This window comes from Haemaphysalis longicornis, unplaced genomic scaffold, assembly GCF_048455015.1.
Source record: "Haemaphysalis longicornis isolate Haplotype H1 unplaced genomic scaffold, Haemaphysalis longicornis Haplotype H1 scaffold_6, whole genome shotgun sequence".
NCBI classification, from domain to species: Eukaryota; Metazoa; Arthropoda; class Arachnida; order Ixodida; family Ixodidae; genus Haemaphysalis; species Haemaphysalis longicornis.
In genome coordinates this window covers 45,135,577-45,257,365 of record NW_027526407.1, presented here as the reverse complement: position 1 = coordinate 45,257,365, position 121,789 = coordinate 45,135,577, and the positions used below count along the sequence as shown (strand labels likewise).

Here is a 121,789-nt window from a genome sequence, read left to right as displayed (position 1 = left end):
TGTACATGATGCTTTGCTTCAAAAAGCCTAATGTTTTCTGTTGGCCCAACAATGTTGGTAAGTATGAAGTATGTTTTCAGATTTATTGGTTCGGAACGGTTTTGGGTATATAAAGTTCTCGTTCGAGAATTCTGTGGACTTTTAGCTGGATGAATGAATAGAAAATCAGACAGACCGACAGACAGACCGACAGACAGACACAGGGGGAAAAGCGAAAAAGCCCGTGTGTTAGAGATTTCGGCGCACGTTAAGGATCCCCAAATGTACAAAACTAAAACGGAGCCCTCCACTACTGCGCGCATCATGACCTGTGCATTGTCGGTGCGTTAAACCCCAAAATCAATCAAAAGTTAAAAGCAACAATCATTTCCATTACTGACAGAAATATTCTGATAACACCTGTGACTGATCAAGTGAACGTGAGTTTCAAAGCTTAGAGAGCGTGCTGAAAAGGGCAGAAAAAATCTTGGTGACAATCTCGATCAACAAGTAGCACTTGCGGAAGTGCGGAGAGTAAAAAAAAAAAAAAACAAGGACTACTGAAAACATCTCTTGATGTTTCGGGAATGATTACCATGGTGACGATGCAAAATTGTACTGAAAATTACATGAGGTTTCTAGAGAAAACAAGGAGTTGCAAAAACATTCGCAAAGGAGTAAAGAGCGTCGTGTGTTGCAGTTAGCTTGTTTCTGCTAGTTGGTACATTAAATGTCGTTGCTTCATTTAAAATGGTGGCAGGCTGTTCTGACCCACTATGTTGCACGTTTTTTGTATTCCCAAGACTGAACACTTTCGAACAACATGCGCTGTGGACCTCCTAAAGACTATTCCCGCCGCCGGGAAAGTGTTTCAGAACAGCTAAGCTTTGTGGTATGCACGAGTGCACAAAACTTGGCAGTTAAACCGGAAACAAGCACCCGAGGGCAACGACGTCAGGGAAAGCAATCTCCAAAACAAAGCCAACCACAAAGTGAACGAGACGCTCTTGTACGAGCGCAATTACCAGCACGAACAATGACTTCTATTCTGGCGCCACTCCCTCCTCCCAAGAATTGCCCGAGAATGCGCTCGTCGGAATAAAGCGACCGGCCGATTTGGCTCGCCTCGAAGTGGGCCCCTGCGCAGCCTTGGGCGCCCACCCTCCCTGATTTATTCCTGGATGCGCTGGTGACACGGGCTCCCCAGCATCCGTTCCACCCCTGCCGGCACCGTGGTTTCATCAGCAGCCGTCTCTGACAGTCTCTTTGCGGTAGCAGCAATGAGGCGGTGAAACCGCATAAACTGATACCCGGCTTTAAGCTGTCAGTGTTCGGACGCTTGGAATGGTTGCGTAATCCTGTGCTGACGCTGACGGCAGGGACAAAAGGGGCAATTTTAGATTACATAATCGTGACGCATAGACAACGGTGTGAGCAAGCTAACCGCTTGGTTTCATACCGTGTTACAAAACGCTTTCTGCCTACTAAGTTTGGAAGCCTCACCGCCTGGTTGTGCAAAACTGTCTTGCTATCCTCCCTTACTTAGATCTGCTTTAAGTCGTTACTTGAGTGGGCTGCCAATTTACGTATTTATTTATTCATCCAGGTACCCCTAAAGGCCCTCTGCAGGAGGGTATTACATAAAGGGAGCATTCGTGTGCACCAAACAAACAAAACATGAATGGGTGCTATCAAAATCATAAATTATAAATATAGAAAAACACAAGCAATCAGAACTTTTCAAACACATAACTACAAAATACCATAACTACAAAAAGCAAAAGGAAAGCATATAAAAGAAAGCGAAAAAGACAACTAGGTCGCATCATTCCTTAACAAGCCTCGAAATTTTGTTATATGTTAGCTTCAGTGGCAATGTGGTGTGGTAGGTTATTCCATTCTACTTTTTCGCGTGGAATGAATGACTGTGCGAACGCAAAGGAATGTCAAGTGATACGCTAACCTTTGCAAGAATGATTGCGCCATAGAAATGCAAAGGCGGGTGAGGGAAAGAAGTCGTCGCGAAGGCGCTCATGATAATGCAATTTATGAAAAAGAGTTAAGCGAGCATGTTGGAAGTGAAGCGATAATGAAACCAACTCTGCCAGATTTTTCAGGGCAGTGACGCTTGCGTATGGTGAATACTCAGAAAAATAAAACGAACAGCAAGGTTTTGCAGGGATTCAACATTGCGTATTAGGTATTCTTGTTTGGATCACAAATGGCAGATACATATTCTGTTTAGGGCGGATAAGAGTAAGGTATGGTGGTTTTCTAAAAATGTTTGTTTTCTAATAATAATATTCTAGTTTTCTATTTTAATCTAGTTTTAATAGTTATCTAGTTTTCAAAATTTTCTAGTTTTATTAAAATTCTAGTTTTCTAATATTATTCTAGTTTTCTAATAACGTTAATAGGGCAGCCGTAGGGGCTTGTTGGGGCTGGATAGCTAAAGTGAGGAGTTGTGTGGCTTCCCTTTCCGCCATTGAGACCAGATTTGGGGAGAGTAATCTGTTGTAGGCAGAGTCTACCAGAGTGGAGCGCATCAAACTTATAGCTTTTAGTGTTTACTGCTGGAAGTTAAAAAAACTTCTTTTGAGAAGTACATGCGTGTACAGTATCAGCAAAATGGCATAGAAAAAGTTCTTAGCTCTCGGGGGTGAGATACTGACCGTTGCGTTTGTACAATTACAATTAATGTAGAATGCTAAGCGTGAGCGATTCCAAGAAAAAAATCACGCATCTCCACGAAGCGAATCATGAGGAGTGGGCGAAGCACTGGGGATCCTTCTTACCGTAAATCACCAGTGGCATTGCCCACCTGCGCATGTAAATGAGTGACAACGCGCGTGTACAGTATATACAATACTAATCCAATCCAATCCAATCCAATCCGACACAATTCAATTTCAGCCAATCCAAATCCAATCAAATCTAATGGTCAGCGCGCATGCGCAACACTGTTTACACGGACGCCAAAGGACAAGCCACGGACAAAGCGAAGCCCTAAGGTGCTTCGCCCTTAAAAATATAACAGGTTTTATTTGCTATCTGTTAGAGTGTAAAAAAAGGATAACGGGGTGAGAATCGCCACCCGCTAAATCTGTTTTTTATATACTTCTAAACAATTAAGCTCGGTGACCGATCTTAGCGTGAACAGAATTGATGATACACTGTGAGCTTCAGCCGGACATCTGAGCGGTAACAGCTCTGTTGTAGAAGTTAACACACTGTTAACTGTGATGGGTGTAGCGTTTGCCAAATCATATCAGCATGCGTTCTACTACCGAAAGATAAGCCAAACCCAAAATAAATTAGAGATTTATTTTCGAGTTGCTGTGATAATCCCTGGCTCACATTGTTGATTCGTAATCAGGCCCAAATAGACAATTGGTATCACAGAAGTTGAAGAAATGGCCGAGCTTATTCCCAGTTGGTGATTTCGTAAATGTCTGTTCAACTGCTCAAAGCTGCAGCCAGAAGAGGAAAAAAGGTTTCTCTAAACTTGCGCTCCTGTTCATTTATATTCACCTTAACGCGTTTTGCTTGCCTTGTGCCATAAAAAACAGTGAAGGAAGGAATTTTTTATTAATGATACGACAGCACTGCAGTACTAGTTTAGTTTGAAGGTCCTGTTCGTAATGCTCCGTACGTTTTGAGTGCTGGGCTCAGTTGCAGCAGAGAGGCTTGACTTAAACTATCGCAATAAAAACAGCATAGAGAGGAATAAACCTTAATAAAATATAGAACTTGAGAGGATTGGTCCTTGCGTCAGCGTTGCAGACTTTGCTTCAGCGCTATCTAAACCGTGTAGTGTCCAGGTCAGCAAGCGCCCCAGAGCCAAGTAGCCAAGAAAAACAATCCGTGCAATACCAACACAAGTCAGCCTTGTTTCTTGCTTCCTTTAATTCTTTTGGAATCCAGAAACACCTCCCTCCTTGTTTGAAGAAAGGCCAAAGGAAAGCCACATACTGGGAATGAGCTTCGCTGATGCATGCGGTAAATTAATTCGGTAAAACTTATGGAACGAAATGTCAATATGCGAAGGTTCAGATATTCACCACGTTATAAACCTCTGAATCGGGTTCAAGAATGGGATGTAAGGGGCCAAGCCTTTACATTCAGGTGGTGTTCAGTCGACGCTGTACAGCTGGCGTTGCATCGTTTCGCGAAGCTTGCCAGAGGCTCACGTCGAGGGGAAATTATCCAGGGCCCTGCGGGAATCGGTCATGCAACAAACACGGCGGCCGGCGCGAGGGGCGTGCGCGGTGAAGAAAGATGTGCTTGAAACAAATGGGCTTTGGGCACAGGGCTCCTGCTGTGAGCCGACTTTGCTGTTGCCTTGTAGTAGAGGAGGAGGGGAGCAACCGACTTACTCACCGAAGGAAGCTGAGGGCGAGGGTGCACGCATATTTTCGTACCCGATTCAGGCAGCTGTGTTGCCATCGAAAAAAAAAAACGTGCTGAAGAAGAAAGCCTAGTCGGCCAAGAGCCACGTGTCCGCGTTTGTGTAGCATAGCTCAAGGGTATCTGTATTTGTGGACGATCCTTCGGCGGCGTCCGGTTTACTAGCTCTGGCTACTTAAATAGCACGGCGCAGCCGCCGCTGTTTGTCTGGACTAGTCCGTGGAGCGTCGAACAGGACAGTGCTTGCCAGTGGTCGCTATGAAGGACTTGAAGGGAAAGGTTGCTCTAGTCACGGGTGCAGCGGCTGGCTTCGGAAAAGCCATTGCCGCGGTTCTTCTCGGAAAAGGATGCAAGGTAAGGCAAGTTTGATTCTCATTTTTTGAATGCCTGACCAGCAGCAATATCGTTCCTTTTTGTGGTGAAGAAGCGGTGGTGTTCAAGAAAGGTTAGGTTAGGTTTGGGCAAACTGAAAATCTCTAGGGCACTGTGAAAAATTGGGATAATAAACTTCAAATGGGTTCGATTTATTGTGCTTACTGTGACTGCATGGGTTTACAAATATGGGATAAGAATTCGGAAGCGAGAAAGCGAACTAATATGGGCTACAAGGTAAAATAACTGAGACATAGTAAGACTTTATCCTTGCGGCGCAAGATAGCAATTGTAGTGCGAGGCGATGCTGTGTTAGGATGCGCTGATTCCCACGCTGTTAAGTAAAACGCGATGTTCTAGAACAAGTTTCGTCGGTCTGTTTGTCAGCAAAAATACTATTACGTATTTGGTTGTTCCGGCCCGCCAATTTTCATACAATCGGCGCATCTGGGCTCGGGCTGACGACGTTTCGGATTTTGTTTCTCTTGTGGGGCGTGTTGTTGCTGGCACTTAATGCGATAACAGCTGAGGGTGCGGTGAGCATATTAGGGTGGACTAAATGTTTGTCGACTGAACTCCGGCGTAACCAGTCAGCCAAGAATGTTTTAACAAATTGGAAGAGCATGAAGTTTCTTGCGAAAATAATTCGGGGAAGCGTTTGAGAAGACAAGTAAATCGAATCAGACGCAAGAAAACGCCTGCCCCAAGATTAGGTTGTATTCGCAGTGTACAAAAACAATAAAACAAAGATGCGAACTTGCCAGAGTACTCGCCGCATATGGAAATTAAACCTGGCTGATTTTAACTTGAGGCCGAGGATGGTTCAGGTGAAGTTTGACAAAGGCTCATCATTGAACGAGGTTACTACACTTGTTCAACCCTGGCGGTGCCGGGGGTGGACAGTATACTAGTGACAATAAGTGACAACAAATCATACAACTCATATTGGTTTCTTTTGGAGAGTGTAGTATTGGGCTAGTTGGTCATTCATCTTAACAATGCAGTGCAACAGAAACAAAGACTTAAGCTGAGGCACACAAGACGAGCGCTTTTGTAATTGTTTTGCAGTTTTTATAGCTGTTGGTCCACCTGAGAACCGTACCCAACTGGGAGTTCCCGACGGCTGTCAACACATGGGCAATTTGTTACTCGAATTGTCTGAAAGCTGTGTTTTCTTGATCCTGCCCAGGATACAATCCCCCAACAAAAATTTCAACATTTCGCGCGTGCAACTCATGGGTACTTCGTATGCAGTATGAGAGAGAACATTTGCCTCTGTGTACAGGTGGCTCTACTGGATATGGATGCAATTCAAGGCAAGCAGACAATTGCCGAGTTCCAGGCCAAGTACGGAAAGGATAATTGCATCTTCTTCCAGTGCGACGTGACTGATGATCAGGCGCTTGATGGTGAGTTGCACTTGTGAAGTCCTCAGTCATAAGTATTTTACAAGTGACTCAAAGTACACAGTGACATTTTGCTTTTTTGTACATTTACGTGAATGCCCTCGCATAACAATTCTTCGCTGTTTATCACCCAGGTCAAGGTAGAATGCGGTCGGAATTTTTTATTTCGACAGTTTTTAAAATGTCGAAAATTTAGCTAACTGTTGTTTATCACGTGTTTTTGAGCAGTGTGGCTACCGCACATCACGAAGAAACCAGTTCTAGTTGACAGACCCCCAACGCGTGAATGTTTTGTGCTATTGACATTTGATGTCGGAGAGTGAAACAAATTTTTTACATTTAATGAACGAAGAAAATAACTTGATGGCTCTTAAAAATAAACCAGTTAGTCCCATATTTGTCTAGCATGCAGAACCCAGCCAGCGAAAATATAAAAACTGCATTGTTTAGATAAAAATTTGCGCTGGAGTCAACCAAACCTTTCTTCACGTGTTCAGTGTGACAAGCCCGAACGTGCGCTGCGCATAACTCTAATGCTTCTTTTTTTCTAAGATTGCTTCAGCAGAACCGCAGCACACTTCGGTGGTCTCGACATCGTTGTCAACAACGCCGGTATAGAAGGAGAAGCCCGCTGGAAGAAGATCTTTGCGATTAATACGGTGGGTGGAGCCAAAGCCCACATATTTTTTTCACCCCTTACAATAGTAATAAGGAAGATCAAAATAAACGAAGAGCTGCAACTTCTATTGTGTTAAAAAGAAGCAAGTTGCGGCAGCAATGAATTCCTACCTAAGCAACAAGGCTCTGGTTTAAAGTGAAAGATCCATCAAAACGGAGTACGTGTAGTTTAAGGGAGGTGTAGAGTAGATAGTTAGTCTTAGCTCTAGATGCCTACTGAGCGATGGTAGTGGTGCTTAAGACGTCTGCTTTTAAAGCAAACGCTTTCGTAACGGGATCGATTGTTTAGTGTAAGAAAACGAATGTCTTTTCCAATAGACCGGTTGGTCGACCGAAACGCTCTGATAAGATCCCTATGCACACGGCGAGTGCGTAAAAGCGGGCTTCCATTGGGTCAAAATGGTTACCTGAAATTGGCGAAGAAGGAACGGTTTTAGATAAAACAATACAGCGATGGATCATGAAGGAGTACAATAACATAGATTTTTAATAAGGCTGTGGCTAGCGTTCCGTCCAGACGGAACGATATACAAGTTCTAAATTTCTGTCCAGGCGGAACGGAACGCAACGGGTTATCTTTACGTCCAGACGGAATACAAATGAGAGCTTAGCGTTCCGTACAGACTGACCCGGCGTGAAATTTCTACAGTACGAAAGTAAAACCGGCTGATCACGTGCCATGGTGAGTTTTAATTTGCTTTCCTGAGTTTTGAAATGGTGCCGACCTTTGTTAGACTGACGTGCATACCCATTGCTGTCTGTTAGTGTTTATATTGTGCGTTAGTTGTCTTGTCTGAGTTTTTTCTCAAATTTTCATGCATTAAAGGCAAGAAATATTTGGTGTAGGGGTTTCTTCTCGGATAATGGCACCATCGTACCAGGTTCAATTCCCCCCCCTCCCCCCGGGACTTGCTTTAATTTATTTATTTTTTGTGTGGTTGTGCAAACGTTTCGTAACAGCTAACTTCGCGCCCACTTTACAATTGACGCGATGAGAGTGGTCGATCTAAATTTTGTACTCAACAGAGCCAAGGCCGACGCAGCCATCGCTAGTTACGCCCGATCTCCTGTAATTATTACGGGTGATTCATTAGCAGTGACTCTGGCTAGTCAGTGAGCGGTAGTGGCTTGGCCGGTTGGGTAACAATCAAAAGAGTGCTCTCAACGCGAGTTGTGTTTCCTCTGGACGGAACTTTAGTGAGAGTTCCCATTCCATCTGGATGGAACTCAATGCTTTTAAGTGCGAATGCACTTCTTAAGCGACCCTGAACCTGCGTCCACCGGCGATGTCCGCATAACATACCCACGTGGGGGATTGGCCAGGAATCTCCTCGTCTTCCTTGGCAACGGGGGGAGATGGGCGCGCGCTGCCTGGCCGCTGACATGGCACATACCCACGTGGGGGATTGGCCAGGAATCGGGCGTGAGAAGGGCTAATGCACCCGCTTAAAGGAGTACTGACACGAAATTTCAAAGCTGAGATCCGCTCTAGCAATCAAGTACAACGACAACACAAATAGGTGTCTGTGAATAAATGCATCTTTCTTTCTTTGCAGTTGTGTGTGTGTGTGTGTGTGTGCGATCTCTCTTTCGCGAACATTACCGAACCGCGCAAATTCAACTCGTGCATTCGCACTTTCACATTCTTCCCCTCGGGGAAATGCGGGGAATTTTTTTCATCGGTGTTCCGTCAGGACGGAACTTTATTACTTGATATCGTTCCGTCTGGACTGGACGCTAGACACGGTCTTATAATAAATTACGTATTCGTATATCTTTAAACGGTTTGTAGATGCGTTTAGCTAGTGAACAAAAAATCATCGCATAGGAACGCTCTTCGCTTGCGATTTGGGTCTTCGAATTTTTCACGATCACCCGCCACGGTGGCTCAGTTGCAAGGCGTTGCGCTGCTGAGCACGAGGTCGCGAGTTCGATTCCCGGCCACGGTGGTTGCTTTTCCGATGGAGGCGAAAAGCAAAAGCGCCCGTGTGCACGAGACTTCGGCACCAGTTAAAGACGCCCTGGGGGTCAAAATTAATCCGGAGCCCTCCACTACGGCGCGCCTTATCGCCGGCGCTGCGTCGGCACGTTAAACCCAGCAATCAATCAATGAATCAATCGAATTTTTCATGATCGTTTGGACGAATTTTCAGTAAATTGCGAAAACCATTTAGCGAAAGTTTTCAGACATTTTTGACGGACTCTTCATATGCGCTATCTTCCGCGGTTTTCTCATCTTTCTTTCAGAAGCGATGGTAAAGTTGTTTTTTCTATAGCTCGTCATAGAGCCAAGGCGGCTTGTGCCTGGGTTGTCTGGCAGTCGTAGTGAATGAAAGAATGCCATATACTCAGCAGTTGGATGCTAGTCTCGCTTTAGAACGGTGTTGTGTAATCCTGATGGCGTTAAGGGAACAGGACGGCTGCGCTCAATGACGAGAAATCAAAATTGAAGTCATTCTAATGCACAATGGTCCACCTTTACCTGTATCTTCTTCTCAGTAAGAGATAAAAGGTACCCAGAACGTAAGTATTCAATTCTTTGGTCAATTATCTGGGAGTCATTAAAAGATAATGTGTGGGTTTCTATTGTTTTTGGTCTAAGCTTAACAGGGCGCTTTGTTCTTGCGAGTTCTAGCATGAGAAATTAGGCGATTGTTTTTTTCTGCGCACCCCTGGGCGGACATAAAGGGAGTTTGGAGGACTATTTTGCGTTGTGTGCGGAGAGTTGTTGCGATGAGCTGGTGAGCCTACTTTCGCGGCCACTCGGTACTTTAGTGCACGTTTTTTGTTTCCGGTACGTGCGTCCGATTTCTGGCTCAAAATAAATGAACTTAAAGAAAAAAATCAGCGCTATTAAGCACTGTGAAATTGGATAACTAGCGCAGCTGTATAACGAAGCCACTGAGATTGCGTGCGCTATGCAGTGCGTGACGTCACCGCCCAATAAGACGCACATTGGCTAATTCCAGTTTCGAATGCAGCGTGCTATTTGTTTGTACGTAGACTTCGCTACAGCGCCATCTTCGGGTGAAAAATCGGCGGTAAGCGAAAAGAGTGCGCCGCAATTGTGAAGCGCGCACGGGTGACGCACAGGTGGTGAATGAATAAGGTGCGGTGTAGCTACGTCTAGCTGTATCGACGAGACGAGGTTTTCTGATCTACGAGGTTGGTCTATACACGCGTCGATCTTCTAGAAACAAGCGCGTAACAGCTCTGCTCTAAATGTGTGTACGTTGTCACATAGTACGTTGTCTAGCATGTTCCTATATCTAGTGAAACCAGGATACGAGATGAACAGGGCTAGTACTCGCCACTACCATGCACTATAAACATAACGGTGCGAATTCTTTATTTAGGGATTTCGAAACAGTCGATGTTTGGCTAGGGTATAATTGTATGCAAAATTAATGGAAACCGCTCTAGTGATGATGTAACGGTGACGTGACCTTCAGAAACTCAATTCAGGTTAAGGTCGAGCCGTGTACGATGCCTTCTTATTGCTATCACCTGAAAAAAAATTACGGTTGCAATAAATATCTGTCTGTTCTGGTTGAATACGTTGCCTCTTCCCCGTTGGACTAACATATGCAGGAAGCGGTCTTCAGCGGAATCCTTCTCGGCCTTAAATACATGGGCAAAGATACGGGACACAATGGCGGACACATCATCAACGTTGCCTCGATCACAGGTGAAGTGATTCAATATTGATAGTCGGCATATATTTTCACGCGAGATTTGGACAGTGTCTTTTGGGCTCCCGACACTGCGGAATTGTGCCTTTTTCTCGACTATCCGAAGAAAACTTGCAGACATTTTTTATCTTCAGTGTCATGTACGGCACAGGTTTTTATAGTCGTGCACTGGCGGACTGTACAACTTGTAGAACTGGTAGCGGATTGGTTAGGACAGAGCAGGACATAAACGGAAAATGGGTGGTCATTTCATAAATTATTAAATCTGCATCGTAAGTTTTAATAACAAGTAAATATAAGTGTTCATAGACCGCAATGTGACAAAACGCTGCACATGCGCACATACCCAACGAATCTGTTGCCTGTGTGGTCGACCATTGTAACTTCTTGCTCTGTAAAAAAATGCTTAACATATATAGAACCACGCAGGCTGGGTACGCTACAAACTCCTAATTTAAACCGTGGGGTCACAAGTGTAGTACACGTGGTGAACAACGGCAAGCAATAACTCCAATGTGGACTAAGAAATATGCTTAGGATTTTCGTAGTCATATTATTAATTGAACTCCATTATCTCGCTCACCTCTTAGTGGCCGTGATCAACAATTGGTATCCGTATTTTGTGTAATATTGCAAATGTGTTGAGATGCTTCACCCGTTCACTTTCCGTACAATCGACTTCAACTGTAGGTTAAGGACGAAGGACAGTCCAGTTGGGATACATTTTTTCATCTTGTTGTATATGCAAAAAGGCACGCACTTTTACCATCCTTCGTGTCTGCAGCGTTTAAGACAACCTTATGTTTCTTGTTGGTTGCATTTCTTAGGCTTGATAGTTTTTCCGATGGTACCTGCTTACAACGCCTCCAAGACTGCCGTGGTCACCATGACGAGGGCGTTTGGAGTGAGTATCACACGAAGAAAACTTGCACCTTTCTGGCGTTATTACCTTAATTGTAATAAACAAAATATGGGGTTTAAAATATTTAAAAATGCCACTGGCATGCACTTCACCAGCGCTCACATTCCCTCAAGCACACCAAACCTTCATGTGTAACGTTGCCTCTCCTGTCCGCTGAAAACGGCCAAACAGCTGCTTCCCTGCTTCGGGTGTGCCCATGTCTCGGGCGATCATCCGCTTTGCAGCGCAACATTGTGCAACTTATGCGAAACAATTACCACAATTTGTTCTGCCTTTGCGGGGTGGCTTTCCTACGCGTTCACTTCATTTTGGTGTCGGCAAGTCAGGTTGCGTGATAGCTCCGAGCGGTGACGTAAGGCTGCACGCTCGCTTCCGGCCCGTTTCCATGGATGAGCGGTCAAAATAGGCATCCGACGGTTCCCATTGTAAAGCGGGTGACGCGACAGCCAATCATACAGGCGCGGCGTTGGGCAAACACTTCTACTAAGTAGATTGTTTGTTTTATTGATTCTGGGCCTCCTTTCTTTGTTTATCTGTCAACGGAGCTGGCCACAGATTTCTCTTCTGAACCTTGCAGAAAACGTTTCCATAGCACGAACGATCTGTTAATGATATGCGTGTCTTGCTATCTGAAAGCCCGCTTTCATTACTGTCCATGGCGTTGGGGGAAGAGGGGAATGATTCCAAGCGATGAATGAACGATTTTAAGCCGCATAAAGAATATTCTCTGACCTAACAGTGGCTATTCTAATCAAACAATTTGCCGCCGCACAATGCCATTATTGCCACCAAGTACAATCTTCAAATCATGCTCTCCAACACGGCCGTATGAGTTCTTTAAGGCAGCAATGCTGGGACAAGTGGGGTCCAATGAGGACAATTGCAATGTATAGTAATATTGTATAGCGCAAGGTCGTATTCAAATAAGTAATGGGCGTATTGCAAATAAGGAAATTCCGGGGCTGTTTTGTATCTTGGCTGACCGAAGGCCAAACGTTCTGCCAACCCTCACGTTAAGTTGTGTTAACGGGAAATCCCTCCATTTCTTCTTATGAGCTTTGGGTAAGAGCTCTGACCGGCTCTGACTTCAATGATCAGTGCATGCTGGTGTTGAGGGCTGTTGATGCTGGGAAAGCTCAAGGGGTCTTGGATTGAGGACCCCTCCACATTGCTTTTCGCAATAAACACGTTTACTCTCTCTCAATCTCTCTCTCAATCTCTCTCTCTCTGCCGCGATCACTATTGATGTGAAAGCGGACGCTTCAAATACTAGATCAATATTTTCAAAACAAGGTAGACATATCACAAAATTTCACCACAGGTGAGGGCTTTCCGTTTTTCCTAAAAGAATTGCCTAAGAACCTGGTGAATACAGGCACCAGCGCGCGGCAATTAGAACTGATAAACAGGCATCTCGTTTGGTATAAGGGGGGATCTCCACCGTGAGTCGGCAAAGGTGTGTGTTGTGCTGTCGTATGGAGTGCCAAGCTGCACTGAGGCATAGCAATTTTTTATCTTTGACAAATTGAAACTCTCGTTTTTCGTCTCTTGGTCTACGAAGTTACAGGTCCCAACAGGAACCCCCGCTAGCGAACCAGAGGGTCCAGTTAAATTCTAAGCAGAACTTCGTCTGGGTGAGGCCATTTTTAGAGTGGCGGCCACGGACGTCCTAAATTTAAAACCTGCACTGAGTCGGCATGTTCCACAGCTTCTCCTTTCATTAACCTGCTTCAACCCCCCCCCCCCTTTCCATGTTGTATTTCCACGAAGCCTTTCATATTTTTTTTTTCCCGTCATCCTCTTGGCGGTGCCTCACAGACGGGTGACTGCGCCCGATTAAGATCTGAGGCCTCGCTTGTGGCTGCGTCGGCAACAGGAATACATTGAGGGCCTGCGAGCAAACGAGCCTGTGGACGAGGGTGCCTGAAAGCAAGAAGGGCGAGCACGTGCATACTGGCCTCGCCAAAATCTGGCTGATAGAGCTCGCCTGTGTCAATTTGTGTTTCATTCGATTCCGTTGTTTCCTCCCGTTTGGTACAGTGTCGTCCCATTGAATTGGTTCAGCTCGTCCCGTTCAGTTCCGTTTTGTTCGACTGTGCGGCTTGGTTCAGTTTTTGTGCGGCTCGGTTCAGTTTTTGTCCGGCTAGGTTCAGTGTTCGTCCAGCTCGGTTGAGGTTTTGGCCGGCTCGGTTCAGTTTCTTTCGGTCCGCTTTCACTCAGGCCACTTTCCCGAGTGCTTGAGGTAGGGGCTGAATAAGAACATTTTTCAAAATCAGTCAATGGAGATTTCGAAAGATGTACGCAAACTAATATCGAGATCGGCTTAAACTTAGCTCCAGTAATACGGAGGGCAACTAGAGAATGTTCCGAGAATGCAGGGCAGTGTACTACACAAATTCGATTGAATTTGTAGCAATGTTTAGAGGACAAGAACAAAGTGTTTGCTTAAGCACAGCCAAATTCTTTTTCAAACCTAAAGCCACCCAGCGACCCGCACCGTTGCTTTGAGTTCCCACGGTTACGTCTCTGGTGTGGTATAGTTTAGATTTATGTCGTACAAAATGGAAGCGCAGCAGTGCCACGACAGATTTTGCTCTACTTGTTTATATCTCGGCAATCTGTAAACTAGTTCTATACAGATGTGTGATTCTTTCTAACACGCTGCTATGTCGTTTCACGCTGCTCAGTCGCTGCTAAAAAGTTTCAAACACTCAGAGAAAAAGGGGAGAAATGTTTGTTCGTCGGTAGGGTTTCTTGTTTTTTAAGGTTTATTTTGTTATCCAGGAAATAACAGCGCAAAAATAGAGCACCTTAAGCAATTGCGCGTTCATTTTCATAAAACGGGCGGCTGCTTACAGCTTTATAAAAAGCCATGACACCGTAACTATCTCAGATGCAAATAAGAACCACGTAAAAAGTATTGCTATGATTGTTGCACATATAAATTATCCCGGCATGATAGAGATGTGCTTGCACCAAATGGTAATGAATAAACGTAGAAAATAAGTTGTACCCCCCCCCCCCCCCCAGGTCCAACCGCTTATGATAAAGGTTTCATGCTGAACTCGTGTCTAAAGCTATATTTTACGTGTATTTTACAGTCCGAGCTCTACTTTAACCGTCATGGCGTCAAGGTGAACTGCATATGTCCAGAACCGATGAATACCCCACTCTGGTGGGGCATATCGTCCGCAGGCAAGCTAAACGAAGACTGCAGGTCGCTTGCTCACGAATACGACAAGCTTGTAATGCCGTAAGTATGACGTAACAAAATGTCTATGCGTGGGTGGACTCAAGGGGCACAAAATTACACGCAGAATTAGCCTGCACTGAGTGTGCTAAAATGAGCATTGTTTTGCTAAGGACAATTTGTTGTAAAATTACGCCACATTACTGGACATTACTCGTCCACAACGGTTTGTAAGCAGAGGGTCGTGGCCAACGGCGGGTGATGGTTGTGTGAGTGTGTCTGGCATTCCTCACACAAATGCAGCTGCTATGACCTGTTCCTATACAAGTGTTTTAGAAAACTAGGAAACCTATCAGGGTTTTGAGAGAGTATAATAGGCAGACTGCTTGAAATGAAACAAAATTTGTATGAACAACTTAGGTCTGATTAAGCACCCGGACATTACAAAGATGGTCAGTTTAGAAATAGTCTTTTAGCGCGGTAAAACCTACTGTGGACAAAATCAAGGCCGATTTTTTTTGTGCACGGCTACTGTGCACGGCTACTGTTTTTTTTGTGCATGGCCGTGGAGACATAGCTGCGTATATACGCGACACTAGTCCGCCCTCAGTACACTTCAGGGAGGAAAGAGGTCACATATATGTAGTCTTTGTCTTAAATTTTCTAGGTCATACCTAAGCCTTTCGGACTAAAAAGAATTCAATGAATAAGCTTAACCTTTAACTTCGACCAAATGACTTGATGACCGCAAGAAAGAACGGTATCTTCTCTAGCTTTCCGGAATAAAACGTACCAGCCTCGCTCGAGGCGTAAGTGTGTAGATTGAATTTTCTGTGGCCTGTGCACTTATTCTTGGCTTAGCAAAATTTTGACGACTGTACATATACCGAAAGAAAGAAGAGTCGACAGTCGAGAATGCTATAGAGGGCATAGGAGAGGTCGTTGGAACATTTAGCATATGAAAATATTGCCGAATAAACAAGGAGAACTGGAGAACAAGTAAGAGTGGTTCATTTCAGCACACTTTCGCCCCTGAGTTGAAAAACAATGTTGGACGCCACTTCGCCTCTAACAAAAAACCCCCGCCAAACCCCCGCCACATGCCCGTTCTTCGCCAACCTCTGTAGCACACCTGGCGGCGCTTGATGGTCATCGGAGGTGGGGCCGGGTGGCGACTTTCCCTTTAGTCTATCGTACAGGAGCTGACATTTCTTGCGCTCGCAAATCATGAATAAAAGACGCTGGTGAGCTGCACTCTGCGTAAGGCAACCTAAAGCATGCTGAACTACTGTAATTAAGAAAAGAATGGCCACAGATGTCAATTCAAATTATCTTTTATGCAAAAATGTATCCCGTTTAGAAACAAACCCCGCAGGATTGCGGAGACTTCAACGCATGGCAGTCACAGTAGAAACCAAGGACTCTACCTCTAAGACACAAACATGAAAATACGCTTACTTTTTTTGCAGATGGTCATGCGAATTTCGCTAGTTTTGAAAGCGAACCACTAGATGATGTTACATGCATTCACTGCTGTATCGTATACGAGAGAGAATAACGCGGCCGGGTGTGGAACCGGTGGCTTGTGTGCGGCGGCATCTGTGCCTTGCAATTTGTGAACCAGCGCCGCTAGAATGATAATGTTAGCCGAACGAGATTTGCAGGCATGTGAAAATGTGAATTTATTAACGGATAGGTGAGGCAGTGCAACGAGTTTGTCAAACTAACTCCTTTCAAACATTTCAAATTGCCTATTTCTACACGAAATGGATGTCAGGTGTCGCTGGAGCCCTTCCCGCTGGTTTTGTTCACTGGCGTCATTGCTTCAACGAGACCCTCATTAACAATATAGCGCGCACGTACGCACACGTGTGCGTTTCCACCCGTGATCGATGCTTTATATTGCCGGTTTCAACATGTTGTAGTCGTTTCTTGCGTACCTTACGCGCCTGAGTGGTTACTCTGGGCACTGCATTTTTAGAATGAGTTTAAATTTTCCCGCTCCAGGCAATCGAGATTTTTGGCTTCGTTTTTTGCAAGCGGAGGTGCGTGCGTTTTTGCAAAGGGGAGCCTGCGGGCGACGCTTGATAAAAAGCATGCCGCTTGTGGTTGTGCTGCTCTACCATCACATTTTCTTAATCAGAAGACTCCCAGCAAATCATATACCAAACTGTGATGTGAGCTTTGTAATCCGTCAGGCTTGACAGGGGACAGTTCCTTGAAATAGCACTGGCTATTCACTAATCGGGCTTTGTTCAGAGAAAGGCTAGGTGTATTCTGCCAAAGCTTATTTCTGAAAGTTCCACGCATGTTTAACAAGGGAACGTGGCATTTTTTTGTCAGTTTCAAGAAGTGTCCGGTTTGATTTTGCTCCGCAAAATCCCTATTTGGCCCTACTACGCAGTTGCCCAACGTCAAGACGATTTGCCATGGAACCACCGTCTCCCGCTACAGTTCCTAAAAAAAGGATGGCGGTCGTGATTTAACCCCACCCACGTCTTACTTCTGCAATAAGAGCTACAGCTGAAAGTTTGAATATAACACCAATTCGTCAGATGTCACTTCAGACAAGGAGAGCGCTTCCAATCAGCCTTGAACACCGCCTGCTTATCACCGGCCAGTTTCGTTTCCGTAAAAGGGTATTTCCGCAGGTTTAGTACCACTTCTTAGTAGAACTGTGTATTCTGACAAGGTCTCCAAGGGGCATGATATTGTTATTTTTTCAGAAATGTTATGTGGCACTGCAATGTAGGAGGCTGGCAGTGCTGAAGTCTTTTTGTTGCGTGACAGCTGCACGGTGAAAGCTTGCTGAGCCCGATTCTACCGCATGGCCCTGTATTGCTACAAGTAGGGCTACCATAGCGAGTCAGAAGAAAATAAATTGCAAGTGAAAGTTCTGAGAGATAAGTGATGATCAGATCGTCAACAACCATCCACCACCGAGTTTGGTTTTCAAATCCAAGCTGATTTCTTCGCACCGCTTGCTGCTCCTGGACTTCGTGCTGCCCTTAGTCATTGACAAGGTGTTGTTACATGACACGGGTACTAAGTGGTGCACCAAATAATGTCAAATCCTGAGATTTCCCCATTGCGTATATTGAAATAGGGGTTCGGCTTCACCACAGCCTTCGGGCCCCGGGCACCCCGAGTTCTCACACTTTTTTATCTTAGAAATTATTCCACGCCAGTCAATTTTTTTCTAGGACGGGTGTTTGAAACGTTTACCTACAAAGCGTATATTCTGAAGTTTTCCTACAACTGGTGATTTGATATTTACACCTTTTTCCTCTTTCTTCGACGTCTGGACAAAACATTGAGTTTAATGATCTTTTCTGAAGCATTATTTATGAAAAAATTGTTAAAACTAATGTTGTTGGAAAGGTGGTTGAATCATCTGCTTTTTGTATTACTGGGATATGCAGCTCACCAATATGTCTAGCGCAAAAAAAAGTCTTTTAGCGCTCTAAAATTGGTCAGTTTCCCATGGTAAAGAAATGTGAGCGTATGTTAACCCACAAGAAGCGGACTACGTGCCCTAACTGTAAACGTTTTGAGGGAGCTGCACGCCTACAGCAGTTGTACGTTTCATTCATATAGCCAAACGTGTGCCCGTATATTGTCAAAACGTCGTGCTTACAGCACTAACCCTTTTTTACGGTCTTCCTTCCAGCGTGGAGCACGTCGCCAATGGCATCGTAAAGATTCTAGAGGACGACAAGAACGGAAGCGCCCTTAAAGTTCAGCATGGCCAAGAGCTCCAGTACCATGAATTCAAGGAATAATTTTTGCATGCCACAAGAAAGCGCACTTGTTCAAATGCACATTGTGCGAAGCGAATTCTTTTTGCCTGAGATTGATTAAAATTTCGGATCGCACAAGAGCGCCACATTAGGTGAACGCGGTTACCCAAGCCGTCATTTCGCGCGGATAAGAACAGGTGGGCAGTGAGGCGCTACAAGGATGCTTAACATGGGCACTTAAGTTTTGTTTAATTGTTGGATCCTTGCTCACGGTGTTTGTAGCAACTTGCACATGTATGAATATATACTGTAGCTCCATTATTGGAACTTGCACCTTTCTGCGTATTCAATTATAAGTGGGCGATTTTTTACTGGCTGCGACTACAAAACTATAGCTCCATGATGAACAACACTCATGCTCGATGTTTAACGCTGACTCCGATGTGTTTTGTGCTGCATTTGTGGATTTGGAAATAAATCTGAGGACACCGAGTACAGTCGCCTCCGAACTTAACATGTTTGGCGTTCTGTGCTTCCTCGACACGGTTTGCTCAAATTTCTTGCTTAACTTTATGTAGAGTTTTTTTCCTTGCATTGCATTGCTCGTCCTTTTTTATTTGATTTCTGTTTTCCCTCCAATTGTTGCCTTCCCAGTCTCTCACATCCAGCTCACTGCATTGTAATCATCCTTATCTGGCGTAGCAAGCACTGCCGCTAGCACAGCTAATCTCTCTAGTCAAATTAAAATGTTCTCTCCCGCTATCTCTTGGGTGCTCCTGGACACCCCGGTTTTGTCGTCATAGTTCATCCTAGCGTCACTTGGCAGTCTCTCACTGATGCAAAATGATGCTGCGTGGGCACATATCTGGGCAGCAGTTTTCTGACTAAGAGACAACTCACTGGCCTTCATCGAATGCCTTGACACTCGTTGCTCGAGTCAGAAAAAATTACTCCCACCCCCCCTCGCGGGAACCCCTGTGTAGATGCGACGCATAGGGGGTGCCGTTGTTGTTTCCGTTAGGTTGATTCTCCCATCGCGTGGAACGTGTCGTGAACCCCCTGCCGCGGCTATGACGCAACGTGGCGCGGCTATGACGCAACAATCCAACACAATCCACTTTAATCCAATCCAATCCAATCCAAGCCAAGCCAAGCCAAGCCAAGCCAATCAAATCGAATCCAATCCAATGCTTTTCGCAAGAGAGTGTTCGCTATCGGAGAGGAGAGGGGGTGAGCGGCGGAGAGCGAAGCTCGCGCGGCGAGGAGAATGGGGGAGGGGTGTGGACGGACAACAACGCAGTATGGAGGGACAAGGCGAGTGAATGAGATGCAGTCGCATCTAAAAAAAGGGCATGCGGTCTCGATTTTGTTATTCCCGTAAAATAATGTATCCCGGCCGTTCGCATCTAACATAAGATCTGCCTCTTTATCTATTGATTTATTGCTTCTAAAAATCGGTGGCAATCAGCCGTAGCGAATTTGCAGATCCAGTACCGCTCCATGGTAACTTAATGCCCGGGAAAAAAGTTTTAAGTGCAGTTTGTGATAAGTGTCACACTAGGTTAATCGTCCGCATGCGTCCGCCGTGACCACTGTGCCGACGCGGGAGGCAGGCTTGACAAGGCAACCGAAGTCTTCCGGGGACGCACGCCGCGTGACCACCTGGCCGGGTACCCCGGTGGTGTCGTGGCTCCAGACCCCGGTGCGAGCTCCAGGCGAAGATTCAGCCGGATCTGTAGCTGGGCCTGCCAAGGGGTCGAGCTACAGTAGCCACGTGGGGGCTATTTCCTTCCTGGGCCACCAACGTGGTCGCTCTGCCCTTTCCACGAGTTCAAAACCACTTTTTGCAAATAATTTCTACGAGAAATAAGACATTCGTAGTTGCAGAAGTGCATTCTAGCTTTCCATTCAACTATCGTGACAATATTCTCACACAAATAATAACTGTTTGTTCGAAATATTGCAACTTCGCGTATTATACGCGGGGCACTATAAACTCTAAAATCGTCAAAAAGTTTCGGTTGCCATGGGGGCTCTGAGAATGAACGCATGTTTTCGAGTGGGAGCAATAATTTTGCATGCAGCAGCACATGGCGGCTCATTAAAAAAAGGGCTACCGAAGTGCAAAGGCTGAAGACACTTTCTGCAAGCCAGTTATGACATCAAAAAAGCCAGCTATGGATACGAAAATATCAGTGGGGAAGATGTTGTAACTTCACGTATGTATTTAGCGACGTTCTTTTATAAAATTTGGACTCTGAAAGCAACAGAAATAAAGTGGCAAAGGATTTTGCAAATCCCGCTTATTGATAAATATCTTGTTGGCCCTAGCATTTTTAGTAGTGACTGTGGGTTGGGAAAAATCTAGGTTCTGAACTCAGTCTCTGCTCTGTGACCAACTCGCACTCATTTAAAGCATTCAGTTTTTTGCGACAAGACAAAGAATAAAACTGTGTAAAAGAAAATAACCAGCTACAGATGCACCTCGAAGCCTTCAAACAAAAGAAAAAAGATTCATTTGTATGGCATATTGCCTTTTTATGGCTCCTTGTATCTGCTTTATCATTTTTTATACCTGAACAATTAATCGAAAAATTGATTTTAGACAATGTTTGGGGATTTCCGGTTTATTTGTAAGGAGTATTTTTAGAATGCTTTTATACCACCCCAGGCAACATTATCTCAGCGGCCTAGGGGGAATTACTAAAATACAAGTCCACTGGGCACCGACTGCCTCTTGAAGTGTATTTAGCTAACACATTTTGTTCCCATTTGACAATCTTTGGGAAAATTCTCACATTTTATTACGCGATTAGTCACGTTCTGTAAAAGCCTGTTATTTAGAATATAGCAATTTACTTTTCCTCAAACAATGTTCCTCAGAAATATTCCGCACATGCACGTAAAATTGGCTGAAAATTGCAAGTGTCATTAAAATCTGTGGGTTGGCAAAAACTTGAAATAATCAACCAGAACGTCGCTGGATTTGATTCTAAAACAACCATTGTTTTATAAATTGCGTTTATTCACCGGTTTCAATAATGAACACTACATAAGCTTCAGTCATTGGATTACAGGTAGTCATTGAGAAAATCGCCGATGTAATAAAAATATATCGGGGTTCATCTACTGATCCTGGAGAAATTCGCCGGAGATAGGTTGCATGCATCCCTAGTAGCCTCAATTTTGAAGAGCTAAAATATATGAGAAAATATAATACGTACATACTAGAAAGGGAACATTGAACTTTTTAATATTTATATGTAATTTGGTCACCAACTTTGCCACCTGCCGGCCAGGCCCCTAAGCCTCTACGTGCATATAAACCTAACCTTTTATTATAAGCTAACCATCACGTCAGTGTTCTATTAGAGAACCCCGGTGATGTTTGAAGTTGCGCAAATAAAGTGATGCTTCTCAGGGCCGTGTCTGAACAGAAAAAACCTCAAGATATTTGATTCATGCTGAGAAAAGGCATGCACCTGCGCAACTGTGTGATGGGCGTCTGTGCATTTGTTATCTGATTTTGTTGCTCAGTTTTTAGGCTTTGTTCGACCCATAAAGCAGAATACATTTTTAAGTTTTTACAATTGCTTTGGGCAAGCAAGCAACCATTGAGGTCAAAATCCACTCGAAGGCTTTGTGGATACAAAGCCCAAATGCCACCTGTTATAGTAGCACTGACTAGCGCATCTCGATTTGAACAATTTTAGATCTACAGCACTATACATGTAATTGCAAACGCTATATTGTAAAGTCACATCCTGGGCACCATTTGCTTAACTCAGTGCTAAGCGTGTACTTGTTTACGTCAGGTGTTTTATGCATAATGTTTACTTTCAACTTAGTAGAAGTCTTCAAGTTCATATCTACCAGTGAGAACTTGACAGCACCACACACAGACCAGATAGTCGTGAAATATCGTCGTTTACGTGGCTCCCTCTTCACTACGTTGAAAAAGTGTAGGAGTGTATTTTAAACAAAATAAATGCACAAGCCGTCGCGTGAGACCACCAGTGTAACCGTCTGTGGCTGCAAAGCGGCCCCTTGGGAAGCCTTATATAGCACGAGGCGTTCCACAGCTCTCGCCGTTCCCTTGCGCATAATTAAAGTCGGCAGAAGCGAGATTTGGTGGTCTCAACCTGTACACAACCGGTAAAGAGAGCGAAAGAGTACGGCCAAATGAGCAAGCAGACAAGTAGCTAAATTCACCGTCGTGACCAATTCTCCAACTTCCCGGAGGCGGGAATGAGCAGAGGGCAAAGAGCACAGGAGACAGATCGCAGCACTAAGGAAACATTTAGGTGAATTGCAGAACAAGGTACCTCAAGCAGCAAGATTATAAAGACCTTCGTCATCGCGAGGTGGAAGGAGGGCACCTGAAGATTGCAATTAGATATTCGTTGTTCTGGTTCACAACCCGTGCGTTCATAAGTGTTCTCAGACTTTTCAGAAAACGACGAGCCCCTGTATGACTCTGCTCATACAGTGCCAAGTGAATAACCGTTTACCTCGGGGTTCTACAGAATACGTACAGCTACCAAACGTTAAAAAAATGCTCAGCCACATTTTCTGCGTAGGTGGCTGTCTGGTGTAGGAAATTTAGTCTGAAAATGTCTGAACCCTTCGTTCTGCGGGCACACAATAACAATTCCGTCGAAACGCTCTTTCAACAAACCTCAAAACATCTGTGGTTTAGCGGTTCGCCAACCTGATGGAGAACATATATGATGCAGCTCTGTTGTTCCCTGTAGTTAGGCGGTAGTGTTCTGTTTCTATTTGGTTCACAGCTGGTATGTCAATGCCAATCAGAAAAGGGGCGACAACCACGATGTGCAGACCACATCAGAAAATGAAGTAGCAACTTTTGCACAAGAAGCAATATTTGAGTGCTTCCACCCAAAAAAGAAGAAGATTCTTAGGACCCCTTTATTGCCTAGCACTAGGCATTCTAATAATCTTTTTATCGTCACAGACAGGCTCATTAAATTCATCCCATGAAGAACTGTTTAACGCGAATTAAGCAAATATTCCCAAAACGGGAGGCTCACCGAACATACCTCACAATGACTTCGAAATACCGCAGCTTAAGACGTACCAAAGAGAAAAATCACTACTGCAAAAAACCGATTTAGGTCCAGAAAGGTTGCTCGTATCCAATGCGTATCCAAGCAAGGCTTTGCATCTCAACGTCGACCATGGCACGGAACACACTAATACATCGTTGAAGTTCCTGTGCTACATCGAGGTAGCGTCACTGAAGCCACAGCATATTTGAAACAGCGAAATTTCCGGTCCAGTTGCCATCTCGACGTGTTTCCAACGGGCACAACTCCACGGTGCGGCGTATAACCCCCGAGCTTCAGAAAACCTCATGTGTCCTTCCCTCAACATTCTGCGCCCGCATACCTCCAGTTAGCTCCCGCGATTTTTAACCCGCCAGCAGCTTTCGTCCCCCAGATAAGATTAGCCCTGTGGGCTGGCCGAAACTAAAATACATCTCGACGACGACGACGAAAGTGGAGAGGAGGCTCTAAGAGGCATCTTCATTTCGCGTGCTGAAGCGGCCAGCAGGGAAGGAACGGAAGCCAAAAAGCAGCGCGTAAGCATGCGGTAGTCAGGGACGTGACATTAAAGAGCTATGGACCCAGCCGCGCGGGGGCGAGCTTGAAATAACACGGCGGTGACACGGACGGCGAGCCTTGCTATCCAGCTATAGGTGGTCTTCTTTTGCGAGGAGGAGCCTCTGCGGACGGTGGTGGGTTTGCACCGTAGTGCTGCTCAGTGCTCCGGTGTCGGCGCAGCGGTTGAGAGCCGGGGTCGCGGAGGAGGCGGACGGTGCACGATGAAGGACTTCAACGGAAAGGTGGCCCTGATCACCGGAGGCGCCATGGGCCTCGGTCGAGGCATTGCGGACGCTTTGCTTCAGAAGGGATGCAAGGTGCGTGGCCGTTCTTCACATCGTCGGTGCACCTGGACTGGGGATTTTTCTCGGTTTTTGCTTATTACAGGCTATGTTCGAACCTTGTCTGCCGCTCCTGCAGCGTCAAGCTCACAATGCTTGCCCAACCTTTATTATCCGAAAACCGCCTGTAAGGGATACGAAACTTTTGAGAAGATAAATGCAAAAAACAATCCCACCCATTTCCCATCGACTGGCGCGAAAACAGTTGCACATAAATTAGGAAACATGCTCGCCGGTCTATACTACTACACGAGATCTTTATTACCTGTGAAAAAAAGTAAAAACCAGACACAACTTCAAATGAGGGAATTATTTATTTAATCGAGGCACAAGTAACAAGATACGAAAAAACCTTTTATCGTGTTTGGGCGAAGTTCGAAAGACAGCAGTTCTTGGAATGCACTGCCAGATGATCATTATGCATTTTTAGCCAATACAGCATGAGTGAATACTTTTAATTAATTCACCACGATACTTTGAAGACTAACCGGAAGGACATGAACTTATCTAAACTGGTGTGAGAATGGGGTGTTACGGTGAAACGCAAAACAAGGCCGTGCCTGCTATAAATCTGGGACTCTGCAGTCGCACGTAGCGGTAATACGATAGCAGGCTCATTGGGACATGTAAAGTGTTTTTTTTGGCCGCCGCCCAACCAGCGACGTTTTCCCAAAGCGGCTCAGGAGGCTGTCTTGGCGGATATGTTTGTAAGAACTGGAGCCCGTCATGAATTATCCTGAACGTCTCGTGAAGCACCCAGCGATGTTTCTCATTATAGAGATCGCATATGCTTGAACGCAATAATTATGGGCAAAGCAGCTGCTTATTTATCATTTCAATATAGGCTGTTCGGCTTCATGGGACCAGTGTGGTGTTATGGTTAATGCGGCTTGTTTTATAGACCTCAATACAATAATAAGGCTGTCCAAGTGCGAAATGAGAACAGAAATTGTGAATTGCTACGATTTAATTGAATTACTGGTCTTCCTTGTCAATTTCAATATTTTGTTACAAATTGTTCGCTGGCCTTTTAAATAAGACCTGCTTAGCCATTACACACGATATCTCATTACGGATTCCAAAATATATTTTATTCGAAGTGGGAACCAGTGTTAACTCTACACAAAGGGGGGGGGGGGAGAAGACCGACGCGGACGGCACTGGGTCTTTTATTCAACATAATCAAGGGCTCTACAATATTGGGGCTGGTCAGACATGGAAACGAAGAAAGCTGTGAATATCTCTTATTCCGAGGATTACGCCTTGCGTGAAGATCCTAGATTCTGTCAAATACCCAAAGCCCAAAGAAACGGCATAAAACCATTTTTTTCATTTACCGGTTTTAAAGGAGCCATGAAGACAAAATACAAGTTGGGTGTATTAGAAAGACTGCTTAGTCCCGATAACAACGATACCAATATCATCGCAATCTTCGAAAAAATAACGGAGATACTAAAGAAAACGTGTGAAGCAGTGGCGACCCCCTAGTCAATTTCCCGCAACTTTTCTATGACGTCACGGAACCTTGTTTGTGCTATTGGCGGCCGCCTAACTGACCTGTCGCAACGATACATGACTGGACGTCTGTAATGGGGCCTCTGGTTCCATTTGACCGCATCAATTGAATGCTAACGTGCAGTTAACGCACTGAAAATTATGTTTTATTTTTGGCCCGTATGACGTCATTCTTGCTCATAACACGTCACTGTGGCGCCAAATTTGAATGTTTTTAAATAATTCTTGCTTTTTTGTCGTTAAAAAAACGTCTTTTGGGGCAGTAATGGAGCTGAGTGAGATACTGAATCCTAGTTCTGTCAAATTATACGAAGTTGTATTTTCTCTTCATGGCTCCTTTAAAAAGGATTGAGGCAATGCTAAATGCTTGTATGGCAGGTATGCCAGCGTCGTGGGCATTGAAATGGTTTTCCAAGTCAGACACAGAGCACATCAGTGTCGTTTTACAAAACTTATAATCGGTCCCTTTAGTGAACAATAACGACTCTTTTGCGGGTTGGTGGTTTATTGCCAGCTCTTGAGTTTAGTTTCCTAGTGGGGATCCGATCGTGGTGCTTTTAAGTGTACCTTTAATAATGAAGTGAAGCTTTTATCTTTATGTGGAATTTGCTGTGCCGATAAAGCATTAACAGAAGGCACTTTCACCGACTGAGGACGGGACTTCAGAAGTTTTGATACAAGCATCCAGTTTTAGTTTGGGGAAAGCAGACAACCCGTTTTCGGTTTTCTTATCCAGGTCATGTATAAAGAAGCCGTGAATACAGAATGCAACTTTGGTTCGTTTGTTATACCCATTTTATCGTAAACTTTTAACAAATGACGGATATCTTGAAGAAAATATGAGAAGCAGTGGCTACTCCCTAGTCACCTTCCGGCAACTCTTCTATGACGTCACATAATCTTGCTTGCCCGATTGGCGGCCGCGGAACAAACCCATCGCTAAGACACATGAGTGGGCGATTCTATTGGGGTATTTAGTAAGTTTGATCGCACCATTTCAATGCTCATGGGGCTTTAGCGCACTAGTGCCAGCCAGTAAGGCACCAAGTTCGAACGTTTTTCAATACTTGCGCTTTTTCTATTAAAAAACGTATAGCATGCCTGGAATGAAGCTGAGTGAGCTACTGAAGACTAGTTCCCGTAAATTAAACCAAGTTGTATTTTGTTTCATAGCCCTGTTGGAGAATGTGTCATCGTTTTTAGCGGTCGAAGCGCATGTATGGCGGTTATGAATGCTTATTCTTAGTTGAAGACCACGGTCCCCCTTCTAACCAAGAAAACTTCCTGTATGCGTAGAGAAAGTAATTGTTTGTATGCAAGCACTGCAAGCACGTGTAAGGTTTCTTATTTCTTCAGCCTTTCACAGAGTACGCGCTAAAACAAAAACATGGTTGTAAAGAAGATACTTCACTTACATGAAGCTACCACTCATGTCGTATGAATTAAAAGAGCGAGATAAGCTGCACACACACTCATATATATATATATATATATATATATATATATATATATATATATATATACAGAAATCTTTCATCAAGGTAGCGACCTCAAAGTAGCCAACGTTCTAGCAAAGATCCCTACCTTCGTATACGTATTGTAATACAAAATAAAAAACTGGGTATTTAATTGAATTTCTCGTACTTGTAAAATACGTTTACGTACCGTGTCTGGTAGGTCAATGACATCGTTTAAAATGAATTTAAGTATCCGTTTGTCAGTTCATTTACACAGTCACATAAATTTCGGCACCGAATTATTCTTACAGAAAAGGGGAATAAAAAAATTAGGTTGCGCTGATAGATTTGCAAGCTACTACTTTGGCCTCCTTGTATCTCTACGTTTTTTTGTGGTGGACTATAAAATGTAAATTCGACTGAATTTATGTCGATGCGAGCTAGTTGGTACGCCGTCATATGAATTAGGTTTAAACGCCTAGTACCACTTTACGAAGTTACTGGCACCACCACGAATCGAACGTGGAACTTACCGATTCAGCTACGAGCCCAGAGAGCTACGAGCTACAAGAGAAAGTGCATGACAGCTGCATCTTACCGGTACTCACCTACCTGGCAGAAACTTGGAGCCTCACTAAGAGGGATCAACCTAAATTGAGGACAACTCAGTGAGAAATGGAACGGAAGATGATAGGTGTAACATTATGGGACAAGTAGAGAGCGGAGTGGGTCAGGGAACAAACGCGTGTAAGGACATTTTAGTACAAATTAAGAAGAAATGGACGTGGGCGAGGCATGTAATGCGAAGGCAAGATAAGCGTTGGTCATTAATGGTAACCGAGTGGATCTAGAGAAGGCAAGTGTGGCAGGGGGCGGCTGAAAGTTAGATGGGCGGATGAGATCAAGAAGTTGGCAGGGATAAATGGATCGCAGTTACCACATGACCGGGACAGTCTGAGATTAATGGGAGAGTCCTTTGCCCTGCAGTGGGCGTAGATAGGCTGGTGGTGATGATGATCATGACGACTCTAAGAAAAGAGCCTTGCGTGGCGCTTGAACCTAATTGTAAAAAAGTCGCTTGAAAGAAAATTGTGCTTCTGTCCTATCAAAATCCTTTTTTTCTAAAGATGTTCTTGCCGCTTAAACGCAATTCATATGATGACTACATTCTACAAATATGGAAAGGAGACTGCAAAGAGTGGACATAATAGAACGCGGAGGTCACGCCAACTTACCCCAAAACCTCAATACACATAAAAATTTTGCGTTTTTATCCTTGTGTTGGCAGTCACTTGGCAGCAAATACCGAAAGCCGCAATGGATGTTGCCGGTGGAAGCAGTCCGCACGTACGGGGTGCTTGTCATGAACTTGTGGATGGCGTTATTTTAGGACAGCGGTTTGTTACTTACCTGAGTGGATATAGTCTTTTAAACATCTTACTTTAAAGCATACGGATGATTTCGTTGCAACGAACTAAGTATAGCGTCTGAGAGGCCGACGAACCGAGTCTAGCGAACTGCTCTCAAGTCACAGAATAAAAGAAAGAAACAACAGGCCCATCCCGACCTTAGTTCGTTGGCTCAGATAAGAGCCCGCTGGTTAACGTGTCAAAGATTGGCATCTCCTGCCTTGCCCGAACGACGCCCAGAGGGATTGTGCTATTTATTCAGGAAGACGACACGCGTCTCCGCTTGGCGTCACCAAGGCGAGAACACGTCGTTATCAGCCCAGGGTGATTGAAGAGCTGTTACTTGCCACCAAGATATTCATTAGCTTCCATTACCCCCGCCTCGTGGGTGGGTCCCCTCTTTGTTTATCCTTGTACCGCGCTTAGCTTCGTTTAGCGGTGATTCACTGCTGTAGGAACTCCGAGCGTGGATATTAGATGTCCACTTCTCTGTGTATCAACGCCACCGGGTAAAGCAGCGCTATCTAGACCTAAGATTGAGCCAAATAAAACGAGTAAATGGGCGGCACATGGGCTGATTTTTGCTCCAAAGCATATGCAGGTATTTAGTTGGTTTCAGTTTTTTAAATATGGGTAAAATTTTGAATTGTGCAATTATAGACCCGCTGCGTTTGTTTGCAGGCTGAATAAAGTGAGATGTTCATAGCGTTTGTTGCGAGTTTTTTCTGCCTGCCAGGACTTGTCTCCTTTGTTTATTGTATGGCTCTCGCTTTGCTTTTGTATGTATATAGATATGTATAATAAATGCATGTGTGCGAGCGTGTGGGCGCGAAGCTGAACCTATGTGTGTTTCTGCGGCAGCAGTTGAAACAAATTACTCCTGTCTTGAGGTTAAAACTGTTTTCCAGCATGTGGAAGTGCGAATGAATGGATGGACATATGCACAGACTAAACCTTAAATTTTATGACTTTTCCTTACAGCCGGATGTTGCACATAGTAGATTTTAGTAAATTCTAGTGGTTTTTATTCTTCTTTTTACAGGATACTCATTGGAGCTCCCTATGTTGTATTCAAAAGTGTCAAAGCGCGGTCATATATACTGCATTTCTATTAGTTGGTCACCGAAGGTCTAATCGCGTTTTGCTAATTCCTACAGCCATTTTTGTTTTGCCTATGCATCTGCACTGCATGCTGGGGGTTTGGCTACCAGTATATGCACGCACCTACGGGAACAGGTTGTACGCTAGCCCCAATGAAACATATGTAATCGTATTTTTCTCACTATTTGTACGAATGACTGCTCGAGGTGTTCTATCTTTGCTGTACATATTGTCCCCGTCTCTTTTATTTCTGGCTATTATGTGCTTTTTTTATTCACGTGCCTCATACAATGACCGGTTTGTGTAGCAGTAATCCTGCTTTCACAGTGGGTAACGTAGCTTTTGTTTTCTCGGCATGCTTTTTCGCGGATATTCGCAAGTTCGTAACCAAGTGACAGCCATGTTGAATACAGCTCAAAAGCATCAAGGACTGTGATGGCGGCAGCAGAAATAATGGAGAGAATTGTAATGCTTATAAAAACGGGGCTGTGTCCTTTGGAATAACAGAATTGAACACGATGCTTTCTAACAGGTATCCATACTGGATATTGATGAAGCCACAGGAAAGGCGACGGTTGCCGACCTCATCAAAAAACATCCCAATTCTAACTGCGTCTTCTACAAGTGTGACGTCGCCGTCGAAACTCAACTGGAAGGTAAGTCAACATCCAAGCTACAAAACTTTACTTCACAGACCTGATTGCCTGTTTAAAAGCACTCACTCAAGCCAAAACACCCAAAACAACAGGTTGTTAAAAGTGAAACTCGAGTGCAGATGTACACCGACCGACGTTCGTCAACTCATATATTGTAGAGCGTGAAAAAAATTGGAGTCAGTAAAAATTGTTTGCAACAAAACATCGATGCTTGATTTCTTGAAAACAATATAAAAATTCAAAGACATGCTATGAATCCGTTCGATTCCCGCAGTTTAGCAAGAAAGCAGCAATTTTTTCAACAGCTTTTCTCGCGGGGTATATTCCATTCGTTTCGTTTAATAGCAACGTCAAATGAAAGGATCTCAATGGATTTCAAAATTTTGATTTCAAAGAACGACTGATAAGAACTCCAATAGGTTAGTCGCTTTCCATAACTAGTCGCAACTTTTATATGCGCGCAAGAGAAATTTAAGTAAAGATGTCACATGACTAATGTGTTTTCAAGTGCATGAACCAAGAAGTGATGTATTTTTAACATAACTCGTTGTACGTCTGCTGCAAACAATTTAGTCTAAATTTTTTTATAGTCATGCGGCGGCTTTCTCGCCGCATAAAACAGCCCAAATGCCACATCAGCTTCATTCTTTCATTCAAACCAAGTAAATATAGACTTATGCGGACGATTCATGGTAGAAAAATGTTAAAATGCCCAGCAATTGAAGCATGAGTATTTAAAACAATTATTTCGTAGGCAGGAGAAGCTTTGGTTCACCGCCCTAACAGTTTTCCCTTAATACTTTCAACTTTAGTTGGAAACCTGTTCTAACTGTTCTTTAGGTTTATTTCAGTCATTTAATCCATATACAACAGACAGTACGTCATCCTAGAATATCGGGACCTAATGCAACTTAACAGCCTCATTTTGCTGGGTAGAACAACCAAAGGGGAGAATGGTAGCACAGGCATTAGGCATGCAAAGGGATTTTGTTTGGCCGATAGTAAGCTTGAGGTAGTCGTAAATGTTCGCATTTTACATTGATCACCAATGTAGCCAAGATCCCCGCTTTCTATAACGACTGTCGTATGCTTGGCATCATTAAGTCTTTTCAGTGCTCTAACTTGGTGCCGGAGATCATTTTCCAGAAGAGGCTTCATCTTTTCACAATGGTATTCACTCAGTAGTCGTCTGACATAATGAACCAATTCGCTCCTAAAGCTATATAGCTATGGGAAGCGAAATCGTGCTTTAAAGCGTGCACGTAAAATCCTGGGATGTTGCTTTTAACTTAACCATGACGGCTCTTTCAAAGACTCGCTTATGCGTTAGGGGTCGATGTTCTTTTAGATTACACTCCTGAGATCCATCAAATTGCCCGCCGTCACGCCTCGCTACATTGGTGGTTGGGACGTTAAGCATACCGTTTTTTCAGTCTATCGTTCCTCGGGTGTCGTAGCAATCAAAGCAATATTTCTGCTGTTCCTAGAATCGCAACACGGCCTCTCAAGGTAAAGCTTCGAAGGCAAAAAAGAGGAAACCACTCGGTGGTACAAAGTGGACACAGCAACCCTGGGCGTTTTGGGTGTCCTGGATAGGCCTGGAAGGCTTCGCCATTTTACAGCAGGCGGGAATTGCAGTGATTCTTTAGGTTGCTATCGACGTCGGCTTCGAAACGGGAACGGCTTCATTGTGCCGTCGTGCTCGGTTGAGACTTGATGCGGGGTGCGAGCCTTTTGGCCCTCGTCCAGGAAAAAGAAGAAACTATCAACTGGGCGCAGAGTCTCTGCCATCAAATGGATCACCTAGAGCTCTATATTTATCCTAGGGGGGGGGGATGAAGCCCAGTGGTTTAACGGCTGCTTCGAGGGAACATCACTGCCTACAGCAAGTGATCCCCGCCCCAGCTTTAAATGGAACTCCTATGATGATTTTTCAGTTTATAAATGCGCGCCTCGGTGGAGAATAGCTGCATAGTTAGGTTTAGTTAAACGGACTCGAAAAGGTTTTGCAGAACTCTGCGGTAATCAGGCTGCCGGGGACATTTTGTGATGCGTACTTGAAGATATGAAATACTTATTTGGCTGCATGTAGTACACGACACAGATGAACTTGTTTCCGAAGTTTCATTCATTTGTTTATAAATTGCATGCGCAGCCCGTGATAAAAGTAAAGATAGCCAAATTTTGAAGAAAAATGTAAGTTATCGGTTTTACGAGACTGAGGTTGTGGCCTTACAGTATCCGAAGGAGGAAAGAAATCTGCATCTGTCACTGCTGCAAAAAAATTAGTTTAGAAGACTGTCATGAACGTACTTTTGAGCGTGAACTGGCCTTGGTAGGATGTTGTACTTAGCTGAATTCGGGTTGAAAGTTGTCACGGAGAGGAAAAAAGTTTTTTTTAAAGATAAGTTCGCACAGTTGAACGAAGGTATTAATTGTAAATATTTTTGCGCAATAGCTTTTATTTTCCCATTGTTAATCTAAAAACTGTGTTCTTAAGCGTAACACAAATTTTGGATGATAAGCTGGCTGTGTCGGGTCCTTAAGTAGCTGCGTCTTGCACTTGCGGGTGGAAGAAATATCCGGAGATCCTGTTTACTCTTCAGCAGTGTGACAGGAATAGACCCTTCGCAAAATGGCCAAATCATTGGCAGAAAAGCAGCAAGCCACTCTGGCAACACTGTGCACCCGCTGCGCCGCCAATAGAAAGGAAACGAAAATGCTGCGAGCACAGAGTTTCTATGGAGTAGCTACCGTCCACCGTCCACGTAATTGCATACGCGTCGTGGGGCAACAGACTCGTGAAGCCGTGGGCAAAAACGTGCCACCGCAACGGCGTTGTTACGACCTGCTTCCTTTCTAACGGCGTCGTCGCGTTCATTACCAGTGTTACAACCGCTGAATTCTCAGTGTTGACCGCCTTTTTGCAAAGGGTCTCTCAACATGCCCCAATTGCCCAGCTTTGTTTATAAAAGCTGCGATTTGCTTGCTTCTTTTTATTGCCTTACGTAATAAGTAATCACCGAATTTGGCACAGATGGCTTCAAGAAGACGAAAAACCATTTCGGAGCTATTGATATTGTCATCAATAATGCTGGAATTGCGGGAGAAGAAAACTGGCGGAAAGTGTTCGCCGTGAACATTGTGAGTATTGCATGTCCACGAGTGCATAATTATGCCGCCCACTTGGGGTCTTATTCGGATTCTAAACTTTACACATAATTTCTAGCCCTCGTAGCACTTTATTTTCTCATTTTCAGGTCAGCACGTTGGAGTAAACGAAAGCATTTATTGCAGTTATTTAAGGCAGGCCAGTATTGTTATGTTGTTTGCTGTTTTTCAAAAAAGTTATGGAGCTCATTTTCCCAGGTCGGTATGAACACGCATTTTCGACTGAAAATAAGAAAACATGGTTGTTATACGTTAATGCGAAAAGGTATTTACATAAATTGCCATCACTACATGGCATTTTGTCAGGAGCGGTATGAGCAATGTTGTGACCCACGTCGCTGTCTTCCAGACACCTCGCCAACGTTCGATTTTTCCCCCTCCAATCAATTTCGTTTTGAGCTTTTGTGAGGGAGCGTGCGTTTGCCCCCCCCCCCCCCCCCCCCTACCCCCCTTCTCGCACTTCCACATGCGAAGTGTTCTTACGCCACTGCGTAAAGCAAAGGTTCGCTGACTGGGATACACCGCCTTAAGCTTCGTAAGAACCACCGGCAGTGGAGTTTTCGTCACTGCAACATCAAAAGATGTCTATTAGCCAATGATGTAAGCATTCGGTATTGAATTTTTTTTAGTCGTGTAAAATGTCCCCCTCAGCATTCGTTGTTTCAGGAAGACATATCGAACGGGTGTCGTTGTTGCGTGCTATATGAAACAACAAAATTGAAATTAAACCTGGTTTTTTTCTTAGTAATGACGTCCAAAGACCTGCCATCAAACAGGAAGGAATACCCTTATTGTATGTTTATTGTATGTTTATTGTAGGGGACACTACGATTCTGTGTGAATCGAAGCGGTAGGAGGTAAAGTTAGTGAATATTTTTACGCGTTTCACCTGCGGCAGCAGTCTCGTTAGTTATACCTCATAAAACGCCTGACGTTTACATGCATGACATTTTATGCCTGAAAATGGAAGAGTTATTGCTTGTTTAAATTAATACCCTCGTATGCGGGAAGTTCCACAAAATTTCGTCAATGAGTTTTGATTTCGGTATCGTCCAAAATCAAGAAAAAGTAAACCTATCAGCACAATACTCGCTAATACGTACAAATGTTGAGCATATAGAACTTTTAAACGTATTATCGCGGTGTCTTGGCCTTTACAAGCAGCATAGAACATCAGTCTACAACGTGGCGAAGCTTTATGAAACCAGTGTCTTCCTTGTGGAATAACCTTCAAAGAAACACATCTGGAAAACTCTGATGTTTGCGGCGCCACATTTGTTCATTTAGTCGACCCTGGATGCGGACTAGGGCTGTAGCGGTATATAGACGCCGGGGTTGAGCCGGGGTTGAACGCCCATAAGCAATCTGCAAACCTACGTCGTGAGTGTGGTCGTCGCGCTGAAAACGCGCAAGTGTTGACACGTTACCAACGTATGTGCGTCTTCTGGAAAGATGCTGCTGTGGACATGGCAGGGGTTTTTGAGGGCAATCTCTAACTTACTTGATGCACCACTAGTCGCTAACGGGTCACCCAGTTTATGCAGTACTATTTCCCACAGCGTTTAGTGTTTACTGCTTTTACCCACACAAGGTTCAGAACCAGGTTCTTTGATGTTGCGTTTGCAAAACAAAAACAAAAAAACACGCGAGGGAAAGGTTGAACAAAGTATCATTTAATACATTTTTTGCCCCACCCCTTTGATTTAAATGACACTAGCTCAAAAATAGCTCCTGAACCTTCTTTGCGTTCAACCACTTCGTTGCGCAAGATAATCCCGAATGGCCAGTGAACCATCCTTCAATATACAGCCCCAACTCCTGCTGAGACTACTTGAGTCCAGAAGCATTGCATCTATTGCGCTTCCCTCGTGGAAGACGGAATGGCTCTAATCAGTTGTGTATTTGTACCATCATAAAATAATACATCTGAGTTATCCCTTAGTTTGTTGGATTTGGTTTTCTTGATTTTTTCATGGTTTCTTTTTATAACTTTGGTTTGTTTATAAATGTAACTTTTCTGTTATAAGCACTGATTCAGCAGTTTGCTGCATTCAGTCAAATATTTTTGCAACAAGATTCTTCACTGCTTTTCAGGATGCTGTTTTCTCCGGTACTCTTCTGGGCATTAAGTACATGGACAAATTCAAGGGCCTAAAAGGTGGCCACATAATCAACGTGTCATCAATATTAGGTAAAAAAACTATCTATCAAAACAATTCATCAAAAAATGTTGAAAATATTCTAACCTGCATTAGAAATTATGTAGCCTTTAACGCATGTGCAAAGCATACTGTAGACAAAGTGGTATATCTGCTTTCTATATACGTTCATGTCAAGTTTGCGTAACACATTGCTTTGGAGATTTGAGTTCCTGCTGGTAATACATGAAATGCAAATATGAATCGCATTAAGCATAGCCATGCAAAGTACGTTGTTGTGGCTGTTTGCAGTGTGTACTCGAGAGCATTGCCGGAGGGTATAAATACAAGGCATTATTGCGGGTTGGAATAGGATAAAAATACTTTAAAGGTGATACACAATTTCGAGCAGGAGAGATTGAGTTACAGCTAAGCGTTTTTTCCTATGCCACTTCTTACACAGAAAATGAAGCTGTGCGATTTTTGCTCAGTTTCCAAATTAGTCCCCCCTTTTACAGTCCTGAGTATACCGCGATTCTTTTATCTTCTTTGACCCTACGCAGAACGTGCGGGAAAGTTTGTTATCATGCCTGACCAACACAACTAATAAAATTACTATATCCCACTAGTCAACCACCCCGATCACCGGTTTCTTTGCGCAGAGCATACTGCGTTAGCCCGGATGACGCGACGGACGCACGGTTGAAGAAGAAGGCTTCGGTGCACAGAGTTCAGGTTTATAAGGCATCGCGCATGCGAGAAATTAAGCATTTAAATTCCGCGCCAAATCACCTTTTCTTGCGTGCTACGTCTGTACTGCTCAGTGCACAGGCGTGCTAGGCAATCTGCTTCTTAGGAATATTGCTCCGCCATAACGCATTGCAATAGCATGCCTGTGCGAGGCACTCCGCCCCATAGCCAATCACCAGCTTTGTGTAAAGTTGGAATGGCGAGTTTAAACTGCAGGCCGATCATTTGTGTGCGCACACAACGTAAAAAAAGCTCGAAAACTAATAAACGCTTTTGCACAGAAACTGCTTTTTCCAGTTAATCATTTTTTTTAATTTAAGAAACGGCATAGACAAGTAGAAACGTCCTTGTAATGTAAAAAGAAGGTGACGATCACGCGTTCCGGTAGGAAAATTAGGGCGCAGCTAAGATGATAACAAGGCCAATATGCTACAAAGCAGCACCTTCATCAGGCACACTGATGGGTTAGCTTATTACGAAAGGTGAGGGTAAAAATAAATGACACGTGCCCTTTGTCACCCCTCCGCATTGGCTCGGTGGGCGAGCGCACAAGGCTGCATGATAGGACACCTCGCTCAGCGCAGGCCTGGAGCTAGGAGGTTTGTCAGCCGCGTAATGTTAGCCGCTTACCTAGATTGCGTTGCTCCCTTTATCACCCTGTAACAGGTACTCCAAGGTGCTTTAATTCTGGTGCAAGGATATTGGATGGATTGCCGTTTCTTAATTATCTGCATCAGTCGCCGGAATTGCTATATACCTTTGGTGCAAAGTTAGTTTTGCCGCAAAGCTTTTCCTAGTTGGACGACCCCTTCCCCCTGAAAGCCCCATAGTATCCCTGCTGCTATTCCATGCTTTGAAAAATCACGCGTGGCAACACGCTTTGGTCTGCATGTGACATGTCGTATGATACATGTGCACGCCTATAAGAAAACATTTGAACCAAGGACTTGGTGTTTTCAATGTCTGAGTATGTGTAACTTGACCTTAGTAATACAGGTCATCAATATACCTTAAAGGAAAGTATGGAATTATTTCAATATTTCAGTACAAGTTACTTTACCTTAGTGGTACATGGCTCAGAATACATTAAAACAGGAAACCACTTGGTATTTCAGGTTTACATGTTCTCCCTGCGATCCCAGCATACAACACATCCAAGGCTGCCATTATCAGCATGACGAGGTGCTTCGGGGTGAGCGCCTCACATTATTTACAAAAATATAATAGACACCTATTTTAGAAGCTGTAAGCAACGTCTGGTTATGTTGCTGGGATGTTGAGTTACATAAACCTATGCCTATTCCGATGCTTAGTTACACGCAGTTACATCAGTTGTGATATAATATATATTTTATCAGATTGTTAAAATTATAGTAATACATGATATCAATGTCCGTGAAAGCCACCCTTTGTGGCAGTCCTCTATGTCGATGATGACCAAGCGTAATTTATGCTGAAGAAAGGCGGAATTCGTACGATGACATTAGAAATAGTATCCCTGGTTAGGTAGGTACTAGAAATGTAATTATCTGTGTTCTAGTTCCGGTTGCAATTGGCTGTGCCCTTTCAAGATTAGACCAAGTGCACCAGTCTTACAGCTATTGCGCAGCAACAAAAATGTGATTTGCGTTGCAGGCTAAAATTGAGCTTAGTGCAGTGACATTAGAATACAGCTTAAAGGTACCTCTCTCCACTTTCCCAAAAATGACAGGGAATAGAATATTAGCAAGCATTCCTCAATCGCACTTTTTTCTATAACTTCGATTCTGTGGTCTTTTCTAGTCTGACTTGTACCTGAACCGTAATGGCGTCAGGGTGAACTGCATCCTTCCGGATCCCATCGACACCAGGTTGTGGGCCCAGCTCTCTGACTATTGCAAATTGTCAGAAGAGACCGCTGAAATGGCACTTGTTTTCGACACTCGTATTCAGCAGTGAGTATGTTCTGTTATTACAAAAAAAACGAGAAAAAGGATACGCATCATGGTGACAAGAAAACAGTAGGGGTTGACGTGTACTTAGAGTGCCTGAGAAGTGCGTTTGAGGAAAAGTTTATTTGCCAATTGCGATCATGACAGAAATTTATGCATCCCAAATTTCTCGGCCTTACGGCTGCCTATCTGTCGAGGGACTTCTTCAGCTGGGGTATAAAACGCTGTGACGTAGCGTTAATACTAGAAAATATACTCCATCGCAGGGTGTAGTGCTGTAACATATCCAGTGCCTTTAACACGAACTAACTCGGAAGCGAAGAAATTAACCTTTCGGCATACGTCATAGACCCTGAGCTGGAGTGAGTTTTGTATTTGGCGCAGCATTTGAGTTGTATTGTGAAAAATATAACGTTAATTTACTTAAAAATACTGATCAATTATGGGAAGCCATGACCACGAAAATATAGCTGCTAATACACTCCAAGGATGGCTTCGTCAAGTTTGGCATAAGTATGATACATGCAGGCGTTTGTTCATGTTGTTATGCTTTAATGTCGTAGCTAGTTTGAAGCGTTGAAGTTTCCGACTTAACAAAAACATTCTTGTTTGCTTTTCTTCAGGCCAAGCCAGGTGGCGCAAGGTGTCATCAAGGTTCTCGAGGACGAAAAAAACGGTGCTGCGTTGATGTGCCTGCATAAGATAGGCCTCAAGTACCATGAGTTCCCTACCCTTCCAAATCCATGAACACGGAGCCGCCAATGCCCTACATACACCAACTTCCACGAGCCCGCGTAGCTGGCACCTTTTTCCTGTTAGCACTTTCGTGAGCCACTGTCACCAGTAAAACTGCCACTTGTTCCATAGTATTCTGAGTATTGCATGGTTTGATTACTCCTTAGCCCGCTTCAGTATGGCAAACCGACTGATTACGGTGCTTTGCAACAAAAAGCTCTCTTAGAGAAACTTGTTTTGTGTTTGGGACAAAAACTGTGGTTGATTCCTTCGTCATAGGAATGAGTAAAACAGAAAAGTGAAATATGCAGCGAAATCTGCAGCTGAGCATGGTTTCCGGGCCGGCGGCTGTCTTGCGGATGTGCTTGGCGAGCTACGTCCTGCTGGAGGGTCGCTTCGGCAAAGGTGTACTGGCATCAATTCCGTGGCGGATATGCGTCAATGAAATCTTGGGGTATCGTGGCATAAAACACTTTCGTGTTAAAATATAAAACCTGAAAACGAACAACCCTAAGTATAACGTACTCTTTAGTAGTAAAGGTTGCTTCCCCGCAAGAAGACGCCATGTGCAGGGGTGCACCGTTTACAGGCCGCTTGTTTCGTTGTACTGGCATCTCTTCCGTGACGGATATGACGTCAGCGAAATTTTTGTGTAGCCAGGAATAAAACACTTTCGTGTTAAAAGTGCATCAGAAATTTCTCTGCGCCCTTGTGTCTGGGTACGTGTTTAAAAGGAGAAAGGGTGGTGCAGTATTTTGACGGGTACCTATTTTACACATTTTCCCGTCGACACAGCCGCCACGCTATTTTACCGCCTTTAATATGTCGTATACTAGTTCACTCCACATTAGTTCTTCTGCACCTTAACCACTCAAATCCACCTACTTCCTCCCAATACAATGTGATCTATCTAACTCCATGTTACTGATACTAACGATCACTCACAAATCATCGATGTTAACCTCGAATTAGGTTTTTTAATTGGCATGCACCGGGTCAACTTTTGTTCCACTCGGGCAGGATGCAGATTTAGCATATTATAGACGCAGATTCAACCGAAATGTCTTTATATTTTCTTTTCAGCGGCGGCAATGTCGGCACAATTCTTGTTGACACGGGCGGCGTGGGCCTTTTTTGCGTCTGATGGATACATGTAAGGTTTTCGCCTTTATTTTAGGAGGTTTTAAGCACGTGGTCGCGGTTAGCATGGGCTTGCGGCTAGCACGTGGTTGCGGTTTACGTGTTTGCTGGGGCTCAAAGGTAATCCGTATGGACAACACTTAATTACTAATTGCTGATTTGAATCAGACAGTATTGCTAATTGCTGATTCGTATCAGACAGTGCTTGAAAATACGTATTTCTATTTAACGCAGAAAATCAATCAGTAGATCAATAAATAAATAAATAAATAAATCGATCAATCAATCACTAATAAATAAATAAATAAACAAACAAACAAATAAATAAAATAAAGATAAGTAAATAAAAAAATAAAATATTCGTTAAATCAATTTACCACTTTTATACGTGTCGATAAACCACCGGTATTCTTTTGAAGTTGCGCATGAACCATCTTGTGCACCTAGGGAAGCGTGCTACCGATGATATACTGACCACCTGATATACCACATACGCGAGTTCATTCTAAACAGCTAGTTCGAAAAACAGTGCACGTGAAAATTTGCGCCAAGCGACACGAATATGTCACAAAGACTTTTAGTCTGAGTCGGGAAGTATAGAACGCAAATTCAATGGCTCGTACAAAGTGCTCTGGGTGACACGCACGGTTAAGCTCGGGTGCAAATTCATTGGGAAGTGAAGAGATCAGCAAGACTTTAAAAAAACTCAACCGCCGAAAATTTCCAACCTTAGCCACTTTTGCTTATATTGATATTGACTGTCCACAAACAACAACAAAAACTGGAGCAGTTTGCACTAGCGGTGCAAATCAGAAAAAAAAGCAGAGCTGGCGGCACCTCTCTCTCCGTCGGAGACCCGGCTGTTGCACGAAACATCGACTTCCGAACTTACCGCTGAAATTTCTCCGTTACTGGAAAGCCCGTATCGTTTTGTCCAGAGGACTTCACATCTCTCCCAAGGTGGACACCGTTAGAACGCGCTAGAACCCGTGGCAACCGCTTTCGCGAACTCGACGTCTGTACTCCGCGGACGCACGGGAACTTGCGGGCAGAAGAGCACGTGAGGGATCACGCCACGAACGGTGGGCAGGCTGTCCTCGAAGGCCGAGCTGGCTGACGCCGGATGCACCGCACAAGGGGCATGCTCACATGCACCCGGTATTTTTTTGGTTTCTTTGTATTTTTGCGAGCTCCTCATCTAGCGCAAACGTAGACTATACCGGGTGCTCGTCACGAGGCGCAGCTCCCGACCGATCGGCCAGGTGAGTTTTCTGGTAACGCTTGACCGCGGAACTAAAAGCGTGAAAAAAATGTTGGAAATTGCAGCGTATTTTACAAAAACCTCGAAAAAATTGTATTATGTAGAATTCAACATGAAATGTGTGGCTGCCAGATTTGTCAACTCGAAACTGATCTAGGAGCGAACGCACACCGCTTCCAGAACGTCCAAAAACGCCATCATTGAGCTCGTAATGACTGGGCCTTCCTGCCGAACATCATTGCGGGTGATGAGTGTTTACAACTAACAAATCAACAGCCTTCAGCGTAAAAGAGCCCACTCTCTTTGTGACCGAAAGACGCAATGCAAGCCTTATCTCGACAATACGAGTCCTTTCAAACATTTCAGATGTTGCGCATTAAGATTTGCCGCTGGCAAGAGACCTTCAATAGGGAGTTTTATTTGCAGTTTTTTAAGCCCTCTGTGGGAGGATATTCGATAAAAGATAGCGTATCGGAGGCTCAAAAATAAAACTGGAGTCTGTCCGACAACAATTCAGCGTGTCACGGGTCTCTTCTTTCAAGTTGACCGCTCGATACTACCCCACGTCACTGCCTTACCAACCCTATTTGTTCGTTCAGCTGAGGCTGTCATTGGCCCATAGAAGTGGTTTCAGCACAACTGACATTAAAAAAACACCTTGACATGCATTGCGAAAGTCAGAACTTAATTGACCCACCTCCAAAGGAAGACTTCCAGCCTACATTCCATCAAAAGGGATGTTGGGAGGCTCTGATGCTTCGGAAGGAGATTACTTGGAAGTGGTTAGGAGGCAAACATAAATAAAATAAGTATTTTTTTAAACACACCCACTCTGATGTCTTTTATGCTCTTGCTTGTGTAATAGAACAAGAAACAAGCTCTCACGACGCAACAGAAAAACAAATGTGGAACGAACTCATAAGCGAATGTATTTTGCAGTTGAGTGTGAAAGGCCAGAAGAATCCTTGAGGTTCATACAGTGTGAAAATTTTTGAGGTTCATGCAGTGCGAAAATGGTTTTCCTTTATCGGTAGATTACAGTGCTTTGAAGGGACAGCAGCAGAACTTTATTTGTGCAGAATATGACTATCAAATGTCTTCTGAAAACGTGACGTAAATGTATATCACAGGTTTATTTAAATATATCAATCTGAAAAATGTAATGCCATTCCGCCCTACGATTGGGGTGGGCAGTGGAGCTGTAAATTCATCGGCACTTCGTAATGACGCTCACAATGCGTATGGTAAACACTGATGTGTACGCTGGTTCCTCCAGGTACATTATCAGTAATTGCAAATCGATGCTCGTACCCCGTCGGGTGGTAAGGTAATCCAGAGTGTGTGGCGTCGCAATCTGAAAGTCTCATTAGGAAACACATAAATCACTCCCTTTTCAGTGGCGGCCGATCCCCACTGAAATAACCGACTACGAGGCCCGCGGTTGTGTTAACGCATCTTAATCTTCAGCAATAAACTGGTACATTGACGTGCACCCAGACAAAAAAGGCTACATTCCCTGTTGCTGATATAAAGCAACAAGATGTTACGGACTAAACTATGTGAATATAATGTCCTTTACACACGAGGCGTCACCCTTCGCATGTCTATAGCCATCATGTGGTTTAGTCGGATAATTACTTTGGCTGTGACGCAGCGCTGAGGAGACAAGCGAAAAGTTATGACAGCCAAATCCATCGTCTGTATACCTAACGCCAAAAAACTGTAACAAACGGCAAAATAATGAAAATTGTACAAATTCCACGCGCACATGGGAATGACCGCAAAACGAAGCAGTGCCACCAACATCGAGAAATAAGAGACCCAACGCGAAACTTCCTACATTACAATCTCCATGTAGAACACATGATCAATCGCACGACCAGTTCTTGATGTGGCCAGGGATGAGAAAGAAGGGTGACAGCTGAGGAGACGCATACTACAGACATCTTGTATGAAGACCACTACACAACGGTTTGTCGGTTTTTGAAGGTCAACAATAATGCATCCCGTAAAAACTATCGGTGTCCTCTTTTCGGGGCGGTAGTTGTAACCCTGAATCAGAGCCCCTCTGCTTATTGAATGAAGTGCAAGGCGGAAAAGTTTTTATTTGGCATTTGCGTGACTGCCGCACTGATTTATAGGGAGGGAAAGGCAGTGGCCACGCCACTACAGGTGGTTGGCGCAGCAAGCACGTATCCCACACGGGCAATTAGAATGAGTTCGTCTACCCCCTTGACCTCCCCGCTGAGTTCGGCCACCCCGTTGATCGCGCCAGCTGCGAGATGCGTCGTCGTCTGAAGCTGCCTGGGTTGGGCAGCTGCACCGGTGGTGACTTCTAGTGTTGTGAGAAACACCGGAGGTTGTTCCGGGCAGATAACACTAGCAACAGCAACGGCCAAAAATTCCCGAGGAGAGGCAAAGAAAGCTCGCTCTACATTGCACGCAATGTCCAGTTATCCTTTGGGAAAGGCATGCTAGCTCTAACTTTGACGGCACCGTCGTAGAAGAACCGCGCTGAAAACCGGCGCCATCGTCTATTAGTTTCATGCGTCGCGGAACGTGTTCGGGATGCCTAAAAAAAAAAAGCATCACGTATGGGCTGGCTTCCCTGGGATAAAGGTGACGAAGGTGTCCAGTTGAACACAGGTGAGTGCTCGTAGTTTTGGCTATCGCAAGAAGTGTACGCTCCGTAAGTATAATTCGTGCACGTAATCGTGCACGAGTGCCATTCTGAGTATAATCCTGAGCATACTTCCTGAATATTATATCCTGAGTATAATTTGTGCACGTGGAAATAAATACTTAACCGCTATAGTTGATTTAACGATACTGTGGTATTAAAACTACACTCGAAATAACGTTGATAGCCTCATCATGCCCCCAAAATATTGTGGTTGTGATCCTTTCTAATACATGAGGGATCGAACCGGTATTTGTTCACATTTAAACATTTCGCACTAAACGGATGGTTCATGCATTTCATGCTTGGAAGACAATAAGTAATTACAGAAACAAACGCAGAAATTAGGAAACAAGCATCCATACTCTTTAATAAAAGATCGTAAGCGGTTTTGGTAACTGCTAATGTGCAGCACAGGCCTGTGAATTTAGGGTGAGTGCGAAATAAAGTGAATATAACAATAATGTAAGCAGTCATTAAACACAAAGCTGCAAACCATTTATAGAAAGCATTCTAGGAATACCCATTTCCCACCCTGGGCTATTTTATCATACCCAAGAGAACAGCCTTTTCAGAACGCTGCTTTTTGTCTTCTTCCATGAGATGGAGCAAGGGCCGCAAGCATAATGTTTGATGCCACACGCACGTGCCAACAACAATCAGTCCTGGAACTCGTGGTACTTGAGTTTTTCGCCATGAAGGGCCACCAGGGCGGAGCCGTTCTTTTCATCCTCCAAGATCTGCAATACACCTTTTGCCACGCTTTCTACGCTGGAAAACACATGGCAAAAGCAATTGTTAAAGTTGAAAACTCATTTCGCAATACAGTTCGCTCGTCATGCAACCTGTCTTCGATGTACGGTGTATCATAGTACTGAATAAACTCAGTAATGCCAACAACGTCCCTGCGAACCGGCCGCTTAATAAATGCAAATGAAATTTGGCATAGTGGTAAAGTAATCTTAGCGGGGAGTTTATATTCAGGAAAGAAGGTTAACAGTAGAGAATGCCTTAGAAGGCAAAGGGGAAGAACTTGACCCAGTTTTCGTGATAAAGTATGCTAAAAATTAATCGGCGCAAAAACCAGGGATGAAGAAGAAACACGTAACACACAACACGGTGCCGAACTTGCAAATAGAATTTATTGAAAAAAGATGCTGCTTATATACACAAAAAACTAAAATACTAAAAACATTGTGACGTCAAAATGCATCACACTTCTAAAACGGCGACTTCTTTATCTGTCAGCGATATGAACGGAGTACTAGCAGTTATCCAGTGCCTGTCTGATAAAAAGAGCCTCCAGAATTTCGCGCTCAAGCTTTCCTCTGGTTTTCCGCAAAAACTTTGTCCTATCTAGCAGGGGACTACACTTGCAACTTTTGCAGTGATCAAATAGGTAGCTACCAGCTTTATTTGCAACTGCCCAGTTGTGCTTCCTTGCCCTGTCATTAAAGCACCTTCCAGTTTGCCCTATGTACAGTCGCCAGCAAAAGTTTGCGGGATGTTCAGCGCGTGGCCGAGCGGCGCAAAACTGCATTGCTGCGCCATCTGCAGCCAGCGAGCGCCGGGTCGATGCTCAAGGAGCTGGTGTGCGAGGCGCACTTTGCGCATGCCTCGTCTTTATTTGTTACCGGGCATCTCTCATTGCTTGCTTGCCCGCGACATGCTCTTGATATTCGCGGCAGCCGCGACGGCGCCACGTGACCATCGCCGTTCTTCTGCTATCACTGGTGCTACAAAATACGTTACCCGCGCCCGCCGTTTGCGCGGCGCGCATCATTTAATGAACCTGATCTTTCAAGTCATGTAATGGTCGACGAATAAATTTACTTTAGAGGAGCAGTAAAGATGGTTGTGGTTCGTTTCTCCGTAGTCCGGTGTCGGTCACAAAACCAATCGCCCGGGCTCCTGTTGATTTGGCAGTTGACTGCCAGGCCGATGGTGTTGAAGTTCTTGGAGACGGCGGGCGAATTGACGAACTCGAGGCGTTGGGGTTGATTAAGTGAAACGAAGAGTTTATATACAGCTATTTACAGCAGGAAAACTGGGTACATGAGTAATGAAAAGAAAAACTTCAACTTCAGCTAGATGCTAGCTCCAAGTGTGCACAAATCACTCGAGCTCCTCAACTTCGTCTAACTCTCCTATCCTCGGAGCGTAAACCAACCGCTCGAGAAACGACGGCCGAGACTCTGTCTCGCTGCAAGATCCGTCTAGTTGCCCGGTACGGCGCTGTACCTTAAACCTCCGACGCGATCTTAACCTCTAGCCTAGGGGGCTCACAAATCCCAACCTAGCTTTAACGGTCGAGACTCCTTGTCCAGCCGGGAACTGCTCGGCTCGGCGCTCCGACAAGAACGATTTATAACGACCAAGTTCGGCCTTATAACACCTCGAGATCACACTCTCTCGGGAACACCCCTGTAGCGTTCGTACACGCATAAGGGAGTGCCCAAATTCACGTAGGCAGCTGTCGCTCAGCGCGCTACGGAATATTCAATGAGGCGCCGCCATCTTTGGGTGAACGGCACGCTCGCGGACGAGCAAGTGCGCGCGCCCCCGCGGGGCGAGAGCGAAAGGCGGCGACAGTGTGCTGTGCTAACCGGGGCGTTTTAACAATGGTGTCTCGCGCGGCGCGCGCTTCGACGCCGGTAATTCCACCCCCTCCGCGCGTCACGTCGACGATCCTCAGAACCCGGCGGAGCCGTTCGCGTTCTCAATGGGGGATCATCCCCGTGGTATTCGGTGGGCCAGACAATCCGTCTCCCGTTCGCGCCGTAACGAATTGGCGACGGCTGCGGCGTAGAGTACACAGTGTTGAGCCCCCAGACGGAGTGGCGGGTTCTCACGCGCAGCCCGGGCGCCTGGCCGTTGATCTCATAAGTGGACTTTACAGGAGCTATTTAGGCTACCTGTCGGAAACTGCGTCCGTCGACGGGCTCCATAGAAAAAAGTCGGGTAGCCAAATTTAATCATGCGGCAAATTTAGCTTTCTGGTGAATGACTTAGCGCTCAGTCTATGTAGGTATCATGTTAAACATCATACTGAAATTGGCCGCGAGGACGACGTTAGGATTATACCGGATCACATTTACTTGCCATAGTTAGTTTTTAGGGAAGCTGTAAGCGATACAGAATACCTGTCTGTAAAAGGGCTGTAACTCTTTTTTTTTGTCTGAACTAACCGAAAACAAATTTTATGGTAATTAGCCGCTGAGACGACAACGGCAATTAGAGGTTAGCTGACAGTTTATCGGAGCTTTGGTTAAAAATAAAAAGGGCCCATCTCCCCGCGAGGGGGACTCGAGTAAATGCGTCGCATAGGGGGTGGGTGTATTGCGTTAACGTTTAGTGTTTGGGGAGTTGGTGGTAGTGAATGCGTTGTATCAGCAGCTTCTTGACGTAGTTTGAATGAGTCGAGGATATAAGGCGCGTTCGTAGCCTTTCATTCTGTGTCGGTTTCGTGGCGCAGTGGGAAGAGCACCATGTACCTCGCGTTCCGCCCACAGGTAGTGAATTCGTTGTATCAGCAGCTTCTTGACGTAGTTTGAATGAGTCAAGGATATAAGGCGCGTTCGTAGCCTTCCATTCTGTGTCGGCTTTGTGGCGCAGTGGGTAGAGCACCATGTACCTTGCGTTCCGCCCGCAGGGTCGTGGGATCGAAACCAGGTGCCGGTAAGTATAATTTTTTTATATAGTGTTGGGGGAGGGGTGCGGGCCTGTTGTTGAGAGCGAGGAGGGTAGCGTGATGCGGGAGAGGAGGAGTGGGGGAGAGGGCGCACCTGGAAAGGCTGTTGCGGACGCCGAGGCACGCCGACAACGCCGGGTGACATCGTGAGTTAAAGAAATGCTCTGCCTTTAAAATATATTTCGTGCTCAACCAGCAGTGCCTTTTGGAGAATAAGGCCGGGTTCAGACTGTTCTCAGAACTGTCGTAGTAACTTTAAAGAATAACGCCATTTCACGTCTCAGCCAACCAAACTGCGTGACACGCCGTCTTTTGTTACATCCCGAGATAACGATATGGCTTTGGTAGTTTGATCATAGCCTAAGATTTATTAAATGTTGCCCGCCGCGCAAACGGCGGCGGCGGGGTACGTATTTTGTTGCACCAGGGATAGCAGAACGACGGCGATGGTCACGAGGCGCCACTGCGGCTGCCGCGAATATCAAAAGCATGACGCTGCAAGCGAGCGATGAGAGATGCTCGGTAACAAATAAAGGCCAAGCATGCGCAAAGCGCGCCTAGCACGCTAGCTCCTTGATCCTCGACCCGGCGCTCGCTGGCTGCAGATGGCACAGCAATGCAGTTTTGCGCCGCTCGGCCACACGCTGCACATCCCGCAAACTCTTGCTGGCGACTGTACACGTTTTTGCAGCTCAGGGGAATTTCATAAACTACACCCATGCTGCGGTCTGTGTAGCGAACAGCGTGGTTTTTTGAACAGGGTTCGGGTTTTTTCTTCGGATTTTTGCTCATCAAAGGGCAAACTTTTGATAGCTTTTCGGGGCACTGAAACGATATTTGCCCCGTACCTTTGTGCCATTTTCTTTACGTTATGTGACACTTTATGTAAATGCGTTATGACGTGCACCTTTTTTCTTCTTGTCGGCCTGTCTAGTTCGTCAAGGCTATCTTGTCGCCTCATCTTTTGTAGAAGAGCTTCACACACGCTCGAAATCAGAAAAGAAGGGAACCGGGCCCGGCTTAGCCTCAAAATATCGTCGTAGAAACTAGCCTCTACGTTGTGAACGCACGATTTTTTCGAAGCTCCCTAAATACACGTTATCGCCACACCCCTTTTTATTAGTTTCTTCTTCGTGCCTGTTTTTGCCCAGATTAATTTTTTAGCAGTGTGTACCAACTCGCCCACATCAAGCTTTTGTTAAAGTATGTTTTTTTGTTGAAATGAGTCCGTATGACGAACCTGCCCCCCCGCGGAATCTGAACGCACGACTTTCAAATTACCGATTGATGTCATACCAACTACGCTACCTGAGAGGCTGTGCTACCCTCTACCTTCTTGGAAATCTATACGAATGTAATGGTTTCCTACGCTAAGGGGTCGCAGACAGCACCGTTCCCAGAAGTAGGGGTGAAGGGGACGTTCTTTTTAACTCCGGGCCGTGACTAGAGTGACTATGCGACGTGTCGGGAGCGGTAAACCTGCGGGGCACCCCCAACCAAGTCCTTCGCTGTGTCTGTAGCGAACGAGAATCGATAATGAGGGGTTGGTTGAGTGAACACCATACAGGAAGCTGGCCGTCAAAAACGCATATGAAGGCAAAGGTGAAGGAATTCATGCAGTTTCTGTGTTATTCAACGAAGATTTTTTGATGAGAAAGAAACTAAAAAAAAAACGTGCTCTCCGGGTGGGACTCAAACCCGCACCCTTCCAATTACCTGTGGGATGTCACACCACCTACGCTAATGGGGAAGGCTGTGATACTACCCCCGTAGCGTTGGAGACAATTACATTCCCATAAATACCGAAGAATGTGGGAGTAGCATATCTTTTGTGGGAGACTAATTGGTATGGCATCCGACAGGTAATCGGGAGGTTGTGGGTTCGCTTCCCCCGGGGGGAGGGGGGGGTATATTTTTTGCCATTTTCTTTATGCAACCGAAGAGCCGCACCGCAGCCTGCCCCGAAGCAAGTGAGCGCGTGTACCTTTAGTTAAATAAACATGAATTTGACGACCAACATAATTTCATGTGGTCTCCGCTGCCTTGTTATTAAACAGTGCGGCAACTAATACAGAATGTGCGTGGGGCTCGATTCTACGTAAACACTTCGCATATTTTGCTTGTGCGAAAATTTCCAGCATTCTGTTTCGCGCGTTCGGTAGAAAGAGCGTCTGAGGGAGCCGTAAGAGAGCACTTACGTCATGACTCCACTGTCGTATTGTAGAGGAACCGGCTTGGTGTCCTCTCTCATCCTGCAAGCGGCTGATATGCCCCACCACATCGGTGTGTTCATGGGGTCGGGACATATGCAGTTCACCTTGACTCCGTGGCGGTTAAAATATATGTCGTTCTGCACACAAGAAAAGGAAACGTGAAACACTCTACTCGCCATTTTGTTGCCTTGAAGAAACAGCCTTAACGCGGAACGAACTGCAGGTGATTTTAAAGGGGGTAAAACGTGGCCCATATGGACTCACACATTTGTATGAGGCAGGAGCAAAAAGTATTGCTTGTTGCGCTAAAGTTATGAACTCCTATGGAAGGGCAGCAGATAGTAGGTGTAGATATTCGTTGTGGTGGAAGCATCAAGGACTGATGTGCGGTCGCTAGATAAGTGCTTTAATGAACGTGAAATTGCTCAAGGCTCATATCCAGCCAAAATTTCACCAGCAATGTTCAGACCAATCAATGGGTGCACAAAAATAGAGAGAAACAAGTAAATTGCCCGTTACACTTAACAACACAGTGACAAAGCACCCGTAAACCACAATATTTAAAAAATAATGAAGACGTCGTATAGAGCTCGAAGATTGCGTCTCAAGCTCTTGTTAGATTATTTATTCGCAGGCTTCTAGAAGGTTGTATGTGTTCTTACATTAAACAGTTTCTGGACAGAAAGGTCATCAGTAATGTCTCACATTCAACTGGCGTATACAGAATACATCATTAACGTTTTGTAAAATTGTCGAAGTGTTTTAATTAGAGAGCTTTCTTTCGTTGGTTAAATTCACCTCACCGCCAGACCCCACACCTAACCGATTGAGGCCATAAAATACATAAAGCATTGTTGCGCATCCTCAACGGGAGAGTTCTTAAAGCGGCTGTCTAGCGTGGTAATAACCGATGTACGATGTACGAAAAAAATCTAATGAACTCGGGCAGTGCTCACAAGATTGGACAAAATTTCTCCTTAGTTATAAGGTTATGATGAAAAAAAAACTAAATGATTACACCAAACCTAACGCTTTCAAATTATCCACATTAAAAAATTCGATTTTCTTTGAAGCCGTCATATCGTCCCACCACTAACTTGATGCCCGTTTTCGAGCTTCTGCTTTGTTGGTACAATGTTTATTTGAGCCTTCTATTTCCTCCCCTCTTCAAATATTTATGATTTATTTATTGTAGGGTTTAACGCGCCGACGCAACGCAGGCGATCAGGCGCACCGTAGTGGAGTGCTTAAGGTTAATTTTGACAACCTGGGGATCTCTAACGTGCGCCGAAATCTTCTACACACGGGGTTTTTTGCTTTTCGCTTCCATCAGAAAAGCGGCCGCCGCGGCCGGGAATCGATCCCGCGTCCTCGTTCTCAGCAGCACAACGCCTTAGCCACTGAGCCACCGCAGCGAGTCTCCTTCAAATATTGCAGATGGCATATCTTCTTTCAGGAAAGACAATTTCTCTTTTCCCTTGCCTCTAGTTAATGTAATCACCTCTGCGCGCTGTTTTCAAGTGCGTCTTATTGGCTGGCCGAGTGTATTAACCTAATATGTAGTGTTTTTCAAGTGACAGTTTGTAGAGCCACCGCCACGGGGTAGTAAATTAAAGTCTTCCGGCCACGTTACGTGGTTTAACACAAATCCGGAAACACATCTGCCGTAACTGTTCCCCGTCTTACTAAGGGTATACATTGGGACAGAAGCGGTTGACTACGGCGGAGAAAATTTCATGAAAAGATAGTGGGTGTACACGTGCGCTTGGCAACTCACACGAGAGAGTCCGCTGGCAGATGCCTCTCTTAGGACCGCTGGTCAACTCTGACATTTTGTTGTTAAGCTGCTAGTTCTTTACCTCCCGCCCATTCAAAGAGCTGCTGCGACTGTAAAGCTCAAAGCTGAGGACATGCATTTTATGCACTACCATCCAGGGATGGCTGTATGGCTTCGTAATATTTGAAATAGAACAACCTACGAATAATTTATTGAGAGAGTTACCCTAAACGTTGACTATGGGCTTGCGAGTACTCACCCCGAAAGCTCTGGTCATCGTAACAACTGCGGCCTTGGACGCGCTGTAGGCAGGGATGTGTGCAAACACACCAAAAGCTATAAAAATGGGGAAAAGGGAGAAAACAACATTGAAAGTTTACGAAAATAATCGATGCATGTGTTTGTTTCCGCTCCCCTCTAGGAAAGAGGTTAAGGTTACAAAGTATGGAAAGAAAATTGCATCAAGCGTTTAGAGCCATAGAGCGTTTAGGGCTTCGTTACTATTTACGGCTTGAACTGTGTACTTCGCTAGTGATTGTGGCGAGTGCATAGTTGAGAGAACTGTTCACGCGCATAGACGTACCCATGGGCCGGTTGAAATCGACCCGTGAAAGATCACTATTTCAGTCACTGTTACATCGTAACTGTATACTTAGTAACCCGTGAAAAGGCGAAACTCATCACTGTACCAACGTCACCAACCTTACATGTGAAGGTGAACGGTGATTACCCACATGGCTCCACGGTACCATCTACCACACTCAACACAACTGAATATTTAAAGTCACATAAATACATCCGCTTTTGTGCTGGAATAAATGAAGAACAATTCAGGGTTAATAGGTTGAAGTTCAGCAAAGATCATCCCATGAAGATAATCAAGGTTTCGAGAATACCCTCAACAACAAGACACTCAGTGTCTTATTAGGCCAAGGGCATGGTAAAGAGCCAAGCAAAAACGACGCCTGATTTTTAAACCAAACGTCGGTCAGCTGTCTACTCGACGCCTGTTAGGAACTCTTGTTTTATAACAGAGGTTTGGGAGTAACGTCGGGTATTGCAGCTCCTAGTAACGCAAAGTGTTGTGGTAAATTGTAGACCAATAATTCAGGGCGCATACACCATTGCCTAAAATAAGAAACTTGGACAATCCTTACATTACAGCACTGTGGGAAAAGCGCATGAACGTAGCACGTACTTAATGTTAGGGTTATTATCTCGTTTTGTCGCAAATATGACAATGAATTCTTTCTTCAACACATTCTTCATGTCAGCCAAACAAAGCATAAGACGCCATGGCACTCCACATAAAATAGCCTTATTGATTTTTACATAAACAGGCGCGCATTTCTTTCTTCAGTTCGTACCCGTGCTTCTCAGACATATTGAAAGTCATACGAGTTTAAAGCAAAAATATCGAGGCACACGTCTTGAAATATTGCTCTTTACTAACAATAATATTATACAGTTTTTCACCTTACATGCGGCACTATTGTTTTGATTCCCAAATCCTGAATGTTTCAGTGCTGATGTAACTACTTTCCCCACTCATTTGAAGCTTCGTATGCGACATCCGTTTCAAAGTTTTTGGTGGTAGTACTGATGAAGCCGAGAAACCACCGTTACGCGGGAATATATAATGGGGTAACATGACGCAGGCCACTAAAATTTGCGTTAGACCTAGCGTGAATAGCTTTTCACCCGTCTGCTTACAGATCAGGACAGTATAACGGTTAAAAAGTAGATTTACCACTCGGGATACTTTCTAGTTGAGTTATGCGTTAGGCGCACTGGCCGTGCTTGTTTTATTCTAGAAACTTAAGCAAGACGAAGGATATGCACGAACTCTATTTTATGAGTAGACATTTCACCTGCGGCTGAAGCAACGTTGATGATGTGTCCGCCGTTCTGGTTGTTGTCTTTGCCCATGTACTTCAGGCCGAGCAGGATTCCGTTGAAAACTGCAGCCTGCGTCACGAGCAGCGGATGTGCGGGGCGGAACATTTCTAATTTGTTCTTAAATATGCATATTTATACCAGCAAGTCTCCAACCACCTGTATGGATAGGCCACTCGTATTCGTACGTTGTGAGATGGACGCAGAAAAAAATGCGGAATACCACTTTTTCAGACAGTTCCCAAAATAAAAATCATCTTTTCTAGCTGTAACACTTTTTTGTTTCTGAAAAATTTCCACGCATTTCAGCAAGTTGGGTCCTGATACCAATTTCTCTTCGATATTACTACAACCGAAAGCAATCATTTTGAATTATTCTTCTCTTGCTTTTCAAATATATGCAATAACAGCGCAATATTTGTGCTGTGGCTTTGCTCGATGATAATAAATGCCATGTAGCCATGCACTTCAGTGCGTAGAAATTTTCTGCTGAGTTTTTTTAAGTGTCATGAGCGAAGAAGGGTGTTGCAAGAAAGACGTAGGCTATAATACTAGATTTCATTTAGTGTTCATGGACTGTTTCGGCGCTTAAATTACATTTAATTGCTTGAAATCATGAAACGTTGACACTGCAGGACAAAGAAACACAAAAAAACTCTTGAACTCACTGTGTTCACGGCGAAAATCTTTTTCCACTTCGGTTCCCCAGCTATTCCAGCATTATTGACCACAATATCAAGACCACCGAAGTGCGCTTGGCTTCTGCAAAAGCAGTCTGATAAAGGAGATAAAATGTCAAAATATTTAACCAGCCGAGCTGTTGTAGACGTAAATTAGGTGTTGCGGAAAAAAATACCCATGAAAAATGCGGAGCACTCGTGAGCGCGTTTTTGGCATGAGGAACAAGACGATATCGATACACATGACGATTACTACTACCAGCCCAGGTCAAAGCAACGACGTACCATGTAAATAAACAATTTCAAACTTGTACAAATACGTGGTTATGCATCCAATGCTGACGTATAAAACAAATCCTGCAGCTTCGCAATGGTACAAGCCTTGCGCGGCTTATTTCATGATTTGCCAGTTGAACTGGTGGAAGTCTGCAATGCTGAGGGTGAACTTGCGTCCACCATGCGCCGCAAAGAAGACCATGGCCTCTTTCCAAATGCATATGACGACGATTACTAGCACCGCAACTATGCAAATAAACGATGATGCTGAAACTTAACTTCGTGTCCGGCAATGCTCACGTACAGCCGGTAAAAGGCTTGTCTATAACACAGCTTTCGTACTCTCAGCCCTATCCTGCCCCGCCGGAGCGGGATTTGAATAAAACTACTGCGGAATTCTGAAGACTTAGCCCTTCGCTTTTGCCTCCGAGATGTTTGGAACGAGTATGTTTCGGCAGTTTTCGGATGTACAGCAGCTTCACCATTCAAGTCTTTCGAGTGAATGCTAGCTTCCGTACTTTTTTGCACACACGCTTTTATCTCGTCACAAAGAATCGCATAAAACTGAAGTATGTAATATCTTTGCAATATCTTTTATCGCTTTATAGCAGTACCGACGCCAACGGCGCTTATGCGCTTTTCACAGATCCCCGTGCTGAGAATATCTTGCTTCGAGGGCGTACAAATACTGGGGAGTAGTCCCGTATCTTTACTACAGCCAGCACTCTGTGCATTTTCAGTATAAAATACGGCCCCAACTACTCTAGGGAAAGTTCTCGCGATTCATCAGGTTTACCGAAGATGACATACCATAGCGCTATTGTCCTTTCTTGGTGGGCTGTTAGAAATTACTTATTTTATATTCCTAATTGAAGGTTGTCTGCAAAGTCACTATCTTTTCGACATCGCGATAGCTCGGGGAACACGGTGATGTAGGAAATGAACTGTGCTGGACTGTGTTCAGGATACACTTAGAACAACCAACAGGTTTAATGTATTATGATCTTGACATGATATTAAGACGAATGTGTCACTATTCCTTGAAAAACAGCATTCTATAGAAACAAAAGATGTATCACTGCAAATATTTTTTCTACACATACAGCGTGCTCAAAATTAAATCGACAGGTTTTTTTTAAAATTAGGCGCTTAGGTGTGCGTGAAGACCACCTGTACAGTGTGGTTATGCGCCAAGAGGGAGACATAATTAGGTGGTAATTATTAATGTCGGTGTCCTAATTAAATTAAATTGAATAATGAAATTTTTATTTTATTGATTGATTACAGGGTTTAACGCCCCTACGAAGCGCAGACGACGAAGCGCGCCGTAGTGGGGTCTCCGGATTATTTTGACCACCTGGGGATCATTAGCGTGCGCCGAAATCTCGTACACAATAATTAAGGTTTTAGTGACTGCAGTCAGCAGGCATGTTTGTACTGAAAAGTTGCACGCAACCATGTTTCTACGCAGTTTCATTTCGCAGAACGTACTCCGAGATATGACCCGCCGCGGTGGCCGAGTGGCTGTTATATAAACTCTGCCTTAAAGTGGAGCACCGCAAGCCATTTGATCAGCAACCTCATACCGAACGATCCCTCAGCCTGGAACCCAGCATATAGTTATAACAAGGTTTGCGATACGTGCGCATACAATAGCGTTAAAAATAAGATTGACTGCACAGTCTTTAGATCATTTGTTAGAGGACAGCGCATGTACAATGTTGAGAGAGTCCGTGTACACAATGGACTTCAGAATTGCGTGTTCGACACTGTGATATAAAACCATAAGGATACCGGGTGCTTTTGCAGTGAAAGTACTGTTCTGGACGTTCATAGTTTTACAGAAAGTTTTGTCCACGCGCAGCAAAAGACACGGCGGTAGCAGTCTTCGACGCGTCACTATAAAATTCTGCACACCGGTATTTATCCTGCAGAAACAAGAAATGATGCAGAATCGCAATTCTTGGCACCCTGTTCTCATCAAGCTGCGTAAAAGACAGGTAACATAACACAGGGTGAAGATAACATGAAGACAGCCCGAGGTCGCGGGTTCGATTCCCGGCCGCGGCGGCCGATTTTCTGATGGAGGCGGAAAGCTAAAACGCCCGTGTGTACGAGATGTCGGCGCACGTTAAAAATCTCCAGGTGGTCAAAATAATTCCGGAACCCTCCACTACTGCGCGCCTCATCGCCTGCGTTGTGTTGGCGCGTTAAACCCTACAATCAATCAATCAAATCAATCATCCTGGATATAGAACTATAGAACTGCGAAGTTTATTTGACTGTGGAATGGTTACGCCTGCTACACAGCTAAGACTGGTGCAAAGCTCCTCCCATTTGTGACGTGTCTGCTCTGTACGGTGTGTAGTTTGACAACGATTTGGATGCATAAGCAAACGTAATAACTGGCACCCTTTCACTCTTGGCTAGCGTTATCGCAACCTACGGTATTGGGAACTGTTGTCGAAACACAGAATAAAAGGGAGGAGCTTCGCGCCGTTCTTCGCTGTCTGGCATGCGTAGTCATGCGAACGGCAATTAAACTTTGCACTTCGATATCTCAGAGTACGGTTGCGCTAGAAGAGTTCTGCAAAATGAAACTGCGTAGGAACACGATTGCGTCTAACTTTTCAATACAACCCTCCCTGCACACTGCAGGCACTAAATAGTTAATCATTCACTTTTAGTTAATCCCTTCGGCGCATAGCCTCACTGTATAGGTGGTCTTCGTGTATATATAAGCGCCTAATTTACAAACCTGTCGACATAAATTTCATCACCCTGTATGTACCAAGGGATGTGAGGGTACCATTTCAAATTGTATCTTCACATAATCAAGAAAAAAAATGGAACATGTAGAGAGCCCGTTAAAAAGTGTACCAACAAACATGGCGGTCACAGAATAAACCGGACCAAGCGAGCGGCGCGCGAAAACTATCGGCGCGACACCTTCCGGCCCAGCGCCTGCTGTCGAGATAGCGGAGGGCGCATGCGTGTCCCTCCCTAGAGTTTGTGCATGTCAGTTTCCTTGATTTCGGCTGCAGCACTTTGATCCTCTCGAATGCGACGCGCGGCGGCGCCTTGCGCGGCGCGCCTACCGACCGGGCGTGATGCATGTCAGCAGCCGGCAGCGTGCGCCATGCGCTGATGCCGCGTAACTGTGCGTTCATCTGAGAATCTTCGTTCGGCGCTCTTTTTATCATTTTATTGACTGAAACGCAAACTGGCGTTGAAGAAAGGCTGCGATAAAGATTCACACATGACTGAACCAGTGTTGGTCGTTATGCGACAAACACACAGTTGATAGAAATAACTAAAAACAGCGATTTTTTTTTAATTTCGAGTTTTTCCCGTGCGGCATATGAGATGCGGTTTAAAGATGGAAGGAGGGAAGAAAGTAGGAAGTAAATAGTTTATTCGCTTCGGAAAAATAGACCGAAATACGCAACTGTCGGTGTGAGTGAATTGCTATCGAAAAGCAATGAGGCATTTCCTTCCATGTCACCCATTGGACAGTGATAGCTATGAAGTGTATAAAGCACGTAACTCGTCCTGCATGGCCATATTCGTGAAGAATGCCTTCCCGCGTCCCCATCGAGCAACGGAAGCACATCGTGCGACTTTTCATCGAAGGGACTACTCAGCGGGAAAGTTGCCACCTCACCGGAAGGTCTAGGACTTCTGTAAGCCTTATTATTCAAGCTTACCGCGATGATCAGGGCAGACTCATTGACGCAGAGCGCAGCGGGCGGCCTAAGTCACCAGTGAGGAGCAAGATCTCCTGATTGTCGCAGCCGCGGTGGCAGATCCCTTCCTGTCTGCAAAAGAAATTCGACAGGAGCTGTCATTGAATGTCTCTTGCGAGACAATTCGAAGACGACTGAAGGAGGCGGGACTCGGGAGTTGCGTGGCAGCGCAGAAACCGCGCGTGACGGACCGCCAGAGGCTGGAAAGCCTGGAGTTCCCCCGGGCGGTGGAGCGGTGGACAACGGACGAGTGGAAGGAAGTTATATTCACAGACGAATCGACTTTCTCCACTCGCTGGGATCAACAGCGGCGTGTTTGGCGTCCGATGAGCTGGAGGTACGAAACTAAACTGTGAAACATAGCTGGTAATGTGCATTCTAGATGATATATAAACTAATACAGTGTAAGAGGCCAAATCGGGAGCACGGTTTAATGTGAGAATTGCTGAGCATTCCTTCGGGGGTCCCGAGTGCAACGCTAAGCGTAATTGTTAAGGCTAGCAATGCATAACTGCCTGGTAATGACTATATTTCGGAGCAACCGATATACAATGTCCCTGTAAATTTTATTCAGCTGGGTTCATTTGAAACGTTTTAATCGTAGTTTTATAAGCACCGTTTGTTAAGCGTTTCTTGTCGCTGTTTTTTTACGAAACACTTCAGGTAACCCGCATCAGCTAACGGGACTTTTGTAATTCCCGATGTGGAAAGAGGATGAAATTGATGCATAGTTTTATACAGGATACTGTTCGCCTACGTGGCAGTGGGGGTGCAGCCTCCCGCTAAAAAAATGTGCCAGTAATTTCAATCGATGTAAACTACCAAACACGGCGAATGTCCTCTCATTGATCTAGCTAGTATACCCTCCGAACATCTTCGGAGATATCTTTCCTGAATGTATTTCTGTATTTAGCCCGATGGTATTTAGATACCTGCCCGGCTACATCCAAAGCGTCCTTTCCAGTGGGAGGTGAAATGAGTGCGGACGGCCTGGGACCCCTCGTCAGAATTTCTGGGCCATTCAATGCTTCCCAGTACTGTAACATCATTTCGACAAGTCTGCTCCCCTACGTTCTGGACGGGTGCTTCATCCTGCAACAGGACCGAAGCCCTGTCTTCACAGCACGAGCCGTGAGCTCACTGCTCGAGGACCACGCGGTGCGACAGCTGCGGTGGCCTCCGAGCGGGGTAGACCTAAATCCGATAGAAAATGTGTTGGGGATTATGAAGATGAATCTCGGCAAACGAAATGACTGCGGTCGCACGGCGGACGAGTTGTGGCAGGCAGTGGAAAATGAATGGGGGACGCCTGCGCCCCCGTCCCGAAATCATAAAGTCGCTTTATGAGTCGCGCTCCCCCGACGCATTCGTAAAGTTATCGAAAACGACGGAAACTTCACACACAATTAATACGGGGACCACTCGGACAATCACCGATGTCTTTTTTTTTTTTTTGTTCCGAACCGAATAAACCTTCGCTGTATTCAGTTCTTGCTATCAACTGTGTTCGTCGCATAACGACCAGCACTGGTTCAGTCATGTGTGAATCTTTATCGCAGCCTTTATTCAACGCCAGTTTGAGTTCCAGTCATTAAAATGATAAAAAAAGAGCGCCGAACAAACATTCTCAGATGAACGCACAGTTACGCGGCATCAGCGCACGGCGCACGCTGCCGGCTGCTGCCAAGCATCACGCCCGCTCGGTAGGCGAGCCTCGCAAGGCGCCGCCGCGCGTCGCATTCGAGAGGAACGCCGGGCTGCAGCCGCAGTCAAGGAAACTGACATGCACAAACTATAGGGAGGGACACGCTTGCGCCCTCCGCTATCTCGACAGCAGGCGCTGGGCCGGAAGGTGTCGCACCGATAGCTATGGCGCGCCGCTCGCTTGGTGCGGTTTATTCTGTGGACGCCTGTACGTCATTCATTATTCCACTGTCGAAATGTGGAAAGCAAGATTTATAATGTTTTCTGACATGTTGCTTTATCGCCCCAATCACTTCTTGGGAGAAAAATGACAGCAACATCAGGCTCTAAAACAACTTAACCGTAGCTGACATGTTGCAGCCCATACAAGCGCCGACCTAGCTGCAAAAATGTATGGTCTTCCAGCTATAGCCCTAAACCTAAGCTGCATGGGAGATGACTCACTGTACCCCGTGTCAAAAAGAAAGAGCAAGGTGTGTACAATCTTCATTCGCCATTTGAATATTTTAATGTCTTGGTATGTATATATATATATATATATATATATATATATATATATCTATATATATATATATATATATACATATATATATATATATATATATAATATATATATATATATATATATATATATATATATATATATATATATATATATATATATATATATATATATATATATATATATATATATATATATATATATATATATATATATATATATTGTCGTGATGTATAGTCCTTAGTTGCAGCAGGAATCTGTCCATCTAACTTTCTGCCACTCTCCTGCTACGCTTGTCTTCTCTAGGGATCCACTCTGTTACCCTTAATGACCAACGGTTATCTATCCTTCGCATTACATTCCCTGCCCGCCTCCATTTCTTCTTCCTAATTTCTACTAATATGTCCTTAACACGCGTTTGTTCCCTCACCCACTCCGCTCTCTTCTTCTCCATCACCGTTACACCTATCATCTTCCGCTCCATTGCCCGCTGAGTCATTCTCAATTTAAGTTGAATCCTCTTAGTGAGCCCACAAGTTTCTGTTGCGTATGTGAGTACCGGTAATATGCAGCTGTCATACAGTTTCTTCTTCACGGACAATGGTAGGCTGCCAGTCATTACCTGAGAATATCTGCCGTATTCACTCCACCCCATTAGTAGCCTTTAGTTATTTTGCCTCATGGTTGGGATCCGGGGTCACAACTGGGCCTGAGTAGACATATTCGCTTACCACTTTCACTGCCTCGCCACCTATCTTAAATCGCTGTGTTGTACCGAGATTATTGATCATTACTTTGGTTTTCTGCATATTAATTTTCAGGCCCATGGTTCTACTCTGTTTGTCCAGTTTGACAAGAATGCATTGCAATTCGTCCCCCGAGTTACTTAGCAAGCAAACTTCATCATGGAATCTGAGGTTACTGAGGCATTCTTCATAAACCCTTACTCCCAACTGTTCCCAATCCAAGGTTCTAAATACTTCTTGTAAACAAGCTGTGAATAACATTGGAGAGATTGTGTCTCCTTGTCTGACGCCCTTCCTTACAGGTATTTTACGGCTCTCCTTATGGAGGATGATAGTAGCCGTGGACCTATAGTAGATATCCTCTAGTATTCTTACATAATGCTCATCCAGTTCCGTAATGCTGAAGGACTGCTTGTGTTTCGACCGAGTCAAATGCTTTTTTCATAATCTAAATAGGGGTTCAGTATACCTAGCGCACTTCTAGATCACCTGATTGATCGTGTGGATATGATCCGTTGTTAAATAACCTTTACGGAACCCCGCTTGTTCCTTAGGGTGACTGAAATCTATGGTTGCAGAAATTCTGTTAGCGATAACCTTGGTAAGTACCTTGTAGACGACTGACAGAAAGCTGATCGGCCTGTAATTTTTCAAGTCCTTCATGTCACCTTTCTTATAGATAAGGTTGATGTTCGCGTTCTTCCAGGATTCCGGTAAACTTGCGGTCATTGGGCATTGGGCGTTTGGCCCCCTTTCATTTCTCTCAAAGCCTTCCTTACTTCTTCTGTCTGTATATATATATATATATATATATATATATATATATATATATATATATATATATATATATATATATATATATATAAGATAGATAGATAGATATTAGTGCTTTTATTTTAAAGTCTACCACCCTAAGCAAGCTGACCAAACAAATTAGGGGAAAGTCTATCGTAACCTCGAAAACCACAAGCTATAGATGGAACAAAACTGCAACAAATACATTAATCCCATAGCATCCTACCGTCCAGCTCCTGATCATCCGTGACGTCACACCGCAAGAAGATGCAGCTGTCCTTTCCGTATTTTTCTTGGAATTCACCGGTAGTTTGTTTACCTTGGTTCGGGTCCATGTCCAATAGAGATACCTACAAGGAAATGTAGTGGTTTCACAGGGTCACACGGAAATGAATTTTCCCCTCGATATACAATTCTTACCTAGAGTTTTAAGGGAAGCAAACTGTGGGAGAAGTTAGCGCATCTATAACACTAGGAGCAGGTAAACACGATATAGAAAAAAGGAAATATCAAGTACGATGTGGTCACTTTAACCAGTACTTTTTTTGTAAAAGTACGTTTTGTATACAAGTACTTGTTTTATATAAATATGCGAAATAACAAAGGGACATTGGTGACATTGAACAAATTAGAAACGGGATCAGCAGTCAAGGAAGAAAAACTAAAATGAAAGAAGCAAATCAGGTGCGTTTGGCGCTGCCGTTATTATGATAATGGCCTTTCAAAAACTGGCTATTTTACTGAGAATTGCAATCTGATAAGCACGCAGCGTAAGCTCACAGTTGCTTCGCATTTTGACACTTTTTGCATGCACATAGAAATATGCACATAGGAACAGACCACTGGGTAAAATTAGGTCTGCATCGGCACCTGTTGCAATAAAATGCGAGGTCTTACACCGTCGCCGAAAAAATGCTGCCAGCATAAACTTTAGAGGTTTATCAAACAATGACTTGTAGGGTCGCTACAGAATGAGCCTTAGTGGAGAGACACGTTGTGTTGCACCCACGATTCATATTTAACAAATTGTATAGCATGCCTCTTGTTGTAGACAGCGGTTTTATGTGTGTTTTTTTTAACTAGCAGCGCTTGAACATACGCTGTCAAGACCATGCCTGACAGCGCCTAGCGAGACCATGCATCCAGAGAGCTTGCGATACGGCTTCAGTCAGATAGTTGCAGTGGCTGAGTAATAAATCGGAGTAAGAGGATGCAGTGGTGGAGTAATAAACGAAAAATCATATTAACTTATGCAGGATAATTATTGAAATTGTTGATCAATCTTCGGCGACTGGAGACAATTTCCAAATTCGCTGAATGACCTGGCGGGCGGATACCGTTAAAAATTGACCTAGTCGCTTCAACACTCGTTATTCTGTAAAGAAAGGATATTATTTTTGAATGCCCAAACTTGTCAGGTAAATACCGCAATATTTCGTTTTCTTCTCATTCCTTTTTTTCCTCCGATATAGACACCTTTTTATCCCAATCTCTCCTTTACGTCGGCCCTACTCCTTCACGTTCGTAACACAGTTTATTCAGTTCAGTTTTGACGCATTCGATCTACTCGTGGGCGATCGCTTCAGGTAGCACCGTACGATCGCATTCTTTTAGTAAATGTCACATCGGAAGACTACTTTGGGACGCCAAACAAATCAGGAAATGTACACAAAGTACTTTGTTACTCGGCTAATTCCCACGTTTAGGACTACATGCTCGAATTACACTGAGCTCAGTAGATGTATCAAGCACTTGCTGCTCTGTCAATTATACATAAAAATGCTTGCGCACTTATTAGGTGTGGTACTCAGAGCCACTTCGTTGCAGATGTTAAGCGCTCCACCAAGTCTCATTTGCGGTTCTTCCCAATCGCTTTCTGGGTATTACTGAGCCCCCTAAGCTTATCTTCGCGGAAGTCTCAATAACATTTTTGTACCTTAAACACAGCTACAAAAGGAATGGACCCATGAGTGTGGTTATTTTAATGCACGTTTGTAGGAAAGTAGTTTTGCGGCCGAAGAGCACTGTACGGGAAATTGAACTGCGGAGTTATTTGAAGAAAGGAAAATAAAATGTCGTCTTCGTGGTTGGTTTATGGTTTTCAGGGTGGCGTAAATTGATAGCAGAACCATCTTCAAGCTGGTCCCTTTTCCAAGGTTGCTTCCTTGACACTGCGCCAAGAGGTATTCAGTGACAATCCTCTCAGAGCCACTTCATACCACGTATCGGCTGGTATGAAAGTTTTTTACAATACCTTAGAATGGAGCGTTAAACAGCGTGTGGTTAGTGTAAAGCCACCTGGCTTAGTGTTAGTGTCCTGTAATACCTGGTGAGGCGAAACAAGTTGGCTAGTTTTGGCTGCTCCCTGTCAAGCACTCGCAAATGTAAACGAGAATGCAAATAAATGTTAAAGGCGACGAAAGCAGACAGCCTCGTTAAGTTGGTAACAGTGTTTTTAAGGCCTATTTTGAGCAGCCGTTCCTGCGCTTAGTGTTGGCGTTATCGAGCGAGCAATCCACCGGTACAGGAGCGGAATAAAGACAGAGAAAGCTCAGATCAGATGAGTATGAATGAATATGATGGACAAGACAGAGAAGGACGGGGATTGAATATGAGGCGGATAGTTGATGACAACAAAAGGACACCAGGATTTGCACGGCTGCAAGAGTGGAGGTCAGCCCGTAGCGGCTAAGTGATCACGTTGGCACCTTCCTTTTGGCCCGTGCTATGACGGAGCCGACCGCTTAAATAAGGCAGTCAGTATGGTTGTGAGGAGAGCCTATGGTGGAGAGGAAGCTCCAAGGGTTAGGTAACGCTCGTATGGAAAGTCGCATTAGGCGAAGTGGTAAGTTCTGCCATCAGGCTCTTTAGAGTTATCTTCGCTCTTGTGGTCAGGAACTAGTCGGTTCAATATTGTTCATTTTGGTTACTCAATATCCCATACGTATTTTCGCACTGCGGCCTTTCATTATGGCTTCCCTTCAAGCCATACATCATGGCGATGAAGGGAAAGATGATTACTGTACGAGGGTGTCTTTGCAGCTGCAAATAAAAACCCCAATAAAATTGCAATCCGCCCATTTATTGCTGTGTTGTATAAATGTTGGCACGGTTTGGGGTCCCTCGGGGTCAAAAATGGGCGACTAGTGCAGATGTGGGACACCTGAGGACACTGAGAGCCCTACAAACTGAGCCCTACAAAATCGCGTCTCGTTTGTCCTAAGGTGATACGTGAACCCACACCTTCATGAACAGAAATGTGAAGCTAAAGGTCAGTGAGATGAGTGGTGGGTGGGTGCGATTCTGCGTACAATGACCCATTCTCTTTGTTGAAGCCCAAGATCCGCACCACACACAAAATAGTTTAAATGTTGGGCATTCCTTTGGAGCGCTGAAGTAGTTGCATCAGTTGTCCTCTGGGAATAGCCTTATCTAGGTTGATGATAATGCCTCTTGAGTGTTGTTTTTCTGAATCGGTAGTTTCTACGCTGTGCTCTTTCGGTGCATTCAATACTGCTCCAACTTTCTAGCTGTCGCTATTTACTTTGATGATAATATGTAAATGGTCTAATTTCAAGGTTACACCTCTCTGTTTTTATCAGGTGGTGGTTGAGGGCGCTTGTTCCTTATCAAAGCTTGTCATTTGGGCGCATTTTTTTCGATATTAATACCCAGCTTTCCGCGTTTGTTTTTCTATGTAAGCTCGCCTTTTGATGAAATTTCTGGTACGTCCGGAATGCCCGTATAAATTATTTAGTGGCTTTCCGATAAAGAGTGGGTCATCACTTGAAAATCCTTATTAAAATTGTGCAGGTGTTTTGTATAAAAGGAGCTTACACAAACTGACACATCAATGACGCCCTGTAGAAAATTACGCAAAAGTGTATCGACGTGAAGGAGCTAGAGTCATGTAAGCAGTGAAAGAAAATACGTATACAAAAAAAGGGTCATGCAGTTTCTGCCACAGGTGGCGGCACATGTTTCGAAGAAACACAGAAAGGAATAACAAAAAACAAAGAAATGGTAATAAGCTGAGCTGCGAAAACTACCATGGTCATGGCTGACTTGGGATGGACTAGATTGCGCTTGTTAATTCTTGTTTTAGCTTGTATACCGGAACTGACGATTTACCTACGCGTGGCGGACCAGAACATTATAAAATATCCAACTGCACTGTCTGTTATTGTCGCTTTTTACGTATGGAAACAAGAAAATATTTTAATTACGTATCGGATGTCCAACGCTCCGGTACAGTGCCACCGAATGATATTGGGACTTCAATTAAAATATCTAGGTGATCAAAAGCTGTAATACTATATTTCTTTAAAAGTAGTTATCAAACGATTTCATTCTATAAACTGCATCTCATAATTGAATAACTGGTATTTAAAAGTGTACCATTTTAAGTTTGCAGTAGTGCAAAGTGTACGGTGCATTCGTTGAACTAGCTAAATGTGATATATGTGATGCTCTATGAAAGAAAGGAAAAATATAGCGGCACGATCGATGACGGACCGAATACAAATGTTGTTTGAAAAAATATATACCTACGCACCCCATTTAGGTTATATAAGATAAGGAATAATTTATTTCTACATAGAGCCGAACTGAAAATGAACCTTATTATTGCTCATCAAAGAAGTTGACAATATTAACAAGAAACTATAAAAAAGTGTATGAAATAAACGGCTGCCGTACGGTAGATGGACCACTTTGCTTTTGTAGTTTTATGATTGCAGTCAGTTCGTATTTCTTGTACGTTTCTGCGACTATAAGGGCTTCTGTGCAACCCGTAATTTCACAATGCCACTGGATGGTGTGACGAATATCTAAAAACTACATATTTTGGTTTAAAAGCAACTACTTGCACCGTATTTGCATCCCATCGGTACAATACATTTTAAAGGCCGGTATTGGTAGGCAACTATATTTGCAACAATACTATAAACGGTATGAATAACAATACTATAAACCCGCATATACAATATATATTGAGGGAGACATTTAGTTATCAAGAAACGTTGATGGGCATTAAATATTGTCTAAAGGGCCCTTGAGTATATCAGTTAAAATGGTAATTATTTCAGAACAAATTCATGGGTTAAAAACACGACTTTTTAGAAAACCAGTCAATAGAATAAAAGTTTGCATCACCGTGCTTGACAAAAAATATCGTGATGACAATAATAAAGCGAACCGCGAAAAATTAGTCTACATGTACAGACGAAGCAGTAGCGAGTGGCCAGCTACTTTGTGCGAGTCCTTGCAATGTCTTAGGGACCTGTTCGTGCGGTTAGTGGGCTGTGGAGCGAAGCCGGCTCCCGTATTCATGAGTTTGATGGTATGAGTGATCTCGCCTCAGGATCTGATAATTTTCACCAAATATTAGTTTTATTATCAGTAGGCCTAATATTCTTTTGTTACAACATCAAAACACTATTGTGCTACATTATCTCCTCGTCTTTCTCTCTCGTTCCCACTCAAAGGTGTTGGAGCAAGCATTGTAAAGCAAAGCCAAACAACGCGAATATCGAAGCATCTCTTGTGCATTATTCAGCGACCTACAGTAATACTTCCATAGGAGCAAAAGTTTGATCTGATTGTACGGTTTAACGCGTCGATGCAACGCAGGTGATGAGGCACGCTGTAGTGGAGGGTTCCGGATTAATTTCGACCACCTGGAGATCTTTTACGTCCTCTGAAATCTCGTACACATGGGCGTTTTTGCTTTTCGCCTCCATCAGAAAAGCGGCCGCCGTGGCCGGGAATCGAACCCGCGACCTCGTGCTCAGCAGCGCAACGCCTTAGCCACTGAGCCACCACAGCGGGTAGAATAAACACATAATAAAGACATCTCTTCAGTGTGAAATAAAGAGCATCACCTTGCATCCATTCTGAAGAAGCAGGTCGACAATTGCTTTACCGAAGCCTGTTGCAGCGCCCGTGACAAGAGCAACCTTCCCTCGCAGGTCCTTCATTGTTGCACTTCTCAACACTTGAGCTGTTCCGTAGAGTAGTTTCTTCCTCGGTCGTCTGAAATGAACTGTTTACTTCGCAGCCAGCCCCGTCTATTCTCTAGTTCAAGTGGCAGGCTGATAAACCACCGATACAGATAAAGCTGAAGCAGAGCAGGCTGCACTTGAAGCGACTGCATTTGTATTGCCTAGGCACTGGATCTCGCATTTCATTATCTCTCGATTGCTCTTCACTCTTCAAATATCCGGGACGTGCATGCCAGACAAAACATGAAGGGAGAGATAATATATCAGTCTCGAACCTGGTATTTGTGCCTTTTGCCGCTCATTATCGTATTTGGAATACCTTAATTGGCCTGCGCCGCCCCCAAGCATCGACTGAGATGTTTTCGCGTGCTCGAAGCGTGTTCGTGTTTGTTTGAAAAAGCGACGGCACTTTGCTTGGTCTTGTCTCCCTCACTCGTGAAGACGACACCAATTCCAGATAACTTGAGTGTGAGGGTTGGCCTTCCAGGCTACTGCAGACACATTGCCTATCCCTACTACAAGATACCAAAAAACGCGCAGAATAGTCAAAAAGCATGCAGCAGTATATACTAATCATTTACTGGGGGTTAAAGATATGTGCAACTAATTGTGTCTCTACCATTTTTTTGACACCCTTACGTCGGAGTAGCGCCACATGTAAATTTATAGCTGAAATTGACGCATGAAAAGGTAGAATGAATTTTCCATTGTAAATAAGCAATGTAATAAAGGAACTGAGTACCTGGGTACAATAATTTACAAGATATAACAAATTACGTGAGAGCTGCAGAGGCTATCTTGAAAGCAGTGTTCGCCAGTGGGTTTGAACTATGGTGTGTCTCCCACAGTAACACTGCCAAAGCAGACCTCTATATAACATATTTGTACCTTTGAGGACACTAGGAATTAGCGGATTCGTACGCGTGTTAAAAAACTGAGGCGCAGTCCATTTTTCGTCAGTAATAGTTTTGGGAATGCAATTACAATTTTATTGGCTGGGTGTGTACGTAGTGCGAGCCGCTACTCGCGATTATCAAAGGAGGCAGCCACCACTATCTCCCGTGGTTGGGTAGGGCACAGGAAAACATACCAGACGAGGGGGTCACGCTCAACCTTTTGACCAGTTAACAGCAGTGCAAGGTCAGTTTCTCCATCCTGTATGATCGGCGGAAACAGACCTGCGCTTTTTTCGTCTGCCTCTCCACATTCTCGGCCTGAAGTGCAGGCAAAGCCAGAAAAGTCGTCGTGCACCCGTCTGCACCACCGGTGAAACGAACAGCGCAGTTCAGGTGCCGCGACCTGCACCACTGAAACGAACGGGGAAGTGCTAGACCACCTGAACTGGTTCGCGTGGTGCAGATGAACAGAACGGACCCATAACCTCTCTATAAATAATATTGGAGCGAATGGTCATTTTATGAGAAGGAATTGCGATGAGAGTGCGAACGCTGAGAGTGCGATTCAAGCTATGTAACATATTTGCCTGAACAAAGTGAAATTACTTCCACGTCCCCCACCAGTTCCCTTCTTTCCGTCCCACCCGTCCGCTTTTCTCTCTCACTAACATTTTGCTCCCTCCACACCTCTTTGTCGTACCTACCTTTTCTCCTCTATTTTCTCACTTTATCTTCTTCCAAAACCTCACCCAGCCACGTGGTAGACACACCTTGACGTCTAGATCCCCCCCCCCCCCCGCCGGCTAGCACCACCTACTGGTGCACTTGGAACAATTTCTGATTTATTAAGGAGCTGCTCCACAGGGTTTTACGCATTGTTCGCATTCTTGTGGAAAATAAGACTATTTTGACATTCTTTAGGTTGGTGTTGCCTACAAAAACGTTCACGAGTCGTTATATCTTACTAGTATACGCCAAAAATAGGCTTACTATTACAATAGTCCCCAATGCAAAATGTGAGCCCAGCGCAAACAGCAGTCTCCTCGGCGACGGCGGATAGCTGCTGCGTCTCTGGAAGTTATGGCACCGTGAGGAAACATACGACGTGCTCTACGGCGTGTCATCAGTGAACACACAACAGAGCGACGCCACCGGGAAGCATGTCTCGCGCGGCATCGGAATGCGGCCCTCGCCGCTACACTTTCGCCATTCTCTCATTTTCACTTTCCTACTTGCTGTACGGTTCCCTGTTCGTTCTCCAGGTTTTCTATCACCAAAAGATGACGGAAAACTGTGTGAGCGGGTCGTTTAAAGCTGCGCTTTAAAGAAGGCCGCTAAGGTTTCTAAATACGCCACCTGATAATTTGGCCGCATACCCCCCCCCCTCCCCCTTTTTGACAACCTGTTAGCCATCGTGTTTGGTCCTGTCGAAACTTCACACACAGAGAATTCGGCATGAGATGCTAGACACGAGTACGCATACGGCGAATTTATTGCAGTAGACCAAGTTTTACAATCCCCTGTTCTGGACGGGTGATTACATGACGTGGCCGGGTAACACTGTTCCTCCGTTTTTATTGCTGCGCTCAACTTCATTGTGATGGTTGCCAGTAGCCAATCCTGCGCGGCAGAGTATTCAATAGAGCAGCAGCCACACTTCAAAACTCCTGGCGGTCATCAGCTGGGAACTGCTGAATATGTATTGTTACCGTTACCGCAACGTGAGATCTTGCTTCGAACCTCAGCATTCCCCCGGCTGCAACTGATAATGTCGCTGCTACATTTCTTGGCGCCGTTTAGGAGTTTGCACAGGGACAGGCGTATTTGATGGAGTTTGCGACGAAAACTAATCACTTCGAACTATATTTCACTGTTGGAAGTAAAAAAAAACAGTACGAGAACCCGTTCACTACATGCTGTGTCGGGGTACTGCGATAAGAGAAACGTTATCTGAAGAGACATACAACGAATAAACGTATTCATATGCCACGCCTAGCGCCTAACCAATGTAAAAGCTAGAAACCACCCTTATAACAAAATTATTATTCTGGGAACTGAGTCAAGAGAAGAATTTGATATTAAAAAATTATATCACAAGTCTTGTATAAATTTTGGACTTTGTGGAAATTTTACTGAGGTCCGAAAGTCGGGGTTTTTTTTTTGGCGTTTGCTCGAAACAGTAAAGCGACTGTTCGCAGCGAAACAGTATATATATGCCTGGCTTCGCACAGGAGTTTAGCTTGTATCTACGGGAGAACGGAATCTCGAGCTTCTGAAGACTGTTGTCATTGTCGCTTGCAACCCACCTGATCGCGTAAGTTGAGCTTAAAAACCTGGAATTAAAGAGATTGCATAAGAAAAACTTCCTTCTATAGAAACCGGAATATCTCAAGCTTTCACACATTTGCTTCACTTGCAAAAAGGCGAAGACCAGCCTTCAGATTCGAAACCAAAAGTAGAACACTGTCCGCTTCCGCGACGGAAACTTGTGCTCCTTGAAAACAAAATCGATGAACATGCGTACAATTCTCTAACTTTCGCAAGAAAACACTGCGGGATTGCAAGCACATAGAATGTGTGCTGGCGGCTCCTGGAGTACCTCACAGTCTAGCCTTGGTAGTGCCTAAGTAAAGACACAAATCCCCTTTGGATCCTTTCCCACACTCACGATAGGAGTGCTCTGCTTGTCTAGAATTTCCTTAGGATAAGGCGCGGCATTTACCACGCATCGCGATGGGTTAACCGGTTAAGGTAGCCCATGAACCAATCAATGCTCAGAGCTTTGATCTATTATATGGAGCCTAATAAGTCCTCAATGCTAAAATTTCTACACACGTCTTTTAATTTTTGCGTCTAGCAGCTAAGGATATAAAATCGCACCAACATACTCTGGATTGATGTTTCACCGACAGATTTATCTTGGGACAAAATATCTTGCTCCCTACAGCAACTTCAAATGCCTTTAACACATTTTAATTCAGTCTTCAGAGGAGATAACAGCGCTATTCCTTATGTGCAGCAACACTTCCGCTTTTCTCCCAATTCAGCTGTTTTAGTGGGTGGAGAAAGCGTCTTAATACTAATAATGAACTTACATCGTAAAAAGCGAATCCATTGTGCGCAACATCCAGGATGACTACGTGAACACTACTGGCAACAATGCAACGGACAAAAGAAACACAACAAATGCATTATAAAACTAGAAGCAGAGCTTGATTGATACACCACAAACAGACAACAAATTCAGGTCCTGTCCACTTGCATACTCCGAGTCAGCGGGGCGCTCAACGGATTGAAATTTACTATATCAAGAAGACAATTAGGACATCCAGGTGGATTTAGGTTTTGTGTTCCCTATGCGGTGTTTGAGTGCGCTCCTGTGATGATTATATCTGGCGGCAGTTTTTTGAAAGCTGCACACAGGTATACGTCCTACCTTCCCTACCATATTTATCGGTTAAGAAATGATCACAAAACTCTTGCTGTCCTGGCTACCTACAAGTAGATTTTAAAATCTGTTACTGCGTGCGACGTTGGATCCCACCCGCAGTGAGGCTGGTGGTGAAGGTGCTTCGTATGTGGCACTGTAGGCTGGGTCAAAGGGAACACCCTGGTTTATTTACCTGCTTCATGGCGTTGATCACACTCAGTCATATGTCACCGGTACCTTTCCTACATTTTGTTTCAAGGGTATTCGCTATATCGACGCCTAAAAACATTGAATTCGGGTATATATATTTCAGAATAAAAAACGACTGCTGACTACGAGGTGGCATTGCACTAGAAACAGATATAGATAAATGCGTATGTAGATACATCAACGCATATCACATACAAACGTGCATACATACATGCAGGCATGCATGCATGCATACAACATACCTACACACTTACATGGGTTCCCGTTGACGGCACTGCGTACCGTATATCAGACGACTGAACATTGCCAGTAATTGCTTTTCAAGCTACGAGTATATTCACTTTTGTTAACAAAAACCCTGAAATTTCTGTCACTTTGCCTCTTGCCACTCGTATTCGAATGGATCCGCTAGAAACAATGGTATTCTTGTACTTTGTGACCCGGCTCAGCTCACAAGGAGCAAAAGTGAAATATTTGGAACAGCACCTTATTGCACGATGCGTATAAGCGCAATAATGCTACCAACCCTGAAAGTTTGTTTTATTTATTGAAAAAGTGTCTGCGATGTTGTCTGGGGTAATACTATTCTTGTTCAAAATAATTTCCCACTGAAAACTATCAGACCACTGCCAGTATTTTGGCAGAACGAATTCACGCTTGTGCAATTTTCACAGGCCGGGATACCGCCTCTTTTATAGCATTTCTTTGCCGTCTGCTTCATATTTCTGCCTACATCGTGAAGGTGAAACGCTGTCTTCGCAATAAGGCGTTACTCGGCATTTTTTACCCAGTGTGTTTCTGGTCAAATGGCAGCTGTTAAATCTCAGAAAATAGTGCGTATGTATTTTGAATACCATAAAAATTGCCCCGACGGGGTTCACAAGCTCGGCATCGATCCGTGTTATTTGCCTCATTACCGTTCAGAGAAATATTCGAAAAGTTCCATAACCAGAAGAACTTTGTCCGATTGTTGTTTCGCTTGGCCTTCTAAATCACACTTTTAAATGCACATGAGGAAATTTAACCCCACGAAGAGATGCTTAGAAGGACACATAAATAGCAGCAGCCAAACACGCTAGATTCCGCTTCAAGCTCATGAACAATTGGTCCCGGCTTTATTCTTTCAAAGCAAGGATAATTATGTTTTCCTCAGTTGCATAGAAACGCCGCCGCATTTTTTTGTGATTTGTTAGTATACCTCAGCCTTTTCCTGAAAACACCGTCTCCCACTTCTGCAATCCATGCAACCCCGCGCTTCCTGAATCAATTGCGTACAACCCAGGGACATTCTCTTGTCGTTATGTATATCCAGCTATATCGTCAGGTGATCACGAAAATTGATACCAAGGTGCATATTAAATCAGTGGGAAATATATATTATTCACATGTTTCCCAGGAAAACTGGGAGATACAGATGTTAGATTACTCATTGTTTCCGCAATGGCATCACAAGTAAAACTACATATCAAAGCTGATGGGAATTTCCATCTGCTGCAAACTTTCATTGGGGAGCTTTTGCCCCAGTACTGCTATATGGAGTAAAACATGTGTGTTATTCACAAAAATGCATACGGAAATGCATAGCTCCTGTACGTCCGAAGCTAATACAAAATAAAAGAAATGTACCTCTACAGATACTTTTTGAGCGATGTCACGTGGATAACGCTCAATGCCCTAGTAAAAGCGACATCGGAATTATGTCTCCACTGACAACGTGCCACAAAGGAAGACACATCATGCGTGAGATCGGTGCAAAACATCCATTGTAACGTAATGGCCGTCATTGTAACACGATATTGCGATGAGACACAGGAGTTATCCTCTGATAGTTTTCGCCATGCGGATTGCATGAGCTTGTTACGTTGCTGAAAAAAACCTCTGAAAAATAGCATCAATTGAAAAAATGTTCCTAAAACTTTTACATTCCAAAAAAAATTACGAACAGGTCATGGCAAAAAATATACGATCCATTTCATTCTTCTGAAGTGCGCTTGTAGGGTTATGTGGCCTCGTTTTTAGGCAGCAAGTGGACGACGAAGAGTAAACTCTCGAAGGATTTCGTTTTCCGACTCTCTCAGGCTACTACTCTGTCGAGAAAATATAAATTTTGTGGAAAAAAGAGTGACCCTTCCTATGACGGACACAACGATGGTTTGGATGAAGGCTGCTCGGTCCTCTGTAGCCACAGTGTCCTATCTGACATCCTCACCGTCGTACAATGGTCTTAAGATGTCTGAGAGGCTGCAGTGGATCATGATAATGTGGCGTTTCTGTGGCTGCCTTTTTGTCTCTAATTTCAGTCGTCGTGATCTCAGCCGAGCACGGGTTACATGGAAGTCTTTGTATACCTTTTATTTCGTTTTCTGTGCGTTAATACTCAGCACGTTTAGAATGCTCCAAATCCACTCCGAAATTCAGAGCATGACTAGAGCACAGGGCGCTATTTCCAGCTTTTTGTACATTTTTATGAGATGCGTAATTGGTGTCGAAAGTATAGTGGTGTTCGCTGTCTTATCAGTGAAGTCAGCCACTGTATTGGACTTCTTCCGAGACGCTATGTTTTACGAGGAATCGGTGGTCTTGCCCGACACCTATCGCTCAAAGAAGCTTTACGTGTGGTCCCGTCTTCTCCATGCGGTGTTTTTTGCTATCGGTTGGATGTATACATTTCAACACTTTATATGGCTCTTTCTTAAAAGATCTAATGATCTTAAGGCTCCCGAAATAATGCAAATTCTTTATTCTATGTGGGCAAACGTTATCTATCTATTCTGTGATTATGGAAATGCGGCCACTGTCCGAGCCGTAGGTGAAGTTCTGGTCGATTACGTGCGCATTCAAGCGTACCTGTTGAAACAGCAGCAGGATTCAGGTCTTATGCTTGAAAACGTAGAAGAAATTGGCCAGAAGATGAGCACAATACGAAGAATAAAAAAGCATATAAATGGCGTTCTCAATTTCTGCATCGTATTATTCTGCTTGAGAGCATCTTGTGTAGTCGCCATATCGGGGTACATGCTGTTTTGCCTAGGGTTGAACCATGCAGTTAGCACGGTCATTTTGGTCTACGGTCTTTACGTTGGGTTTGGCCTGATTACCGTGGCTTTGGTAAGCACTGCTTTAGAAGAAGAGGTATGTATGTTTCGTTTTTCTGGCTTATTGCACTTTCAGTGTAATAGTTGGAACTATTTGAAGACTAAGTGCATTACAGCATCATAATTGATTCAGGCAATGAGTAACATAACGCTATGACCGAACGTTTCGCCTAACATTTAAGGAATGGTGCAGCATGATTAAGTATTATCGCAAGTAATTGACACTGGTTCTTAACTGCCAAATTTGTACTAACAATCGATAGTACCAAACATTTTGACCCTTTTAAAAGTCCCACGCAAAACCCACAGGCTCAAGTTTTACACCTTTATCTCCATGCTAAATTTTTCATTCAGTGTTGAACATGGTATCGCTTTGTCGGGCATTTGTAGGCAAGAATATTGGCACCTTTCCTGAATTCCGCGTTTGAAGTTAAGCAAAAATTTAAGTCTGCCAAATAAACATGTTGTGCGTACATTAGTATGTGTTTGCAGAACTAATCAAATGAACACCTCCAAAATTCAAGGCCTTCAAACACTAACAAGCAACCTTAAAATGCTGGTTATAATTACGTGATAGCGACGTTCCGGAACTCTTTCTTTACAGACCGAAAATGTGAAAGTTATGCTGGCAAACACGGCCACACGTGGAATGTCAACAACTTCCATAGCCCAGGTGAATACTTTTATTATACTAAACATGCCATGAAGGCATAAATGAAGTCTTTATTCAACAACACTTGCTGCTGTTAAGGCACCTGAAAATAGAGACATTATAGCAGACATACCCGCAACATGTACGACTGTATGTTTTCGTTAAGCAACTATGCTTGTTAGGAAGTCAAAACTGAAGTTGATATACGTAATGACCAGCAATCGGGCACTAGAGGTTGACCATTAAAAGACAAGGATAGTAATAATAATATCCCAAGGGTGTTTTCCTTCTGTGATGTAATAAACAAAAATGTTGCCAGGCTATCCTAATGTTTTTTTTTAAAAAACAAGACTGGTTTCGTTTCCCTCAGAGAAAGACTCCACGTTTTTTGGGGTCTGGTCAAACTGGGAGGTTCTACAATTGCATCCACAATATTGATTGATTGATTGATTGATTGATTGATTGATTGATTGATTGATTGATTGATTGATTGATTGATTGATTGATTGATTGATTGATTGATTGATTGATTGATTGATTGATTGATTGTAGGGTTTAACGCGCCGACGCAACGCGCAGACGACGATGAGGCGCGCCGTAGTGGATGGCTCCAGATTAATTTCGACCATCTGGGGATCTTTACGTGCGCCGAAATCTCGTTCACACGTGCGTTTTTGCTTTTCGCTTCCATCAGAAAAGCAGCTGCCGCGGCAGGGAATCGAACCCGCGACCTCGTACTCCGTTCTTGATATGTTTGGTGGCGTGTGCAATGCGTTCAAAGGCCATGCCTTGTTGTTTATCCACTGCAAAAATATCAATTTTTCTTGGTGAGAACCCGCCATTTTCTTTACAGGTACGTTTTTTGCACAACACCATCAACCCTGCCGACATGTGTATAACAGGAGGAGGATTCTTCGTGATCATTTCTAAGATCCTGCTGTATGTGAGTACGAATGGAATTTTATTAAAATTTTAGAGCTATGTATTTCAATATGAACCAGTTTTTCAATTCATACCGTATATTTGCTGAACTGACACCAATCATTTATCCATACTTTTCATGCACGCGGAGTCTATATACGCCCATGAAATTTGTTGCTGTGTAATAAATCTCCAAATTTTCAGTTTTGTTATCCTATTGCCTTAGTTTATTCCTGAGCGACTAATTTACAAGCGTTTGTATAATCACAAAAACATTTATATTCGCAACAACCCACAACTGCTGTTTTTCGCACTCCAGAACATTACTAACAGCAGATTAATTATTGACACATTTACTTGACATCAGAATCTCTCAGAACGGCATGCTTGACGAAGGCGGGGCAGCCATCGGGTCATATAAGAACAGGCAGTGTAATATGCGCCGGTACGATTTTTAGTTTTTTAAATATTTGGTACCGTGCTGTAGTGACACGCGCATTCTTTGCTGTGTTTGTACGGGAAAAATATTTAGTTAGTTTCTTCTATAGCTAGGTGAAGTGAGAAAGAAAAGAAATGTAAAAAAGAAAGGAAGCAGTATAACATTGTTGGTTACGTTAGCCACAGGAAATGAGCCACTGATCTAGAGCGAAGAATGAGATTTAAAAATATAAACCAGCCCCAAAATAAGCAATGAAAGTAATTCATCAAAAATCTGTAATCAATAGAAAAATTGTGGTTGATTCCTTTGTCATAGGAATCGGTAAAACACGTAAGTGAGAGGTGCCTTCAGAGGAGCATGAAAGGAACCTCCTTCATTGGCGAAGGGTTCGCGAGCCTGACCCCCGCCAGACGAAGTGACGCCGACACGCAAGAAACAAAAATATAACAGGTTTATAAATACATAGATAAATACACACACACACACACACACATACACACACACACACACACACACATATATATATATATATATATATATATATATATATATATATATATATATATATAATTTGAGTCACCACGAAAAACATAACAATATTTAATACGACGTTTCGCCTGGGAACCAGCCTTTTTCAAGTGAAGTACATACGTCGAATACAGGGTATATGTAGGCTCGCACATATATATATATATATATATATATATATATAACTAACGGGACAACAAAACCAAGAATGACGTGTGCAGAAACAGAAGCTTGAAACACAACGGCCAAGGGGACAATGTGCAGCCTTGCCTCAATTCCCCCCCGTGCCCCTCGTACATGAAGGTGCTGGCATTGATGCGCCAACTGTCGGCGCTCATTAGCGTCATGATGCGCTACTTCACTTCGCCTCTCCTAGACGGCAGCACCATCTGAATGAGTCATAGGTACGGACGCAAGACGCGTTCGTAGAGCTGCTCACGTCGCTGCCCATAGCGCAGTCGGTAGAGCGCCACCTACCTCCCGTTGCGGAGGGAGGGCATGGGCTCAAACCGGGCGCTGCGCACGTCAATGGCGCTTTTCCTGGCGCCGTAACTTCCGTGACGGACATGACGTGCCTGAGACCTTGGAATACCCCGGCATAAAAGATCTTCTTGTTAAAACAGGCCGCACACAGAAATTTGTAGCGAAGATGGCACAGGCTAGTGGTTCTGAGAAAGTGAGGCGCTTTATGCCCCTTCAATAAATGTCGTGGTTAATACCCTGAAACTGAGCTGGCGTGTTCAATTAATGCAACGTCAGTCTACGAAAAGAGGTAGCCTTCATCGCTCAAGCGAAAATTCGTGCCGACACTGTGGCGGTGCCCTGTAATGATATTCAGGGATTTGCTCCGCTTGGTAGATGCTTGCTCAAAAAATTATTCTCTGCTTTTATGCTGCAAAGCAGTTTTAGATGCGACGCTCAGATCATCTCTTGTCGGCGGCCCTGTCCTTCCTGCGTGCGTCCGTTGTTGTCCGCAGCCACTCTCCCCCTCTCCTCTCCGAGAGCGAACACTCTCTCGCGAGGGGCACTGGATTGGATTCGATTGGATTGGCTTGGCTTGGCTTGGCTTGGCTTGGCTTGACTTGGATTGCATTGGATTGGATTTGGATTGGATTAAACTGGATTGTGTTGGATTGTGTTGCGTCATAGCCGCGGCACTCTCTCTCTTCGCGGTCTCCTCTCCTTCGGGCGCGCTGCGCATATAACCGGTGTGCCGCTTTTCGGCGGCCTTTCGGTCGACGGTTGCTCTCCGCTTGCTCTTTAACCCCCCCCCCCCTCCTCAGCGTCGCATCACACCAGGGTCCCCGCGAGGGGAGGTGGGCGCAATTTTTTTATTGTTTGAATTTATAAAATACTCTTACGGCCTCTGTAGTACACTCAAATAGCAATGATATTCTTATTTACAAAACATAAACAACGAATCTTTCCTAGACTTTGGAGAGCTTGCGAAAGCCACTTTTGCGAGTCGCTTTATAAACTACCGACCATTCGTAGAGTGGTAATATTTGGGTCACGTATCTTTCATCGGCTAAATTGTAATCAACAACGCGGTTTTTCACCGTATACGGAAAGACGTTCTAGAATAAAGGAACAGTTTAAGCGGGTTCTCGAGAGTGGAAAGATAAACCACCATTTCTCTCTTCCCAGGTAGCACAGGCAGCCGTGACCTACAGCCTCATCTTGATACAGACGGGAGATTACTTACTGCCTGATATGCCCCAGAATGCTTCACTTTACGACCTTGCGGATGTAATAGACTCAATAAACCAGTAAATTGTGCCTGTAGGTGGGACATGTGACAATAAATGGAAATGTACGCGTTCTATGCCTCTTTTGTTTTACTGAATGCTTTTTCTCGACTTGAAGCGTAAAAGTTTCCATTGTACATGCACGAATAATGCCTCTGCGTGAAGAAGAACGGGAGGACTTGTTCAGTACGGGAAAGAAATAATGGATTCGAAAAATCTGAGGGCGTTTCTCCCGAGGGGTGAAAGTGGAAGCAATATGCAGCTGAACGCCGCACAGCGCATTTTCCAGCAGTGGGCAGAGAGTAAATGTGGCCGTTGTGCTACTGTCTGATGCGGTGCGCGTGCTTGATTTGATGCGTTGGGTGTGCTGAGCCCGTGTTTCACCAGAGCACTGCACTCTACTTTGAACGTGGCTCTGCAGAGGCCTACATGTTACCTCGCGTCGCAGCACTGTATTTTCTTTTTGTTTCAGAGTTTCTATGGTACGATAAACCGGAATTGTGGCTTTGCGGTGCTGAAAACGCAGCCACTGCATGGAGTGAACTACAAGTTTGCATTCGTAATGGAATAAAAGTAGGGCCCCATTAGTAGAAGACGAGTGCGCTGCCACTACTTTGCGCCAACATATTGCAAGCGGCTAAACAAGAAATAGTTTACTGCGCGGCGCTGACGTCGTATCACTCATTTAACGTTCTTAGCTGAAACTAGTTCTTAGAAGTCACCTTCTATTGCTCGCGGTGTTAAAACGCATCCGCAAAAGGGGGTGTCACTGAAATTGCTTTGTATCTCCAAAGAGGAACTGTGCATGGAGCCTGCTTTGAGATTCCTAGCGGCTCGTGAGAATTTATTACCGTCACTCATCGGTTACTACCTTCACCTGTTTGACCAAGGGTGTTCTGCATATCGAATTATGGGTGCATGGTATTCATTCTGTACAATTTACCCTTCAGTTGAATAACACGAAATAAGTGCAAAAGTGTTTGGACAGTGTGACATAAAACGGCATTGCTCCTATATATATACTGCATACACAGAATATTACTTGCGTTTTCAATACACACAAATAAATCCTACATACGGACAGATTAGAATCAGCACTGCGGCAAAAATATCCCTAAACGGTGTTGGAGCGGACGTAGCGCGTTTGAATATTACAATAATTTTTCACGTTACGTGCTAATTAACCCTGGAGTCATCAATAGGTGGTTTTCCATTTGGTCAGGAGTGAGCTTATTGCGGTGTTTCGGTCCTAAAAGAACTGGCAACCATATAAGATGCCGCTCTGTCCATTACACAAAGCGGGTGGCTAATTTTAAAGAAGCCACAAAGCTATTCTGAAGACCCTCAATGACCCTGGGCTGGGGCGAAAGAATGTACGGCCGCTGTTTCGTCACAGAATGCCAAGCTGTAATCGAGATGGGAGACCCCCTATCCGATGTCTCCTTATGCGAAAGTAGGAGTGAGCCGCAAGTCGCGGTTCTATCACCAATACTATTTGACATCGCCCTGATTAACCACCCTAAAGAATTGAACAAAATTTTGGACAACAAGCATGGCATTTACGCAGACGACATAACGATTTAGGGGAGTAAGGCCTCGGTGGGTGTGGGGGGGAACCATGCGGGGCCGCCTCCAACAGGCTGCAGACGGAGTTCATGCCTACGCTAAACAATGTGGCCTCACCGGTGCGCCTCACAAATCGGAGCTCCCTTTGGTGAAAAGACGATTTCGTGATCCCACAAGGGACATTCACGTCACATTGGATGGCATCAAGATCTCTCTCACTCCCAAAATCAAAATGCTGAGGAGGATCAACCGCTTAAATCCTCAGGGTGCTCTGGTGAATTACCAGCTTAAAACAGGTATTAAGGAACAGGACATGTTGAGTCTAGTCCAAGCTTCCGTCATTTCACAAGTTACGTGCGTCGTCCCCTCCTCTACTGTCCTGGGGGCAGAAAGGCGGAAGACCGACATCATTGTACGAAAGACCTTTAAATAAGCCGTAGCATTTCAAACAAGAACTTCTACTTTTCGCTTGATGGCAGCAAGAGTGCACAATACCATAGACGAGCGTTCAGAGGCACCCCTGAACGCTGCGAATTAGTACTACGTCGAGAGGCCCGAAAGTATTCATGAACCCGTGATACGCACCTTGATTAGGAATGCAGACTTGTGAAGACATACCACTGTAAATTAGAGCGAAACTAAGAAGTCCCCTCTGCCACGAAGTATGAGCCTCAGCACCACCAAGGCAGAAGAACATCCAGGGCAAAAACACTTACAAGGCAATACTGTGGCTCAGAAACAACGGCATTCAGAAACGCAGCGCACTACCCACGTGTAGATACCAAACAGCAGTTATCCCCCCCCCCCCCTTCCTAACTGTCTTCTTACAGGTATCACCCTTCGCTGAGCTACCATCCTGGAAGCGAAAGAAGCGGTGCTCACACTAGCCATAGCCCACACCCAAGCCAAGATAATTATAACAGACTCGCAAGGGGCATGCAGAAAGTACACAGCTGAGAGAACTTCCAAGGAAGCCCTACAAATACTGGCCCAAAACCCTCCCGAAAGAACAGTCAAGATCATTTGGACGCCTGCCCACTCATCCTTTCGCGGCAATGCAGCGACTCACGCTCACGCCCAAGATATTGCTCGCGGGGCACCGCAAGAGGATGACGAGAGGGGTAGACATTCACTTATTGCAAACAACATAGTCACCGAACACTACAGGCTCATACGATGCACCTTCCCGCCACCGGCGGAAAAGTTAACAAAAGAACAATAACCCCCCCTCCGACCATTCCAAGCAAATATTTCCACACCCATACGGTTACACGCCATTTACACCACAATATACAATTCCCTCTGCCGACACTGTGACAATACAGCAACACTCTACCATATCGATTGGTTCTGCCATTCAGTCCGTACCTTTAACGAATTCTTAATCCTACATACGAGCAGTGAGAGAGTGATGTTGCCAGCTCGGACCTAAGTAAAAGGCGTTGGCTCTCTGAAAGGGCGATGACGGCTGGCAGTCCGGGCGGAGTACTGGACTGAGGACCCCCCACATTAACCACCCCGATGTCACTTTTAAAGTTTTCTCCTTCTTCTCCTTTCTCTTGCACTATACCTGTGGGATGCGTGCCTGCTTCGCAGACGGCAATCTAATTATCTTCAAATACTACGTTTCAACAGCAGGATCGGAAAAGCTGACAGCTTGGTTGACATATAAGTGTTATTTTAATCTCATTACCCCAATTTATATGCCGATTTTGCCGCAGAGTCAACTCCAGCCGGCGTAGCCTTCAAAGAGCTCCAAACCACTAGTTTTAGAAAACCTTTGTGGTTTCCTTGTCATCCTCCACCCATTTCTGCTCTGCTTTTCTTCAAGGAAACTTGTTCCGCTTATTTATTGAGAAAGCATTAAATGCCCAAATACACCTGAAACTGGCGTCTACTATTGGCATTATTAAAATGGGCTCGTGAAAATTGCCGATAGTGGAAGAAAAAAAATATCGGAAAGAAAATTTGGCCTACTGGGATTCGAATCAGCGTTATTGCGAATGCGAGTAATCAGCATCAACTGCACCTTAGTCCGTCTTTGGTCGCAGCGGAGAAAAGGTAAACCCAGTTGATTCGCTAAGGCTTTTGATGGGGGAACATGTGTTATACACACGTACTAAGGCCTACAGAAATATTTGGTACATGCTAATAAAAAAAGTTAAAAAGCTCGTTGTCACTAATAACGTCCATGAAGTGCTAACAAGCGAATGGTCGGGCCTCCCCTGTATTAACCAGCGAGAAAGAAAAAACCACGAGAAGGCGAAGCGATGATGACAATGAGAGAGTGAGAACACAAGAGTTCTATTGGTGATGATTAGATTGCAATGTGTTCACGACGCTGCGTGATAATCGTATTACATGGCAATAATTTTATCGACACAGTGTCTACTTCGAAGGACTATCGACGACACGTCATGATTGTATAAAGCGACAATACTTTCGTCATCACATCACTTCAGATAAAATGTGATGTTTTCTGTTTAAGACACATACGCAGTTCATGGTGTCTTTCTGAATTTTTAAGTGCGAATGCACTTCTTAAGCGAGCCTGAAGCGTCCGCCGCCGTCCGCATTCCGCCACCGTCCGCATAGCAATAGCAGCGGGTGCGCGCGCTCCTCGTCTTCCTTGGCAACGGGGGGAGATGGGCGCGCGCTGCCTGGCCGCTGACATGGCACATACCCACGTGGGGGATTGGCCAGGAATCGGGCGTGAGAAGGGCTAATGCACCCGCTTAAAGGAGTACTGACACGAAATTTCAAAGCTGAGATCCGCTCTAGCAATGAAGTACAACGACAACACAAATAGGTGTCTGTGCATGGCACATACTCACGTGGGGGATTGGCCAGGAATCGGGCTTGAGAAGGGCTAATGCACCCGCTTAAAGGAGTACTGACACAAAATTTCAAAGCTGAGATCCGCTCTAGCAATCAAGTACAACGACAACACAAATAGGTGTCTGTGAATAAATGCATCTTTCTTTCTTTGTAGTTGTGTGTGTGTGTGTGATCTCTCTTTCGCGAACATTACCGAACCGCGCAAATTCAACTCCTGCATTCGCACTATCACATTCTTCCCCTCGGGGAAATGCGGGGAATTTTTTTTTAACCTCGTGTGTTCACTTCCCGTTGGTTCCATCGCGTTTGCTTTGGCTATACCCTGGAGGGAAATGCATTGATGAGCCCATTAGAAATAATTTTACACTCACAAAGTGCATAAATTCGACGGAGGTCTATTTCCTTTTCCTCTAGAAAGTTCACAGAATAGTTTTGAATCTCCCCTAATCATAGTTTTGCATTTTTTCGTAAGTTTGCTCATTCTCTGCTCCTAGCCTTCTAGATTTGAAGTACCCTCCGTGGTTGTTCACTGGCTATGGCGTTGTGCTAATGAGCCCAAAGACGCGGTTTCGTTCCCAGACACGGTGCCTGTTTTTATGATGGAAGGGAAGATCGAAAACGCCCGCGTGCCGATACATAGGCGCAAGTTAAAATCCCCAGGTGATGAAAATAAGTAAGGAGAACTCCAGTACAGCGCACCTCTTAGCCCAAGTGCAGCCACAGCGCGTTAATCCCCCACAATCAACCAATTATCGCTTTCAACTGCACTTGTTTGCGATTTGCCCTGAAAGGAACGATACAAATGTGAGTAGCAAACTATGTAGATTCGGCTTGTCAGCTGAAAACAAAAACGTTGGGGCTTTCTTAGATCGAAGAGAAGAGGGAGAAGATTTGATTAAGATTAACTAAGCAGAAGTATGACTTTGCGCAGTCTCGACTGTGCGAGGTCACACTGACTTGCTTTCGCGGCAGAACACCTCATTTTGAATTTTTATTTACACCCAGCACGCATGGCGCCATTGGCCATGTGCGGCCTCTGGGAAGAGGAGGAAACAATTGACCATTTCCTGTTGTCTTGCCGGTGGTTCTCCTCCCTCGGAAATCGTTACCTGGAGGTTACCCTCCGTCGCATCGGTCTCGCCTTGTCCGTGCCTAATTTATTGTCATTTGGGGCAGTAGGGCGTGGTTGGTGCAACGGGGATGTTTGTCGCGCTCTTCACTCTTTTATTGCCCAATCAGGTCTCTTGCCTTGTTAAGCGTATTAAACAATTTTTAATCACTTAATAAAATACCTGTTGTTACAGCAGTATCGTGTTTTTTGGTTCTCAAACTGTTAGCCTCACTGTATCCCCGATAATTCTACTTCTATTTTCCCTTAGTTTGAATTCATGAGCTTCTTCAACAATGAAACCAAAATCAGACTTTGCCAATCCCTTGAGTGGGTATGTGCCATTTTTGTTATGGCTCCAACCAAACAACCAACTTAGCAGGCTCGACGCCTCACGCCAAAATCTCGGCACAAGGGCGTTTTCGCTTTCCACCAACACCGCAGAAACGGTCACCCCGGCCGTAATCTATCCGTGTTATCGGGCACAGCAGCACAGCGCTATAGCCACTAAACCCCCGTATTTCCGTATTTCTGAGTCGATCCTTCCCCACACCGCCACCAGCTTCTAGAATGAACTGCCTCTTGTACAATCTCCTGTTATTTAAAAAAAATCACAGCAATAACTTACTTTTGCTGTCATGCATACAGAGATTGCACTGTAATCGATCACAAAATGGATCTTGTGGCGCATACGCTTCACTTTCAAGAAAAAAAATATAATTCCATTAGATGTCCTGTTCACTCTGAAAACTCAGAGAAGCAGTAAATATGGATTAAGCAATCTTACCACGAAATCAAGAGCTCTACATCTACTCCAAACTTTCTTTGGAGAGTTTTAGAATTTTGTTGTGAGTGAAACCGCTGTTTGGAAAAAAATAGGCTAATTCAAAGAGGCAAATATAAAAATCGAAGCTTGTTAGATGCAAATGCGGAAGCGGGTAAAAGAAATATCGAGTCAGATATCGGTCTTGGACGTGGTGCTCATGTATGGCCTAGTACCCAAGAAACAGCTTCATCCTAATTATATCCGCGTGTAGCTGACGTTCTACAAGAGAAGACAAGTGGGTGAGATGGACACACGACAATGGTTGTTAACGTAATGTTGGTTATTGAGTGCATATCAGATGAGTATACTGGGATGAGATGCTGGAATTATCTCTTGGGAGATCTACTGTTCAGCTTGCGAGAGTTCCCATGGTTGGCCAAAAACTTTTGCAGAAATATCCATGCATGCATTGTTCTCAAAGTTTCAAAAGGCTACACAAATTAAAAGTTCGCTGCTGAGAACAGACCGACACGGTCGACTCTCCAAAGTGCGGCGTTGGGCTTACGGAGTTTCGTTTTCCCGCCACAAGCCGATGACGTCGAGTGGACGCTTCCCCTAGGCGTTCGCATTCGATTTCCATAGGAATTCTATTCCTTCAACGAATATAAGTCTTGTTGCGACAAAGGCCCATCTTTCCTTGCTAAGAGACGAGACGTACACAGCCATGGCTCTCTTGCGTACACTTGGGTCACGTATAGCTACAACATCCTTTCAGGCAACGTCAGCATCGTCTAAAGCTTTCAGTATGGTGAAGAAGCTCTATTGGATTTTCATAATGTGGCGTTTGTGCGGCTGTTTTTTCGTCGCTAATTTTAACATTCAGGAACTAAGCCGAGCACGGGTTTCGTGGAAGTCTTTTTACACTCTTTATTCTTTTGCTTCCGCATTAATACTCTGCACGCACAGGATGATACAGACTTACACGGAATTGCAGAGCATGTCTAAATCGCAAGGGGTGATTTCTAGCTTGCTCTACATTGTTATGAGATGTGTGATTGGCGTGGAAAGCATAGTGGTGTTTTCCGTCATGTCAGTGAACTCGGCTAGGGTTTTGAAGTTCTTTCGGGATGCCATGTTTTTCGAGAAATCCGTGGTCCTGCCCTACACCTATCACTCGCAGAGCCTTTGCTTCTGGTCACGGCTTGCCCATGCGGCGGTTTTTGTATGCGGCTGGCTGTGTACATTCCAACAGTCCTTTTGGTTGCTTGCCTTTCCATTGAAACACCTTAGAGCGTCTGAAATATTGCAAATTCTGTATTCTATGGTCGGAGACATGGTCTATTTATGTTGTGACTTCGGAAACACAGCTACTATCGCAGCCGTAGGAGAAGTTCTGGTCGACTACGTAAAGATTCAGACAAGCGTGCTGAAACAGCACCATGCACTAGGCCTAACCCTGCGAAGCGTTGAGGAGATTGGCCACAAAGTAATCTCGATATGGAATTTAAAAGATGATATAAATAGGGCTCTGAATGTTTGCATTGTATTCTTCTGCTTGCGGGCATTTTGTGTGATCACAATATCCGGTTACATGCTGTTTTGTCTTGGCTTAAAGCATGCAGTGAGTCCCATCATTTTGCTGTACAGTGTGTACGTTGGTCTTGGGCTAATTACAATTTGTTTCGTCAGCAAAGCTTTGGAACAAGAGGTACGTATGCTTCTCATTAGTGACACGTTGCACATAAATGTAAGCTTTTAATAACACTTGCCTCATTCAGCGCAAAGAAGATTTGGTGACGAGGAATGCATGCTAGATCCTTGAAGGTGAAAATGAGTCCCCTTAATAAAGATTGCACCAAATACATGGAGTTGTGTAATCACTAATCTGGTTTTCTTCAATTCCTGTCAAAAACTCATTCAATCTTGTTGAATTTTCCTACGCCTGTATGAGAATGGCTTATTGACTTCAATTTTTTGTTTCAGGCTATATATGAATCCTCTGCTTCCCCCTAAGTTACTATAACTCTGGTATGTTTTGCCACATTTTGTAGGAAAATTTTAAATTGTGGTTTCCTTCTGTGGAAACGGAGAGGAGCGCCTATTTTGGTATTCTTTGCATGCCCCATTCACATTCTCGGACACAAATTTTACGAATTTTTTGATGTAATGCATTTTCTCACTGTTGAAAGCCCTAATGATTTTCCTAAAATCAAATGGTAGCGGCATGCTTGGTGCACTTACAGAATTGCATAAATAAATGGGCACAAAAAAGCGCATTTTGTCTAAAACAACACATAAAATTTTAAAGAGAATCGTTTTGGAGGATTCAATGTGGTAAATTTCCAAATAACCAACATATTATCACTCCAACATCGTTTATGTTTATTGTAATTAGATGATCGCAATGACCCAAAGTTGTTTCTTTTCAGACAGAAAATTTGAAAATTTTACTGGCTGAGGCGGCCACCCATGGAATGCCGGAAACTTTGATATCTCAGGTAACAAGCATTATGACCAAAGGGAAAAAACTCAAAGCGCTATAGCACAACAAAAGGCATCCTAACGTAGCTGAGTATTTGGATTTTTAACCCTATTTTGTGAACTATGGCCTGAAGTTAAATTTCTAAAAACAACTCATCAGGCACTAAAATGGACTCACGCAAAAGGAGTGTGATATTTCACTGGCAACGAAATGTATTTTCTGCGAAGCAGCGAAAAAAAGGGTTACGATAACCCCATCTGATGTGGCGAAAATAAGGATGTGTTCATAGCCGCGAAATGCCGACTCGAGGTCGTTGGGTTTCGGAGTACACGTGACGCGCTGCTTGCATCGCATTCAATACGAGTTCGGATTCACGATGATGTTTTCGAAAGTTAATTGTTGGGCTTCCCATTGACAATAGAGAGTTTTAGCTAACCGTTTTCTACGGTCCGCTCCGATATCGGTGGCACGCTCAGCGCGACCGGAGCCGTTCACGGCCAAGCGTGCAACACATGCGCAATGGCGCTCCCGCTTGCTATCGGAGCGGAGCGGACCGGGAAAAACGGCCAGCTAAAACTCGCTATTGACACAAAAGATGTTTTTAGATCATACCCACTTTTATGCTCAATAAACCGTTTCCAATCTAATCCAATTGATCAAACCCCACACTTTCTTTTACAGATACGTTTTATACACAACAGCATGAAACCTTTGGACATGTGTCTTAGAGCAGGAGAGATATTCGTGGTCAATTCCAAGATCCTGCTGTATGTGAGTACGGCATTCTATTTTATCAAAATGTTTTTTTTTGTACTCCAAATGTCAGCCGAGTTTTAGCATTGCTGCTATAAATCTGGGAACAGTTGAGGAATTTATTTACCAATAATATTCGTGTAGAGGAAGAATCAATTCAGAAATTTAGTTAAGTGCTGCGTAATACACATGCAAGAATGCAACGATCCCAACCTACCGGCCTAAAATTTTTAGTGGCAGTTCCTTTAACTGGGAAACGAAACGTACAGTTTGTCTATAACCAACACGGTGTTTACTGATGGTGATTAGTCTCCCTAAACACAAAAGCTGTATGCAACAGGCTCTGTACAGATTCCAACGTGGTCGTCCAGATCACCTAATACTGCGTCCTCAATGGAGGAGGAGTAGCACTCGACGCATTAAAGAATCCGCGAAGGGATGTGGCTTACTAAAGCCTGCTTGCACTTTGAAACATTGTGCAGCAAGCAGCAGAAAAAGAGAAGGTCCCTGTTTTCCGTGTGTTTCTACGACAAAAGTTTATTCACAAAGCTTTTTAGGCAAGAATGATGAAAACGAAGCAAGGCAGGAAGCAAGTAAGTAAGGCAGGAAGGAAGGAAATAAGGTACCAAGGGCGGTAGCTAAGAGAAGTACAGAATGAGCGTAAAGGGAAGATTGGTAGTTAAACGACAAATGAAGCAAGACAAAAAAAAACTGGAAAAATCTATACTATATCATCAATATATACCCCAGGAATATTTTCAATTCCTTGAGCAACACTAGACGACGTGTTCATTGAGTTTTAAACAAAAAAACTTAGGAGAGAGCGGGCTAAAGCTTGCTCTTTTTTGTATTTGGAAGTATTGGTCATGTCGGGAAGATACGGCCATGTTCATTGGAGGAAGCATATTTTCCAAATCAAAGGCTTGACATTTTAAGCGCTTTCCGCCCTGTTCTGAAAAGGTTGACGAATAAACTGCTCCAGGGAATGCTGATGAACTCAATGCTCCCAAATTGTTTTTATTAGATTAGAGCCGTCTTCGTTGCCTCTCGTTGCACAACAGTTTATATACGCGATCTGGTGCTAACGATATATGGCCGTGAGTCGGCTTTATTCGCCCCAAAATACCAATCTCGACTTCTCAAGGGGCCCACCGGTCTCACTGCCAAAATGCCATCGATACTCAAGATGCGCCAGTCCGCAAAAACACCTACCTTCACCCCCTTCCCATACTTGGCCTAGTCTCCTGATGCCCAAATAAAGGCTTTATTTCCCTCTCTCGCTCTTTCCAGGTGGCACAGGCAGCAGTAACTTACTGCCTTATCCTGATACAAACGGGAGACTCTTTGCTACCTGATATGCCCCAAAATGGTTCACTTTTTCGTCATGCGGATGTAATCGGTTCAGTTTCACAATAAATTTTTTCAAGTGCGGAAGATGTCATAATTACACGAAATGACAGGGCTATTGCCTGTGTGGCATTTCTTAAAGATTGCACTCGAACTAAGCACTAAAACTGATTCCCCCCTTTGCTTAGCCCCTGAGCGAGATTTTAAGACAGGCAATCCTTGCATTGCCGCATCGATTACCCTGGGTCCGAACCTCCGGCACACCGATGTTTTTGGTATAGCCCTGTTTACCCCAAAGAAAGTCCGATAGCTCGCTCTTCGTCGACGATCCCGAATGATCCACCTCTGACGTAAGTAGATAAATTTGTTTTATAGGGAGAGCAGAAATGTGATGGGTGTTGGCTGCAGTGCGGCGTTGCAAATTACCATAGCGTAAATAATTGATTAACGATATCGAAAGCACGCCCAATTAACGTGGGCTGGCTGTAAGAATTCTTCGCCCTCACGCAAGGAAAGGGATCTTACCCAAAAGGCAGTCTGCTCCATGTTCCGGTAGGTGCAGAAGGCAGCGTTACCAACCAAAACATTTTCTTACGCAGCACACGCTACTCTTGTTTGACGGAGTTCCCTGCCTCATAACCCAACGAACGAAGGAGACACCCACGAAAGAAAGCAAAACAGAGGAGGAATGTGTGGCGAAAATGTGAAGGGGAGGGCGATATGCCCAAGCCGCGCCACAAAAGCCCAGCACGCGCTGAGTGAAGCACGTACATAGGTCCTTCGGCGTCCTCCTCGCTGCGTGGCTCAACCGAAGCACGCAACATTTGCGCGGGAGGTTCAAACATCATTTGCAACAAAATGCTCGTCAGTGGCGAACCACTGTCATAGAACGACAGAGTAGAGTGCTCCGCCGTACGTTCGCTGATCACGCGATCACTTTTTGAGACTCAAGCTGTTCGTGGTGACCGAGAAGACTCCTATTTTCGGTGCGCACAAATTTCGCACTAAGAGTATATAATCCTGACTTATTTTTTCTCCCAAATATTTTTTTGTGTAGATACGTGTGGTGTTAGCCTAATATCCAAGGGAAAATTGAGATACTGATTATATCTTTGTGATACGTAAACCCCGGAAGTGAACAGGCGCTGTGCGGAAAAGCCCCCCAGCGACAACTTCATGTAGTGAGCTAATTGTTATTCAAGCAGGTTATTCACACAAAGGAAAGTTTAAATGCAAGACAAATACTTGCAAAAAAGCAACACTTCTAACTGGATCGCACACGGCTTTTAAAAATTATTTAATAAATAACGCATAGAGTTGGCGGTGTGACCCAAACACAAGTTCATATATATCGACGTCAAAGAGTGCCGTTCTCAAAACCGCGGCTGTTATTGGCGGGCTTCGCTTGAATTTTGTTATTAGATGAATAAGGCGTTCTGCAGTAAATACTTTATTCCTTTCCTTCTTCAAACTGATTTGTATAGCGGCACTGGTTGACGCAATGCCTAATGACTTGACACAATACACTTTTACGTATTTGAATCTCCTGAATTTAGTTAATTTTTGGAGCACATTATATATCCAAAATTCCTTTTGTTTAGGCAATAAGAAATATTGGCGCTACTTGCCTTAGTGGTGGAAGACTGGAGCAAAAGCAGAGTTGGCGGTTCCTGTCTCTTCGTCGGAGACCCGCCTGTCAAAAGCCAATGCTACGGAAAACCTAAAGCAAATAACGCCATGAAAGCTTAACCGGTGCTATGAAAGCTCAATCAGAATGCGATGATTGCTCAATTGGAAATAAAGAAAAAAAATAGATGATAGCTCAATCGAATGAACACCGGTTTCATAACGCGAGGAACTCAGTTTCGATTCCCACCACGGGAAGAGTTTTTTCTTTCCAATTGGAGGCCTTCTGCTCGCGTTGGACAGCTTATGGCCGGGTTAAACTGCTCCGCTGCTGTAAGACATAGGCTTGCGTCTTTTCTACACTTCAACAATTCCTTTTCTTCAGTCAAAAACCTCGCCAGTGATGAGAAAAACTTCCCGAGCGGGCCCTCTGTAGCGACCCGAGGTAAAGGATTCGTTTTGTAGGCTTGTCTGTACTGTTAAACGCCCCAAAACATCGTTTTTCTTCGAATACAGAGATGTGCGTTGTTAACCCACGCTGGCTGGTCAATGAACCACAGCAACAGATAACAGCTACGGAGACTGCCACCCACTCGAGATTATTTTTCTTATCTTTACAATGTACTGAAGATCGTCTCGTCTTGGTGTCTCAAACTTGTCTCTAGTCTTTCCAGATATGCGGGTTCTACTGCAAATAAAATACGAAGGCATAAACGCTTAGCTGCGGGTGTGTGGTCGGTATTTACTCGATTCTAAGCACCACCCTATTCTAAGCCCGCTCCCATACTTTCGGGGAAAAGTGTGGAAAAAGAAAGTTTGCTTGCGAATCTAAGCACCCCCTTTTCTAAACAACCATCGCCAGGTGGATTTCAGACACGTGGAAGCGGGCGGAAACTGACGCTGTGGCCAAGTCATTTATGAAGTTTCAATTAAAACCACTTCAACGGAACAGAGGGCGAACTGCTGGGGGATACTGAAGCAGCGGCCCAAGTGGTAAAACGTACTAGAATGCTAGTGAAGGCATCATACGAAAGCGGTGGGTTCCCTGTCGGTACCTATTTTTCGTTTGAATATTGGTGAAATAAAACATATTTCTTGCGCCCGTCTCGTCGATATACGGCCGCGGAAAAGAGAGGGAGGGGGGCTGTAATTTCGGTTTTTCAGATTTCAGCACCCCCCTCCCTCACTTTGGGCATCAACATCTTGAAAAAAAGGGGGAGCTGAGAACCGAGTAAAAACCGTAGTCAGAGACCTGCTCCAAAAAAATAGCAGCTGGGAATTCTTGACAGGTTGAGTGAATTAGTCACGTGGTCGCGGGTTTCTTAAATGAAGCAAAAATGCACGTGTCTCCTCTGTTTCACATAAAAGGGGACTCAAACACCCCACACAATGTTTATGCTTTAAGCATCCCCAACAGTGAAAACAGGCTGATGCCTGCTGACAACAAATAAAAAAGAGCATGCACCATAGAGTCAGGAAATACGCAGGCAGTGCAAATAAGCACGCAACGGTAGCCGCGCCTACGTGGGTTATTCCTTGCTTTCCTTTTTGATATGTTGCCCTGTAGCTTCTCCGATTGGCCTGTGGAGGGCATGTGCGGCTTTTATTTCGAATATCGATTTTACACTTCTCAATACTCGTGTATGCAAAGCCCGTGTAATTTGGCTGTTGTAAATAGCATAAATTTGTAGAAACGTTTTTGTTGCCTACCTCAAAATACATAACCACACTTTTCATAGGACGATGCCCATGCCGGCTGCAAGAACAATATACTGACCTTGAGTACAGTTGGTGCATAGGTGGTCCACACCCAGGACTAATAATTCTCGTACGAAAAAAACCTCAAGCTGTGGTTCTTTACATGAGCTTTTGCATCCATTATGAACCCAGAAAATTTTTCAGTTTCAATAGATGATTAATAGTCGTCTTCCTCACAATCTTCAGACTTACGTTATACAGGGGTTGTACACGCGACGAGCATAGTATGGGGGTGATTGGTACGTAATGAGTGACACTGAACGGGCTTGACAACAAGCGTAGCCGCCAGTACCTCTACTTCTTAATGTAGGTGCTAAAATGTATTGCTACCATTGAGAAGTATGCAGTCATTATATCGATGCATGCTGACATTTATCGATGACACGTTTGGACCGCACCCAAACCGGAATTGCGACGTTGCGCCGCAAATTCAATTCACCCTGTCCTCTCCATCCGTCCCCGAATCCATTGCCTCACCTACTACCATTCCCGAAACAACCTTACAGCATCTTCCTCTCTACACCCTCCTGGCACAACTTTCTTCCTTCTCCTCTCTCTTTTCTCCTCACCAATTCTCCTCATTGTTCTCCCCTCCATCTCCTCCCGACATTCCCTATCATTATCCCACTTTTGCCGCGCTCCACATCCATATGCTCTCTTCTGCTCTTGCTCACAGACGCCACAAATTGATTGAAGGAGGCCAAGATTATAATTCGCAACAATATATATGCACTCAAAATACACTATAGGTCAGCCCAATAGACCAATCTCTGGGCATTTATGTGTACTTGCTATTACTTCTACCAGCGTCACATGTGCCTGATCAAAGCGTCTGCATCCCGAGTATGTTTGACAAAACCACCGGTTCTCCAATGAACACGTGTCTCTCAGCAGCTGAGTGGACAAATTACAAGTAGTTGGTTCTACTCCCACCATTATTTTAGTAATTTTTTTTATTTTTCATATTTTGCGTTTCTTGTTTCGGTGTAAGTTTGTACACGGTGACCGACACACTACAATGCAAGTGATGCTGGGCAGGAATTCTAATTGCACAAAATACATTGTATTGTGGCAAGGGGAAAATATCCTGCAAGCGATCACTGCAACCGCACATTTCGTTATTAAAATCGATGCCGGAATATTTGGTGAAAAACAAAAGTGATCCATAGAGGTACAGCAGGTATTGTGTGAACAATATCATGGATTGGAGTCTTCTTCAACCAGTGGCTTTGTTGTCTGCACCAGAAACACGGTGTACATAAGAGCTGCTCCAATAATCTGTAAGAAGCAATGAGGAAGAGCAAGTAATAGTCAAACTGAACACTTGTACCCGCGCTTAGAGTAAAAATCACAATGGTGCTCACGCTTGTGAAGGTCTCTAGGTTGACGTTGAAGTAACTGTTGACATTGAATAAGTAGTCTTCTTGTTTTAAAGTGTTGAGCAGCATAAGAACCTGCAACCAGGACAACATATAAAATGATTAAAGCGGGAGCTTTCTTGATGGGACGGATTGCCTCCCCTAAAAAACTACTGCATTTACCCATAGACCGTTTGGTGCACCCTAAAACTCTGATAAGATCTGTGGACGCACGGTGCGTGCGTGACGTGAAACCTCGCTTCCGTTGCGTCCGAACGGTTCATTGAAAATGGTGAACAAGGAATGGTTCTAGATGAGACTACACGCATCGATGATGAAGGAATACAATGTTGACTGTCTGGTAAGACACATATCGGTACACATTTGGATCGTACCAAAATGCGTTTACTTCGGGCGCGAAATATCGTCGCACGGGTTTGTTCTTAGTTTGCGATTCGGATATTTGATGGTTTCAAGATCAATCGGACGCATATTAAGCAAAGGTTGGACGCACTTCTAGCGAAGATTTTGACACACTCTTGACGCACTTTTGATGTCAGAGAGCTTTCGTGCTTCGCTCGACGTTCTTCAGGAAGGGCTGCTACAGTTTTTTAATATATCAAAATGGATCGCTCTTTTAAGGGGACCCTACAATACTTGCGATAAGCGCTCTAACTCTTTCCTTCGCGTCTCGAACCACTGCGAACGCTATAGTTATCGCCAGTGCGGAGCGGCACTCTTCATTTGCTCCTCGCACCAGATACGTACGCCTTCCATTTCTGCTTTGTTTTTGTGGCTTTTTTTAAAGTTGCTATCGAAAAGCGTTCATCGCTGCAACTGCAGAAAAACCGGCCAGCAGCCGCTACAGGGTCTTATTGACGTACTTGGAACGATCGAAGAGCGTCAATACCGGGACATGTGCAGCTTTCCCGCCCATGGCAGTCCTTTCAACAGTGATTACTCTGCAATTTTTTAGCTAAATGAAAACATTTTTGCACAGATAATATTTGGGGTGAATACTTGCTTTGTGCACAGTTTCAAGTCGCGCTCGTTGCGTGACTGGGTTCCTGAGCCCTGGGAACTATCCCATAGAAATGCATGGGGAGTTAGATTTGATAGCGAATTACACAAAAAAATATTCAGAAACCTGAAATCTTCTTTTAGCGTTTTAGTCATCACGTTGACATCTAGCTTTATGCCAAATATCATTTTCCTAAAGTGGTTTTTCTAGGCTCCCGAGAGGTTGTAATTTTGAGCGAGAAAGCTGGGTATGAAGAGAGACAAATTTTTTGAGCGAGTTTCCAAGTGATCTGATAGGCATACAGCAGCAATTTTTGGCTCAGAGACTTTGCGACCCCCTAATATATGTACTGGCCGTATTGGGTGACTAGGTTCTGCAAGCATTGAAGATTTCAAAACAAGTTGGAAAAAGTGTTGCAAGATCCCTTTAAAACACGAGCAACGTGAGCATTTGCGGTTCCAAACAATATAGCAGAACACTAAACAGTTTCTTTGTAATTGCGCTATACTTTCAATGAAAATTTTTGGAATTACAGTAGACTCTCGATAAACGAAACTTCAAGGGGCCGAAAAAATTAGTTACGTTGAACAGGAGTTCCGTTTACTCAGATAGATGTGTTAAAGTGCAAACTCATGTGCGTGTAAACACTCGTAAAATCATTTCATGGAAATCTAAGCAGTACAAGGTGGATGTAGCTTATACTTTTTCAGAAAGCAAGAAAATCGCAAGAGGTTTAGGCGCAGCATTCACGAAGTTGATTTGGCAACAATGAGTCGCTGCGCACTACAAAATGCATCCGTTATTTTTATTTCAGTCCTTGCGACTGCGCCTTCACCAGGCTAGAGGCCTCAATTTCGCGAGTGCTTAGAAGCCACGAAATTTAGATGACAGCAACTCGGTAGTGAAGCGCGAAGAGCACAGCGATGGCACGAACGAGGCAGCAGGAGCTGAGCCCGGTAACCTCGGTGTCTTGAATAGAGACCGAACGGCTGGAAAAAGAACTGCGATGTCGCATTCATTCCGCTAACACGGCTGACCACTAACAAGTGGCGCTTACGAGGCCAACGAGGCTAAAAACATGGAGGAAAAAATAAACAAAAACAAAACAGTGGGAACCGTAAAAGGCGATTCTCACGCCGACGAGTGTCGCAAGTTCCACTTCGGGTTCCGTCTACATGGTGACGCGGATTTTTTAATTCCGATTAACGAGAGTGTTTTTACGTTATCTGAATACAAAACCAGGCTACTGTTCTGTTTAAGCGTCAAATCTGTTTAAGCGATTTCCGTTTATCGAGATTATACTGTATAGCAGGAAAACGTAGAGGTGAAGCAAGTGCGCAACCGAGGAGAAGCAAACAATCAAGCATGCAAAAAAAAAAGCACACAAGCGAACGTCTTGTGCTATGGCACACGGCAGCTCCAAATTCGCCAAACCACTGGAGCTTTTATTATGGCTCATAAAAATATACGAAACTGTAGAAACAAACAGTTTCTCCGTGAACAACCAACTTCCCTTCGCAGCCATTGCGGTCACGCATTTGATCGGAGGTGCTGCCGTGGCCCAGCCTGCAGGACCCATCCTTTGATGCTAGTAACTTTGGACGAATCGTACTAAGAAAAATGACAACAAGGGCCTACGAAGACGGTTCAACTTTAAGCTCTAAGTACACCCTGACAATTTTAAAGATTGAATTCATGCCTCATATTTTCGGCTTTGTTTGGTTTTGCGCCGCCCGCGACAGCGTGAGGCAGGTTTTTGACCTTCTATATTTGCTGTGATTTTGCCTCGCTTCTCGTCGCCCGAGGTTTATTCCAATAAATACGATGATATGTAACGGTCGATTTAAAAAAAAATACGCTGTCATGTTGTTTACATAGTCTTTTTTTGCTGAAAGCATTAGAAACTTACTCGTGGGCTCAGCAGCGCGGAGACTCATAAACCATGCCACCACTGCTGTTTTACTTAATACTTCGTCCTCATGTCTTTATTATAGGAGAGAAATAGACGATCCTATCTATGTTTTTATCACGAAAAACGTTGCAGAACGACAACAGTGTACGAAAACTGTACTCGCAACCCTGCATTAACCGAACGCAACGTACCAAATACGCTAGGCAGAAAAGGAAGCCGTGCTTTCCTGACTACCCTTAGGAAAGCTCCCATTGCGTGGTTTGGATGTTCACCGGTACAGTACGGTATATGGCACCAAAGCATTCCACTTTTTGTACACTATATTTGCTTTAGATAATGCCAATTTTTAAGATAAACAGGCGAGTTCCGTTATTACAAGCAGAGTAAATGAAAAATAAGGGTTTTCCTTGTGATCCTTTGCGTGCATAGGAGTGAACTCTAGAAGTGTAGTTCCCTTTCCTTTCACTGCGGACAGAACGCCGTTCTTTTTGCTCACAAGGTGACTCCTACTTTTCGAGGAGGTGCTGGCGTAGTTGTACCTGAAATGTTTTTTTTCGTTAGAGTAGCTTGATAAACCTGCGGTGTGATTTATAGTTGGAGTTTTTCACGATAAATGAATGTTGTATATTTTGCCTACGATAGGGATATTAAAAACTGCGCCGGTTTGAATTATTTCGTTCGAGCAAGTATTTAAGGGGAATAAATGTGGAGCATTTTTTCGTAATGAGTCACGACCACCTAAACAATATTTTAGAAACAAGCTAAAATTTCGCAAAAGTGGCTAAATGTAACACTGCTAAAACTAACCTACCCAAGCTGACAGGTGGAACACCTAATGTAATCTATTTAAAAACATTGCACTATAGTTCCTGTCACAAACTTTTGCTTGCTACTGCAATTCTGTTCGGATGCATTTGACTCATTTCTAAAAGCTTCTCAAATTTTCTGCTAACTGACCAGGCACAGTCACTGCTAATAATTAACAGGGAGTCTGGCTATTCAGTGAGCGGAAGCGGTTGGTTGAACTCAAGACATTCTGTTCCTATGCAGGACGGCTGCAATGATGCGACGCAACTTCGGTCGTTAGTCAAATAAAAAGACAAATGAAATACTCGTGGTGGCAGAGGAGCCACCAATTGTTTTCTGTAGTTGTAGCAATGACACCTTTTACACAACCTTCTAAGACAGAATTTGGTAAAGCTATTTTATGTTCCCAGATAGTTACAAGATCGCAACTTCTGGTTAGAGGCCGAATGCTATTAAAAAAATTTGATTGTCGGCGCCCCATTCCTAAATTGAGCCTAAGTATGCCTTATTTATGCAAACAATGCGTACAACTATGCTGAAGGTACATAGAACCGCAAAGAATCACGGGTCTCTGAAAAAACTTTAGCAGTGCTCTTGTGGCTTAAACTCATGCTGTTCCCTCCAATACCCGGAATTCTACCCCTGGGTTAATAGGCCGAACAGCGCAGTTTTTCAGCAGTCGTTGACAATAAGAGAAGTGTTCTTCCATGGGAACTAGAGGAACAGAAGTTTGCGTCGCTGAGAGGAATCTCACCTGACGTGCTAGCTTTGGATCCTCCTTTCCTAGATATATACATGAGATATCTGTCTGAAGTCTCCAGACCTGTAACGATAAAAAGCTTCTGTTTCAGTTCACCACAGGGACAACACTGAGAGACCCCGTTTGGAGCAATTTTACAAATTCGGGTGTAGAGGTACTTTGTATGAAAAGCCAGACAACTCCAGTCGTGTTAACGTAACATCTTTTATGATTTTTTCTTATCAGAGTTATGTACTCGACAAGTAAGCTAGTTGTAGATTAGTACCCTGCTTAATAATTGATTGATTCACGACTTTATTCTAGGATAGGAAAGCACAGCAAGCCATGCATGGAGAATGGGAAGTGAAGAGATGGGAAAATAGTTGAATCTCTTTGCAAAGCAAGTGAATGTATGTTCGAGCACTCATTTTTTGTCCCTAATGTTAAAGACTTCTCGGGATTGGTTGCCGCCCCTGACTACAAAAATCTCGCAAGGCCACTCCATTTATTATACAGTCATGTCTCGGTAATATGGACGATGTCAATGTGGACACCCCGCAATATTTTCGAATTTTTAGTCGACCGATCTCTCGCCATGCAATTCTCCCCGTTAATTTAGAAACCTGCAGTCCGGACGAAGGACGGCTATTTTGAGGACGAAATGAGTAGAAAAAGGCACTTTTCTCTCTTTTTACGACAAGGGTCCACAAAGCAGAAAATAGAAAAAATGAGTGGTCACCCCCCTAGGCCCCAGCGCGCAACAGGAATTCGCTGTTGGCCGAGTCACACGAAACAGAAGCACCGAGGTATCTCGGAACGCTCTTCCCTTCAGTACTGTGGAATGAGATCAATAATATTCGTGATCGGCGAACAACACTCTATGGTAGTGACGACAGGGTGATTCCCTTTCCTATCAACCAAGATTTCCCGGCACGGTATACATTGGAAAAAGCTAGTCCTGACGATCGGACAAGAAGACAGGACGATAATAGTTCGGGCCAATACTTGCTGCGCATAAAAGGCAAGGCTGTACGCCTCTCTGGTTAGTTCGGTAAAAGCAATGGCTGGTGCTAAGCGTAAACGGACGTAGAATTTGATGCCACCATATTCATGTAGAGAGTGGAAACGTGGATACAGCCGGCGTTGCAAGAACTCGGAAACATCTTGCTGAATGAAGTTCTTGCTCAGTATTTCCTAGATGATATTTACAACTTCGATGAGACTTGATTTTTCTGCAAATGGCCTTATCTTCAACCGTGTCATCTGAGTTTGTGGCTGCAAGCAAGCGCACCAAAGAGAAGGTCACGGCTAAATTCTTAGGCAACGCGAGCACCACTCACAAGTGGAAGCCCACAGTTTGAGATCTGACTGGAACATATATTGCTCCTACAATTGCAACAAGAAGGCATGGATGACGAGAAAGCTATTTGAAAGCTTCCTGGCACGATTCGACCACTTCTTGAAAACTGGGAAGAGAAGGGTTGTTTGGGCGTTGATAACGGATCATGCCAATCTATCCGTGCGAATTTAAAAAACGTCACCCTGAAGTTTTTTCCACCCATCATGACTGCCAAAATACAGCCCTTGGACGCAATCACTTGTCACGCGTTAAAGCAGACTACAGAAGTGGACTTGTTCGGTACTACATTGCTCGTGCGGAACACAACGAACCGCAAAATGCTCACTTAAGGTGGTGCCTTCAGGAGGTGGGGAGTGGATGGGACGCAATGCCGCCTGAAACAATTGTGAACTAGTAGCGGCACTCAGGTATTCTTGACCACAGCTCTGCTATGGAACAGGATCATCCTACGGATTACCTTTCACTTGCGAGGCTTCGTGAAGCTTTTCGACAGCTGGGTGCAAAAAACACACATGAAGAAGCATTGCCCTTCTTGGAAATCGAGGAAGAGAATAACGCCTCTGAGAGCCTAGCAGATCCTGGAACTTGTCGGCGGATCCCCTCACCAGTCACAGCAACTCGAACAAAGCTCTTCCCAGACAGAAGCAGCCGATGAAGTAGACAGGCCAACCGTTTCTCGAATTGGAACTCACTATGGCTTGGAGACGGCTATTGCATACCTTTAACAGGAGGGGGGCGCAGAATGTGTACCTCAAGTAGCCGACGTTGTGGGCTTTCTGCACACTACACTAGGATGGAAGCCATCAATGCTAACCCGCATCTCCCCGTTTTTTGGCTGAAGAAACAGTGTTCTTTTCTGGGACGATGTTTTATTAATGTTTGAGTTGGCTACCTTAATTCGTTATATGGACAACTCACATTGTGGACGATTTTTCTGGGGAACGAAGGCGCTCATATTAACAAGACATGACTGCTATTGCCAAGTGCTCCAGAAAGTCTAAATCGGGATTTGAAAAATGTAGAGTCGCCGCTTGTGGAGGGACATGATAGAACAATTCCTGTCGTTGGAGCACGGAATGACTTCACAGCAGCGTGAGGTAATGAAGGGTCGACGACGCGTTCAAATGTCAATAAGGGCAATACGCGTCTGTGTGCGCATTCGCATGGTACTATTTTCTGGTAACGAAAGGCGGCTACTCACTGTCGGCGATGGTTGTTTTATGAATACCTAGGCCACCCTCGGTGTTTGTATACACCGGGGAAGATATCCCTTTCGAGTTAGACGTAATAGGGTCATTTTGCGTAGAACGCGCCGAGAATCCAGTTCCAACTGTGGGTTTGTACATGGTACTACGGCAGAAGAGGAGAGAGGTAATGAAGTGCTCTCCCTGGCGCGTCATGTGCTGCTTGGTGGCCCGAATGTATGTAACCTGGTCTCCACGCTAGGTATCTGGCTACACTTTTTCGTGAAAGGTTTCGCAAGGAGTACGTAATGAGGTTGGCTGTAGGGTTCAAACTTCTTAATTTACGATTTAATTACACTTATCAATGATGTTTGCCATGTAGAGAAGGAACTACTACTAGGGTCTTCAGTGGTCTGACACCCAGTAACCGCTACAACTAGTTACGGCTTTCAAACACGTTTTCGATTGCAAAATACACAAACAATAGCAGGACTTCTTTTTCCGAAGCATGACTCTTTATAATTGGGCTTCTGGCATTCAGGGAACGTCACCAATCGAAAAATGTAAGAAACCATGTGCAGAAAAGTATTAGGTAGTACTAAATGATATTATCTTTACTACCACGCTCACAGCGCGTGTTCACAATCCCGTTCACAATCCCATTCACAATCACTTTTCGTTATCGTGGCACCATGTCACTTAATCTCATCGTGGGGAAAATCTTGTCAATCACGCTCGGAACATCTTCACGTGGAAGCAACAACCAAGCTTGGGCACACATGTTTGGTAATGTTGCCTTTGTTTGCGAGAAAGAGCTAACTGCTATTCACAAAACACTGATTTTGCAATTATAGTCAAACAGCACACACATACAGCATGAGAGACTCGCCTTGTAGGCGAAGCGGTGAGCGATGACGGTAGGCACGAGCAGGCTGACAAAGTGCATGACGCCGCTTCCTAGGAAAAAGAACTTGATAAGAGGCTTCACTCCCGGCAGGATACAGTAGACCACGGAGGCACAGAAGAGTCCAGCCGCATAGCCGTAGGTGTAAAGAAGTCCGGGCCCAAGGATGACTGCTGTCTCGCGTACCCAAGAGCGAATGCTGTGCAGCAGACTTCTGCACTGCTCCACGACCTCCAGTTTACTGCATCAAGAAGTTGCAGACCCCATGGAAGTGTGTGGGTATCACACATTTTGGGTACATTACATGAACGTTTCTTGCGGGAAGGTATGATTGGTGGGCGAAGGCTCACTCATAGCGGTGTAGGTGTACTTTTATTCCGGTCTTATAGAGCTTAAGCGACCGGTATTCTAGTATTGCAGGCCGTAAGGGACGGGCACTCTGAGTGATTACCAAGACACTTTGCATGCAGTGCGGTTGTTTCGTTCTCTCTTATACGCACCAAACGGTGGCTTGTAACTCATCCATTTTCTTCCCGTAGAAACTGAGATACTTGGACAACCAAGCTAACTGGTATATACTTCACAGCGCCGGAGAAACCCAGTCTTTGTAATGTAACTTTCAGCAGCCTTTGTTAAATGTGATGAGCTACCATAGCTGTTTCCGGCCTATGATGGCGCAGTACTATACCAAAAACTGAGGAACTCACGGGCCTGTTCAAAACATAAAGTTGGGGGTGCTGCCGGTGCCCAAAAGACATTATTGGGTAGGCTAAAGGAACATTCATATTCGAGGCAAACGGCGCTAATGCAGACCCGAACCTCCTGAAGAATACGATGCTCCAAAGCCTGCGAAAGAGCTAAAGTGTTGTGAGTGCATGACAACTACTGATTGAAGTGGTAGTCTTAGTCTGGCCTTAGGCGCATAGATTAAGACTAAATCCGTAGCATTGCTTCACTCCTCTACACAGCAGGCACTACAATTGCCTTATTTAACCCTAGTTTTATTTTATTGCGGCGTTTACATTGCCAACATTTGCACACGGCTGAAACCACTAGTCTATGCAAACGGCTGTGAAGCCATGTTCGGTAATGTACGCAGCCTTCTTCGTATGAAGCGTTCTAAGCTAGACACCTGAACATTTATTGCGTCCAATAATGGCGTTCAATTAAAATATTTTACTACACTGCTATAGATACGATGATGGCAAGAATGCTAGTAACACACCCCTTGTACTAGCTGCTTTACCCGCTACGCAAGTTTGAGAGAAGACAAAACGTTTTTAAATATCTTTGGTCTGCTTTGGGAAAATAAGAATTCACTTCTTGCTTTGTTGCAACCCCTTGTTGGCGTATAATTAAAGTAATCCATAGCTAACGCGTTAACCAGACCCAGCACACGTGTAGCAAAAAAGGCATTTCTAGTGTTGGGAGCTTTCTGTGGTACCTGTGGCACCTGGATCAAGGCTTTACATTCGCATGGATTTCATAAAACTTCGTAAGCATGTTGCAGAATTGCATAAAATGTGCGAGGATTTCTGGATGTCACAACCCTTTTCTATGGTGCTGCGCGTATAGGCACCTCTTCTACTTTCCCTGTGTCCGAGGCAACCTGCCTGCTTGCTTCAACATTGGGGTAGCGGGCGTTCTTCGTACCTCCTGCCCATAATGGAGCTAAGAACATCTTACAGTGCCTGCAGACCACTGAAGAACAAACATCACTTAAAACAGTTGTACAATCAAGGGGTGAAAATTTAATCTAGACCAAGAGATGGTACCCAAAATAGGCCACGTCACAAGAACAGTGAAGTTATTGAGTTTGAAAATACGGGTTGAGTATGGTAGCTCTTAATAAATCTTGGTCTTTACCAGGTATCCTAGCTCGGTACAGCGCACGGGAACACGGCGTCCCCCTATACGTCCAAATTTCATAGTCGCCGTAAACAACCAAGCAGCAAGGGGGCTTGCGCACACTATTGCTCTTTATGCAGTGAAACCAGAAAGGAGGAACGCGATATTGCTAATTGGTATCTACACGTAACGCCTACGTGGCTAAAATGCGTCAAGCCGCGGGAAGGTGGTGTACTAATCTTTGCTAAAAATAATCGTTCTGGACGTTTACAATGCCTTACTTGTTAAAGTAACCAGACTGTACATGAAAAGACATCTTTTGACGATTAGTTTACTGGAGTTTAAACCTATACCAACTTACTAAATTGATCATTGAAGAGCTGAAACACACGGTACGCACTGCTGCGTTTAATAATAAATGACCGCACTACACCGAAAAGCAAGACCCCTGTTTGCGTCCGCATGTCAACTTTCAGTTCCATTTGCTTTTTTAGGGTGTCGCAGTACTAAACTAGCACGAAAAAATTTTTATTTTACTATACGGGTGTCACAAAAACCGTCCCTTACTCCAAATCCCAAATTTACACACCAGCAGTGAGTGGAACAACAGACCAGCTCCGACCCAGCGTATGCTGTGGGCGAATGCCCCACGAGACGGCACGGCCAGGTTGCCCCTGATTAGATGAAAGCACCCCCCTTCCTTCCCCCCCCCCGCAGTTACTCAGACATAAGCCATAGTGGTTGCCTTTAAAAAGTTTCTACCACCTTCATCCACTCCCATCCTTCTCCTGCTCTTTCTTCTCATCATCCTTCCCCTCCACCTCCAAAGTGGCAGAAGCAATGTCATCACAGCTAAAATTTCCCCAACACTAACCCTCATAATTTTTAAAATATACCAAAAGTCTCGGTTAATTATAGTCCTGAATGAACGATCGGGATGATATGTACTAGAACGTCTCATTTAGGAAATGCTGCTGCCTCTTCATATTTCAATCCGAAAAAAAACATGCATCAAAATACGGAGAGTGAAACGTCATTGTTTTCTGATCGGATCACGAACATATACACCAACGTGAAGTTTCGTATAGCGTTATTTTTCTAGAACATAAGCGTACCTAGCCGTATCCATGTGAGTCGAGCCTAGACAAGCCTTGATTTCTTGTCCAATGCAGCCGATGTAGAAGTTGAACACGCTGAAGAAGTACGAGAGGCAGATACGCGGACAGAGGCAAGTCGGCAGGAGCACCGCTATGTACACGACGCCCAGGATTCGCGCGTAGATCTTCATCAGCGAGGAAGCCTTCCCATGCAGCATGACGGATCCGAAGTCGGTGACGTAGCCCAGGGCCAGGCAGATGGTCATGAGAAAAAACTGGGAAAAGACACCAGGCTATCAATGCGGTGCTAGCCACGCAAGGCTGTCTCGGCGTGAACTTAGTACACAAAGAAAACAAGCGCAGAAACAGAGGACGAGACGAGAGCAGGACACGTGCTAACTGGTTGAAAGTTAGCGTTTGTCCTATACTCGTCTCAACTTATGTTTATCTTTGGGCTTCTTTTCTTTGTGGCTATAAACTAGCACGCCCAAAACTTTTCCCTGCTGAAGTGAAATTAGTAAGTGGGTGTTTTCGGTGAATTTATTTGAATTTGATTTGTTTAGAAGTCCGAGTAGCGCGGGAAAGTCAAACTCCACAGTTACAACTGGTTCGATCGGGTCGTCAGGGTTCAATAGGATGGAATTGGGCTGAACGTAAGAGACTCACGTGAGATTTCGTCCGCGGGAAGTGTTTGTTTCTGGCTTCATCATCATCATAATAATAATAAGAATCATCATCATTATAATGTGCGTTTTTATTGTTGAAAGTTGGTTCTTCTGCATTATGTTTTTATAACAACACCGCCATCAGTGAGGCCAAAAAAGTTTCGCTTTAAAGGAAACCACAGACGCAGACAAAATTAAACACTCATAAATGACGTAATTTTGTAAAATTGGATAATTTATCTATACAGCACCATTAGAAGTTAGACACTGTGGGGTGTAACGCTCCGAAGTTACACCTGATGGAAGCGCACCGTAGTGAAAAGCTCAGGGAAGTTTCATATAGCGGGCCACCTGCGTGGTCTGCTTTCCGAGGCGATCATCAAACGCAACCAACCTTGCCAGCAATAAATACTGATGGTTGGTTGATGGAACTTGCAACAGGGCATAGCACTATACAGCACTACACAGCCTAAACGTCCACGGTGATGAGCCCACTGCAGTGATTATTAGCAATCCCGCATTTCATTCAGCCGGTTATATAGAGAAGTTACCACTGGGAAGTGCTCACATTGTAAGCGAGACACCCGGCCGCGTAGAGCCTCATCCGTCTCTTTGAGCCGGCCGGCGCTTTAAGTAGCCTCTCCATGCTGGAACATTGGACGATGAGGCCCAGCAGACGTGGAGCCCGCACGATTGCGGTGATGTAATTGACGACCGACTCGATGATTACGCATGCCACGTAGAACACGTACGCGTAGGCGTGAAAGAAGGCAGCATCGCTCAATTCTCGACTGCAGTGCTCGTACTCCACCATTCCTGCCATGCCCAGACCTGTAACAGGTAAAAGAACGCTGTGAGAAAAACGTGCGCTTAATTTCTCTTAGGGTAAACACTCAGCCAATGCTCAAGCTATGTTTATTGCCAAAGAAATAGCTAAAATATTTACGTGGTCTTTGAATTAAAACCTTCCTCACAGCGCTTGCGCGAAAGTGCACTTCAGGGCTTATTCGTACTTCAGAGCTACTGAAAGAACTGCAACTAAAATTTATTAGAGAGAAAAAGCCCAGTGCTTTGCCGACACGGAAACGGTTGTGCGATACTAGGTAGGGGAAGATCACCCGGTACATTTTAATGACGAAATAAACATTCCTGAGACCTCGGGCATGGCTAACAAGAAGACAAAAATCCCACTTCGTCAGTTTCAGGGAGGCTATTTTTCAGACCCAGCCAGTAGGCTTCTCGTCTTCTGCACACAATGCTTAGGCAAATGTAATTACACCAGGGACTTGGAAACCCGAAACACATGACAAAGAACTGAGCAAATAAACCTGGTACTCCCCCCAACCCCTTCGGTCTACTGAACAGTGGGATAGACTACTGCCCAGCCGTTAACCTGAGGGCCACGACCTTCACACGACCTGCGCCGCATTATCCTGCACAGCGTTTGGCACCAACAACTTTGAAAAACCCTTCCACGTTAACACATGTTCAATTCTTTTCTCTCCCTCGCTTCACGAGTTTTCTTTTCAACCTGCTCTGCCGAGTTATATGCCTTCTCCTACTTTAAGTCTCGCATCTTCATACGCTTGCTATTTCGAAGGAGAAGGGCAGACAGTCAAATGGAGAAACAGGTGCTATGGCACTAAGTTGAATAGGAGGCCAGGACTCTTGTCGTCCGCGTCTGTACACCGCAAACGGAGGGAGCGGACTCTATCATAGTTCTAGTTGCCAGTAGCCGTTGTGCTACTCAGTACTTTCTACAGGTGTTTGCGAGAGACGGGCTCTTCAACATAGATGGCCTGCCTAAGGCAAGTGCGTCAACTCCAGATAAAGGAGATCAGTGATAAACGCCCAGTGAAAATATTGCAAAAAGATTTCTGGTGGATCTTCAGGAAGTCGGGGCACACCATTGATGTCCCTCCTGAAATGGAGGCTCGGCTCTTTCAGCACAGCTTGCTGATGCCTCAGAATTCAACAACACGGCGTTTCTCGTGAGCGCTTCGCACATGATACGGCCAGTGCTGTGCGTTCTAGCTCAGTTAGAACGTTCGTCCTCTTAAAAGGAGGCTTTGGTGGTATCTCGCTCCGTCTGTTGTACAAGTATCGTTATTTTCCGCTGGGACGCGGAATGGTGAACGCGTCAAAATGAGCTGTCACATTTCGATCAAGGTCAGCACTTGCTAAGGAGCCTTCATTTACACGCACGTTAGCAGCTGCAGGAAGGGAGCGCCAGCCCTGCCGGCTCGGCCTGACGTCAGTGCTCTCCGCACTCGCCCTGTCGTTTTCCGTTCTTCAGTGCCGCTCTGTAAACAAACGCACGGCGCAACATTTTGCCGACATGGGCCACCTATTGCTCCCGAAATAGAAATTCCGCAAAACACACGATGGATCCTTTTGTTTTGTTATGTTTCGAGCGCCTGGCCTCACATAGCTAGCTGGCCTTGTTCGTAGAGCGGAGGATTCATTTGTTCGTTCTTGCGTTAGGTAACGCAAGATGAATTCATTTTATAGTTACAGAATAAAACCGGCTTGTCAGTCTTGTATACTCCTAAGGAATGAATAACATCGTTGTCATCTATCAGGGTGTTTCTGAAGGTTTCCGCTGAAATATACCACCCTTCTTGACGGTGCTGCATGGGCAACCAATAGCGCGGCATTCGAGTCGTCCGGCCTCTACACGGTACGCAAGTTTTAAAGACGATAGCCTTTATTGTGCTGCTTAAAACCAGAAATTTTGGTCTGTCTGTCTGTCTGTCTGTCTGTCTGTCTGTCTGTCTGTCTGTCTGTCTGTCTGTCTGTCTGTCTGTCTGTCTGTCTGTCTGTCTGTCTGTCTGTCTGTCTGTTAGTCCATTCAGCCACCCGGCCAAAGTAAAACGAAGTCTGCGCAATAGTCTTATATACTGACAGCCAAATCAAACCCTTACTCTATTTTAGGGCGCAGCCCTTAGGCGGCCGTCTCTGGGTTGAGCCGGTTATCGGCGTAACCGAACGAACCATGACCTGGACGGACGAGGGAAAGAAAAAGCGAATGATGAAAGACTCAGATAATGAATGGCAGCCTACCACTCTCCCTGAAGAAGAAAGTGTATGACACCTGCATCTTACTGGTACTCACCTGCGGGGCAGAAACTTGGAGGCCCACTAAAAGGGTTTAACTTACATCGAGGACGACTCGGCGAGCAAGGAGCGGGAGATGGTAGGTATAACATCAAGGGACAAGAAGTGACTGGAATGGGTCAGGGGACAAACGCGTGTTAAGGATATGTCAGTAGAAATTAAGAAGAACAAATGGACGTTGGCAGGGCATGTAATGCGACGGCAAGATAACCGTTGATAACGGAGTGGATCCCTAGAGAAGGCAAGCATGGCAGGGGGCGGCAGAAAGTTAGATGGGCATATGAGGTCAAGAAGTTTGCGGGATAAATTGGTCGCAGTTAGCACAGGACCAGGGTAATTGGAAATTAATGGGAGATGTCTTTGTCCTGCAGTGGGCGTAGATAGGCTGGGTATGATGATGACGATGATGGTGGTGATGATGATGATGATTATTATTATTATGATGATGATGGTGGTGGTGGTGGTGGTGGTGGTGGTAGTGGTCATGAAAGAAGGCAAAGGAGGAAAGTGTCGCGAAATTGGGAGGGGGAGGGGCGGTTCGCCGTGGTGGCGCGAGCCAGCGCTCTCCGAAGTGCGTGGTGGGGAGATGAGGGGGCAGTATGCTGTGCTTGCAAAAGGCGCTCGAGGGCGGGACGCTTGGCGAAAAAGTGATGTGTGCGTGCCCGTGACTATGATGTGCGTTCGCTTACGACGCACTTCGCCGTCCCTTCCGCAGACACGCTAGCGTTTCTTGCTCTATGGGCACACTTCGCGCCGCCGATGCAGAGGCTCATCATCGCTGCCGTCGACACAACCCACGAGTGAGTACAGCCTCAGCGCACTGTTGCTGCACCAAAATATCGCATTTGGGGGTATCGTAATCCCCGGCCAATTTTTTAACACATTGGCTAATGCAGGTTTCTTGAAAATAATTGTCCGTGTCACAGATACTAGTGTTTAAGATTCCTTTTGTGGCTCCAGTCATCAGACGACCGCTTTTTTCCCGTAATGAGCGAGTTATTGCACCCGCGCCAGAACATTTCCCACGGATGTAAGCTTTCTGTGACCCAGTCGTGCATGTACATTTAGGTTGATGTACAAAGTGTAACATAAAGCTGCTAGTTTTAATGCATGGCTTGCGGCGTTATACGTCACCGCCATTACAAATAAAATATACATACCCGTCCGCTAAAATGCCGCGAGTAATTTTAGTGGGACAAGGAATACACCGGGAAAGCGGCAAAAATTTGATTGCGGGCTCCCAACGAACTTAATGATTTATTACTGTTAACTTACCGAAGCAGGTGTGCTCTAGGACATCGAACGATGTCTCTACATTCATTCTTTGTTTTAGCATAGTGAGGAACAGATGCGCGTTTAGCACATGAATTGTTTAATATCGTCAAAAAATTTGTAACTACGGAATAAGACAAGCGTAGCCCCGAACACACTGCAAGTGAACGAAATTAAATACAACGCCATGTAAATCATGCATTACTTTAAAGATGGCCGCTAGGGCAGACTTGTATTTATTTCATGTAACCAAATACCGCCGCCGACCGTATTTTCGGGCTCGACGGGAACCGCTGATAAGTTCCAATAATCGGGAGTACGAAAAAAACGATTCACTGAAAAAAAAGCGTTCATTGGCCCAACACCCAGAAAAACGTATATACGCGCGTCTGTACACACGCGCGCCTAGCGCGAAGTCGTCTGTATTTTCGACAGTGTTTGTCGGACAAGGGCGCACAAGGGCTGGCGCTAGATCAGTATTTCGTGCCTCTGGCGTTGGTTGCACGTCATCATCGGAGTCGCTGTCCACCTTCGCTGGTTCGAGGACCTGGCGAACGATTTTTTCATCATCCAAATCGGCACACGGCAGGACTGCACTATCGATGTAGGTGAAATCTTCAAACGTAGCCGCTCCAACATCGACACCGTTAGCATGGAGGTAATCGAAAATGGCGGATGCTGCCGCATGTGGCATCTGAGCTGTGGGGTTCTGGACTGTGTCATTATCTTTGTCCTCACTGCCAACCACGAATCGTGCATGTCGAAAGCAGCTGCATATAGTGTCCTGCGGCACTTCCCGCGAAACATCAGACAAGATGCTGATAGCCGACAGCGCATACACAACGCAGCTTTTGTCTCTGTCCACACACAACAGCACACGATCCAGAAGGCGCAATCGGTTGTGCAGCTTCCAGTTCTTGATGGGACCTTGCTGTATGGGCTGCCACACACTGGTGGTATTTAGCGGCAAAAGTTTCAAGGTGATCCCTTTGAGATTGTTGATGTGCCCCTGGGCACCACTGTTATCAGAGAACATAAGCACCTTGGGCTTCTGTTGCTCGTACTTACGGTTTAACTTCCGTATGTAGTGCTCAAAGAGGTATTGCGTAATCCAGGCCTTCGAGTTCGCTTCGTAGCAAACTGGGAGCGATTTAGGCCCTTAAAACATCTCGGGTGTCTTGATGTGCTTATGACGTGGAGTGGAAGCTTCTCCGTCCCGGAAATATTGGCTCCCACGACAACCGTCAATCGCTCCTTACTTTGCTTCGCGCCGTTGCAGGGCTCGCCAGAGAAAGCAATAGTCTTCTCAGGGAACATTTTGTAAAACAAGCCACTCTCATCACAGTTGAATATGTTGCCTTGGGTGTAGTTGCGCAACAGAGACCACAGCTTGTAGGCGCGGTAATTTGCCACAAGGTTTACCTCGAGAGCACCGCTCTCGCCACACATGCGTTCAGAAGCCAGGTCGTATCTTCTCTTGAAGGTGCGCAGCCAGCCATCGCTGAACTTGAGGTCCGTAACATTCATGCGCAAGAATAGCCTCCCTGCCTTTTGCCTGAGCATATCTCCAGAAACTGACACCTTTCTAGCCAAAGTTGCGCGCAGCCAGATGTTTATTTCCTCTTCCAGCTTTGGGTGGCTGCCGCCTTGTTGATTCTCCTGCTTTACCGCAGACACTTTTTCCGCTGCCTTCAGGATCTTTTCCTTGTTCTTCAAGTAATCGGAGACGGTTTGCTTTGAAACAGGCAAAGGTGAAGAGAATAAATTCAGCGGATTGCCAACAATATTTGACAATGATCTGGCAAAGTGCGAATTTGGGGAACAACGCAGCTAGAAGCGATCAAGTTTCTATCCTTGTCTCCCCGTCAAACACTATTTAAGTTCAAAGTTGGCGTGTCGGCGTTGAGATTGTTAGTGACAGGGGTAGTGGTGGAGGTTCTGACGACGGGCTGGGGACCGCATAATACAGTCCCGCGGGCCACATTCGGTCCGCGGGATGTAGGTTGCCGAGCCCTTCAGTAGATATAACCAACACAGTCAGTGACGATCGCATGTAAATATTTGGTCCGCGCACCATGTTATGTAAATATAGAATTACCCATATCTGCAAGAGCGGACATGCCATTTGGTGCTTGTTTCGCGACCTCTAATTGCGCTTAATTTGTTTATTTTCGCTATTGCCTCACCTGCTCGCTAGTATACATGTACCATTACGCCATTCGTAAATCGAATGGCGTAAAATGTTAAGCAAGAATCATTTAGTTTCCGTAAATACAAAATAAAATTTCCACTCATTTTGAAGGCGGCGAAGGCCAGCAGTGTCAGCTGAGTCGGCTGCGCTTCTCGCGCCGTCTTGCATATGCTCCCGCTGAAGCAAGCATTTACAGTAGCAGCATTCTCTGTTTATGCTATACTTGCGAACTGTTTCTGTGTCAACGGTACGCAAAAATAAAGAACAATAAGGATCGTCAGGAAGTTAGACCACCCGACTTGGGTATACTGTCCCCCATCGTTAAGATCGCGACAGCTCGCTGGAAAGAAAGCCGATAAATCGGCTTGTTGTGGCGGGTAATATCTTGTTTAGCCTCTGCAACTATTTTAAGGGAATTGTATTGAGTATACAATCACTTAAACGCACCAGAAGGTTATTAAATCAAGTACAACCAACTTTCGCTCTGGGTTGTAATTGAAAACACATGGAGGGAGGTGAGGGTCGTCTGATTCTGTACTACCCCGAGGCGTCGGCCACTAGGGGTGCTGCGTGTCGCCAAACCTACAGCGCAGGAGCCCTATACGTACGGGCAACGCCGCCTGAATAAGCATTGCCTAACGCGTCGCCAACTTTGCAATGGCAGCGCTAGGGACGCTTAGTTAAGGCACTCATCAGGTATACGGCGTGCGCCGGCGGACGTACCGCCTTACGTCACTGCTCCCGAGTCGCGAACACTGCACCCACTTCTACAGCGTGTGTCAGTCAGCTTGCCTCGAAGGCGTCAGAGCGCCGCCTGGGGAACGCTAGAGAAACTGTCAACTATTTTGCATAGTTTCCGAGAAGCGCGCTGGCTGGCGGACATTAACGCAACTACGAAGGCTACGGAGCAGTAAAGGGTAGGAGAGAGCAACAGGAGAGTGGCTGTTTGGCATCTGTTTGGCCATTTTTTCCCTCACGCGCCTCCAATTTTTACAGTTCGGGCAGTCCGACAACTCCCTTCTCTTGTGCCGCGGCTCCGCCAGGTGGCGACAAGAGAAGGGAGTTTTCGGACTCCGCTGGAGTCCGAAAAATCGGACAGCGTGCTATGCAGTGTCTGAGCTGCCGGTCGTAAATATACATGTACTTTAACGCGAGAAGTGGCGTGCCGCGAAGGCGTCCGCATAAGCAAGCGTGTCCGAATTTCCGGCGTCCGAATAAACGGTCGGCGACTGTGAATTACCGAATTGTGTCTTTACTATTACACAAATATATAAATTCGTCTGAAATTTAATACAGTAGGTCACTTTTTTGACAAATTGGGTTTACTTCGATCGCACTATGACGGGTGGTTTATTTTACGGTTCAGGGCGAGTGCATATTTCAATAAGAAGAGCACCTACCGATGCTGGCGAGTGTTACAACTGCCGTGAAGACGGTGAACCAGCTCTGTTGGATGCTGTAAACTTTTGTCCAGTCGTCAGTACTTAGGCCCCCCAGAAAGCACGATCCGATGTTTTTGTTGTATAGGCCGATGTAGCGAAATCCGGCGAAGAAAAATCCAGTATCTCCTTTCTTCGGCATCTCGGGTACCGCAATGGACATTGTGGTAGCCTCCGCTTCTGTCATGTCTCCAAGTCTACAAAAACCACTTTGATTACAATTGATGCGAAACAGCGATGTGCTGCATGCAATAAATTTGTGCAATAGAACTTGCGTGTGAAAATGCGTAAATTTCTGGTTATCCAGCGAATTACATCAAACGCACCGAAACGTATAGCCGTCACCGTTCTTATTCGTGACATGGGGCTTCAAGTAACAAAATTCTCGAATAAAAAGGACATGTTGTGTAGTTTTTGTTTCAACACAAGTTGACAGCAAGATCACTCAGATGGGTTAACACGATAAATATTTCACATAAATGGAGTACATCTACGCAGTTATTTATAAGGCGTGGCCCGGGACACTGTTAAAGTGGAGCAATTGAAAAAGTAATAGGTTCACGCAACAGTTCTTGATCTTAAAACATGAGCACGAATATACCCACAGTAAAGAGAACTGTGTATAGAGAGCCACTTACATGCGAAAAAAGCATGAATCAGAAGAACCGCAAGACTCCACAATGGGCGCCGGCGCTAACATAAGTACGCGTGCCCAAGTCTTGGGGCTCCGGGCACGTAGGTTATCAATCTTCTAGGTTAGAATGAAACCTCATTTGAAAGAAAACACAAGTTATCACAGAACCAGAAAACGCATCAGAAAGCGAAATCACGGGAAACGGCTCAAGCAGGCCCTTACGGCTGCGCGATGATGCAGTCGGTGGTATTGTCACCATTGTCGCCGAGTTGAGGATAGGGTTGGTGTCCCACCGGGTCGGGTGTACCACAAGGTGCGTGCCTGTTTCCGCTGCTTTGTATAGCTTATATTACTGCCTACCATACAATATTGTTAACAATTTAAGACTGTTCGTGGACGATTGCGTCATTTAAACTACCACTTGCCACCATGAAGACACCATTGCTCTTCAGCAGGACCTCAACCAAATTAAAGCATGATGTGATAAATCATAGTTGTGAATAAACATTGACAAATGAAAGTTTCAATCATTCACGCATAAATCCAGAGTAACACAGTTTCCCTAAAATTATCTCCACCCTTATTGCCCCTTCCGCATCCTATACACCCCTCGGAGTTCTCTTCGCATCGTCTCTATAATGAGCATTAGGCAAAAAAAATCGTCTCATATTTTGCGAGCACGCATTGGCTACCTGCACCGGAACCTCAAAACTTGGATCTTCGAGCATCAAGAAACTAGCCGAGATAATATTTGTGCGAGCTAAACTGGAATGTGCATTATCAGTTTGACATTCCTCGCAAGAATATCCCACTCAGTTAGCCACACCTAATACTGCCACCCGCTTCATCTCCTCAGAGAGCTCCCCAACATCACCGTCACCACACTAGAACAATTTGTAAATCTGCATTGACGTGAGTCACGCCTGAACATATCACGCCTCTGGCTACTTCACGTGTTTTATTATTTCCTGAAGTCCCGACACCCCCTTTTAAAACAGCCACAGATTACCTCGTGCCCTATAAATCACAGCCACGCCGCAGCACGAATTAACAGCCGCACTTCGTCAATACTCTACTCATTCTTTTCTCAAGCAATAACCCTCTGGAACAATCTACCCAGTACCAAAGCCTCATACGCTGACGCCGAACTTTTCCGCGACAAATTGACTACCGATATTCTATACTATGTACCTTGAAAATATGTTGTTGCAATATGATGCTGTGGTATCACTAGTACCTTTTGGCTGTATTCTCTTTTATTGCGATTTGTGTTGTCGTTATGCCACCATACTTGCATTTTCGTAATTTGTTTTTTCGGTATTTTTATTATTTCTAACATTGTTTTTTTTTAAAGCTGTGTACTACGTGTCATCCCAACTACGTGTCTTACCTGTAATACCCAACTCGGGTTTTTAAGGTGGAAATGATGTGAAATGGAGCTAATTGAACACAGAACTGTCAATGGCGATTCACGTATACGCCACACCGGGAACAGAGTTCGCGGACGGTGCAATTCGCCGTTTTTTGTTTTCTATCCCACGTTTTTACGCCATAACTATTATATCCTTACACCCACCGCGGTTGCTCAGTGGTTAAGCCGTTGTGCCGCTGAGCTCGAAGTCTCGGGTTCGATCCCGTCCGCCGCGGCTGCTTTTCTTAAGGAGGCAAAAAGAGAGAATGTTCGTGGGTATAGATTAAGGCGCACGTTTAAGTTCCCCGGTGGTCAAAATTAATCCGAGCGTCTCCTCGACGGCGCACCTCCTAGCCCAGGTGTAGCTTCGGCGCATTCGGCGCAATCAGTCTATGTATTCATATGCCTACGGGGAAAACCCAATTGAGAAGAAATTGAACTTTGTTAGCCTTTATAAAATATTCTTGAATAAAATTATCTGCGGCAAAACTTAGGGTTGAATCCTGCGTTATGGCCCTTCAGTCCCGATGACTTCTTTTCTTTTCACCCCACTTTCAGTACACAAGAAGGAATACACGAAAAAACCACCGCAACAAACATTTCTGGAAACAAACTCCTCTCACTAACAGGAAAATGTGGTAAAAGTAATACCAAACCGTTTGTGTACATTGAAAACTTTTGTACACTGAAATTGTTCCAGAGAATACTTACGTGCTTGACTGGAAATGACTCGGTACTCTTCTGATGCTCGACTGCACCAGTAGGCCTACCTTTAATTCGCAATACAGCCACGGAATATTAATAAATGCGTAGGATCTATCGTGTTTATAGCCTTTTTGACGAATGTGAATCTGATATGGGACATGCAGGGCTCCTATGATTACTCACACGGCCATTTTCAAATGATTGTGCAGCAAACCACAAAGATGTTTTAGGCTGCCTCACCACTAACATCTGCAAGATTATGCTTCGAGATGTTTGTGGTGAGGCAAGGTAAAACCTGGATTACGAGAACGAACAGCACATAAAGCCTGCTTCCCTCTTAAAATATGCTTTAATTTATGTGCTTGCGCATCATAAATGTGCTTGAGCACCCAATGTCGTGCACCACGATAGAATAACAATGTGCTCCACGCAACGCTGCGCGGGAATAGATGCAAATAATTGATGGCAACGGCAGTGAGGGCCACTGATATTTGATGAGCGGGTGTTTTCTCCTGCTTATGCATAAGAATTGCGATGATGACAGCAGGCTACGCACTGTTGCTGAATATGCACAGCTCTCTTTTTTTGATGCTTAGGTTCGGCTGAAACGCAAATTTCTAATGGTCTTTATTTGGATTGCTACAGCTGTTGTAGTATAATAAAATTTACCGATTGAGTGACTTTACATTGAATTTCTTGTGAGTTCCACTCAAAACTTCAACATGATTTATCTCCACACACCAATCGACGAGTTAAACGAAGATTTTTATATTGTACCCGTTTAAAGAAACGGTATTTGGAGGGGAAGAACCAGGGGACGTTCCAGGCCATTTGCAAGCTATTTCTGCAAAACCTGTCATTCATACGAAGGAGCATTAAGTTGTACGCACAGACGGGGTTATTAATCTGCACTTGCGATTTTGATTTCGGATGAGGAAACCTGGAATTTCTTTTTAACTTCAATTGCGACTTTGAATAAAATGAATTGGGGTTCTTGTGTAATTCGGTGCTTGGGAGCATCAATATATTAAATATTACGACATAAAGACGATGAAAGCTGGGGTAGAAGCGTAGTACATCATAAGCAAAAGGTGGACCAGTGGTCCAGGCAGGTGGAGTGGTTGATTAGAAAAGGGTGCTAAGGCAAATACAGAGACGATAATATGAATTGTCTTGGAGGAACTTTACCTTGGCCCATTAAAGAATACTTCCTCTGGGTTCAGTATTGAAAGTCATGCCGAGTTATGCGATGTAGTCGCAGCATCGACACAACTCATGCTAGTAGTGTTTTGCTGAATATATGGCTATTTTGTGGAGTGTGCCCCGATTCGGTTAGTGAGGGCTCATGTAAGTGCGATTTCACTTGTCGTTGGAGGGTGGGCTGAACTTCCAGTAACAGGCGAAAGTAGGACACGACGAGATGGTGTGGTGGAGTCGGGTAGGTGCACTGCAGGTACGACATAGGGGTGACGTTTATGGAGGTTGGGTGCAAACAGAATGGGACCGGCTTTTGCTGACGAAATGTTTTTACCCCGAGAGCATTATGTACCCCAAGAGGCGAAAGACCCAACATTGTGACCTGTGGGCGGCTACGCGCCTTCTACACGTGCCTTCTGCATGCCTTCAGCTACGTGCCTTAAACTAAAAATAGACATGGCAGGAGCACAAGTCGAACAGAAATGGGCGAACAGACCCAAGTGCGTTACCGATACTTTAAATCTAGGCCCCAAGAAACGCGACCTTTGAAGTACACCTGGTCTGGTGTTCTTTACGTACATTGAATGTAAACGCGTTTAGCTTTCCCCGGCATTACTCTACAGATACACAGCATGTGTTCTATCCCGTTTTCGTGGAGATAATATTATACTAGCGAATTATAGAAGAGCGTAGAAATGGGACCTGCATGGTGTCCGGTAAGCGACCGGTGCTACTGCGCGTCTGCAGAGGAGAAAAACTTGTTGTGCCCACGCGCAAGTGTACCGGGTACCGTACCGAAACCGGTTCGCCACATTGCTGTAACTCTATACTGATTCGTAGTTACTTACTACAGTGGAACCCCGTTCATACGTTTTTCACAGGACCGGGGAAAGAAATAGTAACACCCAGGAAAACGGAGCTTTGAGGAAACCTTCGAAAATAAACGAAAACAGTGTAGCTTTGACTTGCGACGATATATATCTGAAACTTTAGCTTTCGAAACTTAAAAAAAAACTCGAGAATGTGAGATTGCCGCTTTTTGGGATCACTGGAAAACACGAAGCATGGCTATGCAAGGTCCCTAGCGATGTAGACTCTCTTCCGCGCTGGCTGCTTGTCTACTGCGTTAAGTACGTCAAGCTTTTCCTGAAGTGAAAGTGCCTCCCATTTTCGCGGCACCATCAAGCCACGACAAAGTTCACGGTTAAAAGTTCAACGTTGTTCTCAAAGCTTGAAGCACACGACGAGGGTGAGAGTGCGTGCTATTCTTGCGGTGGTGGTTTATGGCAAACATAAACTTCAGTTATAAGCGCAGTGATGATGGTGGTAGCATATAAAAACATAGGGCTATCTAGTGATGACGAATCGCACCCACGTGCGGCCTCATGCAGTCAGTTCTGTAGCCAAGCCTGGCCAAGGCTCGTCAAACGTCAAAATGGCGAAGAAGAAAACGTGGCGCAAACTAGACGTAGACAAAAGAAACGAGGTAAGACATATACAGGCGCTCGTTTCTTTCGTCTTTCTCGTTTCCTCGTTTCTTTCGTCTACGTCTAGTTTGCGCCACGTTTTCTTCTTCCTTAAAATATGCACCAACTAGCTCAGCAACAAGTTTTGTTAAGTCAAAATGGTGGTCCTCGCATGTTGCCCGGACGTCTTCGGAGTGTCAGATTGCGACGAATGATCCAGGAACATACTCTGCACCACGACGTAACTGTGAGGATTTTAATACATGGGATTCCTTGTGAGCTGCGCCGGGACTAGAGAAACACGACGTAGCAGCCGAGTAAACTCAGCACTAAAGCAGTTAAGAGTGGGTTTCTACTGTACATCGTTTTCTAAAGGTCTTCAAACTGCATATAGCTGCTCCAAGGCATTGGCCAATAACGATAACAGCTCGTTGCAAAACCTCAGGGCCGATTCTCCCGCTCTTGTTTATCGGCGAGGAAATGCCCGCTCAAAACAATCATATCCCCCCTGACAGAAATTTTTTAGTGAAATGGCTGTTGTCTAGGTTCATGGCTGTTTAGGAATTCCCATTCTGCGTTGCTTTCACGTTGAAATTACGAAAGCAGGCTTAAGCGACCGCAGGAGTTTTTTTTATGAATATTTAACCAAATTAAGAAAGTCTATGTACATTGTCTATGTCATTGTCTATGTCATTGTCGCTGAAGAAGAAAGTGTATGACAGCTGCATCTTACCGGTACTCGCCTACGGGGCAGAAACCTGGAGGCTCCCTAAGAGGATTCAACTTAAATTGAGAACGACTCAGCGTGCAATGGAGCGGAAAATGATAGGTGTAACATTAAAGGACAAGAAGAGAGCGGAGTGGGTCAGGGAACAAACACGTGATAAGGACATATTAGTAGAGATTAAGAAAAAGAAATGGACGTGGGCAGGGCATCTAATGTGAAGGCAAGATAACCGCTGGTCATTAAGGGTAA

The 121,789-nt window shown here is 44.6% G+C and overlaps 4 protein-coding genes and 1 long non-coding RNA gene across 5 annotated transcripts; 3 read left to right on the top strand and 2 right to left on the bottom strand.

Annotated features, from left to right (window-relative positions):
* The first annotated feature begins 4,429 nt into the window (after window positions 1-4,429).
* On the top strand, window positions 4,430-18,898 carry LOC144142552 (15-hydroxyprostaglandin dehydrogenase [NAD(+)]-like). Its single transcript, XM_077674137.1, has 7 exons — window positions 4,430-4,740; window positions 6,044-6,167; window positions 6,717-6,823; window positions 10,434-10,530; window positions 11,362-11,438; window positions 14,558-14,709; window positions 18,317-18,898. The coding sequence occupies exons 1-7, from the start codon at window positions 4,645-4,647 to the stop codon at window positions 18,426-18,428; spliced, it is 765 nt and encodes a 254-aa protein (XP_077530263.1). The 5' UTR covers window positions 4,430-4,644; the 3' UTR covers window positions 18,429-18,898.
* A 5,176-nt stretch (window positions 18,899-24,074) lies between these two features.
* LOC144142550 (15-hydroxyprostaglandin dehydrogenase [NAD(+)]-like) lies at window positions 24,075-39,348 on the top strand. Its single transcript, XM_077674135.1, has 7 exons — window positions 24,075-24,327; window positions 30,366-30,489; window positions 33,527-33,633; window positions 35,755-35,851; window positions 37,664-37,740; window positions 38,331-38,482; window positions 39,103-39,348. The coding sequence occupies exons 1-7, from the start codon at window positions 24,232-24,234 to the stop codon at window positions 39,224-39,226; spliced, it is 777 nt and encodes a 258-aa protein (XP_077530261.1). The 5' UTR covers window positions 24,075-24,231; the 3' UTR covers window positions 39,227-39,348.
* A 5,291-nt stretch (window positions 39,349-44,639) lies between these two features.
* On the bottom strand, window positions 44,640-68,384 carry LOC144142551 (15-hydroxyprostaglandin dehydrogenase [NAD(+)]-like). The gene is made up of 7 exons (XM_077674136.1): window positions 68,204-68,384; window positions 62,548-62,671; window positions 54,541-54,647; window positions 53,848-53,944; window positions 52,236-52,312; window positions 50,185-50,336; window positions 44,640-45,066 (listed from the first exon to the last, which is right to left on the bottom strand). The coding sequence occupies exons 1-7, from the start codon at window positions 68,297-68,299 to the stop codon at window positions 44,955-44,957; spliced, it is 765 nt and encodes a 254-aa protein (XP_077530262.1). The 5' UTR covers window positions 68,300-68,384; the 3' UTR covers window positions 44,640-44,954.
* Window positions 68,385-76,569: 8,185 nt separating this feature from the next.
* Window positions 76,570-80,306, top strand: LOC144141527 (uncharacterized). Its single transcript, XR_013316630.1, has 3 exons — window positions 76,570-76,627; window positions 77,460-77,549; window positions 80,142-80,306. It is a non-coding gene; the product is annotated as an uncharacterized LOC144141527 (long non-coding RNA).
* Window positions 80,307-95,614: 15,308 nt separating this feature from the next.
* On the bottom strand, window positions 95,615-106,967 carry LOC144142989 (uncharacterized). The gene is made up of 4 exons (XM_077674815.1): window positions 106,735-106,967; window positions 103,757-104,012; window positions 95,851-95,940; window positions 95,615-95,764 (listed from the first exon to the last, which is right to left on the bottom strand). The coding sequence occupies exons 1-4, from the start codon at window positions 106,932-106,934 to the stop codon at window positions 95,684-95,686; spliced, it is 627 nt and encodes a 208-aa protein (XP_077530941.1). The 5' UTR covers window positions 106,935-106,967; the 3' UTR covers window positions 95,615-95,683.
* Window positions 106,968-121,789: the final 14,822 nt, after the last annotated feature.

What these genes read in the sequence shown, in the direction of transcription:
- LOC144142551 (XM_077674136.1), bottom strand. Translation starts at nt 68,299, where the DNA reads ATGAAGGACCTGCGAGGGAAGGTTGCTCTTGTCACGGGCGCTGCAACA. An exon ending in TTCTTCAGAATGGATGCAAG is followed by an intron (nt 62,672 to 68,203) that starts GTGATGCTCTTT and finishes ATTTCCTTGTAG; the next exon opens with GTATCTCTATTGGACATGGA. An exon ending in GGATGATCAGGAGCTGGACG is followed by an intron (nt 54,648 to 62,547) that starts GTAGGATGCTAT and finishes CTCCTTTATCAG; the next exon opens with ACTGCTTTTGCAGAAGCCAA.
- LOC144142552 (XM_077674137.1), top strand. Translation starts at nt 4,645, where the DNA reads ATGAAGGACTTGAAGGGAAAGGTTGCTCTAGTCACGGGTGCAGCGGCT. An exon ending in TGATGATCAGGCGCTTGATG is followed by an intron (nt 6,168 to 6,716) that starts GTGAGTTGCACT and finishes TTTTTTTCTAAG; the next exon opens with ATTGCTTCAGCAGAACCGCA. An exon ending in CCATGACGAGGGCGTTTGGA is followed by an intron (nt 11,439 to 14,557) that starts GTGAGTATCACA and finishes TGTATTTTACAG; the next exon opens with TCCGAGCTCTACTTTAACCG.
- LOC144142989 (XM_077674815.1), bottom strand. Translation starts at nt 106,934, where the DNA reads ATGCTGCATGGGAAGGCTTCCTCGCTGATGAAGATCTACGCGCGAATC. An exon ending in ACTCACATGGATACGGCTAG is followed by an intron (nt 104,013 to 106,734) that starts GTACGCTTATGT and finishes TTCTTGATGCAG; the next exon opens with TAAACTGGAGGTCGTGGAGC. An exon ending in CTCACCGCTTCGCCTACAAG is followed by an intron (nt 95,941 to 103,756) that starts GCGAGTCTCTCA and finishes TCCTGGTTGCAG; the next exon opens with GTTCTTATGCTGCTCAACAC.
- LOC144142550 (XM_077674135.1), top strand. Translation starts at nt 24,232, where the DNA reads ATGAAGGACTTCAACGGAAAGGTGGCCCTGATCACCGGAGGCGCCATG. An exon ending in TGCTTCAGAAGGGATGCAAG is followed by an intron (nt 24,328 to 30,365) that starts GTGCGTGGCCGT and finishes GCTTTCTAACAG; the next exon opens with GTATCCATACTGGATATTGA. An exon ending in AAGTGTTCGCCGTGAACATT is followed by an intron (nt 33,634 to 35,754) that starts GTGAGTATTGCA and finishes ACTGCTTTTCAG; the next exon opens with GATGCTGTTTTCTCCGGTAC.